This window comes from Onychostoma macrolepis, chromosome 23, assembly GCF_012432095.1.
Source record: "Onychostoma macrolepis isolate SWU-2019 chromosome 23, ASM1243209v1, whole genome shotgun sequence".
Classification (NCBI taxonomy): Eukaryota; Metazoa; Chordata; class Actinopteri; order Cypriniformes; family Cyprinidae; genus Onychostoma; species Onychostoma macrolepis.
Window position 1 is genome coordinate 13,847,370 of NC_081177.1, and position 144,179 is coordinate 13,991,548.

Below are 144,179 nucleotides of genomic sequence, written 5' to 3' on the forward strand. Positions count from 1 at the left end.
AAAATGAAATTTAAAAGCCAATTATCAATTATATTAATAAATATTATAACAGTACATAAATATTGCATAGTAGTTGACATTTCAAATGTGGCACGGAATGAAAAAGCTGACTAAGAGTAAAATTCAACGCAGTGGAATCTGTGGGAATTAATCAGCACTCTCAGACTCATGTAAATGCGAGCAGGGGGCTGAGAGAGGTCAACATTCACAAAGGAGCTAGAAGCAAATGAAAGCCCCTGTCCGTCTTCCCAGTAGAGATGATGAGAACAAAACCTCAAGCGTTCTCCATATCCCCCTCCCCCCTTTCCTTAAGATCCCAGAGATTCCATCACAGAACATGATGGGGGCCCAACAAAGAATCCCCCTCTCTCTCATTGCGAGGGGCTGGCCATGACCCCTCAGGGAATACCATCTCAAAGCTACGGTGGTGTTTCCTCATTGGTGCCTGTCATCAACTGCCAATGGCCACTGAAGAGCCCATTAATCTACTGGCTGTTTTAATGTGCTAATGGAGCACTATTTTTACGCACATGATCTTGTGTAGTCATCCCATACCGAAGCAGCAGAATTCATATTCGCAAGAAATGTACATCCATCAGTGTAACGGCAAATGCCACCTAATCCATTGCAAATACCTCAATGCAAATGAAATATAGCCTCCATATTAGAAATACAGACGGCCATCTTCTAAGAGCCTGCAGTAGGTCCAATTGGCTGTCGTGATTAAGTGTGAGGATAGATTTTCACCTGTAAATCCTTTCTGGGCCTCAAAGCATGCAGTTTGAAACCCAATGATGAGGTCAGCTCTGTCAATGAGGAAAAGACTAATAACATTGAGCAGCATCACAGAGCTGATATAAATAGCACACAGGGAAATTCTAGAATATAACCAACCAGCAGGTACAGAGTGCTATCTTACAGCCCATATCAAAACTGCCTCGCTCTAAAATTATTCCATCATTGTCATAACATCTCTTTTTCCATTCATTTGAATGTCATTTCTACTTGAGTTCAAACTAAATTTACTTGAGTAGTAATTTAATTCAAAGTGATTGAAAAAGTGCAATGAGCTAATTACCGTAGGTTATGACTTTGGCACCGTTTTGATTTTATGCACAAAACTAAAGCAGCAATTCAGATTTTTACTATGCACTGAATGTAATGGAACATCATTTAGCACTTCTGTATGAATATACGCACATTGAAAAGTTTGGGGCCAGGAATGTTTTTTAACAGAATTACTTTTCTGGAAGGTTGCATCAAATTGATCAAAATCAACAGCAAATACAGTTATGATGTTATAGAAGATTTCTATTTCAAATAAATGCTGTTCTTTTGAACTTTATATTCAAATAATATTGAAAAGAGTCCACAAAAGCAGCACAGTACTGTTTTTTACATTGAAAATAAAGAGAGTTTCTTGAGCAGAAAATCAGCATATTAGAATGATTTCTGAAGGATCATGCGACACTGAAGACTGCAGTAATGATGCTGAAAATTCAGCTTTGCCATCACAGGAATAAATGACATTTTAAACTATTAAAACAGAATACGATTGCTTTAAATTGTCATGAATAATTCACAATATTACAGTTTTTACTTTTATTTTTGATGAAATAAATGTGGCCTTGGTGAGCATAAGAGACTTTAAAAAAGTTTATACCTTACCAACCCCAAACATTTGATTAGTAATAACATACAAAAAAATATATATATATATTTTAAATGTATTAAAACACAAAACTCTTGATTTAAAAAAAAAAATCAGAAGCAGTATAGAAATAATTGTGCATTCACTTAATTCTACAGTATATTTCTCACTTTGTGAAGGAATACTTAAATATCACTTTAACGTTTCTTTGCCAAATTATCAATTTGTCACTATCACTAAACCCAATTATCACCCCATGGATACAGCAAAATCATTTTATATACTTTGACTTGGAATGTCTGTTTGACTTGATGGAAATACAGTTCAAAATCTACAGCCTCAGCCATGACTAACGGCTAAAAAATGGATAAAACTCTGGTTTGCCCTCTCATCCTCATAAAATCCGGGACTCATCCCCTTAAACCGTACTCTGCGTTTCAGCTGGCTTGTCACCAAGCAGACTAAATCAGATAAAAAAGCACGAGCAAAGGACTGAGGCGTATTAACAGCACATATTTCATTCAACAATCTGTACATGAAATCACAATCCTTGCTTGCTTTCTTACTCACCGTCTGCCAATCTCTACTGCACGTGTACAAACAGACAAACATATCACAGAAACCTAGTCCTATCACCCACACTTCACAGTCAGCGGACAGCCAGACGTTTCTGGGTGCTAATTATGCTGCTTCTGTTGGCGTGCGTTTAGCACACATCCAATGAGACATGAGATTATCATGTCTGTCATTTACTAGGGATTCAGAAATGAGCAGTGTGAAGCAGACAAACAGCACGTTGTAATCAGGTCAATAGGCTACAATAGGAAGCCGTGGGCAGATGTGAACTGCCTCAGTGACCACATACTCCCTCGTTAGTCTGCTGACTATGTATGGCAGCTGATAGACAGACAGACGTCTAGTCTCATGCCTGATGCATATTGCACAGAAAACTAGAAAACACTTTGTTGATTTGGCAAGCTTTAATCTGATTGGCTGACTTTACTCCTCAACTTCTGGTATTAAGGGCATAGAGAGTTTATCATCAGTTTATCATAATTTGCTTCCATCTTAAAATCATGTTAACAAGGTACTTGACAAGCACTTTTGAGAATGAAAATGACAGGATTTTCCAAAGTTTTACAATATTCAAGTTAGATATAATAATAATATAATGATAAAATCATCAGTATTACTTTTGAAACAGACAGAAGTTCTGATCACTGAATTTGGTCCAGTGGACACTGTTTTGAATTGGTGACACTGATTTTAAAAATCAAATCCATATGAAGTATGTAGACATTTGTTTTTATGTGTTGTTCCATTGCAAACATCTGTTGCAATTATTCAGCATTTACATCTTCCTGCACTGCTTCAGCATTTGCATAAATAATTATATCTGCATTCAAATTCAATATTCTAATCAGGTAGTTTAGTAATCAGCATGACTGGATTGTCCCAACACAGTTCAAAACAAGCCAGACTGTTGTCATGAACAGAATATAAAACAGCTACAATTTGTAACAACCATAAGAGCCGTGACAACAAATTGTCAAGACAATGACATATTTTTCAAGTCAAACACTGTGGTTTCCGATTTCTAGTGTATTCTCCAGACAATTTCAAATGCACTCAAAAGCAAAAATGCACGAATAATAATATATTTTAATGTAATGTTTTATATATAATACCAGAACTGATATATGTCTTCTCCGGTCTCTCCATTTCACATAACATTTCATTATGTTGATACTGCTTCATTACATTACATGTACCATCCAAGTTGCATAATGTGCACAAATAAAAATGTTACTGTCAATTTTGATCCATTTTAGTATTTAGCAACCGCATCATCCGTTTAGTCTTACCTGATGTGTCCCATAAACTCAATTCAACACGCTGGTCATCGAGCTCCAGACAGGCTGTGTAGTTCTCAAACACTGTGGGCACATACGTCTGTGGAGGAGATGCAACATATTAACACCGATCAACGCATGTGATGCTGCATGTATGAGATGCTTGGGGGAAAAACACTTTCAATGCTTACGTATCCTTCTTCATCACTACGAAAAATGATTTCATGTATAAATGATATGGACTAACTCACTTGGTAACCAAAGCATGTTACAATGAAACTAACATGTATGAGAGAAACAAGTTTGTTATTCGGCAAAACCACTGGGTCTAATGCTATAATTTTAGAATTCATTTAATAAATGGGCGTCTTTCAGAAATGCTGTAGGCTACTGACCTCTGGATAACAATCCTTTGCCAAAACCTGTAACATCGCAGTTTTCCCGCATTGAACATCCCCAACCAGCACCAGTTTACATCTGACCACCAGTGGCTGTGCGTTTCTTCTCTCTTTCATGATTTTGCGATATCCTATAACCGAACAAAATAAACCCAAAACAAACAAACAAAAAAACACCTAAAATAGACAAACACGAGGATGAGCGAGTGCACAACTGTTTCTGTACATACAACACCGCGAATTGCCCGCAGCCGAAGTGATTGAACGATGCACTGGGGGTTTATATATGCCGCACAACAGCCAATCAGCTTGCGCGATGCTCATGACGTCTCACATTCCTCTTGCCTCCGCTCAGTCCGGAAACGTAATATTTCCCCGACGACTCAGCCGTTTGGGAAACTTTTGTCTCATCCTTACCGAATAAAAATTCCACTAAAATGCTCATTTTATGCATGAGTTGTCCAAAATGTCCACACTAGGTTTGTTCTGTGATTACAAAAGACTATACATAGTATATAAATAGATTTATAGGCTATTATAAATCACATAGCCTGTGAGAATAACGGTGGATATAGTAGTACACTGAATGTCTGTCACATACAAACTAAATCACGCCACTTGCCAGCTTTTCCTGCATATTCTAGCACCTTCATTGTCTCCAGAGTAATTAATTAGATTGTTTTCACTCCAATAGCCACAGACATGAGGTCAATAGGACTGTTCACACATCCTTCCTCCGCCTACTGACTTTACTTTCACCTTTAATGATCTGTGAATTACCTGCTTTCTTTAGGGGAAGACTTGTGTTTTTCTTTCATTTCCTAAAGTCTTTTTAATTCATACATGATAAATTCCCCCCAGATGTTACATCCCCCAAAATTTCAATAGCTAATTCTTAAACTATTAAATTTGTTCTGCCTTATAGTCATGATTAAATGTATCCGTTTTGACATGCATGTTTGGTTTATTTTCAGTTTTAAAGTCATTTTACAGTAAAGTCTCGCATGACTCCTCAAAAAAATCCCCTTGACTAAAACCATGGAACGGTTTGTTTACAGTACTGACTGACTGGATTATTGGACAAATTACTCTTTGATCCCTGTCTCTGTTTGTTTTGGACACGGTAGTTTGATTAATGGTGGGTGGGAGGCCAAAAGTTTACTGGCCTGATGGGGCAGTTCAAAATCTCAGCCCTCAGGGAGTCTCAGAAGGCTAAAGTGGTCTGATAGACAACAGGCACACAGAGACACTTTCAAGGTTATATTTGTATGTTAAACACCTCAGAGACTGAGGCTGAGTGGAATAGACCTTTATGTAAACACTTCTCTCTTCTCCCCTACTTGAAAATTCATTTATTCTCCAAACTGGAATTAGATGGTCTTCACATCATTAAATGTTTTCAGAGCAGTACGTTAAATGAGCAGTACATCAAGATTTATCAAAGTAGGCCTATTTTGTGTCCCAAAAATTATTTTGTCCCTACGCTTGTCCCACGTCACTCTTCAAATACCATTTAGGATAAAACTGTGTTGGACTTACAATATCTTGTCATTAATTTGATTCAAAACCCTCGTCATCTTGTCATATGTGCCATTCAGCATACTGAAGCAGTGGTATCATGGATGAGACTCGTAGTATCCTCAGCAGGGGTGGAGATTGCATGAAGTATGTATGAGAGGAGAATTCCCCTGTTGTAACAGCAGGGAACAAAGCACAGGAAAGCAGGTGGTACTGAATAATCAACAGCCCCGTGTGTCACAACACAATCTGCTGTTGGAGACAGAGGAAGGAGGTGTCAGAAGGTGGCAGTTGGGTTCCTATCGCTGTTTAACCTCCGTGGTTCATGGTCACTTGGCATCTTTTGCAGATAATTATGTAAGACAAGATAGTGTTGAATGTCAAAGTACTGCAATAATTGATTCTTTTGATAAAGAAACTTCTACTATGCATATATATACAGGTGCATCTCAATAAATTAGAATGTCGTGGAAAAGTTCATTTATTTCAGTAATTCAACTCAAATTGTGAAACTCGCATATTAAATAAATTCAATGCACACAAACTGAAGTAGTTTAAGTCTTTGGTTCTTTTAATTGTGATGATTTTGGCTCATATTTAACAAAAACCCACCAATTCACTATATCAACAAATTAGAATACTTTATAAGACCAATGAAAAAAACATTTTTAGTGAATTGTTGGCCTTCTGGAAAGTATGTTCATTTACTGTATATGTACTCAATACTTGATAGGGGCTCCTTTTGCTTTAATTACTGGCTCAATTCGGCGTGGCATGGAGGCGATCAGTTTGTGGCACTGCTGAGGTGGTATGGAAGCCCAGGTTTCTTTGACAGTGGCCTTCAGCTCATCTGCATTTTTTGGTCTCTTGTTTCTCATTTTCCTCTTGACAATGCCCCATAGATTCTCTCTGGGATTTAGGTCTGGTGAGTTTTCTGGCCAGTCAAGCACACCAACACCATGGTCATATAACCAACTTTTGGTGCTTTTGGCAGTGTGGGCAGGTGCCAAATCCTGCTGGAAAATGAAATCAGCATCTTTAAAAAGCTGGTCAGCAGAAGGAAGCATGAAGTGCTCCAAGATTTCTTGATAAATGGGTGCAGTGACTGGTTTTCAAAAAACACAATGGACCAACACCAGCAGATTACATTGCACCCCAAATCATCACAGACTGTGGAAACTTAACACTGGACTTCAAGCAACTTGGGCTATGAGCTTCTCCACCCTTCCTCCAGACTCTAGGACCTTGGTTTCCAAATTAAATACAAAACTTGCTCTCATCTGAAAAGAGGACTTTGGACCACTTGGCAACAGTCCAGTTCTTCTTCTCCTTAGCCCAGGTAAGACGGCTCTGACATTGTCTGCGGTTCAGGAGTGGCTTAACAAGAGGAATAAGACAACTGTAGCCAAATTCCTTGACACGTCTGTGTGTGGTGGCTCTTGATGCCTTGACCCCAGCCTCAGTCCATTCCTTGTGAAGTTCACCCAAATTCTTGAATCAATTGTGCTTGACAATCCTCATAAGGCTGCGGTTCTCTCGGTTGGTTGTGCATCTTTTTCTTCCACACTTTTTCCTTCCACTCAACTTTCTGTTAACATGCTTGGATACAGCACTCTGTGAACAGCCAGCTTCTTTGGCAATGAATGTTTGTGGCTTACCCTCCTTGTGAAGGGTGTCAATGATTGTCTTCTGGACAACTGTCAGATCAGCAGTCTTCCCCATGATTGTGTAGCCTAGTGAACCAAACTGAGAGACCATTTTGAAGGCTCTGGAAACCTTTGCAGGTGTTTTGAGTTGATTAGCTGATTGGCATGTCAACATATTCTAATTTGTTGAGATAGTGAATTGGTGGGTTTTTGTTAAATGTGAGCCAAAATCATCACAATTAAAAGAACCAAAGACTTAAACTACTTCAGTCTGTGTGCATTGAATTTATTTAATACACAAATTCCACAATTTGAGTTGAATTACTGAAATAAATGAACTTTTCCACGACATTCTAATTTATTGAGATGCACATGACAAAGGTATGACATAGGTATTACAAGGAGAAGGTGACTTTTCAGGACATTATCCCATGTCCCCACTTTTCAAAACGCTAATAAATCACACAGAATGGAGTGTATTGAAAATCTGAAATAGCACAAAGTTTCCTGTAAGGGGTTTAGGTGTAGGATTGGTGTAGGGCAATTGCACATACAGTTTGTACAGTATAAAAACCATTACGCCTATGGGATGCCCCCACTTTTCACAAAAACAAACATGTGTGTGTGTGTATACCTGTTTTTCTATTCAGGTGGGGGCTTAAACCTGAATACACAGACTCATGGGGACTTGTGTCACGGTGGGGACCTAAATTGAGGTCCCCACGGGTAAACAAGCTAATAAATCACACAGAATTAAGTTTTTTGAAAATCTAAAAATGCAGAAAGTTTCCTGTAAGGGGTAGGTTTAGGTGTAGGGTTGGTGCAGGGCAATAGAATATACGGTCTGTACAGTAGAAAAAGCATTATGGAGTATGGCCTATGGAGAGTCCCCACAAGGATAGCAAACCAGACATGTGTGTGTGTGTGTGTGTGTGTGTGTGTATACATATGTTTTAAGACCTAAATATGCCAAATGTGCTAAACGTGTCAATAATTTTTGAATAATTTGTAACAATTATGAAAACATTACATTAAATTGAAATATTACACATTTTAAATTAAATGATTTTATTCTAATATATAATCATTTAAAATAAACTATTATTTAAATTGTTTAAATATATGTATTTTTTTTAAATATTATTTAAAATTTTGATTTAATGTTTATTTTTATATTTAAATTTAAACATCCATATAACATACACACATTGATTTGAAAGTGAAATTTTGAAGTAGGACTATATGGAACCTCATCTTCGCCCTTTTATACTACAAGGAATATTGTAATTGTGCAACTCTCTGGACATTTAACTTTCCTGCTCTATTAATTTTTATTCATTGTTTTGGTTTGTTTGTTTTGAGCGATGTCTTGTTATTTTTGTATTACAGTGAAAGTTCAATAAACACAATTATTTAAAAAAAAGAGGGATCATACAAAATGCATGTTATTGTTTATTTACTGACCTGAATAAGATATAAAAGATGTTTACATATAGTGCACAAGAAAAAATAATAGTTGAATTGATAAAAATGACCCCGTTCAAAAGTTTACATACATTATTTACATGATTCTTAATACTGTGTTATTACCTGAATGATCCACAGCTGTGTTTTTTTATTTAGTTATAGTTGTTCATGAGTCCCTTGTTTGTCCTGAACAGTTAAACTGCCTGCTGTTCTTCAGAAAAATCCTTCAGGTCCCACAAATTCTTCGGTATTACAGCATTTTTGTGTATTTGAACCCTTTCCAACAATGACTGCATGATTTTGAGATCCATCTTTTCACACTGAGCACAACTGAGGGACTCATATGCAACTATTACAGAAAGTTCAAACGCTCACTGACGCTCCAGAAGGAAAAACCATGAATTAAGAGCCGGGGTGTGAAAACTTTTTGAAGATCAGGCATTAACTTTTGAACAGAATGAAGATGTGCACATTTTTCTTATTTTGCCTAAATATCTTCTTTTTTTTTCTTCATTTAGTACTGCCCTTCAGAAGCTACAGAAGATGTTTTCCAGAAGACATAAGTTAAATTTCCCCTAATCTTCAAATTCAAAAAGTTAAGAATCAAGTGTATGTAAAATTTTGAACAGGGTCATTTTTATAAATTCATCTACTATTTTCTTTTGTGGACTATATATATATATATATATATATATATATAAAACATCTTTTATGTGAAATATCTTATTCAGGTCAGTACTAAATAAACAATAACATGCATTTTGTATGATCCCTCTTATTTCTGTAAAATAATTAACATTTTGCATGATTCTGCAAGGTGTATGTAAACTTTTTACTTATGTACTGTAGTACTATATGTACTATTATCTACTGATAGCCCTCTCTTTTGGAAAGCTTTTATCTCTAATTTTTAAACTAATGAAAGACATAAAATGTATTAGAAGTTTACATTTATGATTAAACAAGAGGCTTTATATAATAGATTAATGCAACAGAAAATTAAATAACCGGGTTAGAATAGCTTGTACTTTATTATGCTCAGGGTCCCATTACTTCTCATTTATATGTGTAGTCATGCATTCTTAGGTCTATCGCATGCAAACTAAATTAGGCCATTTACCAGTTTTTCCAGATTTCCTGCATATGTTTTTATGTGTGTGTGTGTGTGTGTGTGTGTGTGTGTGTGTCCAAAGTAATCAATTAAACTGTTTTCTTTCAGCATCAATAGCCACATACATGAGGACAATAGGACTGTTCACACATTCCTGTCACTCCTCCTAACGACTCTAACCTTTAATGATCTGTGAATCCCCTAATTTCCTTCTGAGAGGACCTCAAATATTTTGATTACCTTCATTTTGGTGCATTGGGTCTATAACTACATAAACAACCGTCCTTTATTGTCTTATCCAGTCTGAGTCTTGCAGTGAAAAATCTGTACTGCATATCTGCCTGTTAAAGCAACAAAGAAAGACGTTTGTTTCAGCTGTGCCATAAAAACAGTGCTGGGATGTTATACATCAGTTGAAACGCATGTAATGTATATTTGTGCCATTTCATGCATGTAACTTCTGTAGATGGATGTTTAGCATTGTTGACAGTGCCAGAGATAAAGATAAACCCTCATGTGTGACAGATGGCTGTGTCATTTGCAGATAAAAATGAAAGCATTTTCAGTGTCAGCCTCTCAGGAGGGAAATGGAGCATAGTGAAATGAAGAGAAACAGCATATGGAAGTGGCAAATTCCATTTGTTCTAGGTTATGTGTGGATCTGATGAATAGTGCGATGAGGTCAAGAGGATCAGTGGAATTGCTCTCCGTCAAACTTTACGTTCCGGACTGCCTCTGTCTGTCTTTCTCCAGCTCTCTCATTAGCCAAATCTCTCTCTTAGCTTTGCTACCGGCCCCGTTATGCTCTGATGACAGGGAATGTGATACTGAGAGCATATCAGGCCACACCAGTAATCAGCTCTTGCTACCAGAACACCAACTGAGAGAGAAAGAGAAAGACTCCAACAACACCCTCTGACCCACAACCGCCCACTTGCAGCAGACAGAGGCCCAGCAGGCAACTAATTAGCATGTGTTAATGAGTTCCTGTGCCAGGGTGACCCACTCAGTAGTGTTGGAAAAGTGTGGAGGTATGGTGTGTCTGCTTCATGGTGCTTGTAAACACAATTACAAACAAGCCTGACATACTTTGAAACTGCAAATCTAGCACGTTCATACAGTATGCAAGGGTTTCGTAATAGAATTCACTGCAGCTGCTTTGCTGCACCCTTACAAAACAAAAATAAATGGGAATATATTGGACAAATATAATTTGATATATTAATTAATAATTTACAAAGAGGCAAAAATATATGCACTGTAAAAGGTTTTTAGCAGGTAGTCTAAAATCTGCTTAATGTGGTAACATTAACTGTTATTAAAGTCAAAAATATCATTTGATATCACTGAATCAACCTGACTAAATTGAATTACACTAAAAAGACTCATAAATAGTTCCTTAAAGTAACAGTTACTCAACTGCCATTTTATAAATATGAAATAACTTGGGAAATAACAAAATGATCATTTTCTGAAGTTTTAGAAAAAGTATTTACACTAACAGATCATAAACAGTGTTTGAATCATTTTGCTTTTTGCACAATACCTGCTCCTGCACTGACATCTAGTGGAAATTTTGGAATTTATTTTTGTTATTCCTCAATCATTCTACATGTGGGTGGTTAGTCGATACAAGTATTTTGGAAAATTTTGAATTTTGATTCTTTTATAATTATTGTGCATGCAGTTTTTATGACTTCATATTAACTTACAGACTATATTTGAAAATGTATTTGTTACACTACAAGACTATATAAATACTACATAAAATAAAGAAATATATTTATAATTAATATATTATATAAATAAATTCAACTTTATCGAAATATATATATATATATATATATATATATATATATATATATTGTTTTAAAAACATATTATACATCAATAAAAGATGCAAAAGTGACAGAAATCATGCACAGACCATTCTTTTTCTTTTTTATTTTCTTTCACATTATTTTCTTCTTCCCCAGAGCACACAATAGTTCTGCTCAGCGTCAGATAGTACACTTTTTAAAATTTCTTTCTTTCTTTTTTCAGACCTAGTGCTGGGTCATTGTTGTCACATTAGTACAATATGATAAGTTAACTACTGGAAGAGGGTTCACACACTTACATAGTGCATTTATTGCATTGTAAACCAAAAGAAAACCTCAAACACAAAACCAAAATAGTGCAATCATATTGATTTCCCTTTATTCAGTGATAGACCTTTACCAGTCCAAGCCATTGTCTTCCTCCTTCCTCCAGTGTTGCATACAGTACAGTATATTGTGATAGAGAACATAAATATCTAATAAAATAAACAATTAGCCTTGAAAATATACTTTGGAGACCCAAAGACATAGTTCTGGACTATGTACAAATCACCTGGAAAGATATCAAGCATATTTTCAATTGGGAAGAGCTCATTGTGCTTTGAAGCCTGTCTCTAGCTTGTTGCTTTTCATTTGCAGTGATTTAAAAATCTACAGTAGATTTAACATGGTCCCAAATAACATTTTTGTTCAATATATGTAAATAATATTATTTATGTACACCTTAAAACAAACCGAAAGTCATTTGTTTGTGCATTTATATATAGATGAGGGCAATGAATTTTAATGTGCAAACTGTATATACTCAAGCAGATGTTTGTGATGGTTTATATGTTTCTATGTCCATTGCATCTCCCTATTCAGTTTACAGTGCTGTTTATTTCTACAAATGCCTGATTGTGTCATGCATAGTCATGATTAGCTTGAATGTACAATTGGACTGCATGTATGCAAAGAGTAAATTAGTGATCATTTAGTTAAGAGATTGTCTTGCAAATAAGACATAAGTCATTCTGTTAAATGTGATAATCTTTGTAAATGATTTTGTTATTGCATGGAAGAACAGCAGCAAGCAAAACTCAACAATTACAGCAGCAGATATGTCAGCAAGATCATCACTTATCATGCAAATAAGTGTTGATGGTAAAGATTAAAAAAAAAAAAAAAGGAATTTTTATCAGTGTTTTGAGATTCTCAAAATGCAGAAAAGGATGTTCAGTGGTTCTGAAACAATACATCATCATACCGTTACACATGTTATGGTTGTTTTTGAATTAATGGTATGATTATGTACAGTTATACTTATGTGAAAACAAAGATGCTTGCAAGGGTCTCACTTTTGTGGTTTCAAACAAAACCACTAGATGTCACTGTAATTCAAACATTAGTATAGAGGTTTTCAAATGGTTTTACTTGGACCCAACACAGCACCAAAACAATTTATTGCACAAAGGAAATAAAAAATTATCTTAAAATCAAATATTAAAATGTATTTATATTAAAAATTAAATCTTAATAATATGAATTCAAATATAGTTATAAATAAATAATAAACTAAAATCATTAAAATGAATAGTTCATAAAACATTGGGGCACAAACCACTAAACTTCACTACAAATGAAGTTTAACATATTTTGGGTAATATTTTTTCAGTTTGTTCGTGATTTTAAAGATGAGAGCATATCATCCAATGTATCCATGTTGGAATCTACCTAATTTACCTGGTTATAGGTGGATTTGCATCAAAATGCCATATAATTTTCTCCTTTTAAAACTTAACAAGTCTTATCATCCTAACTACGCATGATTATATTAGTTGCATTTAGCATAGTTTTATCACGTGTCCAATCAGAACAGACCTGCGAGGTCTCCGTTGAGAACCACTGTTGGACAAAATAAATAATATGTTAGGCTGTTTAGTGCAATACTGATATCTAGGCAAATGATGTACAAACATTCATGTGGTCTGCTTTTCATTGATCTGAAAGGGTGATATTAGTGCAGTGTGGTTGGAAATACTGATGAGTTACTAGTTGATTTGCCCCGGTTGACATAAACCTAAAGTTTCCAGTGGATAAAAAGACACAAGTAAAATCAAACAGGATATAACAGAAAATAAAAATGTTTTCAGTTAAAAAGTCCCAAGTGTGGTTTCAGTATATGAATTAGTTATTTGAGGGTTGTGCTACATAAAGCCATTTGGGTTATTAATTATGAGTGAACTGTATTTGACGATTGATTGAAATGAAGTGTATTGTGCAAAAGGTATGGCCGTGAAAACAAACCAAAAGCGATGCAGGAGGTGGAGACTGAGTGAGCGAGATGTTAGTGGCATGGGGTGCCCTTCTTTGTGAGGGCATGGTATGGATGCTCTGATGCCAGTGCCAGAGTCAGGCTGGCAGAACCTGGCGGACAGACGGCACCACCAAGAGGTTGGGGAAACCCCTGTTGATCTCAGTGTGGGGCTCAGCAGGGACATTCAGACCAGTTGAATGTGTGTATAACTGTGAGTGTGTGTGTGTGTGTGTGTGTGTGTGTGTGTGTGTGTGTGTGTGTGTGTGTGTGTGTGTGTGTGTGCGTGTGTGTGTGGGTGTGTGTGTTGGCTGAAGGCCTGCAGCAGAGTGGTCCTGAGATGTAAAGGACGACACATGTGTTAGTGTAGGAGAGGGTGTGTGTTGTCACTGTCAGTGAGGCTGGGATTGGTCCACTTCTCCGCTGGCCCTCATCTCTGTCTCCATCCCTCCGTTCCTCCTCTTTTCATCAGGGGGCAGCTGCTCCAAGCCCCCTCTCATTCTGGGGCAGTGAGTGGCTGGCCTTTGAGGAATATTCTGGGTTTTTTTCTGGAATGTTCTGTGTCACTCTATAACAGCCAGAGAGCAGTGGAGGAAGTGATCATTATGGTTAAACACCCTGGCCACAAGTCTTCTGTCAGTCAATATTTAAGGTGCACTCAATATACTGTATATATATAATTTTTTTTTTTTTTTTTTTTTTTTGCGATATTGCTTATATTATATTGACATCTGGTGGATTGGATGTAGTGTCACGCAAAAGCACAATTTTTTAGTTTCAGTGTTGTCATTAAATAAAACAAAAGGGATTTTTTTGTTAATTAAAATAAAGCTGAAATAATAAAAAAAAGAAACATTAGATGAAAAACTTAAACTTAAAAAATTAAGTTGTCTTGTCTTGAAATGAGTTGAAGTACAAAAATGACTAAAACTAAAATAAAAATATATTGAATTCATAGTGATATAAAATAAATTAAAGCTAAATAGAAATGCAAAAAAAAAATCTGACAAAAGCGTATAACAAAATGACAAAAACCAACTAATTAAATTAGATTAAATTTTAAAACCTTTAATAAAAACAGCCTTCATTATATTTACATTGTAAATGTAATAAAAGTCTGATGTTAGACATTATTTTAAACATTTTTCAAAAGTACGTTATTTAAAATAAGCAAGTGCACATTTGAAATTGATTGTTATTATTATTAATATTTTACGGTGGCCGAGAGAGCTCAACGCGCTGCAAATAAAATTCTTTTTTTGGTTGTATTGTGAGCATTTGCAGCACCTGCTGTCAATTTTGCTGGTGCTTTTTCTATTTTTCTGGTGTTTTCTGAAGTTGCAACGCGTTATAATATTTATTATTAATATGCCCTGACAGGAAAATACACATTCATAATAATAATTTTAGCTGGTAGATGAAAATCAATCCAACACTCACCCTAATTTGTGGTAGTGCTCATTCAATTAGCTCCTGCGTCTCTGAGAACTAGAGGAAGAGGATAAGAGAGTGTTCAGAAGATGTGAAGGCCATGCAGGTAACATTTAAACACTCACCTGTTGGCTAGAGTTGGCTGAGGGTGGTGTAACTACATTTTGCTCCACTAGAGGGTTCAGGGGGGCGGAGCCTGGCAGGTGAGTGGCACGCCAGTATATATCTAAGTATTCGGCCAGGTGTTCGCAGGCATCCTCTAACTGATTCTCATCCAGTATAACATCAAACATTTCCTAATGCAAGATAAACGCAGTGAATACAAACAGTATTAGCGTAAGATATCGCATCTGTTCACTTGTTGCTTCAGTTTAATGTATGTTAATAGGAGCTGAGTGTGTGCAGTAATGGGACTCACTGGTGGGCACTGTGCTAGTTTATCTCCAGCCATCATTTGCACATTGAGATGTTTGCTTTGAGATTTCCTCTGGACTTTACGAGTCTTTGAAGAACCTGGGGTAGAATGAGTAACACTGAGAAAATGAGGGACACGTTTCTTCAGGGAAATCTGAACCTACCTATATAACTTAATCATTAAAATAAGCAAAACAACACTTTTAGCTCTGTGGATTTATAAATAGCACTGAAGATAGTCCAGCAAGGACTGAAACATTTGCTTTTTTGTGTGTGTACAAAGTCACTTTTTTGTTAGTCCACTTTAGTTTTTGTTGTCACCTTCATGTAAATCTTCAGGAATAAATGTTTGTCAAAAGGACCTTGAACTTTGCATTTCATTTGGTGTGCAGATTTTTTTGGCTTTGGCTTCTCAACTTATAAATAACACACTTTTCAAAACCATATTTAAAGGGATAGTTCACCCAAAAATGGAAATTCTATCATTAATTACTCACCGTAATGTCGTTCCAAACTCGTAAAACCTTCGCTCATCTTCAGAACACAAATTAGGATATTTTTGATGCAACCCGAGAGCTCTCTGACCCTGCATAGACAGCAACGCAACTACCACGTTCAAGGCCCAGAAAGGTAGTAAGGGCATCGTTAAAATAGTCCATGTGACATCAGTGGTTCAACCGTGATTTTATGAAGCTACGAGAATACTTTTGTGCGCAAAGAAAACAAAAATAATTACTTTATTCATCAATTTCTTTTCTTCCGTGTCAGTCTTCAGCACACGTTCACAAAAGTACCACGACCATGCTTTGTGGTGCTGTTGTGAATGTGCGCCGAAGAACCGGAGGAGAAGAAATTGTTGAATAAATTTGTTATTTTTGTTTTCTTTGCACACAAAAAGTATTCTTGTCATAAATGTCATAAATGTCCTTACTACCTTTCCATGGAGGGTCAGAAAGCTCTTGGATTTCACCAAAATTTAATAATTTGTGATGAAGGTCTTACAGGTTTGGAACGACATGAGGGTGAGTAATTAATGACAGAATTTTCATTTTTGGGTGAACTATCCCTTTAATTAGTCTATCATCAATGTTCAAGTGTAGATACACATGCATCACAGAAAAACCCATTTTTCTTAACCAGCAAATGTCATTTCCACCACAACTGTAATTATGTATTTTGTTTGTTAAACACTCATTGGTCATGCTAAAACATTTTAATAATATTTTTAGACTAATATTTGAAGAATATTTCAATTATAATTGTGGCAAGACTTATGGTTGTGGTGGAAATGATAGAGGGACAAAATAGGTCTAAAATGATAAAAATAGTTTTCAAATAATAATTTGTTTATTGTACTATCTTTTGGTGATCGTAGTTTCATAATAATTGAGTAATTAAATGTCATAATTTGTATTTTTTATTATGGATTTCTATATTAGATGAAAAGTCGTATTCTGGGACGAGTAAAAGAATAAAATACATAAAACTACATTAAAAATACATTAAAAAAATACATTTTAAAGGGTTTCCCAGGCTGTTTTACAGTAATGTGACCTTTATATAACAACAGAAAAGTTAGTTTTAGTTTTAATATAAATCTGTAATTGGAGAAACACCCATTTATAGTTTTTTAAGAAAAAGTGATTTATTGACTGGTTAAATATTGTTGTACCTTTGGAGAGGACACTTTGACGTAGACAATGATGGGGGCGAGGGAGGTCTTGAGAAGCTGTGAGGGGTGGTTGATAGTATCTGCATCCAAGACCACCAACTGCAGGCTTTTAGCCAGTTCAAATATTCTCTCAATTTCACTCTGCACCTCGGCTGAGAGAGAGACAGGAATGATAACACGAGCCACATTAATAATGAAACAACGAACGATGCCATATTGGGTCCTTCATACAAAAATACTTGATCACACTTTATATTAAAGCTTACTCTATTTAGCTTTACCCTTGTATGTTTTCACTCACCCAGACTGGAACGTGTGTTTGACCTCTCCATGATAGCTTTCTTGTTCAGTACAGACCTCTTGGCCAGAGACAGATCTGCAGTCACCCGTGTGATAGAAATCCTGCCATGAAACCACATACCAAATTTAAAAAAAAACATAGCAGAAGTATGGACCACTTTAATGATCCTTTACAGAAGAAAGAAGGTAGATAAATGATTTATTTTTGGGTGAACTGTTCCTTTAAGAGTAACACATTCAATTTTAAGCTGTAAACCAGTGAAACAAACAGTTTCTGCACTCACCTCCCATCAAACCTGTGCTTCAGGAAGTCAAACAAGGCTTTCTGCATCATATCAGTCACCTGCATCAGAAGATTGTGAGAAAACGTTCATTCTACATTCAACCAGAAACATTTCATATGTAATAAACCTGTCAATCTGAGGTAGTTTAGGTCCTGAGCTATTAATAGTGTTAACATCCACCCAGTGATTTTGTTGTCTAAGGACCGTGGAGGGAAAATAAGGAGTTCCAAGCAGGGGATTCGGAAGCAGAGTCGTGTATAAGGCTAATATGGTTTGGATGAGGTGATGTGGTTTTATTTAGACACGGGTGAAAAATGAAAGACTCCAGAAATAGAGGGCAGAGAGTCAGCAGGTCCCTGGTGTCTCTGTTAAAGAGCTGACTGACAAATGTGTCCAGAGCACCATGGCACAGCTGGACTTAAATATTTCATGTTCGTGAATCCTCTCGCACACCAAAACTGCCTGAGCAGTCATATACAACAGGATCCAAAATGAGCTTTTTGCCATGCCTGCCAACAGTGAGAGAGTTATTTACAGACTGTAATTACTTTTCATAGGCCATGAAACGGAATTTTGCATTATTTTATTAAACATAATTATGCTAAATATAATTATATAAATATTGTTTAGTAAATATAAATACAAATACTGACCACAAATATTTTTCATAGATCATGAAACTGTATTTTGCATTTCTATTAAATTATAATAAAAAATTTTTTTTTATAGAAATATTATTTCTTACATCTAAATATAAATAAAACTGCATATATTTGTATAACTTGTATATCACATCATATATAAGCCAATCTCTGCATAAATTTGTTTTTGTTCCAGTGTTGTTATTAATAGGTTTAAAACTAAACCTATTAAATCATTTTCAGTAATTGAAAGAAACTTTAAATAAAATAAAATACAAATATTACACGAATAACTTATCGTAATGTAATTGAAAATTGCTAAAAATTTAAATGTTAATAAATGCTATAATATAATATAAATATTAATAAAACTACATGCTTTTTAGTTTCATTTTGGTAGCTTCATATATATGTCATCACATTGAGTTCTAAAGGAAAAAAGCCTTCAGGCATATTTCCGTTGGTAAATTTTCCACAGAGGTGCAAGTTAAAAGACAAAAGTCACGTGAGTGAGTGATGTTTTCTTTAGTAAATGGTTTGCATGTCCTTGATTTGATTCAGTGAACAATCCCTAATGCAGTTTTATTTCCTCAAACTCAACTTTTACTTGCTTGGTAGTTGTTAATTTTGGACCCTGCATACATAGAACAACTGGCCTGTCTTTTAACTGCCATTATGATCAAATTGAATATAATTTACCTCATAGCCTTTCAGCGAGGGGCCGACCAGAACAACAGGCCTCATGGATGGAACTACATCATAGGGTGGAACGTGTTCCGTCTACAACACACACACACACACACACACACTCTGTTATGTCTCACAAGCTCTGAACCTTAACTAACATTTCTCAACATCTAATGAGTAGCCTCAAGGGATGCAGTTTCAATAACGCAGCATTAAAATCTCTCACAGAGAATTGTCTGAGAGGCCAGACACAAACTGTGAATATTTAATAGCACTTTTTGAGGGACTGTTTTGCATTATGGAAGCAAGGAAGCAACTTTAACCACCTACCTGCTTCTGCTTCTGTTTGGCTTGTTTAAAACAAGAGAAATGCGTTTAAGAAAATCTAAACAGGTTGTTTGTGTTCATAATGGTAAAACAATTTTATACTGAAATATTATGTAAATCTTGACATATAAAATCAGCATAAACCCTGAAGGGAAATGCAGAGGAATGGTAGTGGCTCAATAGTACTAGCGTTACAGTGAGTCAGTAATGTGTGTGAGTATTTAAATACCTCTCACCTGCAGAAGGAGGAGTAGACCTCCAGCCACCAGATGAAGCATTTCCACCCATTTTCCTGTTACCAACACAAACACTTTAGAAATTGCAGGATGAGACATGCCAATAGCTGATACCATACTTTAAACTAAAATCCCATGCTGAACTTATGTGCTAGGATTTCTTATAAATAGCAAGTGCAATGGCAAATCACAGCAACTGAAGGTAAGAGTGTTTATTTCTCACTTGCAGTATAGTTCACCAAAAATGATAACTAATAATTCCAAACCAACTGTATTGCTGTATATTAGTAGTGGGGATTTTTTTATTGATTCTTTCTGTAGGCAGCTAGCTAAGCCAGTCGGTGGTGACAAGTGAATCTTTAAAAGCCATTCAAATGATTTGTTCAAACACAATAATTCAATTACTTCCCTACTATACAGTAGGCAAAAAACAGTATGTGAAAAAAAATACCTCTATCTAGAAACAGAGGTACCTTACACCTAAGCCACCTATCTAAAATTATTCGTTCTCCAGTGAAAAAGTCACCTTGTCTGAATCAGGAGAGAAATATGCACAGATCAAGCGAAAACAGTCTAAAATAGTTAAATAATACTGATGTGAGAGTGCAACAGCTGACAGACTTTTTCACTGGAGCATTATTAAGGATTATGGACTGGTATTTTATATGGAAACAAGAGTTGTGATGTTTTTATGAGCTGTTTGAAGTTTCATTCTGACGGCACCCATTCACTGCAGAGGCTCTGTTAGCGTGCAAGTAATGCTAAATTTCTCCAAATCTCTTCTGATTAAGAAACAAACGGAGAGTAAGTACATTTTCTGCAAACGTTCATTTTTGGGTGAACTGTTCCTTTAAATGCTAATTTATACAGTACTGAATAACAACTATATAGATGTGATGAGATGCAACTGTGGACCTCTGAGCTGCTTTCTGTTCCTGCTTGATCCTCATGGCCTCCAGTTTAACAGGGCTGGGGATGAAGGCAATATCTGCCCCCTCCTTCACCAGCCTCCCGATCCACCAGTCATTATTATATTTCTGTAGGATGGGAGACAATGTGCTCAAAAATATCACAGTGAAACATAAGCTAACTGTTCACTTCAGTTCACTGGTTGCTTCCCACCTCTTTTATGTGTAGAAAATCTTTGGTTTCAAAGTTGATGGCAGCACCCTGAACCGGACAGTCTTCATCGAGAGCCCCGCAGTAGCTGACATTGGTTCTCACTGCAAACGCCACAGGTTTGGTCTACAAGAAAACAAAGAAAACAGTTAACATTATGTTAAGAGGAGAGGTAATTGACAGTGTATCCGTTTGAGAAGATGAACCTTGGCTCTCTCGAGCTGGAGCAGGGCCTGGCGCTCGGCCTCACGCCGAGACGCCTCCTTGTCCTCCTCCAGGGACAGGTCGGAATCCGATGGTCTACTCGTGTAGGAATCAGCAGAACTCTGCAAAAAGGACAAGAGTCCAATGTGAAAGTTGCTCTTTTACATTTTACTTTTACAATTGTTAGCTTTAATGCGCTGTCTACGTCTTTGTCAATTACAGTGAGCCTAATTCACTAAGCAACACATTTCTGCTTGAAATCTGCATACAATCATGTTCATGAACAAATCATGATTTACCTAATCGTAAGCAGATATATGTACAGCTGGCTAATGAGAGGTCTGTTAACTGGGTCTGTACTGAAGGTATGTTTCAGCTGGTTTTGAGGATGGCACACCTGGCATTGCTCGAGGTTGCTTAGAACATCTTAATGATGAATTTGTTTATTAGAAACATTTTACTTCGCAGTGTGTTAATTGATGGACTGTAGTTGTGTGGATTACTTGTAGATTATTGTGATATTTTTGTCATCTGTTTGGACTTTCATTCTGAAGGCACCCATTGACTGCAGAGGATCCATTGCTGAGCAAGTGATGTAGTGCAAAATTTCTCCAAATCCATTCTGTTGAAGACACAAACTCATCTACATCTTGGATCACTTAAGGGCGAGTCAATTTTTTAGCAAATTTTCATTTTTGGGTGAACTTAAAAAAAGGTTAATATCACATTCATGAAGATTGTGAATTAGCCAAATTAGCCTTTTTTGTGAGAAGTTCTCCTGTGCATATAAACACGAATTCACATAATTATTAGTGAATGAGATGCAATATTTTTCGTTTCATTTTGCAGTTTTAACTGCACACAGCAATTGCTGCAAATGCTTTGGCAACATGAATATAGAAATATTTATCATGCCAATAAAGCATCAAAACTGAAAACTAAATCAGCAAATGCACCGATAACAAAAGACCTAGTGACCGTAAACAAGCATTGCAAAAACCTTTCCTCTACCATCTCCTGCATCCCTCTGATCTCCCCTCCAGACCAGTCTTTCTCTCGGTCTTTTTTCCCTCCAAAATCCAGAACACAGTGAGGATATGATTTAAATATCAAAGGCAGCCACAGGGCGCAGGTGTCTGTGACACCTACCGTCGAAAGAGATAAAGCATAATTATGCAGACGCCGGCTAAGATAAGATTCTTATGTGCGATTAAAACATATCTCTGGTCTAAATGAACGTGTTAATTAAAAACCAGCCCTGCTATGGGAGACATCTCCATCACAGAGCTGTCTCTTGAACCAACTCTTGGATGATCTACACCGTGTTCATCTCTTTCATGTGTTCGGCTTAGAAATAAATGAAAAGAAAGATTGAGTAGGGCTTTGAAGTACAACAACACACTATATCAAACATTTTTTTTTTTTTTTTTTGGCCACTTTTATCAATAGGAGGTAGTAGGGATGCAGGGGTCGCCCACATAAACATCACTATCTGCAAGGCTGTGACACACATTTTGTGTTTCGTACATGCAGTGTGCATTAACTTGGAGTCGTTTTCAGATGACCCGACAGACTAAGCAATTTTTCGCTTAGTACCTGGATCGATAGAGTAATGTAATCCTTTAAAAGACACAATGCATCGCAACCTCATCCGCTAACAGTGTTTCCACAACACCTCACCCCATATTCCACTTACAACACACATTTTAACCATCAGACATTCCCAGAAAAGGCTGCACAGAATGTTTACAGTATGTTGCTTAAATAAAGCTTTAATAGCTTTTTTTAAATAGAATTTTAGTCTTAGTATTCTGTTTATCTTCCTTTTGCTTTAATGACAGTATAGCATTAGAGCTGCATGAACTCCACAAGTTTGTGTAAAACCTGATGTTCTCCAGAATGATTTAAGAATGGATGCAAGAATTTAACCATCTGAATATGAATTTTCACACAATGAGAAAAATGTCAGATATAAATTCAGAATTACAAGATATCGTTGAGAGACTCAGTTCTGAATTACTTTCTTGCAATTTCAAGTTTACATCTCACAATTGTTTTTTCTCTGAATTCTGAGTTTACTTCTTACAATTCTGTGTTCTGAGTTCATAAAGCTCATAAAAAAGTATGAATTCTGAGGGTTTTTAATCCTGTGGCGGAAACAAGCTTCCATGTTCACATGATCAATGTCAAAAATGTTCTTATTTTATTAGTGACTTGCAAATATTGCAGAATTTCATCATGCACACCAAAAAAAGGTCACAAAGGATTACAAATTTTCAAATCCTTAAAACTGTGTGTATTTCCAGGTTTAACATACATTTTGAATTTGTAAATGTATTTTAAAATTTTGAATTTGTCATTTTTCTTTCAATGGTTTGCATCTGTGCAGCAGATATAAATGCAGGGCAGTCAACATTCATTTTCACAATTTGTTGTGCAATAGCAGCACACAGCCAACAGAGGGCGAAAAAATAAATGAACCTCCCCATATCCACAAGGCTTGTTAGATAACAGTCATTCATTCTCCTATATTTCATACAGTTTTGTGCCCTATTTTCATTCATACCGTCAGAATCTGATTCCCAGTCTCCTATATGGAGCAGCATGGATTTGATGCTCACCACAGCAGAACTTGTCCTGACAAGGACAGGGATCAGAGAAGTCCAGAGGAATCAACATGCAACGTGCATAGAAATTTTTGCATTATATTATATCAGTAATCAGTATCAGAAAAGAAGGTTGAAATATAATGGCTGCAGTTAACTTTTTTGTTTATTTATTTTCATTTTTTTTTTTTTTTTTAAATCAAAGATATTTGCCCCTGGAATTGATTTTCAAAAGGATTTTTACCTTTGTAAGGGTAGTTTTTAATATAATATAATATAATATAATATAATATAATATAATAATATAATATAATATAATATAATATAATATAATATAATATAATATAATATAATATAATATAATATTTTTACCCTTATAAGAGTTTTTTAAAAAGTTTTTTTTAATAAAAAATAAACTTTATGCCATCTATTTATGTTAAATGAATAGTGTCCAAAGCCTAAAACCTATTAAGACCTGGAATATAATATCCTGAAATACAATTATGAATTGATAAAATCAAAAACAGATGAATTTGCATTTACATAAATATATACATTTATGTAAATATACTTAGTTCATTACACTCTTGAATATAAACATATACATTTATATAAACATGTATGCATAAGTTGTGTGTGTGTGTGTGTGTGTGTGTGTGTGTGTGTGACTTTTCACCACATTTTTACCTAAAACCGGTTAAATTGCTGGTTATAAAAAATTGGAAAAAATGGAAATTTCTGACTTTCCTGACTATTGCAACACAACAAATCCATATGCCTTTTTTCCCTGACACAACATATCAACAACTTGCAATACTATTTGAAACCATACCCACATACAGAAAGATATGAGAAAGTGAAAGAGATATTAACAATCTTAGTCAGGTAATACACATTGTCAATTAAAAAATCAATGCAGCTGAATGCATTTGATGAGTCTGCTGGTCGAAAAGCTAAGACGTGCATCTCGACTGAGAATAATTTATTCATTAAAAAAAAAGGCTTACACGAGGATATTAATAGACTATGACCCAGGCAGAATGCATGCAAAATTCATTCACTCCACCAAAGCAGCGCTGATTGATTACAGAATCACATGGAGTGAAAATGTAATAGAGAGGGAGCGCGCGGGAGAAAATCAGTGAGCGAGCGAGCAAGAGAGAGAGAGAGAGAGAGAGAGAGATAAAGCGCATGTGAGGGAGAGAGAAGGCAAACCATCCCTACCTTGCAGCTGAGCAGCGCTGCGCTAGAATCGGACGCGGACATGCCTATAGAGACGGCTCGTATCGCCCCCCATCACTCTCTCTGTGGTCGAGCGAGACGCGAGTTGCTCTCCATGGTCAGCGGTAAAGAGAGGGGAACGCTCTGGCACTGCACTCAACGCCTATACAAAATTGATGCCCTGACTGCAGCAGCTGAGTTGTGCTGTTCACTGAGAGCAAACGCCCTCCCTCTGCCGCTGCTGCCTTTCTTCCGCCTGCTCTCACGTTCAATCAGGCTCCATTTTGTCCCGCTCCACACACTGGAGATGCGCTTCAGCCCTTGCAGCGGGGGAGGAGATGTTTACCTCTCACACGAGACACTGACACTCTCACATCTCATCCTCCTGCAGCAGGAAAAACAGGTGCTTTGCAAGTGGGATGTGTGGAGTCAAACTCCCGGATCCCTTACGTTATTGTGGAAAGCAAGACTGGATATGTAAAACTAAATGAAAAACATTGTATTTGAAATTAAATAGCATTTATTTTACATGCTTTGACATTCATGCTAAAAAACAAACAAACAATAGAAGCCCAATAGAAACCATCACAGAAATTCCAATGGTTTCCATTATAAACCATTAGCTTTTTCCAGTAAAACCATTACAAAATTCCCTTTTGTAGTGTGTTTTTGGCATTTTTCCAATAGGATTTAACATCCCACCAATAGAATCCATCACATACCAGTAGACACCAATATAGTTTCCATTAAAACCAATACAATTCCCATTATAACCATTAAAACCATTACATTTTCTATTGTGTTTTGGGCAGGGTTCTATTGTTTTTTTCAGCAGGGATGGTCTGTCTCTTTATTTCTTTTAGGCTACATCTCTCTAAAAATGTTCACTAGATAATGTTCATTATGTAGCCTACCATAACAAAGCATTGCAGCTTTCTGCCACATATTTGGTAAACTATTAAGTAACAGGCAGTTTTTGTTAGCATTGTTGGCTATTGTCTTGAATGATAAAATATTCCTCATTTGTAAGTTGGTTTGGATAAAAACATCTGTTTAATGACTAAATGTGACCCTGGGCCACAAAACCAGTCTTAAGGGTCAATTTTTTGAAACAGAGATTTACACATCAACTGAATGCTGAATAAATAAGCTTTCCATTGATATTTGTTAGGATAGGACAATATTTGGCCAAGATACAACTAGGCTATTTGAAAATCTGGAATCTGAGGGTGCAAAAAACAATTGAAAAAACTGGCTTTAAAGTTGTCCAAATTAAGTTCTTATCTATGCATATTACTAATCAAAAAAATAAGTTTTGATATATTTACAGTGAGAAATGTACTAAATATCTTCATAGAACATGATCTTTACTTAATAGCCTATCTTGATTTTTGGCATAAAAGAAAAATCGATCATTTTGACCCATACAATGTATTGTTGGCTATTGCTACAAATATACCCATGCGACTTGTGACTGTTGTGGTCCAGAGTCACAAATGTGAATTGTTAAAGACAGTTTTGTTTTTTTATATCTGCCATATATTTGGTATCCATGATATTTGATATATTCTGTATGCCAATGATACTTAAATTATTTAATTTAATTTAATTTATTTAAAATATCCAGCTATCAACAATTACATCATGGATCTTTGTTTTGCACCTCACATTTATAGATATCAACTCATGCTGGTCAGTTTTAAAAGCCCCTTCTCATTTTTCCAGAAAAATGTAGTCCAAGTGAATGCAAATTTTATTTACATACAAATGCATTCATGCATAAATGCTTTCAGTAGGCTATGTTACCTTCTTAACATGCAAATATTATATAAGATGTACATTCAAGAAAAAAAATCACTATAATTAATCTGTAAGTCTGCTCTGTCATACTAACTGGATTCCACAGTACCAGTACTTTTTTTTTTTTTTTTGTCTGTCACTGTGCACCATTCAGTGATCATAGTTTTTAAATGCACTGACATTTTGCTTCACCATTGTTAAATGACTTAATAAATTGCAAAACCTTTTGTGAATTAATCTGATTATTGCACTAATGTACCGTATGGTAGTATTTCCCTGGATGCTCTAATCATTTCATTTCCTGCTTGTTTCAATGAGCAGAAGACTCCGACACCAGCAAATGACTCCAAAAGCTAATGCAAATGTTAAATCAGGACCAGACACTGAAAGCTCACTTGTGCATGAATTAACAACGCAAACAAACACATCTGCCTGATGAGAAACAGCTGGGAAACCAATTGCACTAATGCATTTGGTGCCCTATAATGGGGAACAGTGAATTAAAAGTAAATTAAGTGTTTTCTAAATCCTATGTAAACGGATGATAATACACTTAAAAAGAACAATCAGTGTTGTGACCCCAGCATCAATAAATTATTGTAAAAACAGCAGAGACCACTCAAATACAATGGCTCCGGGTTTTTTTTTTTTCCTTCAATTCCAAAAATGAGCCATGGTACAAAATGTAGTTAAACCGTGATAACCTAAAATTACCCATGGTTCTGCAACACTAACCATAGATTTTATAGAGCTAGTAAGCGGCGACAAGTGAGTGAATCTTTGAATCATTCAGTCAACCGATTCGTTCAAACAGATTGATTCATTTAGCAACGACACAAGTGACTTTCTTTACGAATTAATCATTGAATCACTGAAACTACAGAACACCGCTGTTTTGGATATTCGCAACAGGCGATTCTGCTTTGACATTGTTTGGAACTATTTTGTGTATTAAAAATGCACAAAGTAAAAATCAAAATGCAAGTTACTCAGTGTTCACGTCTTGATTATTGTACTGTTCGTGTCTCATGGCATCATAAAACTGTTTCGGTCGGTTCCACTGCTCTATATAAAAGACTCTATAGATCAGTGGTTGGATCTATTACCGAATTCACGCAGTATTGCTTTTGTTATGGCTCTAAAAGGATTTACCGGTCCGTTACGATTACATTGTTTTGTATCCTTCACAGCACTGTAAGATTTTCACACAAACTCCCTGGGAGTCTTGATCTCGATAACCTCTCTCTGTCTGCTAATCTCTCTAGGCCTGATCCCACTGAGAGTAAATCTGTTCCGCCCAATGAGGTCGGGGATGGATGCCTTCACAGCAGCGTTACTGTCCTGACAATAGCATGATGCAGAACACCCCACAAACACAAGGTGAGTCAGCTTGCACACACAGTCATAATGGGGCGGTACCACCGAAAATGAATCATGAATACGTACGCTTTTCCTCTTCAGGTTGTATTAAATCAGCAGGCTAACAGAGGCCTGAGGCTGCCCCTGGTTGTTTGGACCTCTTTCTGGACTCCATTATAGCTGCTGGAAGCTTGTGCTATTTCTTAATTCAACTTTGTCCGCTGTGGCTTTTAGAGCTGCGTATCTTGAGGCTATGTTACTGCTGTGCTTTCTTTTATACATTTTATACACATGCTTGCAATTGGGTGAGCTTGAAAACAAACACAAGGCCACTCACATACCGATGTGACGTGTGGCCAAGAATGGTGTCCCATACTCAGAATTTGTGTTCTGCATTTCACCCATCCAAGTGCACACACAGTGAGTAGTGAACAAACACGCCCAGAGCAGTGGGCAGCTATTATAATGGGAACATAATAGAATTACAGTATTTAATTGAAGTACATTGGAATCCTAAAGTTTGAGACCGTATTGAAAATCTAGGGTTTCAAAATAATTACTATATAGAGCAGTTGTCACAGTTGGAACATGCTGGAGGCACGAGGAAACGTTTTACAGTCTTTAATCGAGGAAACACCAGGAATAATCACAACAGGCGCTTTGAACAACACACGTAGCAACCAAGTCAACACGTAGACCCGACAAACCAGAACTGAACAGACAGGAACTAAAGTACACAGGATAACGAGGGACAGACAGGTGCGGGGAATATACTAATAATCAAACTAAACATGGACAGGAACGAGACCAAATAAGGAAAAACAGGAACTGAAACACATGACTAAACCGGTCAAATCCTGACAGCAGTAAATAAATACATAAGATGTTTACAGTTTTGAATTTTTTATGATTTTGAAAAATGTAAAATAAAGGAGCATTATGATATAACATAAATAATAGTTGTGTCTATTGAAACTTGCAGGATGGTCTGACACTAAAAAAAATGGAAATATAAAATTAATACACTGTAAAAAGTAAAAGTTGACTTAACTTAAAAAAATTGAGGAAACCCGTTACCTTAAAATTATTAAGTACATAACAATTCAATTCAGTACTTGACAATTCAATTAACTTATTTTTTAAATGATCATTTACTTAAAAATTTTAAGGCAACGGGTTTCCTCAATTTTTTTAAGTTACGTCAACTTATCACTTTTTACAGTGTAGGGGAAAAAGATACTTAATTAGAATAATTTATAATAGAGCCATTTTCAGGTTTCAGACTTTTGGTGCCCTTTAGGGATGCACTGATCTTAAACACTGGCCAATATGATAATTATGTTCATGTTAACTAAGACTAAACTTAAAAACAACATTTTTCATTACTTGAAATATAATATATTAAATATAAATATAATATATAATTTATTTTATAATATAAATAAATATAAACTTATTTTATTTCAGCTGTTGCAAGGGAAACATTTCTAACAACTAAAACTAAACTAAAAACCATAACCTAACAGAAGCTATATATTTAAAAAATCAAAACAAAACAAAATTACTAAAACTTTAAAAAAATTTAAATGTAAAAATAAAACTTAAATTTAAAACATAAACAAAAAAATTATTATAGTATATCAAGCCTATAATTGATTTCTTTAATGATATATTTATATAATTATTTTCATACAAGTTCCATCTAAGTAAAAACAGCTTCTAGATATCAGAAGTAAATCCGGTATCGCCTGAACAAGAAAACAGCTTAGAGGGAGAACAAAGTGAGAGGAAAAAAGCGATAGAGCTTGAGGTGAAGAAAATCATGAGGGTGAGTGGAGGGACAGAAAGTGAGGATGTCACTCCATCTCTGCCTAAGCAATGGAGAAAGACGGTACATGTTTTTTTGTGTGTGCTGTTGATCTAAATATAGCTTTTCTTCCACTCTGCTTGCTTTTCTTCTGCTGGGTGCATACAGAAAGCTGCCTGGATGTAGAGTGATGACCCATGAGGAACAGAAGGGTGGGCTGGATAAGGTAGAAGCCCTCACAGGGGCTAAACTCTGCTACTGTTTGCAAATATCCTTGACAAAGTTCACATATTAAGTATTATATATTTTGACTATACTTAGTTCATTTACTCGCCCTCAAGTTTTTCCAAACCTGTATGGGCTTCTTTTTTCTGCTGAACACAAAAGAAGATATTTTTGGTAACCAAACAGCTGATAGTACCCATTTTTTCCATACTATGGAATTCAATGGCCACCGTCAGCTGCTTGGTTACGAATATTCTTCAAAATATCTTCATTACAGGTTTGGGGTGAACTATCCCTGTAAGTTCACTAAATGTTTAGTTCTTATAGCAGCTGAAATGACTTCACGTGTGGTTGATCATACTTTATGAAAACCAGTTCCAGCGAGGACTTAAATTCGGTAACCTCTTGTTTCTATTCCAGATTACAACAGGATAAATCAATACTAGCAGCAAATAGACTGATACCTCATTCTATCCAGGTGAGAACTTCCTGTCCTCGTGTTATCTTGCAAAGTTTCATCTTTCTTTCTTTTTTTAAATAAGAGCTCACTACACAGTATATCCTGAATTCCCACACGTCTTGTTATTGTACCAAGGACACAATTCCTATCAAAGATGAGTTCCTGCTGATATCTGCACAAGGTGATAAAAATAGAAACGGCATCTTGTATTTCAACCACAAGCAGTGAAAGTGGAATATGGACACCAGAATGACGCAAGTCACCAAAATGAGATGACAGAAGCATATGAGAGTTATAGATGTACTTTGCCCACACAACACACAGTAGCAGCACCATGGCATTGACCCCTACTGATCAAATGGCATGACTGAGCAACTATATATCAAGACGGCAAGAAAGGTAATAAAAAGCAACTTGATCTATAATACCCATGCTTACATTTACATTTATTCATTTAGCAGATGCTGTAGTCTATATAGTCCAACCGTACCAAATTTCAAGGGAGTGCTAGAATTGCACAGCGGTAAAGCATAAGAGTACAGTACTATAAGTGCTGAAGAGTGGAGAAAGATTTGTAATTAAATGAGGCTAAATGAGTTCATTTATAAGTACAAAAACAGTAAAGCAGTGTGCTAGCAATGGCAAATTTATAGTTTGTTTCACTGGGAATGCATGAACTGATATAATGTGTGTGTGTGTGTGTGTGTGTGTGTGTGTGTGTGTACATATACATATGGAGATGTTTGGAAAGTGAGGGTTAGATCAAGAATTTCCATAAGAGTTTATGTTTTAAATAAATTATTTGTATAACAAACATTTAAGCATGAATGCAAATAAATGTAAAATTTTATCCGATTCAAAAACAAATAATGGCTTGAAATCACAAAGTAACAATGATTAAGCGCTGGATTAAAAGAAACCAGATATTTCACACACACACACACACACACACACAAAACACACACAAAATCACTTTTAGCATTCTTAACATTTTGTAGCCTGATAATTTAATTTCTGGTTTAAACATGCATAATATGTTTAACAAAGTAATTGCATTTTAAAATATTTGTATTTATTTAAAGCCTTTCTGAGGGCCTGAGTTGCACATAATCTCTATGTACAATGCTTGTTAGTTAAAATTATATTTTTGTGCTGTCATAATACAGATAAACTCATAATAATAAAAACAGAAATGTTCAGTACATATATAATTTGTCTGATAATTACAAACTTCAGAAACTATTATACAAAAATATACTGCATATTGCACTATACTGTACCAAACAACACTGCTAGGTTATTCCATGCCACTTCATTCTAACTTTTATTCCTGCTTCCTGTTAAATAAAAAACAAGAATCAGTTTCTATAAAACTGATTAAAGGAAATGTCTTCACCTCTAAAAACTTTGCTGGTTTATCAAATTTAATCAAGGCTTTGCACGTTGATGCTCCACTGCACACACACACAGACACACACTAAGCACTCCTCTCCTCACGGGACAGGCTTTTAGTGCTCTAGTCTCATGCAGTATTTAATTGACCCCACACAGGAAGCCCAGCGGTTCCAAATGCACTCCTTCCCCCAACACAAAAGAAACACCATGAGTGCCTGCAAGTATGCCAACAGCTCCACAGACACCACGATAAAACAGAAACCTATGCATGTCCACATGAATCTGCATGATAACAGCATAACGAACATATTTTCTTTGGATGGAGAAACCGAGAGAAAGAGTTACAACCTCAGCAGTCAAAATAACATTCTGGCCTCAATAATTGACATGTAAAGCTGCTTCATTTCTGCTAAAACAAGCTGTTTTTTATCCACTTGTGTGAGATTCAGTTTTTATTGCATTGAATCTTTCATATTTAAAGGTTTTTTTCAGACCACACTGCTAAAGCAAACTGAATATTCATCCCAAAGTCTGCGAAACATCCACTAAACACACATTTGAAGCATTTTTGGTCGTGCTAAAGGTTAGAGAAGTGGCTGTACTCACTCAGATGGAGGTGTGGAGAGAGTGCACACTCTCACAGCTAGCTGGTCATGGTGCGCTCCCTCTCCAGGGCAGAAGTGAAGTGTACTGTAGCATCAAACTCCGCTTCCCTCTCTTATTCTCCCTCCCCCTGCACATTAAGCAGTATCTATCTCATATTCTCTCTGTCTTATTCCTTTCTCAGCTCCCTCCCCTTCTCTCTCTCTCTTTCACCCCACTTAGTCCTTTATGCGTCTGTGTTCTCTCATTTTTCTCGCACCACACTGACTCAGAGTTCATTCATGATATGAAGGTTATATATCAGATCTACGCCATTGTTTATTTTTGGATTCTCCAAGATATTAAAGTTTATAATTAAAAGTCAGATATGAACCAGTCAGATATATCCAAGAACACATTAATTTTGTAGCTCTATAGCAAGTGTCGTCTACCTTTTTAAGGCCAAGGACCCCTTGGTGAATAGAGACAGACTATAATAATACATTATAATGATCATATCGCAAAGCTATTAAAATTTCATTTTTGATACGTAAAGTCATATTCATGTACATTTACATATTAATACTCATATAATTTGGATGAAGAAGGGACAATGTAACATTCAGTGGAAATTTAGGTTACTTAATGTTGCATTTTTGTTTAACATATATTTTCTCTTTTTTTTTTACACAAAAATAAGTATAATTGACCGACCCCTTGTTAAAGACTCCTGCTATACTGTATGTCAAAATCTGACATTTGTGTCTATTTATCCTCCTACATAAGTTATGTTGAAACGTCTTAGATAAACCTTCTTATTTATTTAAATCTCCATTATGTCTCTTTAGCAGCTTTTTAGTAGCTTTTAGACCTGCAGCAGGCATCAAATTTGAAATGAGCTCATTTTGTGCATAAAATTGTACAATTTCTCAGTTTAAACATTTGTTATGTTCTCTATGTTCTACTGTTTAAATGTAAAAAACGCCCCAACATTTCTGGAATTTGGGTTGTGTCTTGAATGAAGTTTATTTTTCTAACCCATTTTTTTTCTTGTTTGAAACATCAACATAAAACACACTTTTAAAAAAATGTACTGCTAATTTTGCATTAACTTTACGGCCATTTCTGTAAACCCTAAAAGACAACGCAGTGCAGAATTAAAAATACAGATAAGACACCTGTAAAAAATTAATATGGAAAATTCCTTCTTATTAATACATTGTGTCCTTTTTTTTGGATTGCAGGAAAAATCAGTGGGATAACAAAATATGTTTTCCTAAAAGTTTTGTTATCATTAACAATTCCGCTTACAGCAAATTTGTCCAGCTTTAAAATTGCTGAGATATTTCTTTACCGGAAAACAGGTCTGATCCAGTGACAGTGCTGTGGTTTGGGAGAGAATGCTGGGCTGTCAGGTGTCTCTTTTTTCTGTGTTTATGTCAAAGATGTGAACATGTCCCATGTGTGGTATTGCAGTGAGACGGGGCTGTCTTAAATGCTCTCTGTGCTGCTGAGCCTAGAAATGCATGGCAGAACAGTTCTGATCAAACTGTGGCTCCAAAGCAGTACTCAGAAAGCAGAGGAATCACAAACACACAGCTCAGGAATACACTGTAACACACACACACACACACACACACACGTTTGTTTTTGTGAATTGTGGGGACATTCCATAGGCGTAATGGTTTTTATACTGTACAAACTGTATTTGCCCTACACCTAAACCTACTCCTTACAGGAAACTTTGTGCATTTTTACTTTCTCAAAAAAAAATAATAATAATTCTGTATGATTTATAAGCCTTTTGAAATATGGGGACATGGGGTACTGTCATCATAAGTCACCTTCTCCTTGTAATACCTATGTCATACCCATGCCATTATACAAATTTGTGTCCTCATATGTCACAAAACGCGCACACACACACACACACACACACACACACACTGTCCTGGACAATAAATACAAGAATGAATGAATGAATGGGTGAAAAAATTAAATATAAAAATAATTGTATTATTAAATCTGAAAATAAATAGAAAAATTAGGTTTTTCAATAATTTCAAACAATGTAATGACACAATTTATGAAGAATTCTACACTATTTATAAGTCAAAATGTTTGCATATATATTAATAAAAATATTACAAAAATAGGACTATATCAGTAATGATTATTAAAAATACATACATATTTTAAACTAATTTTAAAGAAGGAAGGATAATGAAGCATATGTCTATATAAAAATTAACCCTATATAAAACATATACAGTACATAACATAAAAAACACATACCTACATAAACAAATATATCAACTTATCCAATGACAATAGTGACCTATAACCAGAAGCAGTGGATAGCAGATGGTGGTTCTCATATAACTTTTAATTTCCACTGTCCAGTAGATCTAAGATCCATAATAGATGAGGACATGTTGCTCTGAACAGTCAGGCATGGAGAGCCGAGGAGGGGGCCCATCAATTTGAGTTCCATATGAGTGGTGCATGTGAATAAAACATGAATAGAGGCTTGAAATCCACAATGTTATCAGAGCAGAGACGGAAAGAGAGAGAAGGCTAAATTTCTGGCAGGATGTTGGCAGCCCTATAAGCTCATTCAGTCCTTGTGTCTGTCAGTCTATCCCATGGACTTGCTCACTGGGTTGAACCCTCTGGCATGCATTATGTATGAAACCTCTAAAGAGCTTGAGTTTGGAGTTTAAAACTTTTTTGAAATTATGGGCTGTGGCAACTGTTTTCCTTAGTCATTGTAAAAGCCATAAGACCACAAAGATCTCAGGGAGGAAAACCTTCATATTTGTAAATCCATTTAAAATGATGAGAATGATTGAACAAATAAACAAACAAACAAATAGCAAATCACAAAATGGGTTTGAGCAATATAAAATGAAAATTGTTGCTGTCTCAAATAACACACACACACACACATAGAGAGAAAGAGAGAGAGAGAGTAAAATAAAGAGAAACATCTGTTCATACTGTGGTCTCAAACTATAGAAAATGAACAGGAAAGACGCTTTTTATACTCTTTAGAGTAATATCAAGAGAATCACTGCTGTCTAAACTAAAATAAACTCTACAAAGAAGCAGAAGACATAATGTGGACTGAGTCAGGTGTTGCATAACGTGTTTGTGTTGTTCTACTGTCTCTCAAGGGAGCAAACACACGGTAAACAGTTGGGAATTAACAGTGAACACTACACAAAAAGCAACAACTGGACTGTTCTTTCTCAGTGGAAGGTAGAACGGTCTTAATTACAGAAAGCCTCTACAACTTAACACTGTTCATGTTCTAAACACTCGCTGTTTATGGATGAGGCACTAACAGGTGAATTAGTCTCAGTTACATCTAGCCTAGACGCCAGTGTCTGGACAAAACTAGAAGTGTGATGATGGGGATGCTGATAAACAGATCGATAAACAGACAAGGATTTTTAATCAGATTTTTAGTGATAAAAATCACCAAACTTCACTACTAAACAGCTCGGCTGTATCTCTACCCACGCGGCCTACATAGACACCATGTCTGAGCATCGCTTGCACGTCTCTCACTTGGTTTGTTGCATCGCGAGCTTCGTGGCCGTGCATCCATTCTTAACGAATGAACGCCCATAGGTTACCTGCATTTTTAATGTTACAGGTTTGAATCAGACTCGTGTGAATTCATCATTGACAGCAAACATAATGCACTGGTGAAAGGAAGGATTAGATTACCCTATTCCTCATAAATAATGGAACAGCACTTTTCACGTTGTCCTTTAGGACTCATAGAGACAAAAATGGTTTGATCTAATATGAGCTGATCCAGTTCAACTTACAATGCAGTGTAAATAAGAACACATTAGATCCACACCACCTCTATCTATCTATCTATCTATCTATCTATCTATCTATCTATCTATCTATCTATCTATCTATCTATCTATCTATCTATCTATCTATCTATCTGTCTGTCTGTCTGTCTGTCTGTCTAGAACATATTCGTCATGTGTGTAGTAGGCCTAGAGAAGCAAAAGTTGACAAATAACATAGACATAAACTTGTACCTTGAAAAATGCTTATTAAAGGAAAAGTTAACCCAAGATGAAAATTTCTTCAGGCCAACATGTAGATGAGTTTGTTTCTTCATCAGAACAGTCTGACATATTGGTTAAGAATGTTTTATTTCTCTTCTAATTCAGACAAGACAACTTTCTTTCTTTCTTCTTCTTTTTTTTTTGTTTTTACTAGAGAAAGCAATATTATGGATAGGACTATATAATGGATAGTGGATATTATCTGAAAGAAGCAGTTTGAAATCAAAAATATCTTAAGAATGGAGTTGTTCCTTACAAACATGCAGCTTTTTGCTTAAGAAAAAAGATAAGATGTTAAATGATGGACTGTAGTCATGTGGATTACTTGTGGATTATTGTGATGTTTTTATCAGCTGTTTGAACTCTCATTCTGACGGCACCCATTCACTGCAGAGGGTCCATTGGTGAGCAAGTGATGTAATGTTAAATTTCTCTAAATTTAACATTACAAGCAAATGATTAAGATTGAAACTCATTTACATTTTGTATGGCCTGAGGGTGAGTATTTTTTATTTATTTATTTATTATTATTATCTATTTATTTAGCAATTTTTCAATTATTCCTGCAAAGTGTAAAGTTAAGTGTATATTTTTGGTCTCCAATTATTTTAACTAAACTTCCTTTTTCCAGTAGGCATCAAATGCATTTTAAAAATGCTAAATATTTGATGTAGTCTCTCAATTAATATGAGATCGTAAAAACTGCATGCAGAATAATCATACACAAATTAGAAAAATGTTTAATGGTGCATGTCACTCTGTGGTTGTCTCTGCATGTTATGTTAGCTACAAAAAAACAAAAACAAAGAGCAATAATGTACAAGATCTTCCAGTCTGTTTCCCATGATGCTGCAGTGACAGATAGAGTAAGTATCTTTGGTTGTGTGGGCACAAGTACTGTGGCTCCTCTCGTTTTTCACTGATCTGGCACTTTGGATGGGAACAGGACTTGCAGTGCCGTCTATTTTAGATTGAACTATTGACTTTTGAAGGAGGTTATATCAATGTCAAATAGACAAAGGTGTCTCTCTCACACACATACACACTCTATTCCTCTTACCAATTTTCAGGTGGACTTGTATGACAAACAAACAACAAAAAACCCTGCAGCCTATATATTTTTACATATTTACATATTTTGTAATTATGTAATATGCACAGAAAGTCCATAGATGAGAATTGTGTACATTTAGAACATGCTGTATTATGTGAGGAAAACTCTTTTAATGAAATCAGGGTAAACTAGAATGGATTTTTTTCATGACGCCATGAACGCCAGGCAAAATTTAGTTATTGCTGCCCTCTGGCGAACATTTTGAAACACTGCAAATGTGCAATTAATATGACCTAAAAACGATTTAGATTAATTATTAGAACTAAATGGAAAGACATGTCATTTATATATTTATTTGCATGAGGAATTACTGAAACCTAAAACTCTGTACTCTCTATTTGCTTGTGCTTGTCGAAGAAAGGCTTCATGAAACTCAAATCAAATTCGCAAACATTGAATCAAACCATGAAGCAAATGAATCGGTTAAAAGAATCAAATCTCACCTATGTATAAAACACACTACAGGTTTAACTTGAGAGGAGCAAACTATAAAGAATCATTCACAAGTTCGAAGTTTGTCATATTTAGCCATCTATATGAAGAAGCTATTGCATTTTAATAAACTCTAGATGGCAGTACACTGCAAAAAAAAAAAAAGATTTTCAAGATTATTGAAGTTCTACGATAAATACTATTTCTGATTTTCTACTTCAAAATGCCATGTATTATTCAATGTGCTATAAGTCTATAACTTTATAAAAGTTTTGACTCCTGGCAAATTTAATAATGATGTATAATCAAATCTGCTAAATAAAACTGCATTTCCTTTGCTGCATTGCCCCCATGGAATGCTGATTTATCGTCTTTATAAATGTTGTTGGGTGAACATGTAGTATGCAATCACAGTGTGGCACTAATTATTGGAAAAATCAGAAGTAAACGACAAGCATTGACTGTTTTATAGCAGCACAACTTGGTGAGAGGAGGCATGTGATAAGATGTGTGGTTATTGTAGGATAAATCCATTAAATGTCAACTATACTACTGATGCAACAAAGACAAAATACACATAAAACACTGGAATAAGACTGTTTGAAAACTGATGTTTTGTCATCGATAGAATCTGCAGAAAGACAAGTGTAGTTTTTCCTCTGACCTCCAATTTCATGCTTTGCTTGGGGCTGCTGAAGATTTAAGACAGGAAATTAAAAGTTCAGACAGAACCAAGTCAGAACAGAGGCTTGCAGAAGGTAAATGTGCAGGAAGGAGGAGTCGGAGGAAAATAAAGTGCAGTGAAACTAGTGTGGGAGTCAGTGTGGAAGGCCAAAGCCCAGCTCCTATAACTCAAAGTTCATATCCTAAAATATTTTCATTCTTGTTGTAAAAGTGGGATAAAGGTTTATTTGAAAGTTAAAGTGTATGTTTGTGTGAGCAGTTATTGATCTGGGTGGTAGGCACTTTACTGTTATGGGAGGAAGTGTTTATTTAAAGTGACATTACGTTTGGAGTATTTGCGCACTCAAACATTCAGAAGGGGATATTTTTGTCATATGTTTGCTTATATTGTGGAGTATTAGAATAATATTTTAGTGTCGAATTGTACACATTTTGGACTTTGTCTCTAATTATTATCATCTGTCTTATCATTTTGTGCTTGCAATGTCATAGGACACTGAGGAAAAAGATATTTCAAGTTTCCCTCATCTTTTGTCCGATGAACTCTTATGCTATAAAGATTGTTATATAGATTGCATTCACAAAATTCTATTCTATTCTATTCTATTCTATTCTATTAATCAATTTCCATTTTTTTCCAGGCCGGCTAATCTGTATTTCATGGATATTTCCATTTTTCCATGATTGTAGGAAGCCTGGTATGTGTTTTTGTGATTGTGATTCTCACAAAAGGTGGTAGTTTTCATTTAAAGCATGAAAACCAGTGTTGTAAATGAAAACAGGGTGGTAAATATGTTTTTCAACTCCTGGTTGCTTTCAATGCCAAAAGTCATGCAATCTGTGCACTTTTCTGTCCAACCAGGGGAAAAAAGTTGGATGTGTTTAGATTTTCCTCTTGTCTGTTTATGAGCCTGATTCAAATAAATCAGCTTATGGTTGTAAATGAAACATGTTAACATGAAAGTGGGATTTGCTGTGTGAAATCTGCCTCAGTAAAAACAGATAAAACCCTAAAGCATGACCACAGAGGACACTAGTCACAGCTCTGACAAGGAGACCAAACTGCACTCAAAGGTTGTGTGTTCTGTAAGCAGAACAAATAAAGCTTTATTTGCATAGTGGGGCCACTAACCAGTCACACACACACACACACACACACACACACACATATACGCATGCACAAGCACATATTGTTTTTATCAGCGTAGAATCCTCAGGCAAGGCTCACAATGGAGCTTCAAAAAGCAAAACAGAAAGAAAACACTATCCAGAACAACCACTTTAAAAGGTAGCGAAGCCACAAGTCTGTTTGTCATGTACTGTCATGTAATTATTCTGATGAAAAACATACACTACCAGTCAACCGTTGGGACACACCTACTCATTCTTTATTTTGACTATTTTTAACCTTAGAATAATACCATAAAAACACAAACGGAAGTATGGGACTTTATGTTGTGAGCTGAACAATGTTAAACAAATCCAAACTACTTAGATTTTAGCTTCATAAACATTGCCACCCTTTACCTAGACTGTAGCTCTGCATACTCTTGGCTTCACAAGAAAGAATATTTATTATTTCATATTTTATTTAAATATATTTGTCAAGGAATTCATATACAAACAAAAGGATATCCTACAATATTTTATTTATTTAAATTTACTTATTTATTCACGAGAACCATGAAGTCAGTTAAGTGTGTCCAAACCTGTAGCTGGTAGTGTGTGTTTACACAACATAGAGCAATTAAACATCTTTAGTGTCAGCAGGGGGAATGTGTAAAACATCCTGTATGTATGATATTCCTTCACCTGTTTTAGCACAAACACATACAGTAGAAAGCTTAGAAGCTACATTCGTGATGACCTCTTATAGGCGCAATGTTTATTACTGGTTTACTGGTTTACTGTAGCCTATACCTCTAAACCCTATAACCCTATAACCTAAACCAGAAACCTGTTGACATATTAGATTTAAGGCAAAACATTTTTGGCTATATTTAGTTATGAGCACTTCAGTTGGCCTCATAATTGTTTCTTTATGTTTGAATAAGTCTATATAGGTAGTGTACAATCTGTACAAACACCAAAACTGAAAAAAAAAAAAAAGATGAATTATGAACACATTTCAATAGCATTAGTTCACACCTCAATTCAACACAGTAATGGCATTCTGTAAAATTAAGTATTTTCCTGCTGGTTCATAAAATATGTATGTGTAATATATATATATATATATATATATATATATATGTATAACACACACACACACACACATATATATATAAACATATAGGTTTTTTTCAATTTCAGGAAAAATTTTCAAATTTTCAAACAAGATTTTGTCAAGCCATCTTTAATTTTTTTTCTTGTTAAAAATCACACTTATTTCAGTCGTACAAATATAACTTATATTTTCTTTGAATTTAAATTTATTTCAGTTCTACTTTTCTAAATCTAGATGTAAAATTCTCAATTCAATCTTGCAAGAGTACAACCCTGTGTTTTTCATAGTGGAGACTTTCCATTAAATGTTATACTTTTTAAACTAAACGAACACCTTATGTCTAACAATATCCCTACCCCCACATCGAAACCTTTTCGCATTTCTACGTTTTCATTTCTATTTAACATGTTTATTAAGCCTGCCATCGTGGTATTTGGGCTGGTCACCACAACGTCAAGAATATAACTGGTTTTACTGTCTATGTGGAGACATTTGCTCCCCACAATGTAGGCAACACCAAAGCCACACACACACACACACACACACACACACACACACACACACACACACAGCACCTCTAGGGGGACTCCAGACTTCAGTGGATAGTAGCAGCGCGTGAAGAAGCATGAAGACGAACGTGACTGTATCAGTAGCGTGCGTTGGGAATGTAACCATCGCCCAGTCAGTCACTCGCCGTTAAACACGCTCTCGGTCAAGCGACAGTTCCACTCCGTGATTTCGCGATTGAAGCACGTTGCGCTGCTGATTCATGGGGGCTTTCGGTGAGTGCTGCTTGCCCTACGGATGTGCTTTCGCTTACTCTTGAAATGTGTGCTTGTTTTGCAGTGTGTTGTGGGGCTTGTTAGCAGCGGCAGCGGCGTATAAACCTCGGGCAACATGTTATAGTTGCAGCAGTCGTTGATGAAAGCGAATTAACAGTAGAGTAAGGATATGTAGCTGCGTTTGTCTTTTAAGATCAGTCTCTTCACGATCAGGTATGTTGAGCTTGCAGTAACCTTACTGCAAAGGGCTCTATAATGCACTGCACTAGAAACCAGACACATTCTTCACATTTCGGAGTTTGTTTATGGTGATTACTTGTTTAACAACTGTGGCAGCATTTAAATGTAGTGTGACTAAATCATGCCATTGCAATGGATAGGTCATGAGATTGTCTAGTCTTTCAGTGTACTCTCATGGTATTGCTTTTGAGGTATAGACACATCCTAAGTGGGTTACACTGACTTATTTTATCATATCTCTCTGTTTTCCTATGAATTTTTGTGTGTGAGGCTTTTTCTTCTGTCATTGACATTACTGTATATAGTTTTACTGCAGCAAGTTAAACGTTTTTATCATCCCTGACTTTTTTTTCCTCATGTCAGTACTGAATGAATGGTTGAATCTTCCTGCCAAGTTAAATTAGTGCTTGCAATTGAATGTGAAGCCACAATGTCTCTAGAGTGGGATCCATGAAGGAAAAACCAGCCCGTGTTCACCACAGACCACCATAACTTTATTTAGATAGCTGTGTTTGATTATGATCAATAATACACATTTTGCCTTTCAAGCTCACGCATTAAGGGGGAGTTGAATTTTGACATGTAGATTGTTTTTATTCCACAAATTTGCAAGATTATAGGCTAAAAATATGTTTTAGACAAAGTGTTTATCTTGGAACTGTTAACATTTCTTTTAAGTTTTTCACAACTAACACAGTTTTGACTAGTTCATTTTAAAGAATTAGAAAGACTATATATAAATTGTGTGTGCTTTTTATATATATATATATATATATATATATAGAAAAAATGTTAAAAAATATTTTTAGATGAATTGCATGCTAAAACTTCTTGATGTAGTTGTGGTTAAAATCTGTATTTCAGAGTTATATTGGAGTTGGTTACCTCTTATTTCATTTCCAAACAGTTAGTCCTTAAAAAAACATCGTTTGAAGTCACTAATGCCGCTGACATGAGGTAAAGTGGTGACTCATCTGAGCAAATTTGGGGAAGCATGGACAATTTAATCTGAATTACAGAGCGTTGACTTATGATGACACACGGACCGTAAGTCCTTTGTTGTCTGACAGCAAGCTAGAAACTGGCCTGTGTTTATATTTTGGGAAAACGTTCCGTCTTAAAACATACCGTTTTTGTGGTTAGCTTTGAAAGTCAAATCCTAGGCATTTGGACAGTCGGATTAACCTAAGTCTTTTCAAACGTTTGTATTTGTGATGCTCTTTTTTTCCTTGTGCATTCGTAGGTTTACTGTGAGATTGATTGGACGCTTTTAGCATCAGTCAGTTCTAGCTATAGAGTATTTCCTCTTATTTTATTTTCAGCTCTTTTAATTTGCTCTCATGTGAATTAACATTTCTGAGAAAGCAGAATAGCTGGTTAATTACAGCTTGAAATCAATACTTTTTACTAACCTATTGAGGCATAAACATGAATAAACACATATTAATGTCAACAGCGAATTCAGCAACGGCTATTAGCGAAAGTTATTAGTGGTAATCAGACACTGATAATCTCAGAGAGGTTTGTCTTTTGCCTTTTTCATTTTCATGCTTCACTCATGCTGCATGTGCTCTATTTGTATTGTACCAGCAGACTCGGGTGGCTGAGAGATGCAGAGATCTTGGTGCTATACGAGGATTTTCTGTTGACCCTGTGCTTAAGTGGGTGTCGTGGAACTTGACAAACCCTGTGCTCAGAAAAATGCTGGTAATATTAGCTCTCTACACTAGAGTAAATGCAGTGCCTTGCTAAAAAGAGCAGTGCCGCCACACAGGTAAGTCGACCTCACTAAACAACTTGGCAGCTTTCACTGTGTAAATACGCTACCAGTTAATTAATTGGAATTAATTGTGTAGGCAAATATAAATTGCAGTTATGTAGGAATTTAGAAGGAAAAGCATGGGAATTCCTTCAGTAAGTGGAATGGCCAACAGTTATAGTGTCAGTTATATTTTTAGAAACTCTATGTTTTTAAGAATGGGCTTCTTAAGTTTTCAAGAAAAGATTTTACATAGTTGGTTTATAGTAATATTTTTGACATGAATATAGCCTTTGATGCTGATATGACTAAATAAATAAAATTAAAAATATTTATTTACTTATATTTAAGCAGGTTTTCTGTTCTTATGGACCATCTTTTTGCTTTCAGAATGTCTTGGGTCAATGGCTTTAAAGCTGCAAGAGTGGACAACCATAAGACGGCATGGGGTGAGCGCAATGGCAGGAAGTCGAGGCGTAAAAGGGGCTCGTCCCTGTGCAACCCACGCTACATGAGTTGTCTACGGGACCCTGAGTCTATGGAGCCCCCTTCCCAACACTACTCCCGTGCAGCAGGGGGCGCCACCAGCAGCAACTTCAGCACACGCTGCGTTTGGCAGGAAGACCATTATGGCAGGAAGGGTGATGTGGGTCTGAGAGCCGTGGACCTGGCGTTTGAAGATTCTGAGACGAGGCAAACGAAAGATGGTGGGGACACCGATGACGGCGGAGAGGAGAGGAAGGGTCCCGACAGGTGTTTTATGACTTGCTTGTTGCATCTGGCTCATGTTTTTCAGTCTAAGAAGTTTAAGTCGGCCAAGCTCGAGCGACTATATCAACGGTACTTCTTCAGACTCAACCAGAGCTCTCTTACGATGCTCATGGGGGTCCTGGTTGTGGTTTGCGGGGTTATGTTGGCGTTCCACTGCGTCCAAGGTCCACCAGATGTGGCGTTAGCCTCGGTGCTCTCCGTTGCCATGGGCCTGTTCTTAGCCTTGATGGTGGTGTGTAACAGAAACGGCTTCCACCAGGACTACATGTGGATCGTGAGCTATTTGGTCATGGTGGTGTTAGTAGTGGTGCAGGTGTTTGGCTTGTTGATGATGGATCCACCCAGTGCGTCTGAAGGGATATGGTTGACAGTGTTCTTCATCTACATCATCTACACACTGCTGCCGGTGCGAATGAGAGCAGCTGTGATCACTGGAGCTGTACTCTCCACCATTCATATGATTATGGCATGGAGACTCAACCTTGAGGATTACTTCCTTAATAAACAGGTATGTGTATGCTTCTGATACAATTAAAATTAAAAGAGGAATATTATACACAAATATGAAAATTAGGCTGTTATTTACTTAACCTCATGTTGTTCAAAACCTGTTGTAAGTTTTTTTTTTTTTTTTTTTTTTTTTTTGTTCAGTGAAACACAAAAGTAGAATTTTTTTTTTTAATGAATCATTAATCAGCTCTTGTTATACAACAAACGTTCCCCATTACTATGCATGTCAAGCTCCAAAAAGGACAAAAAAGACCATAAATGCACCATTAAAGTGCTCCATACAACTTATGCACTATATTCCAAGTATTCTGAAGCCACATGAATGAAAAGCTAATAATACTAATAAATTTAATTATTAGTAATTTTAAAAATAATTCTAATTATTATTGATTGCTGATTGCTCATCCTCAAAGCTTGCATTTTTCCTCATTTATTTATTTATTTTCTTTTTACAATTTTGACACTATGTAAATAAGACTACTAAATAGGATGCTGCATTTTTACAGTTCATTCTCAACTGAGAATTAAAGGTAAGCTCCACTTGCACATACAATTTTATGATAGTTTATTGGTGCTTTTTTAATGTTTTTGTCCTTTTTGAGCTTCTCAGTTCTGGTCTGTGTAAAAATGCAGCAAAAATGTGCCACAGAAAATAATAACATCATATGAATTTAAAACAGCATGAGGGTGAATTAATAAAGACAGAATATTTATTGTGGGTGAATTATTCCTTTATTACACAGGAAAATGTCCAGCTTGAGAGATATGTATTTTTAGTATGCGTGTATTAGTACTAGAACTCTTTGAAGAAAAGAATTGCACATTATTTACACCACATGTTGCAAAGCCACAGTGGTGGAGAATAAACGCCAAGTAACTGATCAGTTGAAAGCACAATCTTTCACATCTCCAAATTCTTTGGAGTCGCAGAGTTCAGTGGATAATTGGTTATTGTTTGAAAGCGTTGATTGTTTCAGTACTTTTAAAGGAATGCCTGGCATGACAGTTTCAGACTGCAGTGAAGATGGGTCCTAGTTAGCAAAATTCTTTTCCCTTTTCAAACTTTGCTTAGTCCTTCACTGCTCTTAATATGATGCATTTAACATGCAGTGTTTCCATGCAGGGGCTAAAATGCATCTATTGTGTCAGCTCCGCGTTCAATGTGATCTAGTGCTGACACTGTTAATACTGGTTCAGTGAGCTTGGGCTTTTGCGTGTTTGCTCCTTAGACAGCTGGGCTGTGGGCTCTCTACTTGGCACTCAGCATGATAGAAATGGATTGGGATAATGGCTGCTGATTGACTCAGGCCATGGCCCAGAGCATGTACTTGTAGATTCTCGTCATAGACATTTGGGATAGGTTCCAACCCTGTGGGCAATCAATGCAGGACAAAAGTCCATCGGTTGTGTGGCTGCTTAGTGCCTTATATAATTGCTCTCTCGCAAAGAGCGAGCAAGGTATGGCTCCATGTTTGCTCTGTGATCTTTTGTTCTTACAGTTCATTGATGAGAACAGTCTTGGGTTGAGGATAGGAGTTGTTCAGTATTTGTGTAGTTTACAAATGTTGAGTGACAGGTCAGTTTGATTACAAGAACTGTATAATATACACTACAGTTCAAAAGTTTGGGAGTCAGTAAGATTATTTTTTTGTAATGAATACTTTTATTAATAAAGGGTGCGTTAAAATAATTAAAACTGACAGTGAAGACAAATAAATGCTGTTGTTTTTGTTTTTTTGTTTTTTTTACTTTCTATTCATCAAAGAATCTTGAAAAAAGTATAGATTTACACAAAAAATATTAAGCAACTGATATCACCATTGATAGAAATGTTACTTGAGGATTATTTCCAAAGAAACAAAGTGCAGTATTTTCAATATTAATTTAATGTTATGCCTGATATTGTATAAAATTATACCTTTTTTGTCTAAACACCAACACACACACACTAGAAACTATATTAATTGTTTCAAATGCTATTTAGAATGAATTAAATGAGTTTAGGACTGAATAATGCTAAAGATTACATTTATTACAATTATGTCAGATTAACTTTAGAGATCTAAATTTGCATCTCTTCAAGATATACAGTAATTAAATATCTATCTATAACTTTTCTGTTTGAATGTGATATAAACCCAAAGATTATTGGCGTGCATTTGACAAGAAAATACTAATTCCTTATTTTTACTTCGTGTTTTCGTGTTTTATTCAGTGTGTTACTTGCCATTTCTTTGTATTTGTTTGTGAAATTGACTGGCAATTTCTACACCAATTTATTTTTCATTGTATCACAGACATCACAAAAGATTAATACCTTTGGATTATGTATAATAATTGGAATTGAATTTACAGCAGGTAATTTGAGATTCACCGGTCAATGTCTTGGTATGTATTATTATTTAATACTCTGTTTTTGGGTGTTGAAAGTAATGCATGCTAAAATGTGACGTGAAATCCCTCTCTCAGAAGTTGTGTGTCCAAATTCAACCTAAATTCATCACTAGTGCTATAAGAAGTCTAGATAAAGTATCCACTAGTTAGTTGCTGGATGACTAGTATGGATAAGCACATGGTTTTCTTGTTCGTCCTTAGAAATGCAGCTATTCCTCACGAAGCTCATCTACTGTTCATTCCCTTTATCTCTCTCGGTTCTCCATGTCCGACCCCCACCATCTCTCTCTCTCACACCCCCTGCACTCCTTCTCGCTGTCCTGTTTGCGTGTCCCTCGGAGATGACCGGCAGTGCAGTGCAGATAGAGCAGGTCAGTGGGCGATCACCAGCGGGACAATAGCTGTCTTTGTGAAGATACACACTGATGGGGTGGTGTGGGGCGGAATGTGGTGACAGGAATGGCTGGGGATCGACAGTATGAAATAGCGCCGGACTGACGTGCTGGGCTGAAAAAAGACAGCCAGCCCAGGCCTTTCTTTCGCTTGCTCTCTCGGTCTCTCTCATTTACTTGTAGTCACGAATTCCCTTTTCACAACAGGGCTCATGAGATGGCCCTCAGTCGTGGAAGCCGCAGATACTTTATGTGTGTGGCATGCCACTGTGTGGGTGAAAAGCTCCATACTGCTGCTCTCTTAAAGTTCTGGGCTGATTGCAGGGAGGAAAGTATTTAATTGATTTTGCTGTGTAGATCTTGGTAATTGACATGAAGTAATTTTGGAAAGTTGCTATGTCCTGCGGTGTGCCATACTGAAGCTCATCTAAAAAGGTCTTTTATAATTATTGTTTTTATCCAAAATAAATATAAGGCAATTCAAGACAATTATAAGGCAAATCAAGCAATTTTCTACAAGTGAATGAGCCAAATGCATTGCCATACTGCTCTGAAATCCACTTAAACCTTAATAAATGAGAGATTACACATAATATTTTGTACTTTAAAAAAACACATTACAAGATCTTTTAAATGAACTAGGCAATGCAAAAAGTATGTGTATTTCATAATCTTAGTCTTATTGTAAATGATTAAACATTTTCAAATGTAAAAAATTCTTTGTGACCGGACTTTGTGTGTTTTTTTTTTAAATAAATATTTTATGACTTAAATTTATGCAGCTTTTTTATGCGATGACATTACTTAGGCCACACAGGCTATTGGATAATGTTATTCATTTACTAAATAATGTTAATAATGTAATGCTCAGTTTTCACAATTGATTAAATTCCCAATAGATATAAAATAAAATTGATAAAGTTAAACAAAATTAGATGTTAATTAAAAAAAAATCACATTATGGACAATTGCCCACTTGCAGCTGTGTATGGATACAAATGTAAGGCAGAGGCTGTTGTTCAAATGGAAAATATGTTTGGTCACTTGGTCCAACTGCTTATTGGCAGATGCGGGACTGTTTATGTCCAGAGTTTTGGCTTTGGTATGTAATGCACAGTTTTCACGCATTCAATCAATTCCCAAACATGTAAATATAAAATAAATTTAAAAAAGTTAATAAAAAAAAAAAAGTCACATTATAGAGAACTGCCCACTTACAGCTTTATATGGATAAAAATGTAAAGCTAAGCCCGCCGTTCAAATGGAAAATATGTTTGGTCACCTGGTCTGACTGCTTATTGGCAGGTGTGGGACTGTTTGTGTCCTGAGATGCAAGTTTTTTTGGTTGTCATATAGAGAGGCGGCAGACACTGTGATTTCACTGGCACTCTGTGACTCCAGTCTATGAGAGCACCTGTTCTGTGGCTTTTGTTCCAACATTGTCCCATGGGGTTAAACTAGGCTCATGAAGAGACCAGCAAATTAGAGACATAAATGTAACACCTTTTTCAGAGACACCAAGCTGAATGTGTTATTTTTAGCCCAAGACCTGGTTACACGCGTGTGTATAGAAGCTAAATTAACTGATGCCTAGCCGGATACACTAAATATATAGACTTCATTGATTCCTGAAAACTGATTTAAGCAAAATTCCAGGGAAATGCACGGTGATGAAAATAAACATTGACTTTATACTCTGTGAAATTGCTCTAAAATAAATTTTTGTTAGCATACATCAACTTAATACCTGTTATTGTGTGAACAAAAAAAGAGCAGTTTTAGCCAGATGCCAGATGCCCGTAGCATGTATGATAGCTATCTCAGGGGGAAAAACCTGTTTGTACAGTGCTATGGTGAGTTGTTTGGAGATGCATTAGAGATGCACTGATGGACATTCCACTGCGGCAGAGAAACAGATAACTGCACTTGAGTGTTTGAGTATCACAATGTTTTAAGAGTACATCAAGGTCTTAAGAACAATGCATTTGTTGATGAAGAATGCATGTCTGTAGATACACTCATGAGCTCAGTGCTGGTCTATAGGCGTGGTTTCTGAATGATAAAAAAAAAGTACTGCTAGTGAAGAATCAAATGGCAGTATTGGAATGATTTTGGCTCACTAGTTGTTGGTGCTCCAATGTCTGATATAATAATTGTATAGCCATCAGTTTTCATTCAGAAAATGCTTCATTAAAAAAAAGAAAAAGTAAATGATTTTTTAATTCTATTTGGAGGTAGGTTCAAACTTGGCTTTATAAATTCTCAATTTTTCTTTGATTATTTTTCAAATTTATAAAAAAAAAAAAAAAAAAGAAAATGCTGTCCATAAATATTTCATTTTTTCTTTTACAGGTTTTTTTTTTTTGGCACTTTATGACAATAGAAATATTTAGCTGTTTTATTTTATAACAGCAAACAACGAAGGTCACGTCACGTGCAGCACCTGTTTTGAAATGGGGGAAAAAACAAAGAAAATTCTGTTATTTACTCACCCTCATTTCATTCCAAACTCATATAACTTTCTTTCTGGAACACAGAAGATTTTTTGACATCCCATTTTGTTCCCATTGTGGTCAGTGAGGGCCAGTGTTATTTTGAATCTCATTGACTTTCATTATATGAATAAAAGCAGTTGCGACATTCTTCAAAATATCTTCTTTTGTGTTCCCCTGAAGAAAGAAAGGTTTATAACAACACGAGGGTAAGTAAATGATGACAGAACTTAAATTTTTGGGTGAACCGTCACTTTAAGGAGCAGAAATGTCTAATTGGAATTTGATTCAGAATCACTCAATTTATTATGATTCTCATCTCCAGTCTTTTAAAATCAAATTTCATTTTAGAGATGCAACATTGCCATAAAGTGCAAAGCTAACAAACACAAGTCTCAAAATTGTAGTGCCAACAGCTGTTTTGCCTGCTGAGCGATCAATCAAAACGTCTGGCTGACCTCGGGTCAACCTCAAGATTAGCGCTTGCTTTGCCCTCAGCGGTGTGACCACCATGCCGGGCTAATCAGCGCGGGAGGTGTCATAAATTAGTATTTAATGATAAGTGCAATGTTGTACTCGATATGGCTGTGATGATAAAGGAAATAATAATAGCATGGCTAATAATAACATTTCAATGGCGGATCACATCAAGGCCTGTAATAGCAGACGCTCTATGGTTTCCTAATGACCGGGGCTTTCTCACTCAGAACAAATACTGGGTTTTAGCACTGTGACTGCCAAATGTCATGTATTACCCTAGTGAAAAAATAGCATACTTAAGTACAATTTATTCGTATGTACTTTAGTATAACTAAATATATTTGTGGCACACTATAAATTGGTATACTTAAAGTCTGCTAAATTGGAACAACTCATTTTGTACTAAATGCATTTTAGTTGTGCAAAAGCAGTGCTGAAGTTCAACTAAAGTTGAAATAAATATACTTGTTTGTGCTAAAGTGGAACTATTTCAAGGATACATATAGGACACTTTAAATATCCACTCTTTTATTTAATTTTTGAAATGCAGAATTCATTCAGCTAAAACTTCAAATGTATTTGGTGACATTAGTTGCAATTCAAATACACTGTAAGAGTGTTGAGCATGCATTAATATTATACTAATAACAAACTGAGGTCATGCTATCCTTTACTTTTAGTGACTTTAAAATGCATTGCAATGGCACACTTGAAGTGTGCTAATGGCACAATTATTGTGTGCTTCTAATGCAATAAATTAACCTTTATAAATAATGGCTCAGCTTAAGAAATTGCCTTTTACTAACACCCCCAGCATACCAGTCAACTCAATTATCCAGAGAACATCAGTGGAAAATTGAACACAGACATGTTGAACATTGGCTGAAGGAAACACCACAGACTGGATTCGAACCCGGGTCGCTGCCACACACGTGCACTCGGTTACTTTGTAGTCTTTTTCCATCAATGACCGCACAAATTATATGGACTTAAAGTCTGCGAATCACCGAAAAGTCTTAATATAGGCGCAGTAAGCGGTGCGTGAAAATAAACGTGAAACAGCCTGTATATATCACGAAAGTGCGTTAAACTTGAAGCTGTTAAAGTCAGCGGACACAACATTAAATATCATCTGCAGAATGTTTTGCTTCTCTTCTCTTTTCTGACATGATCTGTCATTAACGCTGCAGGAAACAATTGGATAAGCCGGCATAACATTAGTTTTATTCTTGTACATGTACTAAAACACAGACAGTTCCGTTAGTTGGTGGAAGAATGTGAATGCACTGTTTATGTTTCAGTGCATACCGAAGGAATAAACCCATCCGTAAAATCTCATTGTCACAAATGTTAATGTAAAATGCAATGAATTGTTTTGGCGGTATGAATTGAAATAATTTTAATACATTTTGTTACTTTTCATGTTGTTAACGTCTCTGAACTTTTTGTGTAGTTTTGAGGGCTGGTCAGGATCACTTTAATAATTTGTTTAATAATTTATAATATTTTAACAGCCCAAAGTTGTTGCAGTCCTCATTTCCAAGTGCAACGTTGTCGTTGTCCGTACGGGACATTAAATAACCATTAATGGGGAAAAAAGTGTGTTGGTACAGGTGCATTGGAGTGTATTGGAATATACTAAAGTAATAAACCCTCTGATCAAGTTCGTGAATTTCACCATTTCAAATCCATGACTATATATTGTTTACATATCTTTACTTTTGTAACTACATTATATTTGTGACCATGGGCCACAAAACCAGTCATTAGGGTCAATTTTTGAAACTGAGATTTATACATCATCTGAAAGCTGAATAAATAAGCTTTCCATTGATTTTATGGTTTGTTAGGATAAGACAATATATGGCCGAGATACAACTATTTGAAATCTGGAATCTGAGGGAGCCAAAAAAGCTAAATATTGAGAAAAATGCCTTTAAAGTTATCCAAATGAAGTGCTTAGCAAAATTAAGTTTATATATATATATATATATATATATATATATATATATATATATATATATATATATATATATATATATATATGTTCACGGTAGGAAATTTACAAAATATCTTCATGGAACATGATCTTTACTTAATAGCCTGAGTTTTGTCATAATAGAAAAATCGATAATTTTGACCCATACAATGTATTTTTGGCTATTGCAGATATACCCATGCTACTTAAGACTGTTTATTTTGGTCCAGGGTCACATATGTATGTAAAGCTGCTTTGCAACCATGTAAAATTGTGAAAAGCGCTATTTGAAGAGTGGTTAAATTATTGAAAAAGTAAAGTTCATAACTGTGCAAAGTACTGCATCGTTATGAATTATTATTATTATTATTATTATAATTATTTGCAACTCAAAACATTTCTTTTTATCTATACTATTTTTATATTCAAGTAGAACTTAAATACAGTGTATTGTATTGTACATTTAATCATAACAGGTCAACAGAGGATTCAACTAAAATAAATTACTGAAATATCACTTCAATATTTAACAAATTAAATTGTTTTTTTTTTTTTTTTGCAAATCCCCCATTGTTACATTTGTGCTGTAGGCAAAAGTTGTGTTTGGAAACTCTGCCCTTAAAGCACCTGTTAGCAGAAACATACTGGATGTTTCAATTCATACCTCACATTTTCTTTGGTTTGCCCAAAAAGAAAGTCTCATCTTAAAAAAATAAAATAAATCAAAAGTACACCATCTTAAAATAATTTCATTATTCTCATATTTGAAATTCATGGTGCGACTTGTGTCCCACAGATTCCCAGTAGTGTGCACTCTACAGAGTTCAGATGTTTAGCAAAAGTACAGCAAAACCGATTGTTGGTTAATTTCAGAGCTCATGGAGAGACTGACTTATCAAGCCCCCTTCACTGAACATACTGTAGCCTATATCCAGGCCGATGTTAAAATCACGTTATTACAATACTTAAGACACATTTAAGGGGTGAAGGAACAAACAAAAAAATATCAATACACAGAATGTGATATTGTCTTTTGTGCCATAGGTGAGAACTCATACAGATCATAAGATGAGTTGCCTCATTCATCTTTTACCAAGACTAATTGTTGGGTTGAGTAAGCATGGAAATGCCATTGGGGTTATGAAGTGAGTGTCCTCTTTCAAAGGTTTCATCCAGTTGGTTTATATGGGTGTGTGTAGGTCATATGTAAAGAAATGAAAATCACTTTTTAAACAGGTTGTAGATGGAATTAAGAACCTAGCCAGTGTCCTTTCTTAAGGATGAATATATATATTTCATCCTTTACCAAACGCATTTGTAAAAAGTGTAGTATTTTACAAATTAATTTGTGGTGCACTAAGTTTGTGCTAGATGAAAGCATGAAATAAGTACAATTTAGAGTGTATTTTCAGTTAGTATAGACACGTCACAAAATAAATATGTTTGAAATAAAATTAAGTATATTTATTTTTCACTAGGGTAGGATTCCAATAATGGTGATAAACTTTAATTAACATGGCACACAGGCTGTGGTTCTTTTTCGCCCTTGTTTATTTCTCTAGTGTTTCACTGTGTATGTTTTTTTTTCAGACAAAAACTGGAAAAGGGTTAGAAAAACAAACTAAGGAGAGAATAATCTGATGAGTCATAACATTTCACCAAAGTTTACCCCAAAAAAATGTAATTAAAACTCTGCTATGCTCTACAGCAAACGCCATTGAGTTCTCTATGCCTGCTTACTTGAGAACAGAAAAACGCATGCAGAAAAGCACAAAAGTAATTCATAATGACAAACTTTTTTTTTTCTCATTCAAAACTATCATTTGGATTCAAGTTGACTACATTTATGATGCTTTTTTTATTTGTTATTTCACGGAAAAGAGCAGCCTGCACAGTTGTCAAAATCTCTTCTTTTGTGTTTCACAAGTCATACAAATCCTTTTATAATTAGAGAATGGGGATTGTCACGATGTTTTATCAGGTTTATTTTCACACTCCTTTGACATCTAAATCGCATCATCTCAAATTATTCAAGTATTGATATGCTTTTAAAGTGTTGTCTTATTCTTGTCTTTTCGTTTTGTGGAAGCTATTGATTTCCATTCTTCTTTGTCTCCTCTATGTTTTCCACATTTGTACCTTTAGGTCCGTCTCTTTTAGTGTATGTTTCATTGCACAGGGACCAATTGATGTTTTGTGGGATTTCAGGCCATCTTTTTTTGGATTCAGGCCATTGTGGCGACCTGTGTGCTTTTGCTGTGCATTGGAGAATTGAGGACTCTAAAAGGTTTAGGTGGATTTTAGAGCAGTATGGCATTGCAATTGGCTCATTTGCTTGTAGAAAATTGCATGATTTGCCTTGGCAATTGTCGTCACAGCCGCCAAGCTCAAATTCTGTGACTTGGACTGCTTAGAGCTCAGTGTCTATAATCCTTAGATTATGATGGCTTCACTCTCCTGCCATTTTTATTTTGGATTACTTGTGTATTTGTGTGAAGGAACGCTGTGTTTGCTGTTCGACTTGAATTTGTCGAGCTCTACCCAGTGTCATTTTGCCCTTTCCAAGTTCATCATAATGATAAAAAATTCCTGACAAGGTGCTTTGAGGTCTCTCAGGAACATGGCGGTTCCCTGTGAGAACTTTGTCTTAAACCAGTTTCTCGCCGTGTATTTATGTAAACAATGCATAATGTCCATGCCGAGGAGGAGGAGGAGGCTGTCATGTGCCTGTCACGTGCGTCACTGTGCTTGTCTGACCTTGTGTGCTTGTGACAGACAAGCTCAGTGTAGTCCTGGAGCACATTAGTACAGTGCTTAGAATAGAAATGAGGAACACATTTATTTATTTTTTACTTCAGATGTAACATCAACGAGCCTCTTGTCTCTTTTTCATTTGTGTTTTTATCATGAACTTTCGGTTAACCCCAAATTAAATTGAATTATTTACTTATCTTTATGTTGTTCCAAACTCATTCTGTTATTTTCTTTTTGTCAGAGCAAAGGAGATTTTGAAAAGATTTTAAAATTTATACAGTGACAGTTTATAGTAACCACAGGCTTTTGAAGCCATACAATTCCTTGAATTGTATAATGATATATTTGATTCATATAACTGTAAAATTTGGGATGATCTTGAATTCTGGCTGATAGACACTACTGTTTTTGAAAGAAGTGTCTCATGTTCACCAAGTCTGCATTTGTCATAAAAAAAAAAAAAAGTAAACTGTAGCATTTGTGAAAAAATATTACAATTTCAAATAACTGTTTTCTATTTTTAAATATTTTAAAATGTAGTTTATTCCTGTGATGGCAAAGCAGCCATTACTCATGTCTTCAGTGACAAATGATCCTTCACAAATCATTCTAATATGCTAATTTGGTGCTCGAGAAACATTGATTATTGATTATTCTCATTGATATTAGCTGCACTCCTTATTTTTGTGGAAACTGTGCAATTTTTGATTTTTCTAAAAATCTTTGAAGCATAGAAAATCCACAGGCAGCATTTGTTTGGAATCTTTTATGTCTTTACTGTCACTTTTGATCAATTTAATACAATTAATTTCTTACCGTTTATTTATTTACTCATCCCTAACATTTGGAAGGCGGTGTACACCAGTAATTTATTTTCATGTTATGGCCAATATTAAACTTATGTACTATTTCGTCTAAACATATTTTAAAATAAAACACTAAAAATTCACAATTCGACAAGTAAATTTAGGCATCAATATTATAATGTGCACTTTTATGAAATGTCTTTGTGTTCCACTTTAAATCATTACAGCACGAGGGTGAGTAAACAATGACAGAAGTTTAGTTTTTTGGGGTGAACGTTTCCTTTAATTATTAGGCTTAAACAAATGGGTGAAAGAAACCTAACTCCAATTTTCTGTCTCGCACACTGAAGCTTTTTGGGTCAATGCTAATTTGTGGGTTTGTTTGGATCCTGGTTTGTTTTCCCTTGGCTTTCTGTTTGTGATCATTTGTATACAGCTGTCATATGTCCTTAGCCCAAAGGCATCAAGCCTATTGTACTATCGCTGAATATGTCTAATTCGCAGCTGTTTGTTTTGATGAGATAATTATTGTGCTATAATAGGCGAATTCATCTTTTGCCATACTGAGGACACTTTTCATAGTCTAGAATCACATGACTGACTCTGTGGCCTATTTGTAAATTTGCTCTTTCTTCAGGCTGACATGATAATTTATCAGGGGCCCGGGGCCTCAAAGTGTTATGAATGATAAAGAAATAAACCATCCCTTAGTAGAACCTAGAGGAAGAGACTTTGATTCTTCATGACCTGCATAGTGGGCTTCATATTCCTGCCTACATTTGAGCAAACTTTAACCTTGACCTCATTTCACTTGCACAACAAATGCTTTTTCAAATGTTTATGAGTGGACTTTAAATCCTCATAAACTACAATTTATTTGACATGAATCATAGCTTAAAAGCCATGTAATAAAGTTGCATTTCATATGCCTGCTTTTGACTGCCGTAGGGATGAGACCTCAGTAGATATGACAAGTTCATCTGAGGTCAAAGATGTTTTTATAAGTTTGCCTTTCCAGGAATTTTCTTGGTAAGGCAGTTCACAGACCACCCTTAAACCTTAAAAGCCTTCTCATTCATGCTGCAAACACTCCAGCAGCATCCGACATTCCCTTCAAATAAACATAATGATTAAATTCTGGATATAGGCCTCAATGGACCTTTAACTAAATCCTAGCGTAAGGTCCTGCGTGTATATGTGTGTATATAACGTTACGTTTCTGGGCCGAGTTCCAGTGCGAGTAGGGCTTTGGCTTTCTTATGTAACAGCCCTGTGAAACCAGAGCTTTTGCTCAACGGCGACTTCCCAGAAACGGACTGTTTTGCCTACTTATCTATTCATTTAGATGTTCTGCCTCCTCTCTTTTCTTTCTCACTCATTCCCCACCACTCCTCCTGCTCTAATTCTCTCTGATCTTGTTTATTTGCTCTGTGCAATGGCTCCTGAGATCAGAACTGGAAGATCGAGAGTTGATCCTTATGGTATAGCAGCTGTATATACAGGGCTTGTGTGGATTCTGACCCATAAAATGGTTTATAAGTACATTTTAAAAGGAATAGTTCACCTAAAAAGGAAAAAAATCTGTCATCGTTTACTCACCCTCATGTCATTTGGTACAAAAAAGATGCTTGGCAGAATGTCCAAGCACCTCTTTTCCATACAGTGAAAATGGTGACCAATTAGTTTCAGTAAATAACCACTTAAATTTCATGCAGAATGACATGAGAGTGAGTATGTGAAGACCGTTTTCGTTTTTTGAGGAGAACAATCTCTTTAAGGGTATTTTTTAGGTTAGCCCTGTGTCATTCAATTCTCTGCACTTAGGAGGTGTATTCACACTGAACCAGTTTGCAGAATTAGTCACACAAAATTAGTTGCAGTGTCAGCCAGGGCTCTGCTGAAATCTGCCTGATGAGTTTTCAAAGTCAGTGGGCCGTAAGGGAGTGCTATGGAGGTCTGTGGAGAAGTTTAAAGGAGTACAGTTAAAAAAAATAATAAATAATTAGGGTAAGGGGGTGTGCCCAAAGCATGAATCTGTATTCAGAAAGGCACAGAAATAGCCGGCTCAACATTGTGATGTCTATCAGCCATCGGCGATGGCATCGTCTATCGGCCCAACCCTAGTAGGCAACCCTGAGGAGCCATGATGCACTGTTAATTTAATAAGTAAATCTTTAGCAATTCCCAAAAATGAATATGCATTGTTCATGCTCGTTTTAATAATAATGTCGGTATGCCTAAATTCACTTGTAGCATTTAAAATGGTTGATTTTAGTGTTTCCACTGAAAGAACCAGCCCATTCTTTTGGGAATCAGAGTAGCTGTGTCACACTGTATGCTTTGTGCGGTAGATCAGACAAATCAGGCAAATCGCCAGGAAGTTGACAACACATAAACAAAGCACACAACTCCTGTAAGAACCTTCCATGCAATGTTCAAGTGTTATGTCCGTTTCACACTGCATGTGTGAGCAGAGCGAAAGCAGTTCACGTGTTCTAGTGTGAAGCAGGCCATTTGGAGTGCTGACATGGCATAGAAGCAGGTCAAGTGCTGGTAATCAGTGTTTCTGTCTCTGAGAGCGTGTTGAGGGGCCCTATAGCTCGAGGGCTTTCAGGACTCTAGCTCACAGCACTGAATGTCAAGACATCACATTCTTCCCTGAGGAAGCTCTGTGTCAGGACTGAGATGCTGTATGGGTGGGGTTCATAGAAAAAACAACAACTTTGAAATCTCTCAGTGATTGTTTTCCAGATTATCCTATTAGGGAAGATGGTTGATGAAGTGGGCCATTAGCATAAAGCTTTGTTTTAAAAATCTCCCTTTGTCTCTGAGAGATATGCATTTATGTTTTAAAATCATGTTTCAGAAGTATTTCTTAGTTTATCTGTTGCATGGCCTTGGTCCAGATTTGCTGAGCCCATTGTGTTTCGTGCCATTTTTCTCAAAGATCACTCCATGGCTTCACTGCTCAGCTGAGACCAATTTTAGTTTGGCCCTAACTATGACTTAGTTCAGTGCCAAAAAGACTCAAGTCCAAGTCCTAGTCTTTTTCTTTTCTTTTCTTTTCTTTTCTTTTCTTTTCTCTTTTCTTTTCTTTTCTTACTTTTCTTTTCTTTGCTTAATTTCCTTTCCTTCCTTCCTTCCTTCCTTCCTTCCTTCCCTCCCTTTCTTTTTTCTTTTCTTTTTCCTTTCCTTTCCTTTTCCTTCCTTCCTTCTTTGCTTCATTCCCTCTCTTTTCTTTTCTTTTCTTTTCTCCCTTCCTTTCCTTTTGGTGTTCTTTTTCTTTGTGCCTTCTTTCCTTAATGGAAATTCATTAAAAACCACATTTATTATTTTAAACTAAAAAAACCCTTTCTTTTATCTCTCTCTTTCTTCCATTTTATTTTTTCGTTATTTATTTTCTCTTTTTTCCCTTCTTCATTACATCCTTTGTTCCAACACAGTGACAAAGTGAACAGAGTAAATCCACCCTAGCACAAGTCATGTTTGACAAAGTTAATTGTCTGGAAGTGACACCACTCCCCATATAACTTGATGTTTTCAACTTGTGGTTGCCAAGACAGCAACAACATCTGGATGAATTTCTGTTCTAGTCTTGAATCATGTCAGCCCACAGCACATTTAAATCCTAAATGCCGTCATTATTTCATAGTAATGAAACATGCAATAACTTCATAGTCGGTGAAATATATCTGCATCATTCAGAGGAGATGGCTAGAGCTTCTCTTGATCACACACAGAGTGTAAATATTTCTTTTGTTAGTCTAGATTTCTTTCTGTTTCTCAAACTTTCCCGTATCTCCTTCACATTTGCTAACCTTGTGGCACAGCTAAATTGTGCTATAAGCAGAAGAAAGTTCGGTTTACCACCTTATAAAACAATGTTTAGACTCTTTGAAAGGAAGAGTCCCTGTTAAAGAGGAAGGCACCAAGTGTTTCTATGAATATAATCCCATCATCCCTCACTCTTGCCACACCAGCCCTGCTCCATACAATGTATGTCAACAACACTATGAGCGGTATGTTTTGGGAAAAATTTAGAAATTGTGTGTAATGTATACAAATTCTTACTCTCGAGCAGAAATGTTCTTGCTTGAGTGTAAGAAAATGTTTCACATGTTCATGTAATGAATACAAAGGATTTGGAAAGGCTTTTGGCTTTATGTTTAGAAACTAAGTTTTCCAGTCCTTGTCAGTTCAGGTCAGCTTTATTATGAGGATTAAATAAAACAGCAGTGTCTTTATTCTCTGATATTTCTAAACACACAGTCGTCTAACACAGAGGCTGACTGCTCCATGTGTGGCTCATTGTCACACACACACACACACGCTCAGTGAGTGATCTGACAGTCTCATTTAATCAGTTTTGCTGTGAGGTAAAAGTATGTGACATTCGTTCTGTCAGATCTGTCAGCTCAAATGTCAGCCGCTTTTTTAAATTTACTGATATGATCTACTCTCAGTCAGTGTGATATAGATGAATTGAGGGGGCTGCTGTATATTGGATGTTACACGAATAAAACACAAGCTTTTTGCAGGGTATGCTAATGCTAACTGTTGATGGTGTTTCTGGTCAAAAAATGCCAGAAACTTTCTATTCATCAAATAATCCTGAAAAAATATCACCGTTTCCACATAATATTAAGCAGCACAACTGTTGTCAGCATTAATAATAATAATCATGATAAAGTGTTTCTTGAGCAGCAAATCAGCTTATTATTGTTATGATTTTTGAAGGATCAAAAATAATGGATGCTGAAAATTCCGTTTTGCCATCACAGGAATAAATTACATTTTATAATATATTAAAGTGGAATTGAATCTATTAAAAAGGCTGTTTTTAATGTTTTTTTTTTTAGTTTTTATTAAAAAACCTTTAAATGGTAGTGTATAGGGAATGTATACTGTGTATTCTCAAATGCAACATCACTGATAGTGTTTTCAAAAACATCAGCCTATGCTTTTCTTTTGTTGTTTTTCTTTTAAATTAATGAACAATATGCATTTAATTAAAACAAGATTAAAAGCAATTACTCACCAAGTGCTTACATGGAATCCCATTAGAAAATTAAAATGCCACCATTAGGATAATCCACACATGCAACTGTTGTGTCTATATAAAGACCATCTCATTTTTATAATTTCACATGTTCTTATCCAGAAAATCAAGCGACAGTCTAACAACAGGCTCTACTGTGGAGAAACTGCAGACTGCCAGCACACTAATACTGGTCTGATATGAAATATGACTCTAATAAGAATCAGATATACTTTATGAATCAAAATATTGCTAAACGTGAAAGCTGAAAGCTTATGACACATCCACGGATTCATCCAAAGTATTTTGTGGTAACGTCAGTTTAGGTGAGGAATTCAGTGGTAAATTGATCAAAGAGCAATCAAATATTCTAGTAGTACTTTGCTAGTTGACTAGTTAGGTTACTCGCCTAGTTTCTTACTTTCTGCACATCCTTTTGAAGGCTTTTTCTGGCCACATATGGAGAATTAGCTATCTGTCGTGTTTGTGGCCACATCCCCACATTTTCCATGTCTAATCAGCTCGGTGGATTTGACCGTTGGTTTTAGTGAGTCCCTTGAATAGAACTGCCTTTTTTAGTTTTGGAAAATTTGTGCGAATGGAGTACACAACCCACCTTAATGCTAAAATTACGCAAACCGATAACGTCATCTGAGCAAATGGATGCCTGATGGGCCTGGCTTTTCTTCCTGAACTCTAAAATCTGAAGATGTTTGCACATTCACTCTAGGGGCAATTGAAAGAGGGAGTGGAGCTATTTTTCTGAAGCTCTGCTGTGCCATTTCTTGTCAAGTGGATAAATAAAGGCCGTTCCTCTTCGGCAAAGAAGAAAACGCTTGTTGCAGAGAAATGGGCCTCGACAAATTCTCTCAGGCAAACTGTTTCTGACTGATGGAAAATGATGACTGTTTGCTTGGGTTGTTGATAGTAGAAGCGTACTCTTACACGTGATAATCACGTATTGACCTTGTGTGTTCACTGTCATATTCAATATTTCAACTCATGTTATGACCATGTAAACCGGATAACATATCTACATCAGGATACCAGGAAGAAAGAGGATAATCTTTGGAGCATTGTCCACATTGAGCATTGAACTCAAGCAACAGGAATTACAGTTGAATAAATTGGGTAGAAATGTGCTTAATGGTTCTAAAATAGGCTTGACTTTATTTATGCAAATTATAATTTATTTTCATTTGTTGTGATAATGTGACCTCACCTAGATGTTTTTGTAAGATTAACTTGTGCAAAATTGCTGTCCATAATATACCTGTTATGCAATTCTCAGAAACCATTTGCAGTAAAACCACAAACCATCTTCAGTTCTTAAACGCACAGGTTTGACCGCATACCATCTAATCCCCAGATACTTGTACTGATGTAGAGATAAAAGACCTGAAACAAAAAGCTGGTTGCTAGATGCTTTTCATATTACTGCAGAATGTAGGCCTAACTTCTTACATTATTACATTAATTGATCTTCAGCTGTTTGGACCATTTCTGTGTGCTTTGTGTTGTGTTTGTTTAAATGTCAACTGCTGATGGCACTGAATAATGCTGAATGCTGAATAATGATTGAAAATGATAAGCAGCTTCAGTGATTGGCTGGCAAGAATCAATATTTCTTTTTTCCCCTGATAAACGCACAGGAAACTGGCTGTCGCTGGAGGACGAGGGATGAAGTGTTTTGAATTTTACTTGTGGACAAAAAACATTTTCCACTGTTCACTTTTCAGAGATATGGATTTCCAGGCATTTATTTTCAGTGTCGGGAAGCAGCTTGATTCATGCAATATGTCTTTTTGATACAGAATCTTTCCACACTCTATTGGAGTTCAAATTTCTTCTCTTATAAATCCCTGAAATTTTGTATGATTGATTTTAGCTTGAATGCTGTACTACGGTAAGACAGCCCTCAGTACCTCACCCCAACTCTGTGAAGTTCATGGCTGTTTCATTGTGGTCTTTATGTTCTGTGTTTATTCCTGATAGATGCTCATAGATTAAGTGGATTGAAGAGAATGAGTGAGCACATTTAGGACATGAGTCACCTTTTTGCCATTAAATAAGGCCAAAATATGTTCGTGATATGTAGCCAGACATGGTTAAATTAGAAAGACATCAATCTTTCTTGGTTTCCCTCTGGACTGGAAAAGATTTACTAGGCTGACTGAGTCTCAACTAGGCTGATTGTGTCTGTCTTTTTTTTCCGCCCAAACAGATGTGCAGAGCATAGGCATATTTATTTATCATCAATATGTTTGTGTATAATTGATATATATCATGTGTAGGGATGTAACGATTCACTCAACTAACGATTCGATTCGATTCACAATTTTTTTTTTACCAAATGAGATTTAAGAGAAATGATAAATTAAATGTGTCCTTTTATTATTGCTTGGACAAAATGCTGCACATTTCTTTGTGAAACTGAAATATAACACTATTATAATACACTCATATAGCACTTGCATATTATTGCTCTTTTGTTGGTTTTGTCGCTTTGGATAAAATTGTCTTCTAAATAACAAAATGTAAATAACAAAACTAAAGTGAAATTTTAAAACAAGCCCCAAATCAAATAAATAGCACAAATAAAAGAAATCTCTTCATATAAACAAAATAAGGCTTTGTCTGTGCTCTTTCCATTTAAAATTAGAGGCAACCACTGCATTTTAATCATTATCCAAACAAAGATGCTGCATACATGCAACATGAGCAGTTTGTAATCTAAATTAGATTGTATAATTTCGAAATTTGAAGCAAAAACAGAATGGTCTGACTTCATTTTTGTGAAACTATGCATAAAAAATATCTGCATGAAACCGAAACAGCAGTCGAGCAGAATGAGACGCAGATTCACTTTCTGCCAACAGGTTGCGCTTAAAGCGTTTCCTTGGTTTCCACTGTAAACAAAGCAGTGCTGCACTTATGAATTTTAAAGGGGTAGTTGACTTTTTTTTTTTCTAGGCTTGATTGTGTTTATGGGGTGCAGTCAAACATGTGTTCATGCTTCGTTTTTAAAAACTATAATTTACCTTTATTCTACATCGCTCTGTCTCTTCTCTGATAAACACCCCGATTATTTCCTGGTTTTATGAAGCCCCTGTTGTATTGTAAACCATGCATGTGCTCCGGTTGTATTGTAAACAATGGCGTCGTCAATATTGCTTATCTATTTGAGCCCGATTGAGACCCAGAGAATATTAGTGAAGAGGATCGCACAGAACCTGTGCAAGCACGGCTCTTAATGGTATGTTTTGTTTGTTGTTGGTCCATACTTTTAGATACGCTGTTATTTTTTAAGTGCTACTGCTTCTGTTTGCTTTTAATATATGGTTTTATCCTGATTAAAGCTTTAATACAGCACATCCATGTATAACGCTTCTCATTGCTATGTGAAAATAAGTGTATAATTGGACCAGTTTGTTGGAGCTGAGCTGATGATCTGAATGAGAGAGATGCAGAGCGTGCGCATAGCAGGGAAACGCGAGCCACAGTATTAAGAACCGCTGCTTTAGAACATATGATTTTGAAACTTGTGAATCCATTAGAATCGTTAGAAGACAGAATCGCGGTTCATATATGAATAGATTTTTACGTGCACCCGCAATCAACCACCCCTTTAATATGCATTATACAGAGGCAAGATGAAAATAAAAAATACCATCTAAATTTTTCTAAAGACAGAAAGTTCCCCTCAGACATAATTTCATTTCAACTCCTACCCCTAATTGAATCATGATTTGTTTAGCATCTCGACCGATTTGAATCGTCACATATTTGAATCGATTTTCAACCGGCTCGTGGTTAATTGTAATCATGTGTGTTTAACATACACAAAAAAATCAAGTCCCATCTAAATCTAAATATATTCTTAAATATTTTAAATAAATATTTAAAAAATATTAAAATGTTGTTCGAATTAAATCATTCATTCAATTTATTTAAAAAAAATTTAATTTTCTTTTGCTCACATCTAAAATACCTCATTTTAAAAATATTAAAATGTTCAAATTATTTAAAAAAATTACTTTTCTTTTGCTCAAATCTCACATCCATATTTCCTCATTTTATTCCTCTTTTTCTCTGTGAAGTTATGTGCCAATGTGATGATTTTCCTGTGCACCAACATCATTGGCATCTGCACACACTACCCAGCAGAGGTGTCTCAGAGACAGGCCTTCAAGGAGACCAGAGGATACATCCAAGCCAGAATACACCTTCAGAGAGAGAACCAGCAGCAGGTTGGCAAGCTCTCGAGTAAACAAACACACCTACCTGCCCGACACTTGTTTACCTCATGAATGTGCATGAAGCATGCTGATAACATGCTGTGCTTTAACTCTTAGTAAAACCTTGTGAGAAAAGTTACAACTTTAAATTCATCCTTTAAAGCACCGCTGCTTCAGCCATACACAAAGCTTTAAAACATTGTGTCAAGTTAATAATAGTAGTATAACTAAAAAATTTTAATTTTCTAGTCCTTGTGATTTGTTTTCAAATATAGTCTAAATTATACTATAGATGTGAGTATATATGTATAGATATTTGACATTAAATATACATTTTTCTAGTGTGAAATATTGCATTGGTTAGATATTGTTCAGTCTAAGTATCTATATCTCTATAAAATGATTATAATAGTCCTTATCAAGTGTCCAGTGATTGTAAAATTTAGCAAAAAGTCATTGGAAATGAATTGGTGAAAATGTATGTATAAAGGAAAAATATAAAGGAGTGTTAGAGTGTTTTTGTGTATTTTATCCCCTAAAGTCTTGAAAGTTCATCAAAAAAATCAAAAAGTTGTGTCAACTACCCACATATACGTGTATGTGTACATATACATACACATGCTCACTGGTGTCATCTCAAACCTGATCCAGGAGCGCCTGCTGCTCTCTGTGTTGCCAAGGCACGTTGCCATGGAGATGAAGGCAGACATCAACGCCAAGAAAGAGGATATGATGTTCCACAAGATCTACATCCAAAAGCACGACAACGTCAGGTACACAAATGCCAAGACCAGCACATAGTGTCATACAGATACGGTTGCCAATGTTGTCCTCACACCTCCAGAATGAGAACTAACAGTGTTATAACACTCAGTCCCCACGTGATTGAAGCAGGTGACAAGTCTGGATAAGACACAGACACATTAGACACTGATACCGCTTAATGTTATCTATCCCAAGGCTGAAGCGATGTTGAATGCTTAAACGCAGATTAGCGTACTCGCTAGTCCTTGAGACGTGACTTTTCTGTCTTTTTTTTTTTTTTTTCTTCTCTGAGGGTCAAGTTGGGTTATGGCTGCTTGTTATGATGTACCAGAAGTTACACAATCAATTAACAGAAAGCTGCGTGAAATGACAGCAAGCCACTTTAGTAATGCAGTTACAAGTTTGGAGCGTGTGGAATTCAACACGTTGTCCTGCATAATCCCAGCCAGCTCGAAGCATCTGTGCTAGGAAAACTTGGACGTGTGAAAATGCTAAATGTCACAGACTGTGTAGGGATCCTGCTTTCCAAATGTTATGAATTTTATCAGCCGTTTATGAAGGCAACAGTGCCATCTGTTGTCGCACGATAATGCATCCGTAGCGCGTGTCCATTCTGTCATGTCTCAAATTGTAGTTTATGACCATCTATCCTCCTCATGGCTAGGAGGCCTTTAAGGACACCAGCCGAGTCCTGCTTTTTCTAATTGAAGGATAGACTGAAGTATTGAAAGTGGCCACCCTCTATTCAGAAAGTGAACTGAATCGATGTTTTTTTCTCGGTTAGCCCATCAAACCAACTTCAGTGACCCAGACTAGGTGCTCAGTGATTATTGATCTCATTTTCTCTGTCTGTCTGTCTTTTGTCTTCTGTCTGTTCTCTCAACAGTATCCTGTTTGCAGACATTGAGGGCTTCACCAGTTTGGCGTCTCAGTGCACGGCTCAGGAGCTTGTGATGACCCTTAATGAGCTTTTTGCTCGCTTTGATAAATTGGCTTGGGTAAGTGGACAACATGAATTCATTTTTAGTGTTAAAAAAATTTCAGTTTTTAAATACGTTTATATTGCAATAATTTCACATTCAATCTTCAAATTAATGTACAAACAACATAAAGACATAAAGTATATTTTTCATATTTATTTAATGGCATTTTTTATGACTGAAAGCCAGTATCACTGATACCAAAACTACTGATGTCTCTATAAAATAGTTTTTTCCCCTAATATTTAACCATTGAACATTAAAGTATAATTGAGAGCTGTCAATTTTAACATTTATTAGACTTTAAAACTTCTAATTTAAGTGATCTTCGCATAAACCCATTATAATAAATGATATTCAGCTACTGCCCTTCAGCAGAAATATACAGAAACTGAATAAAGTTACCAAACACTAAATTCTAAATTAAATAAAGCTGAATTCTTATAGCTATAAAAATGATTGATTTCCTCTTTTGTTTTCTTTTCTTTTCTTCTTTGATTAACACACAGCAGCTGGGTTGTTTTGGCTGCTTTAAGAGCTGCCTCTGCTTAACCTGATGCGGAGCTGACTCGCATTGTATTTTCTTTCAACTCTCTTTACCATTTCTGACCCACTTTAGGTCTTAAAGTCTATACTAATGAACTGACGAGTTGAATCGGGTGTGCTAGATGAGGGAGACAGTGCTGGGTTGTTCCTGGACAGTTTTGAAAACTGCTTAAATGTGACTCTTATATAACATATTACATGCACGCACAGTTTTAAGGCAGCTTCAATTGCCTTTTTGATAAACTTCATGACTTAACTGACCACAACATTGCATGCATGTAGTTTATTTCGTGCTTTGATATGAAATTGCTACAACGCGCCGGCGCCTATGTGCATGCAGCTACGAGCACAGTACCTTTCCCACGTTCGTTTGACTCGCGCCTGGTGCTGAAGTGAAGTTGGAACGCATCTGAAACGTATTCGGTTTGATGTGGTCGTAAAGACTTTCTGTGACTAAATAAATGCACTTCTTGGCAAGAATACAAGAGATGGAAGCAGCAGTTGTGAGTGGGGTGGCCAGCCCCGCCCCTGCGTTAATTGCGTTAAATATTTTTTATGCGTTACTGAAACATTTAATCGTCTGCGTTAACGCGATCATTTTGACAGCACTATATTGACTATAGCCATTCCATATAGGGCTGTGATGATAAATCGATGCAGAATCGATTTGTGTATCGCTTCTGAGATCTTCCGAATGCATCGCGATTCTCTCTGGAATCAATTCTGAGCTTAGATTTTAACAGCCAATAAAATCAGTTTAAAATGGCCAATAATAAAATGTATACTATTTGTGCCAATTTGCCTAAAAAGGAGTGCATATACCATAGGTTGAACCAGTAGTAAGAAGTAATTACTGTTTTGAAAATAGATATGACCAGGTTGTTTATAAGATGTCAAATTAGACATTCAAGATTCATCCATTCATATTAAAGGCGTGGTTTACTGCTTTTTTTCTTTGCTTGATTGTGTTTACGGGGTGCAATATAACATGTTTTCGTTTTTCGTTTGTTAAAAAATGCCTTATTTTTCATATAATTCACCTTTATTGTAAGCCGCTTTCTCCTCTGTCATTTGAACGACCGGTTGACTTCCTGATTCTATGAAACCACTCCCTCGGCAATGGGCTCAGATTGGTTAGTTGGGCCGGTGTGTTGTGATTGGCTAAACTGCGTACTGCACATTGTCCGGAAACTTCACGCACATTACCTTTACGGGCGACAGTTGCATGTGCTCAATATTGCCGTATGAGTTTGAGCCAGAATCAGACCCAGAAAGCGGTAATGAAGAGAGTCAAGCAGAACTTCTGCAAGCACGGCTCTTACAAACGTTTCTGAATGGAAGTTTGCTGTTGTGATTACATATAATTTTTTGAAGTTTGTACACGTTTGTCTTATACACACAAAATAGCATCGAACTAATGGCTACTATAACCAAACAGACAAACAGAGCTGGCTTGTGTTTACGTTCTTGATCAAATCGAAAAATTACGTCATAAAGTATACATGGAAAATACATTCACAAAATTAGTACATAATTACAAATTCGCGTCCGTTTGTCAAAGACACACGAAATAGCATTTAACTAACTGGCTACTAAAGCCAACGTTGGCATTTGTTTACGACCTTGATAAAACTAAAACATTAGGTCTGAAATTATACATGCAAATACATTTAAAATTATGAAATATTACTTACAGGTTGTGGCCCAACAACTGCTGCCTCTGGTTTTAAAGTTGGAACTGCTCCATGTTTTAGTAATAGTTTCTGTGTGAATCCGGCATTGAACTCGTGTAGATTCTGGAAGCTGTCTTCTGTAAAATGCGCAGCACAGAGAGCTAAATTAGGATTGTAATTGTCAGGAATATAATCAAACATAAATTTTAACCATTGTTGACGAACTACAGCATCCGTAGGAAGCCCGAACACAGAAGACCTGACAGCTGTGTGAAAATAACACCGTTTCGACGGCATGGCTACAACTCTCTACTATAACTCTTCCTCTTCGACAAAGCCGCAGAACATGGCCTTGCCCCTTTTTTTGCATGTTCCAGAGGGAGGGGTTGATGCAAATTTATGGGTTTATTACGTATGCAACCCGGGAAGTATCTCGTTGTAGTCCCATATGAGTCGTTTTTGTAGGCATTAAACTTCCTGATTTTTAAAAGACGATATCTCCGCTTACGTTGAACTTTCAGCGCAGCAACTTTGCAGATACTGTTCATGCACCAACAGCAACATTACACACTATTTAAAATGAAAAAAGTGAAATCGCAGTAAACCACCCCTTTAATTGAAAGTCTAAGAGAAACAAGTTTGTGACTTGTGTAAGATTTTTTTTTTTTTTTTTTAGTGTAAAACATATTTTAATAGAATGTCCATGTTGAGTTTTTACTCAAGAAATATATTAAAAGTAGTGGTGTCAAAATTAGCGTGTTAACGCAGGCGATTATTTTTTTTCAGTTTAACGCGTTTAAAATTTTTAACGCAAGGGCGGAGCTACCCCACTCACAACTGCTGTTCGTCACTTTTTCTCTTGACAATAAGTGCATTTATTCAGTTGCAGAACGTCTTTACGAGCACATCAAACGGGAGACATTTCAGATGCGCGCTCCACTTCACTTCAGCGCCAAGCGCAATCTTCAATTGCACGCACAAAGGTGCCGGCGCGAGCTGCAGCCTGTATCATTTCATATCAAAGTATGAAATAAACTAAGTGCATGCAATGTCGTGGTCAGTTAAGTCATGATGTTACCAAAAAGGCGTTAGGTCATTATTAGAGACTTCATGACCTGAAGCGTGTCAGGAAAGGTAAAAAGAGTTGAGAGAAAATATGATGCGTGTCAGATCCGCGTCACGTTCAGCAGTGGCAGCTCTTAAAGAAACAACAGCCAAAACAACCTGCTGTTATGTCTATTAATCAAATGACAAAGGAAAAAAAAAAAAAAAGGAAAAAGAACTTTTATAGCTTTAAGGATTCATCTATATTTAATTTAATATTTAGTGTTTGATAATTTCAATTTCTGTATATTTCTGCTGAAGGGCACAGGTAAATATGACATTTATTATAATGGGTTTATGTGAAGATTGTTTTAAGTTCACTTAAATTGGAAGTAATTTTTTAAAAGTTTAATAAATGTTAAAATTGATAGCTCTCAATTATACTGTAATGTTAAATGGCTACAGTCAACAGGTCAATATTGGGGGTACAAACAACATACTGTCTTTGTTGTTTGTACATTAATTTGAAGATTGAATGTGAAATTAATGCAGTATAGAAGTATATTTAAAAACGTTAATGTTAGGTGGGATTAATTGCGATTAATTTCAGAAAAAATGTGCGATTAATTAGTTAATTTTTTTTAACCGATTGATAGCACTAATTAAAAGACATTTTTGAAATGGTCTTTCCCAGAATTTTTGTCGATTAAACTTAAAGATACTATTGTTACTTGTATGTTTTTGTGTAGTGTTTGTTTCTTAAGAAAATGTTAAGTTATTGTAAATGATGTATTGAAATGATACTGTTAATGTTGCCATGAATATAGCTATTGTTGCTGATATGGCATTAAAACAAACAAACTAACATTTCTAACATTCAAACATTTCTAATATTTATACAGTTTTGTTTCAAGAAATTAAAAATAAAGCAAGTTAAATATCAGTTGTTTCATAACATGGGGCAGTCGTGGCCTAATGGTTAGAGAGTCGGACTTGTAACCCAAAGGTCGCAGGTTCGAGTCTCAGGTCCAGCAGGGATTGTAGGTGGGGGAAGTGAATGACCAGCGCTCTCTCCACCCTCAATACCACGACTGAGGTGAGACCCTTGAGCAAGGTACCGAACCCCCAACTGCTCCCCGGGCACCGCAGCTTAAATGGCTGCCCACTGCTCCGGGTGTGTGTGTGCATGTTTTTTCACTGATCACTCGCTGTGTGTGTTCACTTGGATGGGTTAAATGCAGAGCACAAATTCCAAGTATGGGACACCATACTTGGCCACGTGGCACCTCCTTTCCTTTTTCCTTTTCCTTTATGTAATGTAAAGTATGGACATTTATTTGGACATTTGTGAGTGTGAGATGACAGCTAAAGTAATCTTTATGTAAAAAATAGGCAATGAACATGCACAATTAAATATGTAATATCTACTGATAAATTAAAAAATAATTATCAAGAAACAGCCAATATGTTAATAAAAACCTCCAAACACTTTTAACAAGCATATAGCCAACCCTGGCAGCCACCTACAAGGATGCTAACATCATAACATCCTATTAGTGAGGATTTCCGCAATAACAGTTGCATAAATGTGCTGTGTTATGTCTGAATTCTTAGGAAAACCACTGTCTGCGGATCAAGATCCTGGGGGACTGTTATTACTGTGTGTCTGGACTTCCGGAGGCAAGGGCAGATCACGCGCACTGCTGTGTGGAGATGGGAGTGGACATGATTGAGGCCATCTCGTACGTTGTTCTTCACATCATTTTCTATATCGATCTCGCTCTCTCTCTCTCTCTCTGTCTCTCTGTCTCTCTCTCTCTCTCTCTCTTCCTCTCTTCCTCATCAACACATTTTTCAATTAAAACACATGCGTGTTGCTACATGTGCAGATTGGTGCGAGAGGTCACAGGAGTGAATGTGAACATGCGCGTGGGAATACATAGCGGCCGTGTGCACTGCGGGGTGCTTGGCCTACGCAAATGGCAGTTTGATGTCTGGTCCAATGATGTCACACTGGCCAACCAGATGGAGGCGGGAGGTCAAGCAGGGTAAAAGTGAACACCACCCATCAAAAATGTGATCAGTAATAAGTTTTGTATTCAATGTTGGCTGTAAAAGATGTAGAGATTTGTGTTAAAGGAGTAGTTCACCCAAACATGAAAATTTGCTGAGAATGTGTTCACCCTCAGGCCTTCCAAAATGTAGATGCATTTGCATTTTGAGACTTGGAGAAATTTAGCATTTCATCACTTGCTCACCAATGGATCCTCTGTAGTGAATGGGTGCCGTCAGAATGAGAGACCAAACAGTTGATAAAAGCATTATAATAATCCATGCGACTTTATTCCATAAGTTAATATCTTTTGAAGTGAAAAGCTGAGTTTTTATAATAAACAAATCCATCATTAAAAAGTTTTTAACTTTAAACCTTCACCTTCGGCTAAAATAAGAGTCCTCTATCCATAATATTGCTTTCTCCAGTGAAAATAGTCATCTTGTCTGAATCAGAAGAGAAATATGCACAGATTAAGCACCAAGCAAAAACAGTTTTACAGTTTTACAAGCAAAAACAGTTTAAAATATTTCTAAACACATGTTGGTGGATTTTGAAGGACTTTTTCACTGGAGGAAGCATTGTTGTGGATTAGGCATTCGCATTTTGGCCAGAAGAGATAATTTAAGGTTAAAATGTCTTGATGAATTTGTTTCTTACAAACACACACCTTTTCACTTCACAAGACGGACTGGAGTAGTGTGGTATACTTGTGAATTATTATTGTTTTTATTAGCTCTTTGGGCTCTCATTCTGACGGCACCCATTCACTGCAGAGGATCCATTGAGCAAATGATGTAATGCTAAATTTGAACAAATGTTTGTATGAAAAACTAACTCCTCTATGTCTTGGATGGCTTGAGGGTGAGTAAATTAGCAGCAAGTTTTCATTTATTTGGTAAAACTGTTTACAGGCGGATCCACATCACCAAAGCCACACTGCAGTATTTAAATGGTGACTATGAAGTGGAACCAGGTTTTGGAGGGGAGAGAAATGCATACTTGAAAGACAACAACATAGAGACGTTTTTTGTCCTGGGCTGCAGTCAAAAAAGGGTCAGTCAAATGTAATCATATGGACATTGTTTATACAAAAACTCATTGCAAAAGTCTGTGCTGATCCCTGCAAATTCACAAACAGGGGATCTCAATTGCATAATATTTGGAGGTGAGGGCTGTGTTTTGTGCTTTGATACAAATGACTGAATTTTCCTTTGGGGATCAATAAAGTTTCTATTTATTTGAGTTTGCTGGAGTACAGTTTAATTTCCTGTGTGTGTCCTTGTGCCAAATTTCTCTTGCAGAAAGAGGAAAAAGCAATGATGGCTAAGATGCAGCGTGCTAGAGCCAACTCTTCAGAGGGTCTGATGTCGCGGTGGGTTCCTGACAGATCTTTCTCCAGGACTAAAGATTCCAAAGTCTTCAGACAGATGGTGAGGTCCGCTCCATCCGCTCTCGCTCCGCCTCTGACAGCTCACGCCGTCTGATCTCCCCTGCACTTCTTTATGAGTGTAGCAACAAGTCATAATTGAAGCAATTTTCTCCGGAGCTTGGCAGTGCCTATGTGTGAATTGCTTTTTCCCCTTTCCAGGCAATGACTGTTCTGATTTCCATCAGTGTCACACAAAAAAAGCAGGGACAGTAAAAGCGTGACAAATAAATATTTCTTCAGACGGTTTTAATAGGAAAAGAACAAGTGCACAATATCGACAAAGATTATTATTTCAAATAGAAGTTTATTTGTAGAGAATTAATTGGTTTTCCAGTAGTTTTATACTGTGTGTTAGAAATTCTGTGCTTGTTCATACAATTTTTTTTTTAAATCATTATTTCATGTAAAAACATATATTAAAAAAATTAAACAAAGCTGTATGAATAAATAGGATTTGGTTAAAAATTGGGTGAGAAACCTTGAATTAAAAATGATTTAAATTATATATATTTTGAAATATACAAAATATATGTTAAAAATGGTTATGGTTTTCATATTATGGTTTGTTAAAAACATTTTAGGATAAGAACACTTCATTAGATCAAAACACCTTTCAATATATATTCTTTAAAATAATTTGTAAAATAATGTAACATTATAAATTGAAAACATTTTATGTGTATGTTTATATATATATATATATATATATATATATATATATAATACATTGAAAGTATACTATAAACTAAAATGCAATGCATTATCTTAGTTTTGCTTTGCATGTAAATTTATATAGTTTTTAATCAGTATTTTTGGCTCATACGAAAAAAATTGTCACTGGGGTAAGGAAACGAAAAGAAATTAAAACTTATTTCAATATATTATTTTAAATACTATGTATGCAAATATACTGTTAATTAAACATTTTTATATGTATTTCAATTATACTATATTAATAGACAGATTTGTTTTCAAGTCAATTTATCTTGTTTTTAGAATGCTTAGATATAAGAACGTGATTATTTGCAGTGTAAGATCCATTCCTTGTCTCTGTCAAGTTCTCACTCTCTCGCTCTGAATGTAATTTGAAGTCCCTGAGTGTTAATTAAAGCAGCAGTGGCTCTGTGGGGTTGGCTTTGGAGCTGTCTGAGATGAAACCCAGAATGTGTTTTTCTACTTCCACTGTGTTTTTACTACCCACTGTAACTAATCTACCTGTCTGTTTTCAGGGCATAGATGAAGCCTCCAGCAAAGATAAGTGAGTTCTGCTTTTATTAGGACACAAATCCATTTTCTCTGGCTCTGAAGGGGCTTATGGGTTAGATTTCACAGGCTGTTTTCACAATCTGTTAGTCGCTTTAGAATAGAGCCAACATAAAATGTACAGTCTAGATTAGGTTTCAAGCAAGTTTGGCCACCACTAATGCTTATTTTTTCGTAATGGATCAAAAATAATAGCTTGTTATGAGGATAGAAACAGAGATATTCTATATATGTTCTTAATATCAAAAGATACATTTTATGTCATCACCTTTTTATGCAGTACATTAATGATTTACATTAATGTAACCTTTTTGCTCTCTCCAGCCGCTGTGCCCAAGAGGCCCTGAACCCTGAAGATGAGGTCGATGAGTTTTTAGGACGTGCCATCGATGCTCGAAGCATTGACCAGCTGCGGAAAGACCACGTCAAGAAGTTCCTGCTCACATTCCAAACACCTTTTCTGGAGAAAAAGGTCCGTAGACAGCTTGTAAAATGTGTTTAACACTGTACAGCACTGACACAACATTTATAAACTCGGAGTACTAAAAAAAAAATGTCTGAACAAATTTTTGTGCTTTTAGTATTCAAAAAAGGTGGATGATCGTTTTGGTGGTTACGTGGCCTGTACACTCGTCGTCTTCTGCTTTATTGTTTTTATACAAATCATCATATTTCCACAGTAAGCGGTGAAGTATTCTTTATGCTGTAATAATGAATTTGAATTTATGTTAAGATATATATTTGTTATATTATATATTATTGAATCAGTGTCATGTATTTTGTCTTGCAGTACACCGTTAATGCTGGGCATGTTCATCAGCGTCTTTATTATTCTCGCCCATGTCCTCTTTATATGTGCCATTTACTCCTGTGTTAAGGTCAGTTACTACCTCCCTCGATCCTTAACATTTATGCATCTGAAATCTAGACTACATTTTCAAATAAATAGCTAATTTGCAATCAATGATTTTCTGATTTATACACAATTTGTGTCTCTCCCTCAGCTTTTCCCAGTTACCTTGCAGACAGTGTCAAAGAGGATTGTTCAGTCCCGTGTCAACAGCACGCTCGTCGGAGTCTTTACAATTCTGCTTCTTTTCATCTCTGCCTTTGTTAATATGGTAGGAATGTGATCTGAGTCTGTTGTTGGCTTTGTCAGTTTTTTTTTCCTGTACATCAGTGTAATTCTACACTAGCATGAGCACTAATTTCCCAACTTGAGCTGGGCTTTCAAACTCAATTTAGTGTCAGTTTGATTAATTTTGGTTTGTTTATTTATTTATTTAAACAGGTGGAGATGACATAATTCCTCCAGATTTAAAATGAGCAGTGAATTAAAATATATTTAATATACTCCTCACTTTAAATCTGGAAATGTTGTTGCTGCCATTCTCTCCTATTGAATAATAATAATAATGATGATGATAATAATAAATAAATTAATTAATTAATAAATAATAATAATAATTATATATATATATATATATATATATATATATATATATAGCTCTGTAATGCAGAATTTATTTGAAAAACCTTACAAGAAAAAAAAATATCCTGGATATATATTTGTAGGATTATTAAAAGTGATTAAATGTTCAAATGACTTAAATTTTCATAAAATGAAAATAAATTTAATGGATGTTTTTCCCCTGATTTCTTGCTGGAAACACTTGCTTTTAAAGGGGTCATGACCTGCCTTTGTTTTTTATTTTGTACTGTTCTCTGAGGTCCACTTATAATGTTATCAAGACTTTTACATCAATAAACATCATGATTTGGAAGTAATAAGCTATTTTCTGTCCTGTTCTTAACCCACTCATCAGAACGCTGTTTGAATAAGCATGGCGGATTGTAGGCTCGGAAGTAAACGCCCACTGCTGGCTGATTGGCTAACAGTTGTGTATGTTTGACAGCCTACATCTGTAACAGATGGACAATGCTGTGATTTAGGTCAAAAACGCACAAGTAACTCAATACATATCAAACAAGGAGAGACAAAGCAATAGTGACCAAGTAGTAAAAACAGTTACTTACACTTGTGTGTTGCGACATTACTGCTGGATCCAATATAGTCGGCACATCAGTCACAATGTCTTTTAGTTTCAATCTTTCTAAAAAAAACCCCGCATTGAATTGTGCCTTGTTTGTAAACGAAGCCGCAGTAAAATGAAGTGAACAAATGACCAAGTTCTTACTGTTCATGACCCTTTTAAGTAAACACATAATGTGCACCTTTTCTGTTTTGCACTTCTACATTTGTTTTTTGTTTTTTATTTCTCTTTCAGTTTACCTGTGACCGGGAGGATCTGCTAAAATGTGTGGCTGGACAGCTGAATATTTCTGATTCGGTCACGCTGTGTCTATTATATAATCTGACTGGACTAGTAGAGGACCCCTTCTTCTGTCCCGGGCAGCCTTCAGCATGTCCTTTACCCGAGGTCAGTGTGTGACCATCTGTACATGTGTGATGTGTGCACTGTGCATATATATGCTCGTATGTCTTCCTACTGCATCAAACTTTTGCAAAAACTCAATGATTTATTTTTAAACTTTTATGATTTGGCCCCTGTTTTCATGGTAACAGTATGGATGTTGTTCCTGTGCTTCTAGTATTTCACATACAGTGTGCTGCTGACTCTGCTGTGCTGCTCGGTGTTCCTGCACATCAGCAGTATAGGCAAGCTGGTCCTCATGCTCTTCATCCAGGTCTGCTTCCTGCTGCTAGTGGAGTGGCCTCTGGTCACACTACTAGACAACGCCGACCTGCTGGTCACCGCCAATGCAATGTGAGTGTTATTCTCTGCAAACATATAGAGTGGATATGTAAAAGTCATCTTGTAAGTCAATGGCATTAGGTCAGTACTAAAATAACCAAAAACTACAGCATCATCAGTACAGAGTACAGTTGCATATCTATATATTAATAAAATATGTATTAATAAAATGAAACAGTATTCACAAGAAAAAGAGAATGTTATTAATGAATTAATATTTATATTAATATTTAACTCTTTAAATAATGGACTGTATTATGTAGCATAATATTTTTTTGCTGTGGCATTGGTTTAGATTTTGAGTTAAACATTATAATTGAAAAAAATATTATAAAGACATTTCTGTGTCAAAACACATTTTGTGCCTTTTTGGGGGTTTAAGAACTGCTAAAATGGCACGATTCACAATCATTATTTTTTTCTTCCCACCAAAAGAGCTCATCTTGACAAAGCCGATAAATTAATGTATAATCATATTTTAAAAAGAAAAACAAATTAAGACTTAATTTGATCAGTTTCCGCTGTTTGAATCTTTTAGTCATTTTATTAGAAATTTAAGGACCAAAAAACATTTGACAATTAAAGCATGATATTTTAATGTTCAAATTTTAGTTAAATGTTTAAAAAGTTTATGTAGAATTTTCCCATTCAAACTAATTAAAATGTAATGGTGATGAATGGGCACGTGCAAATTGTACTGAAGTTACTTATTAAAAAATGTAATGGCATTTAAAACAAGATTTCTTTTAAATTACTCTGTCAACAGATTTAAATATATTAAATGAAATAATGTATATGTGGGGACACAAATGTGGTACACATAACCTTTTAATATGAATGACCCATATTTTTCTGTGTGTTTATTTTTAGTGGGTCATGTTGATCACTAATGGAAATATGTCTGTTTTTATGCAGGTATTCTTTCAATGAAACAAATTATTGGTAAGTTCATGTCATGCTTTTTGTACTACGACTGTAAAAGAGATGGTTCAAAGGCAGAAGGAACTTTAGAATATGAGCACAAATTAGATTCCAATCTTTGCATGTAATGTGTATTTGTCTCCTCTTTTCAATTCTGTCAACATATTTCAAAAAATATTTACTGTATATATGCAAATATATGAAAGTTGTGAGATTTACAAGATAGATAACTGTAGTATGAGCTACAACACAGAAACTTTAATTTCATAAACAAGAACTAATACTCGTCACGTTTTTGCTCAGTCTCTGATAAACTCCAATCTGTATGTGTTGTTGTTTTCCCACATAGCCAGGAAACGGTGACTAAAGTGTCTCTGAGGGTTTCGATTCCAGTCATCCTCACTGTATTTGTACTGGCTCTCTATCTGCACGCACAGCAGGTCGAGTCCACCGCACGCCTTGACTTCCTGTGGAAGCTACAGGTGTGTAGTCCATCTCTGAATCGATCACTTAGCGAAAATACATTTCCAGTAGGATCACAGCATAGTCGATGACTTATTTGCTGTCATTCTTCACCAGGCCACTGAAGAGAAAGAGGAGATGGAGGAGCTGCAGGCCTACAACCGTCGTCTCCTTCACAACATCCTGCCCAAAGATGTGGCTGCCCACTTCCTCGCGAGAGAACGTCGAAACGATGAGCTCTACTATCAGTCATGTGAATGTGTGGCTGTAATGTTTGCCTCCATAAGCAACTTCTCTGAGTTTTACACTGAACTGGAGGCCAACAATGAGGGTGTGGAATGCCTGAGACTGCTCAATGAGATCATCGCTGACTTTGATGAGGTAAGAACGTTGTGTCACTTGCTTCTGAAATGGAAGTATCATTTGTGATGTCAGAATTTGATTTTACAGTAGCCTTTGGCTTTATACTGACCCCTACTGATGTGGAGACAAAAGTTCCATGTAAAAGCAAATGTTTTTGGTTACCAATGCCACTGTATAAATTACAGTATTCGTCATGCATGATTAATTTACTCCATGATTACAAATGTGTTTTACAGTTTGGAGGTTACCAAGACAAAGCAAATAAAACATGGCTGCCACCAAAAGAGGTAGAAAATAGCTTTTACAAATCTTATGTTCTTTACTGTTAATAGATCATTTCTGAAGAGAAATATAAGCAGTTGGAGAAGATCAAAACTATTGGTAGTACGTACATGACAGCATCTGGATTGAATGACTCGACGTATGACAAAGAGGGCCGCACACACATTCTAGCTCTTGCTGACTATGCCATGAGGCTACGAGAACAGATGAAGTACATCAACGAACACTCATTCAACAACTTTCAGATGAAGATAGGTAAGTAGGTCTTCACTGTGAACTTTGCCTGATATATCTAACGTAGAAGGTGCAAAGACAGTGTTTATGAATTGGCTTGCGGACTCAGAGGCTCGGGAGTTTGTTAGAGCAGACAGTGACAGATGTATTTTCACCACAGGTTTGAACATTGGGCCAGTGGTTGCTGGTGTGATTGGAGCCAGAAAGCCTCAGTATGACATATGGGGCAACACAGTGAATGTGGCCAGTCGCATGGACAGCACAGGTGTTCCTGATCGTATCCAGGTAACCACAACATAATAAACTCTTTGCTTATACAAGACTATTTTTGGAAAAACACAGCTTAGAATCCCCCATTAATTTCCTTCTTCAAAAGTGCATCACTATACATCAATTACTATGTGCAACATTGTATTTATAAAGATGGTGCTGCCCTCTCTCTTCATGTTACTGCAATTGCAGTTTGCAGGAGCTTTTTTGTGACTTTTTAGCTACTTAGTTATTACTTAAAGTGAAATGATACTTCCTTCTCCAGTTAAATGTGTAGAATTAACAATGATTTTGTTAGTTGAGTTGCCTGAAAAGTCTAAACACCAACTCTGTGGTTGTTTAAAAACATTGCTCTGTTTGTTTGAGCATCTGGACCAGTCTGGCATAGCAACAATGGTTTAACCAATGGCCTGAGTTTGGGGCGTGGCTATCTGTTTCTCCAACCAATGGCAGACAGTTGAATTGGCCATTTGAAAACTAACTTTATGTTTGCAGTTCCCTTTGGTGCTGCAGAAATTGCACACCACATCTTTAGTTTTTGGCTAATTAGAATTCAGTGTGTAATGTTTATGATGTTGTTCTTTATTCCTATAGGTGACCACTGACTTATATCATGTACTAGAAAGTAAGGGCTACCAGCTGGAGTGCCGTGGACTGGTGAAAGTGAAGGGGAAAGGAGATATGACCACTTACTTCCTCAACAGTGGTCCTGTCTGCAGTTAACACTGACCAAATGCCTCTCAATGCACTGAAATGAAGGAAGGACAACAAAAGGCTCTGAATGGGATTTGAGCAGATCCAAATATAACCACTCACTCAAGTTCTGTAGCTCACAAGCATTAGTGGGCTTGTGTGGTATTTATATATGCACCTATTGGGAATAATGAGGTACGCTCTACCTGAAAGATTTGATGAAGAACTGTTGCCTTAGATGGAGAAGACTTTGAAGAAAGTTTGGTTTTCTTTTTTTATTTTGTGGGAAAGACTTCTTCCATACCAAAATTTGAATTCTTTATTTATTTTGACAGGTTTTAAACCATGTAAATAAAAAATGATTATATATGCAAGCATCAAGAAGCAAGAAGAAACTGACCAAAGAACAAAGTATTTGATATAGGAACACTACACACGCCTGGTAAACTGTTTGAAATGTCTGAACAAGTGTTATTCGTTTTTCTGGTTTTCCTTTTTTTTGGCCTCCTGTCACTCTCTACCACATTGTATTCTATTATAAACACTAAAGCAAAAAAAAACATCTGTCTTTATTGAAGGCCTTAGAAACAGGAATCCTAATACAAGTGACTTGTATTTATAGTTTGTATGATTTATGAGTGATCAACTTGTTTTTCCCTTTTAGTATTTGTGTACAAATGAGATAAATGAAGGACGAGAATGGTACTGGACACATTTTCCTTGGTCATTTGTTCATGTGTGTGGAGGGTGTGTAAATGTGTCTGTTATCTTTAAAAGGGCATAATAGCTCACTGTGAGGTTTATAAAATGAATTTCAAATAGATTTTTTGCAAGATTAAGTGCTAATTAGATTCAATTCTTTGCATTTGTGTGTTGCATTGTTAACTGATGTCATTTCCTTCTCATTTGAGTGTTTCACAAATTTCAGCTCTTAATTCGTTAATGTATAAATAAGTGAAAAAATGAACCCAAATATTACCAAGACCTCTTATAATTCCAGCACAGTATGGTCAGCAACGGTATAGTCTTCTTAAGACCCTTGTAAATAAGTGTAAATGTGCTGACAGAGGCCCGTTGGGCTTACCGGTTGCTGACAAAAGTGGCTGGACTGCAAAGTTGTTCGTTTGACAGTGTTCAGCATAAGTCCATTTCAGCATTTCCTCATGAGCGCTCTTAGTCATGCTTGCACATTTGTCAACATCTTTTTTTAAATTATGCAATTACCGGTCAAACACACAGGTTAGCGCTGCTGCAGAGCATTTTTGTCATATTCTAGAATTGACCATTCCCACTGTATAGCTGCATCTTGATTGTGTTGCAAGAAAAAACAAACTTCACCGTCCTTAACATGAATTTCCCAATATGAATGTACATGTATGTTTAACATTCTCACTTTGTCATAGACATAAAAGCACATATGGTTTTTAGTTCAAATATGTTTGTGGTACATGGACCTTTCAGGACCTTTTTCATTAAAAGGTGGCAAATCTATAAATTGGGTGTTTTATTTAAGCATAATGTATTTGTATCCAAACAACACTAGTTTGTGCAATTTGTCATTCATTTCTTATTTTAATTACAAGTGGACATACAGGCCACAGTCAGTATAAGCTGGACAAAAAGGTTCAATATTAGGCACTTTCCACAAATATGGCATAAAATTGAACCTAAAATATTTTTCTTAACGCGTGGTCAGTGAAAGCAAAGCATAACCTTCAGAAGTTGATTGTCGACCTCAGGAGGCCAAGCTAAATTTTATGTAAATTTTTTTAACATAAATTAATAACTGTAACAGTGGTGTGCAAAATCTGTCACTTGGTTACAGGTAACCTACATGACGTTTTTACTAATTACAATTATTTAAAAGCAATTAATTAAATATGAATTCAAAAGATTGTTTTTTGGATTAGTTTTTGTGCTGTTAGATATTTTATTGAACATAATAGGTAAAACGAATGAATGAATATAGTGTACATCATTTGGAGTGTGCCATCTGTAAAATCTTTAAAAAGGTTTCCTTTTATTTTCAACCTAAGTCAGTGGGGATTTCTTTAAGACTGCAAGGGAAGCTCAGCTTCCCCTATAATGTCAAAAAATTAATGGTCAAATATGTACTATTGTGTTAACATTTTATTGACTAAAAATGCGTTTGAACACGTTCATCTCCAAGACGAGTTCGTTCAGAATCAGCTACATATAGCAGGTCGGACTCGATTTCCTTCTCATACACTCCCGTAGCGTCACAGTGTATTTCTCTGTTGAAGCCGAGCGTCCATTGACTTCAATGGGGCTGCTTTGAATAGTTTTTTTCAGGGCTTCGAAACTAGACGGTCATTGGATAAATGCTGCGATTATGTCCCGCCCACGGACGCTCAGCGTCTCTGGGGGTGAATGGAGGAGTGGGCTGGCCTGGACGCTGGGCTTCTGCGTGATGATTGGAGGGTCTGCGTCTCCTTTTGATTGACAGCGATTTTGTCCTATAAAAAGTCGTTGAAGCTATTCTAGCTCAGTCCCATCGCGGCTTTGCACTTGGCTCTTATCAATCATTTTATATATATATATATATATATATATATATATATATATATATATATATATATATATATATATATATATATATATATATATTTTTTTATAATGTTATGTTTTAATATACATGCTGCTAACTCCCCACACTTAGGCAAAAAAATGCTCCCGACACTTAGGCAATACGACACGAGCAAGAGTGCTGTTTTTGTTTCGTTTCTGTGTTCGCGTTGATTTGGGCGAATCACTGATTCACTGAGCCATTCATTAAATCAGTCATTTGATTCGCTCCTGAAGGATTCAGCTGTTTTGAAAGAATCGTTTGAATGACTGAGTGATTCAATCACGAACTTCTGCCACCTGCTGGCCGTTTTTAAGTTTCCCGTCTAAAAGTAGGCATATTACATTATTATCCAACATATTTCTATATTCAGAATTTAGTATTTAAAACATTAATCTCATAACATTATTTATGCAATTATAAATACAGTCTAAATGAATAAATGCCACATCTAAATGTCACTTCATGCAGCGCTAAGATGAGTTGTGTTTAGATCATTTCATGGATAATAGCCAGTCATTCATTCACATTAATTAAGTATTCAGAGAATAATATTGTCTGTTTTCACTTACATCTATTTATTTATTAAATTTTGATTCATTTTGTAGAATTGAATTATAAATTAAGCTGGTATAGTATTGTAAGACATTTTTATAGTATCATGACAACCCTATTATAGGCTACACCACATTCCTTGTTTCAGTTTAACCTAATTCCCACATTTCCTCGAGTTTAATATCTTTTTTTTAGATTGTTTGTTCATTCATTCATTCATACAGTAGGCTAGGCTAGCGTCACTGGAAAAGACGCCTAGTTGGTACGACAGGGTCACAGAGCATTTTCTTGAAAAGGAACGTAGGGCAGGATTTACGTATAAATAAATGGACAATTTTTATGATGTAGGCCGAAAATGAGCTTCCCTTCTTTGAAAGACCACCAGCCGCCACTGTCAACCTTTATACTGTACATCAAGAGAATTTAATACCTCAAAACGAAGCTATCAGGTAGACAGACAGGCCATTGTTGGGTGTGAGTGGCTCTAGTGATTGTTGTGTTAATGGACTCTTCTCTTTGTTCATGCTCAGCTTGGTGTCTTTTCTTCAAGTAGCGGCAGTCTCATGTCAGTCGATAGTTTGTAATCACGATTCTCTCCTACAGAAGTACCGACCCCATTTCCTCTTAACCTGCCTTTCTCAAATGTCTGAATAAATCTGTATTCGGTTACACGTACGCGACACAAGAGGCATTGAATTTAATTGCATCCCAGTTAATAATTCATATATGTTGAGGTATAGTTTGTTAACTTACCACATCCTTTCTTGAGCCTTAATTAAGTAATCAACATCATCCAATTTTGGACAATTGCAAAGCAACTCTGAAATCTCCCTACATTTAGCAGAAATTTCACTTGGCTGAAAAAATCTGTTATCCCACATTTAAGTCATTTGTTGCGCGAATTGCTGTTTTTGAATGAATCTTTAAAGTGAATCATTCTCGTTCACTTCCATGGACTGAACTATTTAGGTTCATTGAATCTCCCCTTTGAAGCGTGTTTGCTTTTTACTTGTGAGGAGATGCTTAAACTACTTTAGCAGTTTTGGACACGCAAAACGGTCCGGTCCGTGTATGTTTTGATCGTTTGTTTTTCAATTTGAAATTAAATAAGCAAAAACCAGAAAACGGTCGTTTTTTTCGGTTCAGGGTAGAAAAAGGATAAACGACTTCAAAATTCGTTTTCCCCTTGTGGGTGGTCATGACACGCCCCTTTCCGCCGATTGGCCAACCAAATCTGAGCCAGTGACGTCATCCTCAGTTCGTTCAGCAAAATAATAGTCCTCTGCTGCTGTACAGGGCAGGTCCTAGATCGGGCTTTCTTCTGTGCAACCTAACGCGTTTACCCATAGACTGCAGAACAGATGAGAAGCACAGATTTAAAAAAAAAAAAGAAATAGACATAGGGGGGTCCCCCAGATATTTTTGGTAAAAAATAATAAGTCTGATTAAGCTGTCCTTGCAAACTGTCTGTCTGATACAGTACATTTCGTTAATTAATTGTTTACAGTCATTCATGTGACTCTGTTTTTAAGATATCAAAATGTGAATTCCTCAATTAGGGTCGGCGCCAGAGCACACAAAGTGAGGGGGCCTGCACAATTTATTTATTTATTTATTTGGGGGGTTACTTTGAAAAGAAAACAACCGGTTTCTAAATATTAATTAACACCAGTGTTATGGTTCAAAATACACTCTTGCACATTTAACAAGAAAAGATTTCGATGACGTTCAGCATGTGTAGCTCTTATCGTTAATGTTTAATCTTTACATCTTCCCCCATCTTTTAACCGAAATATTAACAAAACGAATAAGACATGGCCTGTAGGCTACCCGAGTTGTAACACAAATAAATGAAAGACCTATGGATTTTCCCCTTACTGAAAAAGACATGCTTAGTTTTTGGTTCATTAAAACTGACTAAACCTTTATTAACAAAACGACTAAGACTGATTACATCCGCGTAATCAGCTTTTTCCCCATTAAAACAAACGCTCAGTTTGTGGTCCATTATTACTTTAATGGAAAAGAAAGAAAGAAACTCACTTATAGGCTATTAAACAAATAAATATATATCTTTTATATTAACAAAAGCTCTGCGCGTTTGCCGGAGTCGCTACGATCCTGTCAATCTCACGCTGCGGCTCGTGCTGTATGAAGCAGATGCTTGTCTGCTGTCCAACGAGCACACCGGCACAAACCCTAAGAGTTAGTTATTTATCTATCTGCTTATTTATCAACATGCTACTAATCGTCTAGGGCTGTGCACACTCATAACATAAATCCTGGCTAAATGCAACATTCCCGCAGCTATGATGAATTAAATATAAATTAATGTTAAAACACTTTTAAAAGGTTTGCAAGGTTGCTAAATGATGCCTGTTAATTTTAAATTAATCAAGTACTGTACATTTTTTACTTTACATTTAAGTACAGTACAGTTTTTATTTAACTTTTATGTACAGTGCATGTTAATTTAATCATTTAAGTTTTTTTTATTTACCTGTATTTAAGCACAGTGCAGTATTAATGTTCAAACTGTTTTTACAATGTTTAAAGTGGCCGACAATAATAAATATTCTTATTAGAAATAAAACACCCTAGTTTTTTAACTGTGCATAGCTGTAGCTGAATAATTAGGCCTACTACGCTACTGTATTTTAATGTTGGTCATTATGGTGGTACTTGGAGAGCCAAATATTTTCTGAGGTGGTACTTGGTGTAAAAAGTTTGAGAACCACTGCTATAGGGGGTCCCCTTTTTTGAAGAGGCTGGGGGTTGTTATGTTAGTGTTGCTATAGGCTATAGCATAATATCATTTATAAGAACAGGCTTTTGAGTTCATCAACAATATATACATAAATATACATATTCAGTCAATGCAATGTTAGCCTATATAACAACGAGAGATAAGCTATTGTTCGTCTTTTTAATTGCTTACCCCAAGTAATATTTGATGTGATTTCCAAATACATTGAAATATCTTTAAAAAAAAAAAAAAAAAAAAAGGTAGAAAATAAACTCACTGGAGAGTATCACGGTCAAATTCAGTAGCAATTTATTTGATTATTTAATCTTCATTTACTAATGGTGCAGCTGTCCCTTTGCGCCACCAGGTGTAGATTTCACTAATGAGTTTGTATGACTGCATATTGTATACTTCAAAGAATGTCATGCACTATCATTTTGATTAATTTTAGACATTTTGGGGAGTTTTGATGCCATGAGCCAGTTTTGATGACTTTGCAATAATCATATAGACTAATAATTAATTAATGATCAGTTATAATTACAGACTTGTCACAGCACTCATTTGTAAACCATTTTTGGATAAAAGTGTCTGCTAAATGATTAAATGTAGGCTAAATGTATAAAATGTTAAAATTTTAATAATGAAAATTTAGTGCACGTTTCCAATGTATGTAGGTAAGACAACAATTCTGACATTGTAGGGACCCCCTACGTCTATTTCTTGTTCTGCAGTCTATGGGTAGCGCAGCGTCGCCATACAGATTTAACAACTTGCACAGCTAAATAAAACAGGCTGGGTGCTGATTAAAATTTCTGAAATAAATATTTCTGCGAAATGTGTTAGGTTGCACAGAAGAAAGCCTGTGGACCTGGACCTGCCCCGCACAGCAGCAGAGGACTATTATTTTGCTGAACGAACTGAGGATGACACCACAGGCTCAGATTTGGTTGGCCAATTGGCGGAAAGGGGCGTGTCATGACCGCCCATAAGGGGAAAACGAATTTTCAAAGTCTTTTATCCGTTTTCTACCCGTGAACCAAAAAAACGAAATGCGAGCCAAAATCTAGTTTTTCCGTTTTATTGAACAAATGAAAAAAAACGAAAAAACGACCGTTTTCTGCTTATTTAATTTCAAATTGAAAACCAAACGAACGAATCGGTTGATGAATCCTTCAGCGACTCACTAAAAGACAAGTCGCTAACTACAGATGTACAGGTGCCACTCAATAAATTAGAATGTCGTGGAAAAATTCATTTATTTCAGTAATTCAACTCAAATTGTGAAACTCGTGTATTAAATAAATTCAATGCACACAGACTGAAGTAGTTTAAGTCTTTGGTTCTTTTAATTGTGATGATTTTGGCTCACATTTAACAAAAACCCACCAATTCACTATCTCAACAAATTAGAATACTTCATAAAACCAATTAAAAAAAAAAACATTTTTAGTGAATTTGTTGGCCTTCTGGAAAGTATGTTCATTTACTGTCAGGGGCGTAAATTTCATCTAACAGTAGGGGGGGACAATAAACATAAAATTTCTCAAGAGCAATTTTTGAAGGGGACACAAATAATACAGCCAAAATTGTACTTGTAAGGATAGATATGTGTACATAGCATGGAGACCGTGTTTAAATATGAGTTCATGGTTCACCACGCCGTCATATTATAATTATTATTTTGCGTCATCTATAGTATTTTAGGTTTTGTCTGAAACCTAGTATGTCTCTTTCGCATGAATTCAACCGCATTAAGGCCACTGATCTGCCACTTAACATCATATTGAACGAAACTCAACACATAGGTCTACAATATTAGCCTAATATCAGTTTACACACAGGCTTATCGCCATGTTAGTTGTAGTGGGTGACAAGCTACGGTATTAAGCTTGTTAACCTTATAATCGCTCATAGAAACTACATCAGATGTCATAATTTTTTTTATCATGACTAATTTATTAATGATCCAGCATCATCTGTATTAAAGAGAAAGAATCATTTCACCCGATGTTTAAAGACAATAAAATAGCCTTGACAGCCTAAGTTACTTACACATAACTGTTACTGAGGTACTTGCTCTCTCCCGCCGGTCTCGTGTGTGTGTGATGGTAAAAGAGGAAAGCAGGCAGTGGGCCAAACCACTGCGAGGTAAGGGAGGGGGCAGGAATCAAAACATTTCTGAATTTAAAACGTTTTTTTGCGTTTATTTTGTTTTACTACTCACACAATTATTTTAAGTATATGTCGATTATATTATTTTCAATACACAGAGTGGCTTGTAATGATATTTTTAGGGGGGACAAGCCTCAGATAGGGGGGGGTCCCGCCGCCCCCCGGGATTTACACCTATGTTTACTGTATATGTACTCAATATTTGGTAGGGGCTCCTTTTGCTTTAATTACTGGCTCAATTCGGCGTGGCATGGAGACGATCAGTTTGTGGCACTGCTGAGGTGGTATGGAAGCCCAGGTTTCTTTGACAGTGGCCTTCAGCTCATCTGCATTTTTTGGTCTCTTGTTTCTCATTTTCCTCTTGACAATACCCCATAGATTCTCTCTGGGGTTCAGGTCTGGTGAGTTTGCTGGCCAGTCAAGCACACCAACACCCATGGTCATTTAACCAACTTCTGGTGCTTTTGGCAGTGTGGGCAGGTGCCAAATCCTGCTGGAAAATGAAATCAGCATCTTTAAAAAGCTGGTCAGCAGAAGGAAGCATGAAGTGCTCCAACATTTCTTGGTAAACAGGTGCAGTGACTTTGGTTTTCAAAAAACACAATGGACCAACACCAGCAGATGACATTGCACCCCAAATCATCACAGACTGTGGAAACTTAACACTGGACTTCAAGCAACTTGGGCTATGAGCTTCTCCACCCTTCCTCCAGACTCTAGGACCTTGGTTTCCAAATGAAATACAAAACTTGCTCTCATCTGAAGAGAGGACTTTGGACCACTGGGCAACAGTCCAGTTCTTCTTCTCCTTAGCCCAGGTAAGACGCCTCTGACGTTGTCTGTGGTTCAGGAGTGGCTTAACAAGAGGAATACGACAACTGTAGCCAAATTCCTTGACACGTCTGTGTGTGGTGGCTCTTGATGCCTTGACCCCAGCCTCAGTCCATTCCTTGTGAAGTTCACCCAAATTCTTGAATTGATTTCGCTTGACAGTCCTCATAAGGCTGTGGTTCTCTCGGTTGGTTGTGCATCTTTTTCTTCCACACTTTTTCCTTCCACTCAACTTTCTGTTAACATGCTTGTGTCACGCCCTGAGAAATACAGGGAGAAATAATCACGAGTGATGCGGTGATATTTCCTCAGTGAGAACATTTACTCGTATCCACACTTTACAACTCATATTTGCAATCAATTGGGTACAGTAGTGTATATACTCCTTTTGTTTTGCAAATATATTAACCTATAACCATATACAAAATTTCCCTGAAACGTTTCTCATTCTCAGTCTATAAGATTAATTCGGTTAAGTATACTCTCCCAAAACTCATAACAGTTACAAAATAAACAATACAAAATACAAAATAGTTCAGTTTTACAGCATGGGGAGGATCACATTGCACGGCCATGTTAGGCCCGGCCACCATGCGCTTCACTCATGTATACGCATTAACACACCTAGTAAAACTTTACCCTCTCTCGTTCAGCGATTGCATACATATACTCTTAACATTCAAACCCATTTTAGAAATGCATTATAATCATTCTAGTGATCCGATACCTGAGAAATACAGGGAGAAATAATCACGAGTGATGCTGTGATGTTTCCTCAGTGAGAACATTTACTCATATGAGAAAACTCTCGTTATCCCGCCTGAGAGAGTGAATCGAGACATGAGCAGTCGATCCCAGACTAATGGATCAGGTCTCATTTGCTGATCACCACCTATTTGCATTTCCTTGTAATAAGCACAACCAAATAAAACAATTAATGTTAAAACGAGATTACTTTGTACCTTGAACAGAATTATGACTATATTTACTTTGTCTTAATGTTAATGTCTGCTGGAAAATGTAATTAATACAATGAATACTACCCGTTACACTTGGATACAGCACTCTGTGAACAGCCAGCTTCTTTGGCAATGAATGTTTGTGGCTTACCCTCCTTGTGAAGGGTGTCAATGATTGTCTTCTGGACAACTGTCAGATCAGCAGTCTTCCCCATGATTGTGTAGCCTAGTGAACCAAACTGAGAGACCATTTGAAACCTTTGCAGGTGTTTTGAGTTGATTAGCTGATTGGCATGTCACCATATTCTAATTTGTTGAGAGAGTGAATTGGTGGGTTTTTGTTAAATGTGAGCCAAAATCATCACAATTAAAAGAACCAAAGGCTTAAACTTCTTCAGTCTGTGTGCATTGGATTTATTTAATACACGAGTTTCACAATTTGAGTTGAATTACTGAAATAAATGAACTTTTCCACGACATTGTAATTTATTGAGATGCACCTGTAAAGCCCAGAAAAGTATCCGTGAATGAATCATTTTGGTGAACACACTCAACAGATTCGAATCACTGAGATGAATCAAAATCCCCATCATCACTAGAAGGAAGCTCCGGCTTTAGGACCCAGACGACTTTCAATCATTTGAACGAATGGCACCTGTTGCGTTCAAAGGGAAGCCGGGAGGCCAGTGCTGCTGGTCGCGTGAAACCATCGCGCGCTTAGTGAACCACATACATCTAAAACGCGAGGTTACAGAGTAACAATATCCGTCCATCGACTCACAGCTCAAACAAACGGTGCCGCGTTAGACAAGGAACCGCGTATCTGTCTAGATAATCTGCTTCTGGGAGAAGCACATGATTGACTGAAATAATTACAGGTAAATTTTGAAGATTTAATTAAATGAGTCCTTTATTTGTTTCGACGTGTTTCGCGTCATGTATTTTGTCAACAAAAATAACCTCGGCGTATCTTCCTTTTCTCCTTGACATGAGCGGGTTTCATCTTTGTTTAATAGTATAAGTTACCCTTTTCTAACAAACAAAAGCTCGTTTGTCGTTCATTATCCCTATTACAGGTCTTATGTAATGGTAAAGTGATTATATTTCGTTTCGATTTTTTTATAAATTTAATTTATAGTTTGGAGCACTTTTGGTTCCTTAAATGTAAGGTATTTATTTATTTAAGTAATTATCAAGCGGCCAGAGGCAGACAGTGAGCTGATCATAGCCTATGTTTGATCAATTTAGCCTTCTCAAATCATCACGACTTGCCTAAAATAAAATCTATGGATATAAACTGTTCAAGCATATCACAATGTTAGTTTAAACGTTTGAACTATATAAATGTGCACTAGGTGCATATCTAATCGTTTGTGTGAAGAGTAGAAAATGAAGCACACTTTGTAGGACATGGAGGCGCCAAAGCAGTCACTTGCATTTTTTTTTCTTGATAGTGGAAACAACTTAAAATATGCCGTAATTTTTGCTCATAAAGGTAAGAGTAATACATAATTCGGAACTGTAAAGGGTCTACTTTTATTTGTGTGCATTCACAATAGCAACAAAACTTTGTGCTTTTACTGGTGAGATCCAGTTTTTTTTTTTGTCCTGTTCAGTTAGTCAGATCACAGGCGACGTGTCACAGTTTTGAAGTGTATTAATGCAAAGCTTCCAACGCCACCCATTAATTGTAGTGGGAGTGTGCGGTGAGCCACCTGCTGCCACGTGGATCCAGCAGGGCGAAGGAAGGATCAGGTGCAGAGGGTGTTTGTTGTCAGGTTTGTTTGCTCTGTTGCTGTGATCCGTTTGAGAGTCTACAGTGCAGTCTTTGTTTGCTAATTAAGAGTGGGGCATGGCTTGCTTTGTTGTGGAGTTTGTGTACATAAACTATAATTTTCCTTCATAAGTGATCATTGTGGTCTGTTTTCACAGTTTGATGATCAAGATTGGCCAACAGAATGCGTCTGAGACGTCGTCTCTCCCCCCTGAAGCTTACTGTTCTGGGTGGCACACTTTTTATGGTCATTCTGGTGGTGCTCCAGAGGGATGTTGGCAGCGGCTCGCTTCAGGACCCCTGGCTACAAGATCTCTCTAACAAAAAGGAGAGGGTGTTCGAGATGGTCCGCGGGGCTGTCAATAACTTTGCCTTCCAGATCGGAGCCCCACAGCCCCCATCGGTGGGAGTGGTGCCCACCCCGGACCAAAACTGCCCCCCGGGTTTCTACACTCAGGTGGATCTCAAACCGTGGATTGAGAGACCTCCTCAGGACCCTCAAGCACTGGGAGCCAATGGCTTAGCCTTCCAGAAAGCCAACATGACTGCGGAGGAGGAGAAGGAAAAGCAGGAGGGCATGACCAGGCACTGCTTTAACCAGTTTGCCAGCGACCGAATCTCTTTGCACCGCAGTCTTGGAGATGACACCCGTCCACCCGAGTAAGAATGGGCACATTGTTTGGCACCATGAGAAAATGTGGAATACAAACAATTCATTCAATTCAGCAACCGATCCGCCATTAATAATGATTCCCTTCATAGGTTAAAGTGAGGCAGCACTCATGATGTGTTGTAATGTTTGCTGGCATTTTAGATGCCTTTTTAATTTACGTTGACTCATTTGATCTGTTTACACAGAAACATAAGGGTGCAGATTTATCTGTTGATTTAAGGGCTCGGGCTGAAGCCATATAAATGCTGCCCAAACACTCATTGTAGATTAGAGTCTTTACTGTTTTGCTGCTTTGGCAGTTTCTAATCACACCTTCACTTGCTGCATCACTGAACAATAGGTTAACGTGTTACGTTTCCCTATGAATCTTATTATGTTTAAACACTGTGTTAAGTAACAGACCTTGAGCAATTTGCATACGTACTCCTATTTATAATACTGATAATTACAGTGTTTATACGTGTATTTTGGGAATTATGTTTTAGAATATTACCTTCTACTTTTTGAGGCGTGTATGTTTGTCAGGGTTATTATAGTTAACCAAAAATAAACCATAATGCTTTCATTATTTGGGGAAAAAAAACTGAAGTGACATAAAACAATGAAACTTATTTTATTTATGCTAGAAGGCAAGATGACATTTTTCATTTACATTTAGATTAACATGATCTACCTAAAATACAAAAAAACTGAAATAATTATATAGACATAAACTAAAACTGTATATATACACGCATATGTATGTGTGTGTTTTGTAAATATGCATTTATTTATTTTTGAGTTTACGTGTGCGTATATATAGCACACACGCACAAACATACAGGTGCTGGTCATATAATTAGAATATCATCAAAAAGTTGTTTTATTTCACTGGTTCCATTCAAAAAGTGAAACTTGTATATTATATTCATTCATTACACACATACTGATATATTTCAAATGTTTATTATTTTTAATTTTGATGATTATAACTGACAACTTAGGAAAATCCCAAATTCAGTATCTCAGAAAATTAGAATATTTACATTTGAGTTTCAATTAATGACCATCCCTACAGTATAATTTCTGGGTATCTCTTGTTCTTTGAAACCACATTAATGGAGAAGACTGCTGACTTAGCAATGATCCAGAAAACGAACATTGACGCCCTCCACAAAGAGGGTAAGTCACAGAGGTTCATTACTGAAAGGTGTGGCTGTTTACAGAGTGCTGTATCAAAGCATATTAAATGCAAAGTTGACTGGAAGGAAGAATTTGGGTAGGAAAAGGTGCACAAGCAACAGGGACGACTGCAAGCTTGAGAATACAGTCAAGCAAAGCCGATTCAAACACTTGGGAGAGCTTCACAAGGAGTGGACTGAAGCTGGAGTCAGTGCATCAAGAGTCACCACGCTCAGATGTCTTCAGGAAAAGGGCTACCAAGCCACTTCTGAACCAGAGACAACGTCAGAAGCGTCTTACCTGGGCTGTGGAGAAAAAGAACTGGACTGTTGCTCAGTGGTCCAAAGGCCTCTTTTCAGATGAAAGTAAATTTTGCATTTCATTTGGAAATCAAGGTCCCAGAGTCTGGAGGAAGAGTGGAGAGGCACAGAATCCATGTTGCTTGAGGTCAAGTGTAAAGTTTCCACAGTCTGTGATGATTTGGGCTGCCATGTCATCTGCTGGTGTTGGTTCACTGTGTTTTCTGAAGTCCACAGTCAACGCAGCCATCTACCAGGAAATTTTAGAGCACTTCATGCTTCCTGTTCCTGACCAACTTTCTGGAGATACAGATTTCATTTTCCAACAGGACTTGGCACCTGCACATAGTGCCAAAGCAACCAGTATCTGGTTTAAGGACCATGGTATCCTTTTTCTTAATTGGCCAGCAAACTTGCCTGACCTATATATATATAATATATACAAACAAACAAATTTCATGCGTCCTTTATAGGTGTGTTGAGCGGAAGTTTCGCCGATGTCCTCCACTCCCCACCACGAGTGTGATCATTGTGTTTCATAACGAGGCATGGTCAACACTTCTGCGCACCGTGTACAGTGTGCTGCACACCTCCCCGGCGGCCTTCCTCAAAGAAATCATACTGGTGGATGACGCCAGCATGGCAGGTAGGCCCGGCCTTATCAGTTCATGCTCTAAAAATTAACTACCTGTAGAAGTAATGTCTGTGAAGAAATGTCTATGTTCTTGGCTTAGTGGCAAACTGTTTTATTTAGTGGAATGTTACTTGTCTGAGTGCATCTTCAGGTGAATGAAAAATGTCACAAACATACAGTAGAAAGATCAAGGAACCAGTTAATGATGCCAAAAAAAACGTCTGAGGGAACATAAAGGAAATCATATTGCGTTGTAAAGAAAGTATTAATATAAACTTACTGGCAATTAAATATGAATTAATTAACCATATACCGTGAAACCGGTATAATTTTGAAAAATACCGTGATATACTTTTTTGGTCATACCGCCCAGCACTAGTTGTAAGTCATTTATCCTCATGAAGTATTCATCAAAAATACAGTAAACCAGTAATATAGTGAAATACTATTATATTAAATAACCAATTTCGTTTTTAAATATTTTAAAATTGTATTAATTTCTCTGATGGCAAAGCTGAATGTTCAGCAGCCATTATTTCAGCCTTCTGGTGCTCAACAAACTGGATTATTTGAAAAATTATATAAGAACAGCATTTATTTGAAATATAAATATTTTATAACATTGATCAAAATTGACAGCAAATATATTTAGAATTTAATGTACCCTTGCTGAAAAAAAAAAAAAGTCTCAAACCAGGTATTATTGTTATATTGTTATTATTGGTAGTTTACAATACAGAAGAAACAAAAAAACAAGTTTACACTAATGTCTGTCTTGTACATTTGCTCTTGTATGTTCTTGCAGAACACCTCCATGAGAAGCTGGATGAGTATGTGAAGTCACTGAAGATCGTGAAGGTAGTGCGTCAGCCGGAGAGGAAGGGCCTCATCACCGCGAGGCTTCTCGGAGCCAGTAAAGCTCAGGGAGAAATCCTTACCTTCCTAGATGCTCACTGTACGTATGTCATCACTCTTCATGGCTTTCCCAGCCCAGTTCCATTGTCTCACACAGCAGACCAGTTTCTGTTAACACGTCATTAACATCCATCAGTCTTGCTGTTTTTTGCGACTGGATGAAAAGTAGTTTTTCAGGAACCTGCTCTTCAGGTACACAGGCATGAGCTTAAAGTGGTTACTCCCATGATTCATTTGATTTTTTTTTTTTTTTTTTATTCTTCTGGCACTCATGTCATTTGCAAAGTTATGCGCTGTGACAAAGGGCTAGAATGTGATGCTTATCTGTTTTGCTTTGAGCCACTGTAGGCGGGATTGAAGCCTAGCAACTCATGTTACACCTGTGTAGCGTTTTCTGATACCTTGTCACATATTTCAACCCTTTCATCTTATACATGTCATCTTAGCATATGTGCTTGAGTAGCGTATTTATTACTTGTTGTTTATTTTTGTTTATTTTTGTTGTTACAGGTGAGTGTTTCCATGGCTGGCTCGAGCCTCTCCTTGCTCGCGTTGTTGAGGAGCCCACTGCTGTGGTGAGCCCCGAAATCACAACCATTGATTTAAACACTTTCCAGTTCCACAAGCCTGTGGCGTCTGCTCGTGCCCATAACAGGGGCAGCTTTGACTGGAGTCTCACATTTGGCTGGGAGGCCATTCCAGATTACGAGAACGCTAAACGCAAAGATGAGACGTACCCAGTAAAGTAAGTCATGCATGTTTTATTTACTTTTTTAACCTTGGTCTAATACAATTTTGTGTTCATGTTGTTGTGATTGACACATCAATAATTACCTTTCTCAAGACGGGTGTATTTGCTTTTTAATCAGTTAGAGGGATTGTTTCCCCAAAAATGAAAATTGTCAGTTACACACCCAAAATAAATCTTGACAAGGTGATCAGATGGGGTCTCGTATTACTCTCAAGGTTTTTTATCATAATGACCTGGCCATTATTCTGTTTGTTTACTTGTTACTTGCCAAAAACCTAATAAATGGAAATACTGACCATTCGCAATTCCAGGGAAGTTATGAGATGTGTGATTTTACATTTGTTCTGTCTGATACAAGTATTCTGCTGCATCTGAACATGATGTAGCCCTGCTGGACATTCACTGTGATTTGTTACTTTGCCTTTACACCGTGTGGTGTGTTAATGAAATGCTTGGAATTTTTTAAACACTGTTCATTCATCGCCAGGTTCTTCCTGTCAATCCAATTTTTATGAATTAAATGACTTTGCTGGTTGTATCAAGTTTCACTAAGTATCAAATGAACCACGTTCTCTGAGTTTACTATGGCCATGTCTTAAAAGAGATTGCTAGGATTAGGCTACATGTGTCCTCAGCTAATTAAACAGCCTATACTATCATAAAGCACATCGGTAACACTTTATTTTGATAGTCCACTTTAGTCCACTAAACATTCTACCAACCGTAAGTAACTTTGCAACTACATGTCAATTAGAGTATTAGTAGACTGTCTGCTTAAATATCTTCTAATGCTTTATTTTGATGGGTTCACAACATGCAAAGTTTCTTCTAGTCAGTATGTTGCAAGTATGTCAACTTATTCCACTAACCGTAAACCTAACCTAACAGTCTACTGTCTCACGCATCTTATGTCACTACATTGTTTGTATATACAGCGTTTCCCTTTAGCAACAAGCTGGTGAAATATCTGGATAATTCGGAATAACCATTTGTGAACAAATAAGTGAGAAATTAATGACATGTATTTGTTTTACAGTATTGGTAACTCTATGAAGTCTGTTTTCAGAATGCATTATAAGGGTGTTCTTACTTGGGCATTATAATAAATGCATAATGCCTTTTTAATAATCATAACTGCAATTATGCTTGCCTGTGTGCGGTTATAACTTTTAATGTACGATGATTTATAACATTATGAATACAGTGTTATATCCACTTAGGTTATAATAGATTATAGTTCCAATAGTTGTGTTGTAAATCTCCTACTGTACATATGTATTAACACTTTGCATAGCTTCTGCTTTTAAAAAAGAAACTATTTCCCTCTTTGTTAGTTTTATGTAGATATTTTTATTTAATTTTTTAATTTGCATACCAATGGTTTTTCTGAGGTGAAAAGTAATAGGATCTGACACCTGCTCTCTGGCTACAAATCCTGCTAATTGTATTTGTCTTGTTCTTTCTTTCAGAACTCCAACATTTGCCGGTGGTTTGTTCTCTATATCTAAGGCCTATTTTGAGAAAATTGGGACCTACGATGATAAAATGGAGATATGGGGTGGAGAAAACATCGAGATGTCTTTCAGGGTCAGTTCCAGCTCTTCAGAATTCACCTGCAGCCATAATGAGACCTGTTAAAACATGGATGTGTTTTGTGCTGTCAGGTGTGGCAGTGTGGCGGACAGTTGGAGATAATCCCTGCTCCGTCGTGGGTCATGTGTTCCGCACCAAGAGTCCTCACACCTTCCCCAAAGGTACAGAGGTCATTACACGTAACCAGGTGCGCTTGGCTGAGGTGTGGATGGATGACTACAAGCTGATTTACTATCGCCGCAGCCAAAGTGCAGCTAAAATGGCAAGATGTAAGAACTGCTTTCGCTTTCAGAGGATTAAAATATTAACCTTGTGTATACAGTATATCCACTGTAAGTGTAAGCAAAGAGCATATGATTAACTGCATGACTTTTGTTTCCTGTATGGTTGTGTAGAAAAACTACGGTGATCTATCTGACCGTTTGAAACTCAGAGAAACCTTACAATGCAAGAACTTTTCTTGGTACCTAACCAATGTCTACCCAGAAGCCTTTGTCCCTGATCTCACCCCTGTCAAGTTTGGAGCTGTAAGTGCAACATTTATGACGATTAGCCATTTTTAATACAGTCTGGGGCTAACCGTTTTTTTTATTTTTTTCATGTGTGTGTGTGTGTGTGTGTGTGTGTGTGTAGCTCAAGAATAGGGGATCACAGCAATGTCTGGATGTTGGAGAAAGTAACAATGGGGGAAAGCCTGTGATTATGTATGTATGTCACAACATGGGCGGCAATCAGGTATAGTACCATCACTCTCATTCACGTTGATATTAAGAGTAGAGGTGCTCTTAAAGGCATTTTGACTATGGTTTACTTCTTGATCCGAAGAGAACAGATGTTCATCATGATGTGTTTGTTTTCAGTACTTTGAATATACATCACATAAGGAGCTGAGGCATAACATAGGGAAACAGCTCTGCCTACACGCGTCTCCTTACCCAGAGCCAGTGAAGATTGAGCTCTGTACGCTGAAGGGCAAAGGCAGCAGTTTGACTCCGGAACAAGAATGGGTGTTCGCAGAAGTAAGTGTCCTCTCAGAACAGAAAGGAATTACTCAACTGGTCTTTCTTCCGTTTTTGCTGTCTCCATTTGTTATCAGATTCTACATCCGTCCCCTTCTACTTACTGTCTGTTGCAAACCTTTTTAGCAGGTGAACTTGATCAAACACTAATGTCATGTCACCTAAAATATGTTATAAATGTTCTATATTAATGTAAACAATTGTTCAAAAGTGAATGGACTTTTTTTTTTTTTTTTTCATTAATCGTTTTTATTTAGATTTTATGTATTTAAATTAATAGTTTTTATTCCGTTAGGAGGCATTAAAGACATTTATAATGTAGCCAAATATTTCTGTGTTAAACAAATGCTGTTCTTTGGAACTTTTCTGTTCATCAGAGAATCATGAAAAATATGGAACATGTTTCCACAAATTTAAGCTGTTTTTAGAATTAAGACCTGTTTCTTGAGCACCAAATCCACGTATTAGAACGATTTCTGAAGGATCAAGTGACACTGAAGACTGGAGAAATGGCTTTAAACCATAGTGTGCTGTATATGTTCATATTAAAATATGTGACCCTTCACCACAAAACCAGTCATAAGTAGAACGGGTATATTTGTAGCAATAGCCAAAAATACATTGTATGGGTCAAAATTATCGATTTTTCTATTATGCCAAAAGTCATTAGCATAGATCATATTCCCTGAAGATATTTTGTAAGTTTCCTACTGTAAATATATCAATTTAATTTATTAGTAATATGCATTGCTAAGAATTTAATTTGGACAACTTTAAAGGTGATTTTTATTTATTTATTTTTATGCACCCTTAAATTCCAGATTTTCAAACAGTTGTATCTCAGCCAAATATTGTCCTAATAAACCATACATCAATGGCAAGTTTATTTATTCAGCTTTCAGAAAATGTATAAATCTGAATTTGAAAAATAAAAAAGATACTTATGACCGGTTTTGTGGTCCAGGGTCACACATTAGAATGAATAATTAAATGATCCTGTCATTAAGTAAAGCGTGAGCATACCAAATACAGTATTCAGTATCCTGATATTCATGTTAAATTTTCAGGTCAAAAATCAAGTTTAAATTCCTGCGATCTGATAGTTTCACCCCATTCAGACGAGTAACTAGTTTTTTTTTCATGTTATGTTCATTTTAGGAGGACCTGCTGAAAAATCCGTCCTCTGGAAAGTGCCTCCATAAAAAAGGAGACAAGATATTAATGAGCCCCTGCAATCCAGCAGACCATCACCAGCAGTGGACTTTCAGTTGACCTCACACTCCAGTCGAGGAGCAAGGACGTTCACTCCCATAAGACCCACGAGGGAGGACCAGCAGCTACAGCTCAGGCTGACAAACTCACTGTAGGCCTGAGCGGATGCACTGGGAGTTTATTGGATAGTTCATATCCATAAGCTCCTGAAGACATTATGATCAGACTGGGGTCAGGATGCTCAGGGAAAACAGTGGAGATCATGCACATCAACCCACTGGAGCATTACAGCGTGAACAATCCAGCAGCTAGATTGTTTACTTGATGCAATTTATTGCCTTATTGATGATGTTTACTGCTGCTTTAAAATGGTGTAGGTTTTATTTATTTTTAAAGAAATGGAAAACTAAATATTTTTGGAACATTGTTAGTGTTAAGGCCAATGAACGGCCGGCCTTGCCAACTATACATGTGATGTTTGTATGATCCTAATCATTTGCACATGCTGCAGGGGATGAGGGTTTTCTTCAGCTCTAGTAAACTGTCACAAGACGGTAGTTTCAGATCCTTCTCTTGTGTTTTTGAAGCCGTCAGTATGTATAAAGCAACATGTGACTTGCATTCCTTGATTGTTTCAGTGTGCTGAGGTCTTTTGGGGGAAATCATGCTCTAATGTGTACATGTAATTAACGGTTTCATCCTCTTCACCTCTACATTATTATTCTTTATGAATTTTGACTGCACAGATTTATTCTTTAATAATTGGAAATTTCAAATATTTGATGATTTTCATGTATAAAAAATACACACTTGTATTGTTTTTCAAAACGCATTCTGTTCTGGTTGTTAACGGTTTAAAAAATGTGTTTAAAAATTATTCAGCAGTTTATGATTCTTAAGGTCCACTGTCCTGCGGTATTTATCTCCAACACTAATCAAGCACACCTGCTTGTAATCTCAAAGACCTGATTAGCTTGTTCAGGTGTGTTTTACTGGGTTTGGAGCTAAACTCCTACAGGAGCAGAATTGAAGAGCTAGTTACTGCTGTTATCATCACAATGAAATTGTGATAACTTGATATTGACCACTATTGTGATCCGCAAAAGAAATAAAGCATCAAAAAGCTTCCAAACTTTCTTGCATTGTCTTATGGAGGTCCTTTATTCTCTTTTTCATGACTTTACAATAGTAGTAGTTCTAGTTATGGTATTTTAGTGAAAATTTTAGAAATTTAGAGTTTTTTTTTTTTTTTTTTGGTCTGTTTAGCGTATATTACAGGGGCCTTTTTGAATAAAATTGTTTTATTAGGTGGTCATCATGTTAGCTTTGTGGCCAACGGTTGTGAGCATTTCTCTCGTTCACCGATAGGTGGCAGTCGGCGTCATATTTCTGTTTTAGAGGATTGTAAAAATAAGCTCTGAGAACCTGAAGGGTGTTCCTGGAAATGCTGTAAATACAGGTAACACGCTTTCACTGATAACCTAACCCTAAAACGTGTCGTGAGAGTTAGTGCTGTTTAGCAAGCATGTTTGTGCTGAAGTCTTATTAAATTTCAAACTGCAGCGCTCTGTGTTTGTATAGTTAGATGCTTTTCAATCTTTATCTCTTATACATGTTTACCTTGGTTACGACAAAACACCAACTGTTGTAAAATCTAGTTCATCGTAAATGGCCAGTCAGTTATCAATATCAATTTCACAGAGGTTAATACTGCCTATTTACAGTAACTGTTACATTGTGTTTCGATGCATACTTCAGGAAACAAGTGTTTGGTTATGTGCTGATATCAACACCAGGTGCGCACAGACAGTACTGAATGCTGCGATCCAAGAGGAAGTGCTTTTTCTGTCTTACTGTAAATGTGTAACGAATAAGAAAAAAAGTGTCCTAACTGGATAATTAAATAAAATAATTAAAATACATCTCATTAAAAATATAAAATGTGTTAATTTTTTAAAAATATTTGCACATTTAAAAAAAAAAAAAAGTGTGCTGTTTTGTATTTTGAGTATAGTGATGATTGTGGTGCATATTATCTATGTGTGTATCTAGCTGAAAGATCAACATTGTCAGTGATCTTCAACAGAGGCTTGGGTTTTTGGAATCCCTCCTCGAGGGTAAAAGATAATATGAGAAATGCAAACTATAGTTTTGCTGTGATGATCAGTTGTAAAAAAAAAAAAAAAGAAAAAAAAAAAGGGTCCAGATAGTGCAGATGTTCTGGTCCCCTGGCTCTGTTGTTATGCGAGATATTTTCTGCATTTTTGATGTCATTTCACAGAACTGATCCTCTTACTCTTTTTGTTTCTTTTCTTCTTCACGTTCTGAAATGCGGCACAGCTGTGAATGCATGTGAAGCTGATGTTTCTGTGGATATATTTAACTCTTATAGATCTGGTTGTACTGGTGCTGCCAGAAAAGGCCATGAATGCCAAAAAGATGACCAAGAGGTGTGGAATGTACTTCAGTCCTAAGGATCTACTGCTGAAGATGTATCCAGTAATAATGAAGCACAGATACAGTTTTGTCATAGATCATACAGTGCAAGATTTTCATCCTCCTTCTCCACCAGCTTGAGGGAGAAAAGACACCCTCTGTCACTTACAATTAAGATGGGTTATTATTAATTAACCAGGATTACAGGGTTTAAATCTCATCACAAGGTTATTATGAATAACCTGTAGTTGATCAATGTTTAATCAGCTGTTGACAGACAGTGATGTTACAGTCGATCATCTTCTTTGTTTGGTTGCCAGAAGCAGCGATTTGATGATAAGAGTGGGATTCTGAAGTAGGCCTAGTTATCTATTAGATTGTTAAAATCGAACCCTAGATAAGATGAAATGTAACTCATTCATGAAAACACCTTATTTATAAGGAACTACATCACATAGGATCTTCTAATTCACAATATACACTACCGTTCATTTTTTTTTTCTTTTTTGAAAGAAATTAATACTTTTCTTCAGCATACTTAAAATGATCAAAAGTGACAGTAAAGACATTTATGTTACAAAAACGGACTTTCTATTTATCAAAGAATCCTGAAAAAAGTATCTTAGTTTCCACAAATATATTAAGCAGCACGGCTGTTTTCAACATTGATAATAATACATTAAGTGACAATGTTACAGTGTTTCTTGAGCTTGTTCTGATTCAGCATATTAGAATGATTTCAGAAGGATCATGTGACACTTAAGACAGGAATAATGATTCTGAATATTCAGCTTATTCAGCCCAAATTTTAAAATACGTTAAAAAATATGGTATTGAAGCCCAGGTTGCTTTGATAGTGGCCTTCAGCTCATCTGCATTGTTGGGTCTGGTGTCTCTCATCTTCCACTTGACAATACCCTATAGAATCTCTATGGGGTTCAGGTCAGGCAAGTTTGCTGGCCAGTCAAGCACAGTAAGACCATGGTCACTGAACCAGCTTTTGGTACCTTTGGCAGTGTGGGCAGGTGCCAAGTCCTGCTGGAAAATGAAATCAGCATCTCCATAAAGCTTGTCAGCCGAAGGAAGCATCAAGTGCTCTAAAATTTCCTGGTAGATGGCTGCGTTGACTGTGGACTTCAGAAAACACAGTGGACCAACACCAGCAGATGACATGGAACCCCAAATCATCACTGACTGTGGAAACTTCACACTGGACTTCAAGCAACATGGATTCTGTGCCTCTCCACTCTTCCTCCAGACTCTGGGACCTTGATTCCCAAATGAAATGCAAAATTTACTTTCATCTGAAAAGAGGCCTTTGGACCACTGAGCAACAGTCCAGTTCTTTTTCTCCACAGCCCAGGTAAGACGCTTCTGACGTTGTCTCTGGTTCAGAAGTGGCTTGGTAGCCCTTTTCCTGAAGACGTCTGAGCGTGGTGACTCTTGATGCACTGACTCCAGCTTCAGTCCACTCCTTGTGAAGCTCTCCCAAGTGTTTGAATCGGCTTTGCTTGACTGTATTCTCAAGCTTGCGGTCATCCCTGTTGCTTGTGCACCTTTTCCTACCCAAATTATTCCTTCCAGTCAACTTTGCATTTAATATGCTTTGATACAGCACTCTGTAAACAGCCACACCTTTCAGTAATGACCCTCTGTGACTTACCTTCTTTGTGGAGGGCGTCAATGTTCATCTTCTGGATCATTGCCAAGTCAGCAGTCTTCCCCATTATTGTGGTTTCAAAGAACAAGTGATACCCAGAATTTATACTGTATGGATGGTAATTTATTGAAACTCAAATGTAAATATTCTAATATTTTGAGATACTGTTTTTAGACTTTCATGAGCTGTAAGCTCTAATCATCAAAATTAAAACAAAAAAAACTTCTGAAATGTTTTACTTTACATGCAATGAATCTAATATATATGAACGTTTCACTTATTGAAATAACTTACAAGAAAAAATGAACTTTTTCATGACATTCTAATTTACTGAGATGCACCTGTATGTATATATATATATATATATATATATATATATATATATATATATATATATAGTTGAAGACAAAATTATTAGCCCCTATGAAATTTCAGTTCTTTTCAGATATTTCCCAAGTGATGTTTAACAGAGCAAGGGAATTTTAACACAGTATTTCTTATTATACTTTTCATCTGGAGAAAGCCTTATTTATTTAAATTTGCCTGGAATATAGGAATTCTATTAAAAAAAAAAAAAATGATCTGTTTGATTGGCTACGGAACAAACCACTGTTGTTCAATGACTTGCCTAACTAACCTAACTTGCCTAATTAACCTAATTAAGCCTGTAAACTGAGGATTAGTATCTCTCAAAACAACTAGTAAAATAATATGTACTGTCATCATGGCAAAGACAAAAAAAAAATTAGTTTAGACTTGAGAAAAAGAATTATTAATGCTCACAAAGGAGGAGAAGCATTTACACGTGTATCAAAATGTTTTCAAGTGTCAAGAACAGCCGTGAGAAGTGTTATCAAGAAGTTTGAAGAGGCCCACACAGTGGAGAACAGAGGCAGGGAGTGAAAGATTTCAAAAACTTTGTAAAGAAAAATTTGAGAGAGGTTTCTAAAGACCCAAGAACAACTGCCAAGACACTAGTGAATGATTTAGTCAAGTCTGGGACTGATGTCTCAACGAAGACGGTCACTCGAGGCCCAGACAGGAATGGACTGTGAGCTTGCCGACCAAGAAAAACTCCTGAAGAAAAGACACCTCCAAGCTAGACTGAAGATTGAAGGACAACCTGGAGAAAAACTATGTATACTAGAAACGTGTCCTTTGGTCAGATGAGACAAGAGTAGAGCTCTTTGGCCATAGAGATGTTGCCTATGTTTGGAGAAAGAAGAGAGGAGTGCTCAACCCAAAGAACACCGTCTCCTGAGTGAAACATGGCAGTGGGAGTATAATGCTGTTGGGATGTTTCAGTGCATTTATGAGTGATCAACTTGTTTTTCCCTTTTAGTATTTGTGTACAAATGAGATAGATGAAGGACGAGAATAATACTGGACACATTTTCCTTGGTCATTTGTTCATGTGTGTGGAGGGTGTGTAAATGTGTCTGTTATCTTTAAAAGGGCATAATAGCTCACTGTGAGGTTTAGAAAATGAATTTCAAATAGATTTTTTGCAAGATTAAGTGCTAATTAGATTCAATTCTTTGCATTTATGTGTTGCATTGTTAACTGATGTCATTTCCTTCTCATTTGAGTGTTTCACAAATTTCAGCTCTTAATTCGTTAATGTATAAATAAGTGAAAAAATTAACCCAAATATTACCAAGACCTCTTATAATTCCAGCACAGTATGGTCAGCAACGGTATAGTCTTCTTAAGACCCTTGTAAATAAGTGTAAATGTGCTGACAGAGGCCCGTTGGGCTTACCGGTTGCTGACAAAAGTGGCTGGACTGCAAAGTTGTTCGTTTGACAGTGTTCAGCATAAGTCCATTTCAGCATTTCCTCATGAGCGCTCTTAGTCATGCTTGCACATTTGTCAACTTTTTTTTTTTTTTAATTATGCAATTACCGGTCAAACACACAGGTTAGCGCTGCTGCAGAGCATTTTTGTCATATTCTAGAATTGACCATTCCCACTGTATAGCTGCATCTTGATTGTGTTGCAAGAAAAAACATCCTTCACCGTCCTTAACATGAATTTCCCAATATGAATGTACATGTATGTTTAACATTCTCACTTTGTCATAGACATAAAAGCACATATGGTTTTTAGTTCAAATATGTTTGTGGTATATGGACCTTTCAGGACCTTTTTCATTAAAAGGTGGCAAATCAATAAATTGGGTGTTTTATTTAAGCATAATGTATTTGTATCCAAACAACACTAGTTTGTGCAATTTGTCATTCATTTCTTATTTTAATTACAAGTGGACATACAGGCCACAGTCAGTATAAGCTGGACAAAAATGTTAAATATTGGGCACTTTCCACAAATATGGCATAAAATTGAACCTAAAATATTTTTCTTAACGCGTGGTCAGTGAAAGCAAAGCATAACCTTCAGAAGTTGATTGTCGACCTCAGGAGGCCAAGCTAAATTTTATGTAAATCTTTTTAACATAAATTAATAACTGTAACAGTGGTGTGCAAAATCTGTCACTTGGTTACAGGTAACCTACATGACGTTTTTAGTAATTACAATTATTTTAAAGCAATTAATTAAATATGAATTCAAAAGATTGTTTTTTTGGATTAGTTTTTGTGCTGTTAGATATTTTATTGAACATAATAGGTTAAACGAATTAATGAATATAGTGTACATCATTTGGAGTATGCCATTTGTAAAATTTTTAAAAAGGTTTCCTTTTATTTTCAACCTTTATACTGTACATCAAGAGAATTTAATACCTCAAAACGAAGCTATCAGGTAGACAGACAGGCCATTGTTGGGTGTGAGTGGCTCTAGTGATTGTTGTGTTAATGGACTCTTCTCTTTGTTCATGCTCAGCTTGGTGTCTTTTCTTCAAGTAGCGGCAGTCTCATGTCAGTCGATAGTTTGTAATCACGATTCTCTCCTACAGAAGTACCGACCCCATTTCCTCTTAACCTGCCTTTCTCAAATGTCTGAATAAATCTGTATTCGGTTACACGTACGCGACACAAGAGGCATTGAATTTAATTGCATCCCAGTTAATAATTCATATATGTTGAGGTATAGTTTGTTAACTTACCACATCCTTTCTTGAGCCTTAATTAAGTAATCAACATCATCCAATTTTGGACAATTGCAAAGCAACTCTGAAATCTCCCTACATTTAGCAGAAATTTCACTTGGCTGAAAAAATCTGTTATCCCACATTTAAGTCATTTGTTGCGCGAATTGCTGTTTTTGAATGAATCTTTAAAGTGAATCATTCTCGTTCACTTCCATGGACTGAACTATTTAGGTTCATTGAATCTCCCCTTTGAAGCGTGTTTGCTTTTTACTTGTGAGGAGATGCTTAAACTACTTTAGCAGTTTTGGACACGCAAAACGACTCGGTTTTGAACGAATCGGTTGATGAATCCTTCAGCGACTCACTAAAAGACAAGTCGCTATCTACAGACGTAAAGCCCAGAAAAGTATCCGTGAATGAATCATTTTGGTGAACACACTCAACAGATTCGAATCACTGAGATGAATCAAAATCCCCATCATCACTAGAAGGAAGCTCCGGCTTTAGGACCCAGACGACTTTCAATCATTTGAACGAATGGCACCTGTTGCGTTCAAAGGGAAGCCGGGAGGCCAGTGCTGCTGGTCGCGTGAAACCATCGCGCGCTTAGTGAACCACATACATCTAAAACGCGAGGTTACAGAGTAACAATATCCGTCCATCGACTCACAGCTCAAACAAACGGTGCCGCGTTAGACAAGGAACCGCGTATCTGTCTAGATAATCTGCTTCTGGGAGAAGCACATGATTGACTTAAATTATTACAGGTAAGTTTTGAAGATTTAATTAAATGAATCCTTTATTTGTTTCGACGTGTTTCGCGTCATGTATTTTGTCAACAAAAATAACCTCGGCGTATCTTCCTTTCCTCCTTGACATGAGCGGGTTTCATCTTTGTTTAATAGTATAAGTTACCCTTTTCTAACAAACAAAAGCTCGTTTGTCGTTCATTATCCTCATTTATTCGAAAATAAGGCTCCTAGAAGGTTGTGAAAGATTAAAATTTGTGTCATACTGTTAACATTTTAACCATCATATAGGCTATTCTTCACTCACTTCCTTATCTATTCAGAAGTTTCGTTTAGTTGTCATATTGCGTGGCATTATTTTTTATTTTTTTTGTTTAAACTTTAAGGAAGTACTTGGGGTTTGCGAAATTTGCGAAACACTCACATTATTCAGTAAGGAAGAATGCAGTTTAACCAATATATGTTACTTCATAATTTGTGGTTGTAATAATGTCCATCTGAGCTCATAACCATTCAACTGACTCAGTATTAATGTAGGAGAACCAGTTTTAGTTTGAATGATTGGGTAAGTCTGCACACCTACGCAGAAGAATAGCAGAAGTCGGCCTGTCTCTGTTGGCCACTACCCGTCTTGGGATTTGTGATGTAGATGTTTTTAAATAGACTGGTTCCGTGTGCACTGAGGTTACTGATTCATTTAACACCATAAGTTCCACTGTCCTGACACTTCCTATTTTGAAAAAGTAATTACTTGAGGTTGAAATGCAAGAATAATAGTTCTTTAAATGCGCCAGAACCCAAGATGACCGTTAAACTCGTACCAAGCAGATGGTGAGATCCAGTTTTTTTTTTTTTGTCCTGTTCAGTTAGTCAGATCACAGGCGACGTGTCACAGTTTTGAAGTGTATTTATGCAAAGATCCCAACGCCACCCATTAAGTGTAGTGGGAGTGTGCGGTGAGCCACCTGCTGCCACGTGGATCCAGCAGGGCGAAGGAAGGATCAGGTGCAGAGGGTGTTTGTTGTCAGGTGAGGTTTGTTTGCTCTGTTGCTGTGATCCGTTTGAGAGTCCACAGTGCAGTCTTTGTTTACTAATTAAGAGTGGGCCATGGCTTGCTTTGTTGTGGAGTTTGTGTACATAAACTATAATTTTCCTTCATAAGTGATCATTGTGGTCTGTTTTTACAGTTTGGTGATCAAGATTGGCCAACAGAATGCGTCTGAGACGTCGTCTCTCCCCCCTGAAGCTTACTGTTCTGGGTGGCACACTTTTTATGGTCATTCTGGTGGTGCTCCAGAGGGACGTTGGCAGCGGCTCGCTTCAGGACCCCTGGCTACAAGATCTCTCTAACAAAAAGGAGAGGGTGTTCGAGATGGTCCGCGGGGCTGTCAATAACTTTGCCTTCCAGATCGGAGCCCCACAGCCCCCATCGGTGGGAGTGGTGCCCACCCCGGACCAAAACTGCCCCCCGGGTTTCTACACTCAGGTGGATCTCAAACCGTGGATTGAGAGACCTCCTCAGGACCCTCAAGCACTGGGAGCCAATGGCTTAGCCTTCCAGAAAGCCAGCATGACTGCGGAGGAGGAGAAGGAAAAGCAGGAGGGCATGACCAGGCACTGCTTTAACCAGTTTGCCAGCGACCGAATCTCTTTGCACCGCAGTCTTGGAGATGACACCCGTCCACCCGAGTAAGAATGGGCACATTGTTTGGCACCATGAGAAAATGTGGAATACAAACAATTCATTCAATTCAGCAACCGATCCGCCATTAATAATGATTCCCTTCATAGGTTAAAGTGAGGCAGCACTCATGATGTGTTGTAATGTTTGCTGGCATTTTAGATGCTTTTTAATTTACGTTGACTCATTTGATCTGTTTACACAGAAACATAAGGGTGCAGATTTATCTGTTGATTTAAGGGCTCGGGCTGAAGCCATATAAATGCTGCCCAAACACTCATTGTAGATTAGAGTCTTTACTGTTTTGCTGCTTTGGCAGTTTCTAATCACACCTTCACTTGTTGCATCACTGAACAAAAGGGAAACGTAACGCGTTAACCTATGAATCTTATTATGTTTAAACACTGTGTTAAGTAACAGACCTTAAGCAATTTGCATACGTACTCATATTTATAATACTGATAATTACAGTGTTTATATGCGTATTTTGGGTATTGTTTTAGAATATTACCTTCTACTTTTTGAGGCGTGTATGTTTGTCAGGGTTATTATAGTTAACCAAAAATAAACCATAAAAATGCTTTCATTATTTGGGGAAAAAAAACTGAAGTGACATAAAACAATGAAACTTATTTTATTTATGCTAGAAGGCAAGATGACATTTCTCATTTACATTTAGATTAACATGATATACCTAAAATACAAAAAAACTGAAATAATAATTATATAGACATAAACTAAAACTGTATATATACACACATATATGTATGTGTGTTTTGTAAATATGCATTTATTTATTTATTAATTATTATTTATTTATTAATTATTATTATTTTTCATGCGTTCTTTATAGGTGTGTTGAGCGGAAGTTTCGCCGATGTCCTCCACTCCCCACCACGAGTGTGATCATTGTGTTTCATAACGAGGCATGGTCAACACTTCTGCGCACCGTGTACAGTGTGCTGCACACCTCCCCGGCGGCCTTCCTCAAAGAAATCATACTGGTGGATGACGCCAGCATGGCAGGTAGGCCCGGCCTTATCAGTTCATGCTCTAAAAATTAACTACCTGTAGAAGTAATGTCTGTGAAGAAATGTCTATGTTCTTGGCTTAGTGGCAAACAGTTTTATTTAGTGGAATGTTACTTGTCTGAGTGCATCTTCAGGTGAATGAAAAATGTCACAAACATACAGTAGAAAGATCAAGGAACCAGTTAATGATGCCAAAAAAAACGTCTGAGGGAACATAAAGGAAATCATATTGCGTTGTAAAGAAAGTATTAATATAAACTTACTGGCAATTAAATATTAATTAATCGTATTAATCTTTAAGTAAGAACTTTTTAATTTTTCTCTTCATTAGTTTAATTGTTCTCATTAATCTCCTCACTGGTTTTAGGTACTTTGTTATTGCTGGAAGTGATAAGATAAAGGAAGTGTGTCAGTTCGTTTGAAGTCTCACCACAGGAAGCAACATGCTCTGAATCTATTTTTAGACATTGAAAAATGCCACATTGAACACTTTACAATTGACAGTGTTACTCTTGTGCTCTACAGTTGAAAAATTTGGTTGTAAGTCATTTATCCTCATGAAGTATTCATCAAAAATACAGTAAACCAGTAATATCGTGAAATACTATTATATTAAATAACCAATTTCGTTTTTGAATATTTGAAATATTTTAAAATTGTATTAATTTCTCTGATGGCAAAGCTGAATGTTCAGCAGCCATTATTTCAGCCTTCTGGTGCTCAACAAACTGGATTATTTGAAAAATTATATAAGAACAGCATTTATTTGAAATATAAATATTTTGTAACATTGATCAAAATTGACAGCAAATATATTTAGAATTTAATGTACCCTTGCTGAAAAAAAAAAGAGTCTCAAACCAGGTATTATTGTTATATTGTTATTATTGGTAGTTTACAATACAGAAGAAACAAAAAAACAAGTTTACACTAATGTCTGTCTTGTACATTTGCTCTTGTATGTTCTTGCAGAACACCTCCATGAGAAGCTGGATGAGTATGTGAAGTCACTGAAGATCGTGAAGGTAGTGCGTCAGCCGGAGAGGAAGGGCCTCATCACCGCGAGGCTTCTCGGAGCCAGTAAAGCTCAGGGAGAAATCCTCACCTTCCTAGATGCTCACTGTACGTATGTCATCACTCTTCATGGCTTTCCCAGCCCAGTTCCATTGTCTCACACAGCAGACCAGTTTCTGTTAACACGTCATTAACATCCATCAGTCTTGCTGTTTTTTGCGACTGGATGGAAAGTAATTTTTCAGGAACCTGCTCTTCAGGTACACAGGCATGAGCTTAAAGTGGTTACTCCCATGATTCATTTGATATTTTTTTTTTTTTTTTTATTCTTCTGGCACTCATGTCATTTGCAAAGTTATGCGCTGTGACAAAGGGCTAGAATGTGATGCTTATCTGTTTTGCTTTGAGCCACTGTAGGCGGGATTGAAGCCTAGCAACTCATGTTACACCTGTGTAGCGTTTTCTGATACCTTGTCACATATTTCAACCCTTTCATCTTATACATGTCATCTTAGCATATGTGCTTGAGTAGCGTATTTATTACTTGTTGTTTATTTTTGTTTATTTTTGTTGTTACAGGTGAGTGTTTCCATGGCTGGCTCGAGCCTCTCCTTGCTCGCATTGTTGAGGAGCCCACTGCTGTGGTGAGCCCCGAAATCACAACCATTGATTTAAACACTTTCCAGTTCCACAAGCCTGTGGCGTCTGCTCGTGCCCATAACAGGGGCAACTTTGACTGGAGTCTCACATTTGGCTGGGAGGCCATTCCAGATTACGAGAACGCTAAACGCAAAGATGAGACGTACCCAGTAAAGTAAGTCATGCATGTTTTATTTACTTTTTTAACCTTGGTCTAATACAATTTTGTGTGTTCATGTTGTTGTGATTGACACATCAATAATTACCTTTCTCAAGACGGGTGTATTTGCTTTTTAATCAGTTAGAGGGATTGTTTCCCCAAAAATGAAAATTGTCAGTTACACACCCAAAATAAATCTTGACAAGGTGATCAGATGGGGTCTCGTATTACTCTCAAGGTTTTTTGTGATAATGACCTGGGCCCGTTTAGAGAGCTCCTAATTTAGCTTAAAAATTTCTAACTAGGAGTCTTAGCTTAAAAGTGATTCAGGACCAATCTGAGAATAACTCCGAGCGAGGAAAATGCAAAAACTTTTATCTTAGTGAGGAGGCGGGGCTGACCCCGTTGCTAACTATGACACAGTCTTTTGAAGACTGTGGTTGGTTAGTTGTCCAAGACTGAAATAAAAGAGCGCTTTTAAGAGTAGGGTTTATAAGCTTTCACTTTGAAAGTACAGGCATAATTTTTCCTGTTTTACTGTTTTCTCTCTCTCTATCACACACACACATTATATATGTATATATATTCTTTATGTTTTATTTACCATGCTGTCATACTTAACGTATTTTATAGGAAATGAACAGCGACACAATGAGGTTCTGAAAGTGCTGTAACAGACCCAAATCACCGCTGCTGCAGAGTTGCATTTTTCCAGTTGCAAAATATGTTAATGTGGTGATTACGTCCATTTCTGGCGCTATGGCATTTCTGCGCGGTGTCTGAGATGTTAGCGTGTCTCAAATAAGATCGGTCACAAACATGATTCCTGCATGATCTAATGTGTAGCGTCTTATTAACTCACTGTCATGCATTGTGTGCAACACATTTCTTCTCCCTCTTCATGTTTAGTCCATTTTCTCCACTGCTAAAGAAACTCTTAAGCCTCTTAAAACGCCTCGTTCGTACTCTTAACAATTTTGGACCTTAAGACCTCTTTTAAGGGTTAAGATGCTTTCTGAATTACTTTTTTCTTTAGTAGGATCTTTTCTTTAATTTTAAGAGGAAACACCCACATTTCTAAGAATTTTCTTAGAATTTTGTTACTAGGAGCAGCTCTTAGCACTAAGATTTTTCATGAATACGGGCCCTGGCCATTATTCTGTTTGTTTACTTGTTACTTGCCAAAAACTTAATAAATGGAAATACTGACCATTCGCAATTCCAGGGAAGTTATGAGATGTGTGATTTTACATTTGTTCTGTCTGATACAAGTATTCTGCTGCATCTGAACATGATGTAGCCCTGCTGGACATTCACTGTGATTTGTTACTTTGCCTTTGCACCGTGTGGTGTGTTAATGAAATGCTTGGAATTTTTTTAAACACTGTTCATTCATCACCAGGTTCTTCCTGTCAATCCGATTTTTATGAATGATACAACCAGCAAAGTCATTTCAAGTTTCACTAAGTATCAAATGAACCAGGTTCTCTGAGTTTACTATGGCCATGTCTTAAAAGAGATTGCTAGGATTAGGCTACATGTGTCCTCAGCTAATTAAACAGCCTATACTATCATAAAGCACATCGGTAACACTTTATTTTGATAGTCCACTAAACATTCTACCAACCGTAAGTAACTTTGCAACTACATGTCAACTAATAGTCATTAGAGTATTAGTAGACTGTCTGCTTAATATCTTCTAATGCTTTAACATATTGACTATAAGAAACTTTGCAAGTATGTCAATTTATTCCACTAACCGTAAACCTAACCTAACAGTCTACTCTGACAGTCAGTAGACATGTAGTTGTAAATGAATGAGAATTAGTTGACACGTAGTTGTAAATGAATGAGAATTAGTTGACATGTAGTTGCAAAGTTACTTGTAGTTAGTAGAATGTCTAAAGTGGTCTATCAAAATAAAGTCATTCATAACCTATTTTTGTATGCAGTATGCGGCCGTCTTGAACAAGTGTAGAATTGCACATTTAAGATGCATGATGTCTCACGCATCTTATGTCACTACATTGTTTGTATATACAGCGTTTCCCTTTAGCAACAAGCTGGTGAAATATCTGGATAATTCGGAATAACCATTTGTGAACAAATAAGTGAGAAATTAATGACATGTATTTGTTTTACAGTATTGGTAACTCTATGAAGTCTGTTTTCAGAATGCATTATAAGGGTGTTCTTACTTGGGCATTATAATAAATGCATAATGCCTTTTAATAATCATAACTGCAATTATGCTTGCCTGTGTGCGGTTATAACTTTTAATGTACGATTATTTATAACATTATGAATACCGTGTTATATCCACTTAGGTTATAATAGATTATAGTTCCAATAGTTGTTGTAAATCTCCTACTGTACATATGTATTAACACTTTGCATAGCTTCTGCTTTTAAAAAAGAAACCATTTCCCTCTTTGTTAGTTTTATGTAGATAAATATTTTTATTTTATTTTTTAATTTGCATACCAATGGTTTTTCTGAGGTGAAAAGTAATAGGATCTGACACCTGCTCTCTGGCTACAAATCCTGCTAATTGTATTTGTCTTGTTCTTTCTTTCAGAACTCCAACATTTGCCGGTGGTTTGTTCTCTATATCTAAGGCCTATTTTGAGAAAATTGGGACCTACGATGATAAAATGGAGATATGGGGTGGAGAAAACATCGAGATGTCTTTCAGGGTCAGTTCCAGCTCTTCAGAATTCACCTGCAGCCATAATGAGACCTGTTAAAACATGGATGTGTTTTGTGCTGTCAGGTGTGGCAGTGTGGCGGACAGTTGGAGATAATCCCCTGCTCCGTCGTGGGTCATGTGTTCCGCACCAAGAGTCCTCACACCTTCCCCAAAGGTACAGAGGTCATTACACGTAACCAGGTGCGCTTGGCTGAGGTGTGGATGGATGACTACAAGCTGATTTACTATCGCCGCAGCCAAAGTGCAGCTAAAATGGCCGAAGATGTAAGAACTGCTTTCGCTTTCAGAGGATTAAAATATTAACCTTGTGTATACAGTATATCCACTGTAAGTGTAAGCAAAGAGCATATGATTAACTGCATGACTTTTGTTTCCTGTATGGTTGTGTAGAAAAACTACGGTGATCTATCTGACCGTTTGAAACTCAGAGAAACCTTACAATGCAAGAACTTTTCTTGGTACCTAACCAATGTCTACCCAGAAGCCTTTGTCCCTGATCTCACCCCTGTCAAGTTTGGAGCTGTAAGTGCAACATTTATGATGATTAGCCATTTTTAATACAGTCTGGGGCTTTTTTTTTTTTAATTTGTGTGTGTGTGTGTAGCTCAAGAATAGGGGATCACAGCAATGTCTGGATGTTGGAGAAAGTAACAATGGGGGAAAGCCTGTGATTATGTATGTATGTCACAACATGGGCGGCAATCAGGTATAGTACCATCACTCTCATTCACGTTGATATTAAGAGTAGAGGTGCTCTTAAAGGCATTTTGACTATGGTTTACTTCTTGATCCGAAGAGAACAGATGTTCATCATGATGTGTTTGTTTTCAGTACTTTGAATATACATCACATAAGGAGCTGAGGCATAACATAGGGAAACAGCTCTGCCTACACGCGTCTCCTTACCCAGAGCCAGTGAAGATTGAGCTCTGTACGCTGAAGGGCAAAGGCAGCAGTTTGACTCCGGAACAAGAATGGGTGTTCGCAGAAGTAAGTGTCCTCTCAGAACAGAAAGGAATTACTCAACTGGTCTTTCTTCCGTTTTTGCTGTCTCCATTTGTTATCAGATTCTACATCCGTCCCCTTCTACTTACTGTCTGTTGCAAACCTTTTTAGCAGGTGAACTTGATCAAACACTAATGTCATGTCACCTAAAATATGTTATAAATGTTGTATATTAATGTAAACAATTGTTCAAAAGTGATTGGACTTTTTTTTTTTTTTTTCATTAATTGTTTTTATTTAGATTTTATGTATTTAAATTAATAGTTTTTATTCCGTTAGGAGGCATTAAAGACATTTATAATGTAGCCAAATATTTCTGTGTTAAACAAATGCTGTTCTTTGGAACTTTTCTGTTCATCAGAGAATCATGAAAAATATGGAACATGTTTCCACAAATTTAAGCTGTTTTTAGAATTAAGACCTGTTTCTTGAGCACCAAATCCACGTATTAGAACGATTTCTGAAGGATCAAGTGACACTGAAGACTGGAGAAAATGGCTTTAAACCATAGTGTGCTGTATATGTTCATATTAAAATATGTGACCCTGGACCACAAAACCAGTCATAAGTAGAACGGGTATATTTGTAGCAATAGCCAAAAATACATTGTATGGGTCAAAATTATCGATTTTTCTATTCTGCCAAAAGTCATTAGTATAGATCATATTCCATGAAGATATTTTGTAAATTTCCTACTGTAAATATATCAACTTAATTTTTTATTAGTAATATGCATTGCTAAGAATTTCATTTGGACAACTTTAAAGGTGATTTTTCTCAATATTTAGATTTTTATTTATTTTTATGCACCCTTAAATTCCAGATTTTCAAACAGTTGTATCTCAGCCAAATATTGTCCTAATAAACCATACATCAATGGCAAGTTTATTTATTCAGCTTTCAGAAAATGTATAAATTTTAATTTGAAAAAATAAAAAAGACACTTATGACTGGTTTTGTGGTCACATATTAGAATGAATAATTAAATAATTCTGTCATTAATCAAAGGGTGAGCATACCAAATACAGCATTCAGTATCCTGATATTCATGTTAAATTTTCAGGTCAAAAATCAAGTTTAAATTCCTGCGATCTGATAGTTTCACCCCATGGACCCTTTTCACAAGACTGTGATGACGCGTTTCAACGGTCATCATCATTATAAATCCTTGAAAGTTTTTTATATATATATATTTTTTTTTAAATGTATGTACATTTATAACCCTATACTTTGTATTATATCACCGTTTCATCAAGTAAAAAAAAAAAAAATAGTTAACGCTAATGCGAGGGTGTTTCTAATGCAGCCTCAATGTGAGCGACGGTAAATTTGACATCGTTCTCTCGTCTGACTGCTGTTATCAGTCTCTCTCAATTTTTTTCCTTTGATTGAAAGTCTTAAACACTATTGTGGAGTTTTTCTTTTGCTATTTGAGCAAATGGGAATGCAAAAAATATATTTGTGGTACCCTCTCATTCACTGCTGTCGGATTTTACCCAACTATGACGACTTCCGCTGCTGAGAAACCCGGAAATGTGAGAGAGGTCCATTCAGACGAGTAACTAGTTTTTATTTTTTTTTTCATGTGTTCATTTTAGGAGGACCTGCTTAAAAATCCGTCCTCTGGAAAGTGCCTCCATAAAAAAGGAGACAAGATATTAATGAGCCCCTGCAATCCAGCAGACCATCACCAGCAGTGGACTTTCAGTTGACCTCACACTCCAGTCGAGGAGCAAGGACGTTCACTCCCATAAGACCCACGAGGGAGGACCAGCAGCTACAGCTCAGGCTGACAAACTCACTGTAGGCCTGAGCGGATGCACTGGGAGTGTATTGGATAGTTCATATCCATAAGCTCCTGAAGACATTATGATCAGACTGGGGTCAGGATGCTCAGGGAAAACAGTGGAGATCATGCACATCAACCCACTGGAGCATTACAGAGTGAACAATCCAGCAGCTAGATTGTTTACTTGATGCAATTTATTGCCTTATTGATGATGTTTACTGCTGCTTTAAAATGGTGTAGGTTTTATTTATTTTTAAAGAAATGGAAAATTAAATATTTTTGGAACATTGTTAGTGTTAAGGCCAATGAACGGCCGGCCTTGCCAACTATACATGTGATGTTTGTATGATCCTAATCATTTGCACATGCTGCAGGGGATGAGGGTTTTCTTCAGCTCTAGTAAACCGTCACAAGAGGTAGTTTCAGATCCTTCTCTTGTGTTTTTGAAGCCGTCAGTATGTATAAAGCAACATGTGACTTGCATTCCTTGATTGTTTCAGTGTGCTGAGGTCTTTTGGGGGAAATCATGCTCTAATGTATACATGAAGAGATCAGATGCAAATCCCTCTAAATCCATCAGACTTCTTTTCTTTTAAATGAGCATTTTTTTTATCAGGCTCTTATGATCAGGTTCAGTAGTTTCATTTTAAAGATAACGATAAGGTAATTAGTTCGTGAATAAAATAACTTTTTTTCAAAAATCTCACTTTAGACAATCCATTGGTTTTTAACATTGTTAGATTTTCTTTTGCGTCAAAACCAGCTAAATCCACCTCTTTGGGACAAGACAGTAAATAGGCCCAGTTGAAACCCTGTCTGAATACAGGTAAAAATCCCCCAAAAATATTTAAAAAAAAGAAGGAAAAAAAAAAGATTCACACAGTATAAGCACAATGGTATAAAATGGCAGCATGTTTATTTTAACAACAAAAAACAGACGTTTCACAAACAACCCAACATTAAAAATGCATTAAAATACATACATCTGGCATAACATTCATACGAGAGAGAAGAATGGCGTCTTGTTTGACTTTGTCGTTTGTGAAATAGAGCTGTTGTTTGATGTATAATAAATCAGATTCCTTCAAAGTAACCGCACTGCACGAAAAACTGTTACGAACGCATGCTACACTTGAGACCGAGCCATTTCCAAGTTTTGAGGTAAATAACGTTTTCTTCTGCTATTCAATGTCAGTAGGACAGGCTCATCCATTTCATCGTGCTCCATCTTTTATGAATCTGAATCTAAAACAACCTCCACAGAAAAATCAGCTCCTCAGCGCGCCACTATATTGAAACCGCTCGAAATCATATGATTCGATTCGCGCCTTCTGATTGGTTGTCGGAACATAGCGGCTTTTGCTGCTAAAGGGAAGTGGCGTTTAGAGGCTTTTGCATCTGAACTCTTCGCATGTAATTAACCGTTTTATCCTCTTCACCTCTACATTATTATTATTTATGAATTTTGACTGCACAGATTTATTCTTTAATAATTGGAAATTTCAAATATTTGATGATTTTCATGTATAAAAAATACACACTTGTATTGTTTTTCAAAACGCATTCTGTTCTGGTTGTTAACGGTTTAAAAAATGTGTTTAAAAATTATTCAGCAGTTTATGATTCTTAAGGTCCACTGTCCTGCGGTATTTATCTCCAACACTAATCAAGCACACCTGCTTGTAATCTCAAAGACCTGATTAGCTTGTTCAGGTGTGTTTTACTGGGTTTGGAGCTAAACTCCTACAGGAGCAGAATTGAAGAGCTAGTTACTGCTGTTATCATCACAATGAAATTGTGATAACTTGATATTGACCACTATTGTGATCCGCAAAAGAAATAAAGCATCAAAAAGCTTCCAAACTTTCTTGCATTGTCTTATGGAGGTCCTTTATTCTCTTTTTCATGACTTTACAATAGTAGTAGTTCTAGTTATGGTATTTTAGTGAAAATTTTAGAAATTTAGAGTTTTTTTTTTTTGTCTGTTTAGCGTATATTACAGGGGCCTTTTTGAATAAAATTGTTTTATTAGGTGGTCATCATGTTAGCTTTGTGGCCAACGGTTGTGAGCATTTCTCTCGTTCACCGATAGGTGGCAGTCGGCGTCATATTTCTGTTTTAGAGGATTGTAAAAATAAGCTCTGAGAACCTGAAGGGTGTTCCTGGAAATGCTGTAAATACAGGTAACACGCTTTCACTGATAACCTAACCCTAAAACGTGTCGTGAGAGTTAGTGCTGTTTAGCAAGCATGTTTGTGCTGAAGTCTTATTAAATTTCAAACTGCAGCGCTCTGTGTTTGTATAGTTAGATGCTTTTCAATCTTTATCTCTTATACATGTTTACCATGGTTACGACAAAACACCAACTGTTGTAAAATCTAGTTCATCGTAAATGGCCAGTCAGTTATCAATATCAATTTCACAGAGGTTAATACTGCCTATTTACAGTAACTGTTACATTGTGTTTCGATGCATACTTCAGGAAACAAGTGTTTGGTTATGTGCTGATATCAACACCAGGTGCGCACAGACAGTACTGAATGCTGCGATCCAAGAGGAAGTGCTTTTTCTGTCTTACTGTAAATGTGTAACGACTTTAACTTCCTCTTTTTGGTGTAGTGCCAGAATTTCATTGCGTGAGCGATTCTTTGTAACTCACAAAATGGTCCATAATGTGATAAAGTTGATCATGCTTCAGCTGAACTTGCTGGAGTTTAAAATGTTTGGTGCCAAAAGAAAAAAAAAAAAAAAAGCTAATTTTGTAGAAAAAAAAGTGTCCTAACTGGACAATTAAATAATAAAATAATTAAAATACATCTCATTAAAAATATAAAATGTGTTAATCTTTTAAAAATATTTGCACATTTAAAAAAAAAAAAAGTGTGCCGTTTTGTATTTTGAGTATAGTGATGATTGTGGCGCATATTATCTATGTGTGTATCTAGCTGAAAGATCAACATTGTCAGTGATCTTCAACAGAGGCTTGGGTTTTTGGAATCCCTCCTCGAGGGTAAAAGATAATATGAGAAATGCAAACTATAGTTTTGCTGTGATGATCAGCTGTTAAAAAAAAAGAAAAAGAAAAAAAAAAAGGGTCCAGATAGTACAGATGTCCTGGTCCCCTGGCTCTGTTGTTATGCGAGAGCAGTTTATGGTAGATTTTGGAAGGAGAGGAGGGTGTTGCTTTTCTGCATTTTTGATGTCATTTCACAGAACTGATCCTCTTACTCTTTTTGTTTCTTTTCTTCTTCACGTTCTGAAATGCGGCACAGCTGTGAATGCATGTGAAGCTGATGTTTCTGTGGATATATTTAACTCTTATAGATCTGGTTGTACTGGTGCTGCCAGAAAAGGCCATGAATGCCAAAAAGATGACCAAGAGGTGTGGAATGACTTGTCAATAACCGAGGATTAGTATCTTTCAAAACAACTAGTAAAATAATATGTACTGTCATCATGGCAAAGACAAAAAAAAAAAAAATTAGTTTAGACTTGAGAAAAATAATTATTAATGCTCACAAAGGAGGAGAAGTGTCAAGAACAGCTGTGAGAAGTGTTATCAAGAAGTTTGAAGAGGCCCACACAGTGGAGAACAGAGGCAGGAAGTGAAAGATTTCAAAAACTTTGTAAAGAAAACTATTGAGAGAGGTTTCTAAAGACTCAAGAACAACTGACAAGACACTAGTGAATGATTTAGTCAAGTCTGGGACTGATGTCTCAACGAAGACGGTCACTCGAGGCCCAGACAGGAATGGACTGTGAGCTTGCCGACCAAGAAAAACTCCTGAAGAAAAGACACCTCCAAGCTAGACTGAAGATTGAAGGACAACCTGGAGAAAAACTATGTATACTAGAAACGTGTCCTTTGGTCAGATGAGACAAGAGTAGAGCTCTTTGGCCATAGAGATGTTGCCTATGTTTGGAGTAGAAGAGACAGGTGCTCAACCCAAAGAACACCGTCTCCTGAGTGAAACATGGCAGTGGGAGTATAATGCTGTTGGGATGTTTCAGTGCGTTTGAAACTGGGAATCCCATCAGGGTAAAAAAAAAATCATGAAAATGGAAGACTACGAGAAGATTTTGAAAGACAACCTCAGGCAATCTGCAACAAAAGATTGTTCGGGTCGACGTTTTGTCTTCCAGCATGATAGTGACATTTCTGGTGTAGAACTACCTCCAAATGAGCAAAGTGAACGTCCTTGACTGGCCTGCACAAAGCCCAGACTTGAATCCAATAGAAAATCTGTGGAGCACACTGAAGACCAGAGTCCATGCCAGGAGACCAACAAATCTGGAGGAGCCTATCAGGAATAATTTAGTTTATAAAAATGCCTTATTTCTTATCAATTATAAATGTAATATTTTGAATTAAATCACAAATTGATAATCTGCCCTTTTCTAAAAGAAAAACTGATGTATTTAAAATTTTTTGTTTTCATGTAGTGTGTGTGGTGTATCTGATAAGTGAATACAACTTTTCAAGCATATCAAGGTTCTGTATACATTTATGACACTTTATTTGGACAAACACACATATGTGACCCTGGACCACAAAACCAGTCTTAAGTCGCTGGGGTATATTTGTAGCAATAGCCAAAAATCCATTGTATGGGTCAAAATTATAAATTTTTCTTTTATGCCAAAAATCATTAGGATATTAAGTAAAGATGTTCCATGAAGATATCTTGTAAATTTCTTACCGTAAATGTATCAAAACTTTGTTTGATTAGTAATATGCATTGCTAATAACTTCATTTGGACAACTTTAAAGGCGATTTTCTCAATATTTAGGTTTTTTTGCACCCTCAAATTCCAGATTTTCAAATAGTTGTATCTCAGCCAAATATTGTCCGATCCTAACAAACCATACATCAATGGAAAGCTTATTTATTCAGCTATCAGGAGATATATAAATCTCAATTTCGAAAAACTGACACTTAAGACTGGTTTTGTGGTCCATGGTCACATATGTTAATTCATGATTTTGAACATTAAACCCACTGACATCCTGTACATGCACATTCCAGCGGAGCTGTTAGAATGCTGACTGGAATGAGTCCACTCCCTTAAAACTTGTCATTCACTCTGTTTGTGACTCCCATGTCACTCCCATGTACAAGCCCTAGTGTTCTCACTTGTGTGCAAAACCTCTATTAAATAAACTTGACAAAAACATTTAACATTACCTGTCAGATTGCACTAAAACATTGCATAATTAATTTTTTTTGCTCTGCAAAAAATCTATGAAATCAGTGAAATGAACAATATGACAGATCTAAAACTGATCCATCACCCAAATGTGTTAATTATATCACCATTTTCGATATTTCCATGAAAATATAGGAACGCCTGAAATATTGTGCTAACGAATGTGAAACAAGCTTAAATGAAATCTCTGCTTCACTGTATGTCTTATACGTTCACCTTTCAAGACTCACACCCATCATACATATTATTTACATAATATTTGATCTCCCTTCCAATGAAGTCCTCACGAAGAGTGCAATAAAGAGATCATCTGTTTGGTTGTTCACATCTTTTTTGTTAGATTGGTTTCATGGCATTGTTGAATCCTCGACGCCTCTGGCAAAGAGACGCACCAGCTGGCCATGAACTCTGTAGAGAGAGAGTTATATCAGGAAACATTCAAATGAGAAGATGCAAAGTTTTTGGTTTCAAACTCCTAAACTTCTACTTGATGTCATAAATCAAATTTCATATGATTTGCTTACTTCATTGGAGCCAGATAATAAACAGGTAAAGTGCTGTTCAAATGACTGGGGTTGGAAAAATGTGTTTTATTGTTTTTAAAAGAAATCTCTCTTGTTCACCAAGCTAAGGCTGCATTTATTTGATCAAAAATACAGTAAAAAAACATTAATATTGTCAAATATTTTTACAATTTATAATTAGTGTTTTCTATTTGACTGTTGGGGTGGGTTAATATGACCAAAATCTTATATCACGATATAAGTAATTTTATGTCATGGTAACGATATATATCACAATATTATTTTTGCTTTAAATAATTTTTGACACCATAGAAATTTCACAATTCTTGTCACCAGTGTCACTATCACAAGAAATAAAAAATAAAATAAACTCAAGCTCACTGAAGACAAGTAAACAGTCAGCGATTAAATAAGAATAAGAAACTAATTACAAGCAATAGGACAAAAAGTACAGTAGAACAAATAAAGAAGACATTTTATAAAGTAATCGAATATATAAAACACTGCATATTCTTCACTGTGTAAATTAAATATTTATTTCTTCTTAAAGTTACAAAAGTGATTTAGTGAAAAGCAGTGAGAGATTTTCTCTCTTTTGTTGTTTGATTAATATGAGTGACAGACAGCAGGAATATTAGACTGCTGTCACTTTAAGAGCTGCCCGGATCCAATGTACTGTTACATGTTTTCTTTCTCAGCTGTTTACTTTCACTTAAGACCTAAATTATAGTGTTTACGAGGATTTAACCGTTCAAATCCTATAAAGCGGCAAAAACAACTCCGTTCAATACTCCTGCGCTCAGTGAGCTCAGTCTTAACGTGCGCGTGCCTCTCGTAAACAGTCTCTCTGACGACGCGCGCATATAGCGAAATGAGTTTGCTATCGCTGCTGATTATATTTTAACAGCTTAAAATAACTTGTTTTTAAATGTGAGTGTGTAACCACGATAGAGAAGATAGTCAAACATCTCTACCGGTTAATCGTGTATATCACCCCTATTTGACTGCATGTTAAAATGTTATTTATTCCTGGGATCCAAAGCAGAATTTTCAGCAGCCATTAGTCTAGTCTTCAGTGTCATATGATCTTTGATCTTTAATTTGATGTTCAATTATTATTGATGCTTCAAAAGAACAGCACTTTAAAATGTTTTTAAATAGAAATCTTTTGTAGCCTTACAAATGTCTAATCAATTTAATTAATCCTTGCTGAAAAAATTAATTTCTTTAAAAAAAAAAAAACTATTACTAAGATTTTTTAAGATTACCAAGCTTTTAGAGCCTGACATCTTCAAATCTTGCGTCAAACTTTTCAATGGTAATATGTGATTACTATATATTAATAGTAGGATTGAGTTTTTTCATGCTAATTGCAACTGGATTAAAATAACTTTTTTTTTGCATGTTAGCTATGCTTCTCCAATTAAATAGCTCAGACTTGCTCAGCAGACTGATCTCAGTACCTGCATGATATCTCTGTGTGAGGTAAAATTTCTCCATCGCAGTTCCACACTGATATCGAGCGAGGTTTAGTGCAGCAAGGCCCACACACGAAGCCTCGTCTCTTAACTCTACTCGTTGTCACATTTCCTCTCTCCTTCCTCCCTGCCAGATGCTGCTGTGAGTGGCCTGCAGTGTTACTACTGCTCAGTTTCTCAGGATCCTCCAGTACTCTCTCAGCGGAGGCCTGAATTTCTCGATCACCCTCCTCACCCACCTCCTCTTCTTCTTCTTCTTCTCCAGGTGGTAGAGAAAACCGAACAGCCTTGACACGATGAACTTCAACGAAGGGCAGGTCAAACTGAAAGTATAGAAGTTTTGTTTTTCTGACTGATTTAACTTTTGCTGAGAGTTTATGTTCTTGAATGTCTTTCGGTTTTACCTGATCCTGTGTGTTTGTGTGCCTGTGAAGGTACGTGAGAAAGCCCAGAGGGTTTGTTTCTCGCACCAGGATGAGGTCTGCTGTCCCGTCGGCCAGGTGGGCGGATGGCGAAAGACCCTTTGGGCTCCGTGGACATGAGCTTGAAATACAGGTGAGAGAGATACACTTGAACCTGCCTTCAACAGTCACCCACTCACCTGAGATAAAAACAATAATAAAAGGTTCTATTTTATTTTTCAATCCTAAAATCATTTAATCAATAACTCTTAACAGTCTACATCACAAGTGCATAATGTCTTTGTACTATAGGTCTACCCAAGCACACTTTGGTACTTACATGACAACGGTCAAATACAGACGTACAACATATGAACCTCATAGAGACACAGAGCACAGTGTGATCTCAGTAATAGGTCTCTAATGAGATGACACAGACAATCATTATACAAACAGGCAGCAGATGGTCTTACCCTCTAACTCACTGCTGTACTGGCTCACATTAGTGCTGTAGAGGGAACTGGAGCTGTCAAAGTGGGGGAACAGCCTCTCTTTGCTCTCTGAACACACTCGGCACCTGCAAATACACACACAAACATGCTTTTAAAACATTTTTTGAAGCTGTATAAACCAAGATGGAGTTATTCCATAGGACTGCCTTTCTTAATAGTGGATATTTGTCTGATGCAAAACCCCCCAAAGTATGCTATATTTAAATCCTGCTATCTTTGTTCATGGGCATGTAATTCCACATACAAGTGAAAAAAACATAAAAACAAATAAAAGATAAATGAATTAGTATAAAATATTAGCACATTAGTACACAAAATATAAATAAACATGAACATAATATTTGTCAGAATTGAATTTCCATTACCATTGATTTTCAATGTATTATTTAATTATTATTTTTATTTGTTAATTAATTTTTTATTATTTTCATTATGAATACAGATTTATTACTACTATTATTTCTACTACTATTTATTAAATAAGCGTAAAACATAATTTCTTAATTATATATACAATTTGACTGACATTAGGCACTTGTGAGTGTTAAGAATGTATTACAATGTTTTATAAAATAGTATTCAATACATTTAAAAATTACAAATAAAATTTATTTATAAATATACATTTTTAAAATGTTTATTTATATATATATATATATATATATATATATATATATAATTACATTTTATTGAGTTCTTATTATATAATTATTTTGATTCATTTTGATGTATTAAAAGTCAATCATTTATTAATTTATTTTTATTAAATTTATGAACTCTCATTATTATTATTATTGCTACTACTATTTATTAAATAAATGTAAAACCTAATTTCATAATTATATATCCAGTTTTACTGACATTAGGCTTTTGTGAGTGTTAAGAAAATATAAATAAAGTTTGTATAAAAAGTATTCAATACATTTAAAAATTATAAATAAAATGTATTTATAGATAAAGATTTTTATAATGTTATATATAATTATATTTTTATTGAGTTTTTATTACTGTATATAATTATTTCCTATTAATTTTATGTATTAAAATGTAAAAAGTAATTTTTATTAATCCTTATTAATTATTATTATTACTTGATAAAGCCAGTTTAACTCACATTAGGTGCTTTGTGAGTGTTGATTCTGAATGTTGTGTCAGTGTTAATTATTAAAAATAACACATAACGCATTATATCAGGTTGAATAACCCATAATAATCTTCCTTTGAGACTAGCAACTAACTCTTCACCAGCTACTCTTCTTCCATCATTAGAGATCATATTGCTTGAGCGGTCATGGTAACGGCCCTACAGAAGGATCCCCACTTCACAAAAACTCTGAGGAATTCCAGCCACCTGTGTTATGTTGATAAGGCACCTGCCTCTAATCAGTACACTAATATCCATACATATGAGCCCAACATTAGTCTATCCATATCAGTCATGTGGGATTTGTTCATGTTCATACGCAGTTCTGAGTTAGTTGTAACCTTCCAGTTCCTGGGAATTTGCACTGTTGCTAGGGTTTTAGCAACCTGTTCCCAAGGTCAAAAACAGAACAGGAAATACTGACCATACAACCTACTTAAAATGCTCCTTAAAGTCAATATATATATATATATGAGAGAGAGAGATGTTTTACAAGAAAATACTATTTCAGCCTTTGTACTTCAAAATTTCAAGTTTACCTCACTGTGTTACTTGCTGTTTCTTTGAAATTTACTAGCAATTTCTGAGTGAAAATTATTTCACTGTATTTCATTGTTATATATGCAAATAAAATGTTTCTAATGTGATATCCTGGTAAAAAGACAAATGCAAATCTTTACCCTGACAGGCAGCGGATGTTGTCCCTTGGGCTGGAGATATGGGAATCACCAGGGAGATATTGCACTAGTCCCGGATAGCTCCTGTTACACAAATACACCATACAACCTACAAGCAGAGCAAACAGACATGGCAATATGAGCAGAGATGGGACTGAGGTCTCTTTCTCCTCTCACCATTATGATTATATGTATTAAGGTAAGTAATAAATGTCGACCTACATATCAGTATTCAGCCTAAACTATATTTGCAAGTGATTTAAAGACAGTTGACTCATGCTGTATATACCTGAATAATCATATCTGAGAGGGCCCATCCAGCGGTGCCTCTCGCTCTCTGCCAAAACATCTCCATAAAAACCATAGCCCACCATAGAGACTGAATAACGCAGTGTTGACTGATAATGGACAGAACATACATCCAGAGGCTGAGAGTCTCCTGGTGAGTTAAAAAAGGAAAAAGATTGAGTTATATAGTCTAGTCTTGACCGACATTTTATTGTTTCTATCTCTTAAAAAAATTTAATTTTTGATGATGTGCAGATTACCAATGATGATGTGCAGCGTCGATGTCACAGGGTCATTTATGCCTATGGTAGTGAAACACACACAGTCTGTAGAGCCTGTGGAGAAGAGTAAACACAGGGAGGTAAACTAACACTCCTCTCAGTATCTAAACCATGCATCAGTGCTATAAACAGACCACAATCGCCACCCTCTTCTGCACGCATGTCAGTCACGGAGCTATGCAAACGTTCACCTGCTGGAATAATGCCAATGTGGAGGTCACACGGCTGCAGCATTACGGTCGGGTCATGTTCTGAAATTCCCGCCTCCTGCTGGGTTCGTCCAATCACACCGTGCAGCAGCTCGCTGAACATGCCGTCTCCACCCACGCATATGACTCTGAACGGGAAAAAAGATGTGACTGTAAATACGCAAGATCTTTTAATAACCCCCTAAAACCTAAATATAGAGTATTATCAGCAGACTTGCTAGAAATATAGTGACGCATATTTCTATGATTGCCTTGCAGGTATTTAGGCAACACTTCTGTTGTAACACCAAAATACGGAGGACAGGGTGCATGTGACATGAATTATTACAATGACACCATTGTTAACATACATTCTTGAATCTTTATTCATAAGGAATGACCACTGAAGGATCCCTTACCCATCAAACCCTGTTAAGTCTTTCTTCAGGATGTAGTCTCGGGCCTGATTTGCTCGTTCAGTCACTAAAAACAAGAAACATCCCCCAGTTTTATTTCAAATAGCTCTGTATCTTTTTAAAGAGGTTATATAATGTGAAACCTAGTTTTCCTTGACCTTTTGAAATAAGAGAGTTATTCCATGTATAAATTTTTAGTACACAAAACCAGTCCAGAAATTTAATTGATTAAATTACATTAAATGACTCTTTTGAAAAAGCGAGCTGCTGTATGTAAGAATTTTCAGTCCACAATAACAGTCCAAAAATGTCATTTATTAGATTACATTAAATTACTCCTACAATTATTGACAAATGAACAAAAGCATATTTCATTTTATTTCATACTTTTTACAATAATTAATCATAATAAACTAAATATTTTTTATTAATAATAATTAAACATGGTAGGTATATTTATAATACTTTCCCTTGCATGTTTAACACACACACACACACACACACACTTATATATATATAATTAAACAAATACTACACCATTCAAAATAGAGAAATATTGTGTGTGTGTATATATATATATATACAGTGAGGAAAACAAGTATTTGAACACCCTGCTATTTTGCAAGTTCTCCCACTTAGAAATCATGGAGGGGTCTGAAATTGTCATCGTAGGTGCATGTCCACTGTGAGAGACATAATCTAAAAAAAAAAAATCCAGAAATCACAATGTATGATTTTTTAACTATTTATTTGTATGATACAGCTGCAAATAAGTATTTGAACACCTGTCTATCAGCTAGAATTCTGACCCTCAAAGACCTGTTAGTCTGCCTTTAAAATGTCCACCTCCACTCCATTTATTATCCTAAATTAGATGCACCTGTTTGAGGTCGTTAGCTGCATAAAGACACCTGTCCACCCCATACAATCAGTAAGAATCCAACTACTAACACAGCCAAGACCAAAGAGCTGTCCAAAGACACTAGAGACAAAATTGTACACCTCCACAAGGCTGGAAAGGGCTACGGGAAATTGCCAAGCAGCTTGGTGAAAAAGGTCCACTGTTGGAGCAATCATTAGAAAATGGAAGAAGCTAAACATGACTGTCAATCTCCCTCGGACTGGGGCTCCATGCAAGATCTCACCTTGTGGGGTCTCAATGATCCTAAGAAAGGTGAGAAATCAGCCCAGAACTACATGGGAGGAGCTGGTCAATGACCTGAAAAGAGCTGGGACCACCGTTTCCAAGGTTACTGTTGGTAATACACTAAGACGTCATGGTTTGAAATCATGCATGGCACGGAAGGTTCCCCTGCTTAAACCAGCACATGTCCAGCCCGACTTAAGTTTGCCAATGACCATTTGGATGATCCAGAGGAGTCATGGGAGAAAGTCATGTGGTCAGATGAGACCAAAATAGAACTTTTTGGTCATAATTCCACTAAACGTGTTTGGAGGAAGAAGAATGATGAGTACCATCCCAAGAACACCATCCCTACTGTGAAGCATGGGGTGGTAGCATCATCTTTGGGGGTGTTTTTCTGCACATGGGACAGGCGACTGCACTGTATTAAGGAGAGGATGACCGGGGCCATGTATTGCGAGATTTTGGGGAACAACCTCCTTCCCTCAGTTAGAGCATTGAAGATGGGTCGAGGCTGGGTCTTCCAACATGACAATGACCCGAAGCACACAGCCAGGATAACCAAGGAGTGGCTCTGTAAGAAGCATATCAAGGTTCTGGCGTGGCCTAGCCAGTCTCCAGACCTAAACCCAATAGAGAATCTTTGGAGGAGCTCAAACTCCGTGTTTCTCAGCGACAGGCCAGAAACCTGACTGATCTAGAGAAGATCTGTGTGGAGAAGTGGGCCAAAATCCCTCCTGCAGTGTGTGCAAACCTACAGGAAACGTTTGACCTCTGTAATTGCAAACAAAGGCTACTGTACCAAATATTAACATTGATTTTCTCAGGTGTTCAAATACTTATTTGCAGCTGTATCATAGAAATAAATAGTTAAAAATCATACATTGTGATTTCTGGATTTTTTTTTAGATTATGTCTCTCACAGTGGACATGCACCTCGATGACCATTTCAGACCCCTCCATGATTTCTAAGTGGGAGAACTTGCAAAATAGCAGGGTGTTCAAATACTTATTTTCCTCACTGTATATATATATATATATATATATATATATATATATATATATATATATATATATATATACACACACACATAGATGATTTAAGATTTTTAAAATGATTTATTATTTATAAATAAATAAATTAAATGAATTAATTATTATTTGTTTACCAGTGCTGCATTTATTTGATCAAAAATACAGTAAAAACTGTATACGAAATATAATTTTTTTATATGAAATCTTCATTTCATTTTTATATTGTAACGTGTCTGCCTGTCCTAGTCCCCGTTTTCCTTATTTGGTTAGGTTCCGTTTCTTGTTAATTAATTACCTCTCATTATCCCCACCTGTTTTGAATTACATTGTTTGCTCTTTTGTTCCCTTTCCTTTAAAAGTCCTCAGTTCTCCCTTTTGTGTTTGTCCGTTCTTATATGTTAATAAAAGGGAAAAGTGCGTTGAAGCCGTTTCATTCTCTCATCATTTATTTTGATTTAAGTTTGCTCACGCCACAACCACAGACCCGTAACATATATGAAGTAGAAATCTTTAACATTTACTGTCACTTTTTTTTTTTTACCAATTTAATGTGTCCTTGATGAAAGATTTAAAATAATTAAAAAAAACAGTCTTACTGACCTAAAATTTTTGAATGATAGTGTGTATGTAATGTAGTATATATAGTATAGTATACTGTTTTTATAGAATGATGAAATAACCCCTTTACAATGTGTTGCATATTTAGTTATAAAAGTAAAAATAGACTATAAAATAAATAAATAATGTAAACTATTAATAGGGACATGCTATTTTGTGACAATTTCACTCAACTTGGCCAATTGAGACCTCTTCCGAAGTCTCGATAAAGATCTACGGATGTTACTTGAGAACCGTACTACCTGACGTGCACGGCGTATCAGAGACCAAGCGGGGGGACACTTGATAACTGCTCAGTTATTGAACGGTACAGATAGAGTCTCAGTGTCTTACCCACAACATGAGAGCTGATGCCAGCCAGCTCAAACAGAGGGGCCACTAGAGAGTGAAAGATCTGTTTCCCCCTCTTCTTTCCTCCGAAAGGATTAATGAACACCAACAACCTGTGAGGACGCGAGGGGCCTGATAATGGAGCAGCAGATGAAGGGAGAGATGTTAATGAGTCATTAGAGAATAACGAGTCTGGATGAATGATTAAGAGTGTTATTTTCCGCTTTACATACTGTGGGTTTTGAGTGCGGTTCGGAGCTGAGTGATCCATTGATCCCGGACGCCCCGGCTTGGACAGCAAAACTGGGCCCTGCCCAGACTCCATGGCGCTCCAATACCGTTTCCTTTACTGCTGCGCTTCACATAGAATACTTTTGTAATAAGAAAAAGACAAAAACATCTTTAGTCTAACATCACTGTATGCAAAATTCCCTTTCAGAAACTTACATGTAAAATCAAGGTCAGTGTCTTCTACTTTCTTCTGGGGTTGGATCTCGACTCGACCCTCCTTCACTCCAATCACCTCTGACACTGGTACTGAAACTAAGAACAACAGACAGACACTTTACACTCTTGCGTAAGTGATATACCCGTTTCTCATATTCTCAAGAAACATTCCACCATTCCTACTAGACCTTTTTTATGCAGACATCTTTTATGTTCAAGGTATACTGTGCTTATTGTCAAGCCTGGCTGGTGCTGTTCAACTTGTTTTGAGGTCATCAGAATGCAGACAAAGACAAATTGCAAGTAAGGAAGGGCTTATTTTCATTCATCAGCTGAGTGTTGAGTAATACACTTATATGTTTTTGGATTATTCTATTGAATCCAATCCAACTCCGTCTCTGGATTATGTAGCAACATCTATATTTTAATGCAAATAAATTAAGTTCAAATAGAACTATGGATATATAGCGCACACAGTATGACTAATCTTTTTCTAAATTTCTTGTCAATGATTAAACTAATAATAATGATACACTCAGCATCAAATCATTATATGGTGGTTAATCATCTACATATAAGCGACTGATGTGTCAAAGGTACAGTCAGTATGTTTTTGATCATAAGTTTTTGTTTATATTTAATGTCTCTTCTTCATCCAAATATTAATTCTTAACAGCAAATTATTCTATTATTATTTTCAGAGTTTTTTTCTTGTTACTTATTAACAGTAAATGCTGTTGACTTGGGCTCTTATATTATTAAACATATTTTTGTTATTAATATCAGTAGGCCTACCTCAGTCCATTTAGAAGACAGCTTCATCCCATGAGAGTAAATAATTTCTCAAAAGTGCTGTTTATTTCTTTGCGCAAAGTGTTTATAATGAGCAGAAAATGACTGTGTGCCATTAATCAAAAATAATGGTACATTATGCATTTTAATTATTATATTGCAATTAATTATCTACCAGAATAAGATTGACTTTAAGCACCTGATGACTGATGTCAATGGTGCACTTGTGTTTCAGTGGCTCTTCTTCATTCCAATATCACACTGTAAAAAACAAAAAAAAGTCGATTTTTGAGTTTGCTCAACTTATTTTTGTGGGAGATTCTCACATTTTTGTTGTATAAACTTAAAACGACAAGTTGAGAAAACTCAAAAATCTGCTTAAGCTGGCTGCCTTAAAATTTTAACTGAACTTTAACTGAAAACCTTTTTTTTTTTTTTTTTTTTTTTACAGTGCAGTAATTATCAACAAATTATTTAAAAAAAAATTGTTTTGTTATTTATTAAAAATAAAAGCTGATGACTTGGGCTTATAATATTAAACATTATTGTTAATAAGATTAGTAACACAGTTCATTAAGCACAGCTGGACATGTGATGTGCCCAAGAGGGGGCGACCTGCTTATAGATACATTACAAAAAATTAAAAATAAAAAGTTTTCATCTCATGTGAGTAAACATAATTTTTACATTTCTCAGAAGTGCTATTCATTACGTTTATAATTATCAAAAAATGACCGAGTGCGCCTTTAATCAAATAATAATTCAATGCATTTAAATGATTTTGCTGTTACTCATCTACATATAATAGTGACTTAAAGCAAATATTATTCACAGCCAACAATTATTACCTCAGTCAGTATAGGATCTTTCTTTACCATGTAATTTTCTCATACACCCTAAGCACACCCACAATCTTGAGTAGGCTACATAGCTTTTTAACCGATTAAGAAATGTAGAAACAAGATCTAAACCAAATATTTCTTAAAACGTAAAACTTAGTGAGCTGCCTGCACCTAGGGCCTCAGGTGTGTGTTTAGAAAGATAATGAATGCCGTACTTGTTTTCTTCTCCCGGTTCCTCTTGTCGATCTCAGTCCAGCTGAAGTACCATCCGCTTAGGAAAGCTCTGTACCGCTTATTACCGATCCACAGACTCGACTCGACTCTCACCGAATCTATCTCCATCGTCTATCTTTTATTTTCATTTATCTATTAAACTTCATGGTCCCACAAGCATTCAGCGGTATTTTTATTCATGCAAGAATTTCGAAGTTGGTCAAGACGTCTAACATTTGAAGCGAACAAATATAAGCACAATGTTTAGACGTTGGTTAAAATAGTATCCGAGTCCGAGGGCAATAAGTTTAGGTAAGGTAAGCTCCTATACATTAACCCGGCTCCGTCTTCTTTGCTATCATGTTCTTTACCTATTTGACTGTTCGTTACAGGTTTTGTATAAAACAGGTTCACTTCGCTGTGAGGCTGCGCACCTGTCCTGGATATTTGCATACGCAACTCTGATTGGATAAACATCTGTGAATATGCAGACGGTAACCGTAATTCATTGTATCAGCCACTTTCAACTCATTCAGAAGCGTTTTAAGCGTTCTTATAAAAACTTTATAAAATAGAACATTTAATTTACGCGGTCTAGTGTTATTAATCAATTATGTTTTATGAATTCGAACTTTTTAATGTAGGAATAGCTAAATAGTACTGTTTGTGCAATGGTGGGTGGAGCTAGAGAAATATACACATTACGAACACTAGGCCTAAATAGATTCTTTCGAAATATAGATTTAAAAAAAATAATAATAAATCACTGTATAGCTATGACAAAAATATATTTATGTAAGCTTGTCCTTCTGCAACCTTTGTTTTTACTGTCAACATGCAGTTGGTGACTATCTGGTATGACTAGATGACATGACGGTTGAAATGTGTCATGTTTTTTTTTTTTCTTGTTGCAGGATACAATAGATTAGTCTGAACACATAGGCTAATAAGAACATCAGATGTCAAAAACACAAGTGCCAGGCTTGCTTGACTGCATCAAGCACACCTTACTCATCTTCGGACTATTTTTATGTTTCTTCTCTTCCTTTATATAAACCAGGAAAGCTGACTTTCCTGAAAGACTGCTTAACTCGCCTGCCTGCAAAAGTTCCCTAAAGACTGTATCTCCAAACAGAAATTAAACAGTCATCAAATTGTAAAAGTTTTACGTGCTATGTTGGAATAAAAATGTTGCATGCATCTTTTGTCACTATTAATATTTTTATTTTTATATGATGAAATGCCATTATGTATATTGATGTAGACCTTAATTGCAATGGGAATCACACAATAAGATGTATACCCTTCCTAAAGAAACCACTTTTTAGTGTTTTCCAGTCTGTTTTGTAATGTACTTATCCAGTCTGTTTTGTAATGACAAGCTTGTACCCTGTGTTTCAAAACAGTTACTTATAACTTCCAGCAGGTGGAGACAACGGTTTAGATATGCATATGCATGGCTTGTAACCAAATACACCTGATATTGGTTTTGTCAATTTATTGAGATACTAGGTATAATAAAAAAGATTATTCAATGTTTTACTTTTACGTTATCTCAGATTGTTTTCCGATATTCATGTGTTCCTTCCAGGCATAATTTCTCACTCAAGCTCTCATTTTGGCAGTTTAGCTGTGAGGGCTCAAACAAAGTTAATTCGAAAGGACTGTAGCACGAACTATTTAATTACAGTGAGCTACATTGTCAGATGTAACAATCTGACATCCATTTTGTGTCGCATGCAATGTGCATCTGCATTTTCACAGATACAGTAATGCATCTTGGCTTCTTTCTCAATAATCATTCTCTACAGTCTTGTTTTGAAGTTGCCAGAGGAAATACAGCTGGGCAGATGAAGTCTAAATTAAAAACAGCTGCTCTAAAAACTCACCGCAAGACAGAGGCATACTTTGTCCCCGTTATGGCTGTGACTGGGCATGTAAACAGATCCTGTGCAGATGTCCTTGTGATATTTGGAGAAAATTCTGAATGGCCGAACAGATAGAGATGACAGAAGTGATCAGGGGGAGTGTTGTTTTTCTGTGGGAAACTACTTTTGAGATTAGGTTTGTGGTCTAACTGGATCTACTGACATACGTTTTATAGATATGTGGCCATAAAGATACATTGTAACACATGATGTCCAAATTGACGCACTTGTTTGAGTGAGTTTCTTATATAGCCAAAGATAGGCAGTCACCATCACCGATGTCTTCACAGTTTTATAGATATATAATTTGCTCTTTCTTTCAAGAAAAAGGAGGTCAATATTATTTTATGCTAGCTGTGCCAGGATGATATAGATCTTAAAGACTGTACTGAAGAGTCTGCCAAGAGAAATGGGAAAAATATGTAAACTGAATAAATATGATGTAACTCAAGTTTACATTTTTGACAGAGAGAGGTATTTTTGGGCCAAACCATAAAAATATATCCAGCTGTAATCAACATTGACATCTTCAGCAGAGAGTTTTAAAAGCATGGTATGTTTTGCGTCATTAGGTGGTGCTACTGCCACAAAGTGATCTAAACCAGATCACATTTATTTGAATAGCAAACAATAAACTTTAAGCTCACGAACAGGCATCATAATCAAAAGTGATAACTTTGGTTTTAACTTTTGAATAATTTTGACTTTACAAAACAACCATACTTTCAGAAAACAAATAATACAAAAACTAATTACCAAAGTATTGTAATTATTAGAATTTGTTCACATTTAATTATAATAATCAACTTTATTATTGTGTCTTTCTGCATCTTTCAAAATCCAGCTGAAGTGACATTTTGCTTATAACAAATATGATTCATAGATGATTCATAGATGTAGAGCTGTAAGTGAGACGCTTTCTGATTATTTGTCATTGGTTTTGTTTTAAAATATGATGTCAAATAACCCCTCTCACCATACCATTTTAAATAGCTAAAAATCTCTAAAAACAGCACTACACAGGTAAAATGATTAATAATATAATATTTTTACTATTATAAGTGTCCCACATTACCTGTATTCACCCTTGGTGTTACAAGCATGAATAGGCACGAGGTGAAATGTTTTATTAAATATTTAGCTTATTTTTTATAATACAAAAAATTACACAACAGGTATTGCAGATTAATTTTGTTAGCCCACAGTGTAGGATTTGGGTTTGGTATATTTAATAATTTTTTTAAATTAGCTTATTAAAGTCCCAGTACAAAACATATGTTGTGTATTTTCATGTAAACTTTCATTTGGTTAAAAACATTAATGTAGTAGGCTATTTCCCCTCAGAAGAGGCGTAGTCCAGTTGTAAGATCCCGCTCCCGGAATTCCATTACGCCTTTTTACGCCATTCGCTGGTAGGCTGTGTCTCAAATCCTAGTGAGCTGCCTATCTAGACAACATATTTGGGCGACATACTTCTGGGCATCGTATAGCCTACGTTCCGAGTGTCTTTTCGCGTCTGCTGAGCAGACCTCAAATATGCTGTCCACCTAGGCAACTCGCTAGGATTTGAGGTACAGCCATCGGCAACAGTTCAACATCAACGCACTGGAGTGATCCTCTAAGGCAGTGCATGCTGAACTTTCTGCTGCCCATAGGAAAGTGGGACCAAGAGAACAAAACGGATATTCACAAGTCAACCATCAGTTTCTCTTCGTGTTATCTCACAAGGACTCAACAGCAGGCGGATTTCTTTCTTTTTTGGTAAATGAAGTCCCACCAAGTGTGGGACGGAGAAGCGACGGCGGCCTTGCTGTAGAAGAAACGCTTTAAACTTTTGCGAATATAATTCTCAGTGGCTTCAAGTGACGGACTTTGATTTTCCCAGCGGCGTGTTTGGAGTCGTGCTGGGTTGGCAGAAATGGGGACGAGGATACGTGCCCATAAACTCACACTTTTTATCATCCCTTTGATATTTACGTCGCATCTGTTTAATGTAAGTGACTCGTCTGCATTTTTATAGACTTTTAATATCGCACTACCCTTCCATTTTGTAACAGGTAACTGTATCAATGGAAAATGCAAGCACAAAGTTACTTTGCAAAACTTTGCGTAGTTATATAATCCATTCATTTTCACTCCGTTCTTTTTGCAGCATTTAGTAAGTCGCGAATTGTATCATGCGAACGTTATGTTAAGTTGCATTGATGTCACGCGCGAATCTAAAGCTCGACTCAAGTGTTGCATGTGTGTTCTAGTCCTGGTCTAATTTTATCCATAGAAACGAGCTATTCATAGTTGGTCTCACTGGCGTCTTGCAGGACTGTATACTTGATTAACTTTATTTATTTGACACTCATTGATTTAGAGCACTTTCACTGCACACTAACTTTATAAAAAGTCATGGCTTCTGAATAAAACCCTTATTATTGATGTTACATACATTGTATAAATCCTATAAGATAGGCTACTGTTAATTGCAATGTCATCATACTTCATATCCAGTCATGCACATTAATTTGTTTCACCTTAATTAACTGATATATGTGTTATGTAATAGTTGCATAGTCTATTTTTTTTTTTTACATTTTTTTTTTATTGTTTATTATAGTTGCAAGTGAAAAAGGAAGAGGGTTATCTTGATTAATCCTATCCTGTGATTGCTTCCTTTCTCATGTTGTCATGACTAAAGCAATGCATGTAGACTGCATTTTTCTCCTATGCTTTTCATAAATCGCATAAAAGCACAACTTCTGCGTAGACGTGCTTATTGACTCTTAATGTTTGTGTAAGGCACTTGCAAAGAAATTGACACACAAGTGAAAACTGTGTTTGAATTCTCGCTTTTATAACATCGTGCATTAACTTGAGAGGTTTATACAGCAACAGTTTGATAAACTATATTGTGATTAAAATAAACAGTGTGTCCATGACACAAATCAGCCATCAATCTAATGAGTAGGCGTGAAAGTTAATGTGAAAAGCAAATATCTACATCTCATCTTTCTTGGTACCTGTAATACTGTACTATTTCCAGCTTGCTGGTAGATTCATTTTGACTTTATAGTGCATGTAGGTGGAGAGTTACTGACTGGAATTGATCCGTTGGAATGACATGTGAAATTACTTTAACACCACAGCTTTTGTAATTCTGCACTTTGCTTAAAGTTGAACTATACAGTAAGCTATTGTTGATCTGTTCCTTGTCAAGCATGTACAATTTACTTTCACTGATCATAAACTACCATAAACCACTTTTTTTCAGAGGAGAGGTTCTTAGCAGGCTGTACAGTCATTTACCCCCCTCATGTACCTTTTGGAGTTAGTTTAACTAGTTAGCTCAAATTAGTGATGCCTTGGAAAGCCTTTGATGTTGAATCCTTCAAAAATCCTCTGCATCACATGCTAACGGAAAGTCTTGTCATGTATAACTTGAGATTCTTTAAATCGGCTTGTGTTCATCCTGCATACCATGTATAATCCCTCTCTTATAATTCAGACACTAGTGAACATGAGCCTCTCTTAGTTTACTGATGTGTGGCAGGGGCCCATCGCCTTTGGTAATTTGAGATCTTCACTGCTTCATCTCAGGGACTACTGTGTCAATTGCAATATAATTGAATTAAATGGAAGCAGTGCCATGTGTTTTTTCCATTACAAGCCTGCCTAAGATTTGACAAAGAGTGCATTTCATTCAGTTGAACACTTAGGGCTTCAGTTGCCACCGGCATCCCTGGTGTCCTACTGGAATTTCAGGGTCATAAGTATCAATCAGCACTGACAAAACCCCAATAAAAGCACTTTATTACCTTTTAGTTTACTGACACAATCAAGTGCTCCCTCCCTGCTGTTAACTATCAATGGCTTGGTAATTGAGAGACGATTCTTTGCTATTTATTGACGCATGTCATTTTTGGGTTAAACTGGCTACTTGTGAGGTCGTTGAAGTTTTGTGTGATGATAAAGAAGGGTTGTAAGTGGGTTCGCGCCCACTGTCCTTTTGCTTTTAGCTCGTTTGACACTTATTTGAGATGAAGAAAAAAGTAAGAAACTCCTTTGAGAGCTGTAGACAAAGTTTCAGTTCACTGAAGCAAATCCAGTTTTTGTTAGTTGGGAGCGGTTTTATCGTCAATTTTACTTAATACCAAAGCCATGATTTAAAGTGATAGTTCACAAAAAAGATTCTGTCATAATTTACGTTATTCCTAACCTGTATGATGTTTTTCTTCTGAGGAACACAAAAGAAGATATCTTGAAAATTTTTTCCATGTTTATTATTTTTGTCTATACAGTGAAAGTCAGTGGGGTCTTATTAGCTATATGAACAAAAACTGTTCTTCATAATATATTTAGTTTTTTAACTTTTTAAAATCACATGAGGGTGAATAAGTGATGTCAGAACTTTCATTTTTCTCTGCAAGCATCCCTTTAAAAGTAGGTAGTTATTATTAGCTCTGTTTTTGACTCTTCAAAGCCTTTTAAGTGTTGGAGCTTTGTCCCATGATATCTAGCGTTACAACATACTGTTTTATTTTGAGATGTCTCTCTTATTAGAGAGTCACAAGTATACTCTGACTTCATCTGGGTTGGATTTTAAGGTAGGTCTGGATTCCTGTGGATATATTGGGTTTACTGCTCCAGACCGTAGTTACAAGCACATTTCTGTTGTGTCTTTCACCGTCTTGGCCTCCCTAGTATGCCCACATTTACTGTATCTTATGCAATATCTAGATATAGTCCAGCCATCCTGATTCCTGGTCAATTTAACACCCACATGGTCTTCCAAGTAAGAGCAGAGGAATCTAGCGCACAGCGCTGGGATAACTGGGCCCACGCTCAATGAGATTTTGAGGACAGGAGATTATTAATGGTCTCGGTGTGCTCTTTTATATATCTTGTTTGTGTGCTGTTTGGCAACCTAATATGGTCTGTTACATTCAGCAAATGCTAGGTACTTGAATTTATTGCAGTAAAATCACACATTAAAAATAAATGTTCTAAAGTGGGGTATACGCATGCCATTTTGGATTGGTCTTAAAAGAACCATTTACTTCTTATTGTGAAGAACATTTTAATAATCGGAAGAAACGTTTTCTACTATAAAGTGCCTTTTGTGCAATGTAAGGCTCTGTGGATATTAAAGGTACATCATGGAACTATAGGTGCCAATAAAGAACCTTTATTTTTAGGAGTGTAGTTTAATCTTAGATTAAGATTTTGGCATTTGGCAGAAGCTTTTATCCAAAGTGATTAATGTTGCATTTAATTGATCTAGTTTATCAGTGCATGCACTCTTTGGGAGTTGAACCCATAACCTTCTTTAATCTTTAACAACAAACAAACAAACAAAAAAATCAGTCAACAAAAGATGGACAGAATGAAGTCTGCTCATATTTGTCTTTTCTCTTTCACAATAATAAAAAAGTTCATTTTTTGTGCTTTAGTTTGGTTTAGATCATCTTTTGACTCTTGTTGTAAATGCTGTGGCTTATTTATCTGTGGCTGAATGTAAATGCATTGGCACATATGGAGAACAGCCTGCTGCTGTTATTTGTTCTGTTGTGAAGCGTGACACTGGTTTGGATTGAGGTCAAAGTGGTTAGAACCACATTTTTAAGTGCTGATGTATTGACTTGACTTTTAGAAATGCCTCTTTATTGTATTGTTTTGTATTATAAATACATGCTTCATTTTAAATGTACACACAAAATGTTGGTCTCTTGAATACATTTTGCAGAGGATTGTTCCCACCTGTATTTGTGACTGTACACACATCAATTCATCCCTCTGTTACGCTTCATCTGCAGGTAACCTGCGGTACATCACGGTGGGAATCTTCATCTTTTATTTGCCATCTGTCTGTGATAGAGCAGCAGGCAGACTCCAAACACAGCTGCAGCTCAGCTGGTATTGTAACCCTTGCAAGTGCAGACATGAGTGTTCATAGTCATTGTGTGGCTTGATGCTTTGTAAGATGCGCCCTTAATCTGACCACCCAGACCCATAAATACAAATTTAAGCTCTTTTCTTGATCCGTTATGTCACACTTTACAATGCTGCTTTTGGAGAACAGTCCAGAGAGTTGCTTCAGCAGAAGAGCTTGATATATTACTGCCATTTTAATGCATGGATGACGGGTAGATGACCTTCAAAAATGTTTCTGTAGCTCAAGTGGTAGAGCATATCAGCACCAAAATCAGTGGTTCAATTCCTAGAGAATATGCGTATTGATCAATTTTATAGCGTATGTGCACTGCAGGTGAATATGTCTAAATGTTAAAAGCCTGTGCACATTACGTAATGCTAAGTGTAAGAAAGTGCTTTGAGTTTTGTTTCTGTTATGAAGTGCTAAATAGTGTCTCAGACCCCTGAATGACTTTAGAGTTATCTGTCTGTCTGGAAACATTTGAGCTTTTTAGTCTTGTATGGGAAC

At 36.3% G+C, this 144,179-nt stretch overlaps 7 protein-coding genes and 1 long non-coding RNA gene across 31 annotated transcripts in view; 5 read left to right on the top strand and 3 right to left on the bottom strand.

The window, feature by feature from the left end:
• rnd1b (Rho family GTPase 1b) overlaps positions 1 to 4,178 on the bottom strand; it is a 12,346-nt gene extending 8,168 nt beyond the window's left edge. Inside the window, exons 1-2 of the mRNA XM_058763111.1 lie at positions 3,900 to 4,178; positions 3,517 to 3,604 (exon numbers count right to left, since the gene is read on the bottom strand). Coding sequence (XP_058619094.1) covers positions 3,517 to 3,604; positions 3,900 to 4,019 — 208 coding nt within the window. The 5' untranslated portion in view covers positions 4,020 to 4,178. The remainder of the gene's footprint in view (positions 1 to 3,516; positions 3,605 to 3,899) is intronic.
• A 7,648-nt stretch (positions 4,179 to 11,826) lies between these two features.
• Positions 11,827 to 25,201, bottom strand: cacnb3b (calcium channel, voltage-dependent, beta 3b). Its single transcript, XM_058763110.1, is given in 15 exon segments — positions 11,827 to 14,325; positions 15,198 to 15,245; positions 15,314 to 15,484; positions 15,607 to 15,671; positions 15,674 to 15,701; positions 17,275 to 17,426; positions 17,576 to 17,676; positions 17,859 to 17,917; positions 19,199 to 19,279; positions 19,517 to 19,536; positions 19,750 to 19,805; positions 20,665 to 20,786; positions 20,872 to 20,994; positions 21,075 to 21,194; positions 24,903 to 25,201. Coding segments are annotated over 14 exon segments (1,170 nt in total). The 5' UTR covers positions 24,945 to 25,201; the 3' UTR covers positions 11,827 to 14,325; positions 15,198 to 15,215.
• Positions 25,202 to 41,642: 16,441 nt separating this feature from the next.
• Positions 41,643 to 82,958, top strand: adcy6b (adenylate cyclase 6b). Of its 5 annotated transcripts, none has more exons than XM_058763190.1 (23): positions 41,644 to 41,863; positions 43,694 to 43,877; positions 44,253 to 45,141; positions 65,578 to 65,727; positions 66,367 to 66,488; positions 67,367 to 67,478; positions 72,338 to 72,465; positions 72,613 to 72,771; positions 73,691 to 73,832; positions 74,081 to 74,209; positions 75,438 to 75,466; positions 75,796 to 75,943; positions 76,053 to 76,150; positions 76,262 to 76,349; positions 76,476 to 76,592; positions 77,760 to 77,912; positions 78,085 to 78,260; positions 79,164 to 79,190; positions 79,519 to 79,651; positions 79,749 to 80,012; positions 80,327 to 80,531; positions 80,671 to 80,795; positions 81,375 to 82,958. In XM_058763190.1, the coding sequence occupies exons 3-23, from the start codon at positions 44,254 to 44,256 to the stop codon at positions 81,501 to 81,503; spliced, it is 3,522 nt and encodes a 1,173-aa protein (XP_058619173.1). In that variant the 5' UTR covers positions 41,644 to 41,863; positions 43,694 to 43,877; position 44,253; the 3' UTR covers positions 81,504 to 82,958. The 5 variants fall into 5 exon arrangements, with proteins under 5 accessions (XP_058619176.1, XP_058619173.1, XP_058619172.1 ...); XM_058763189.1 differs by having other exon boundaries at positions 43,697 to 43,877; XM_058763192.1 differs by lacking the exon at positions 41,644 to 41,863 and adding an exon at positions 41,894 to 42,076.
• A 9,003-nt stretch (positions 82,959 to 91,961) lies between these two features.
• On the top strand, positions 91,962 to 102,493 carry galnt6 (UDP-N-acetyl-alpha-D-galactosamine:polypeptide N-acetylgalactosaminyltransferase 6 (GalNAc-T6)). The gene is given in 13 exon segments (XM_058764544.1): positions 91,962 to 92,204; positions 93,021 to 93,104; positions 93,259 to 93,760; positions 95,707 to 95,879; positions 96,673 to 96,822; positions 97,293 to 97,527; positions 99,003 to 99,120; positions 99,198 to 99,225; positions 99,228 to 99,396; positions 99,521 to 99,653; positions 99,760 to 99,861; positions 99,987 to 100,145; positions 101,304 to 102,493. Coding segments are annotated over 11 exon segments (1,857 nt in total). The 5' UTR covers positions 91,962 to 92,204; positions 93,021 to 93,104; positions 93,259 to 93,284; the 3' UTR covers positions 101,418 to 102,493.
• A 6,543-nt stretch (positions 102,494 to 109,036) lies between these two features.
• On the top strand, positions 109,037 to 121,150 carry LOC131532270 (polypeptide N-acetylgalactosaminyltransferase 6-like). Of its 2 annotated transcripts, XM_058763789.1 has the most exons (12): positions 109,037 to 109,272; positions 110,121 to 110,282; positions 110,442 to 110,943; positions 111,789 to 111,961; positions 112,939 to 113,088; positions 113,560 to 113,794; positions 116,358 to 116,475; positions 116,553 to 116,753; positions 116,880 to 117,011; positions 117,094 to 117,195; positions 117,321 to 117,479; positions 119,093 to 121,150. In XM_058763789.1, exons 3-12 carry the CDS (start codon positions 110,468 to 110,470, stop codon positions 119,204 to 119,206), a joined length of 1,860 nt encoding a protein of 619 aa, XP_058619772.1. In that variant the 5' UTR covers positions 109,037 to 109,272; positions 110,121 to 110,282; positions 110,442 to 110,467; the 3' UTR covers positions 119,207 to 121,150. The 2 variants fall into 2 exon arrangements, with proteins under 2 accessions (XP_058619772.1, XP_058619773.1); XM_058763790.1 differs by lacking the exon at positions 110,121 to 110,282.
• A 2,626-nt stretch (positions 121,151 to 123,776) lies between these two features.
• zgc:158263 (ceramide kinase family protein) lies at positions 123,777 to 136,273 on the bottom strand. 2 transcript variants are annotated; one of them, XM_058763791.1, is made up of 13 exons: positions 135,824 to 136,271; positions 133,975 to 134,070; positions 133,761 to 133,898; positions 133,531 to 133,659; positions 130,404 to 130,467; positions 129,988 to 130,133; positions 129,776 to 129,850; positions 129,517 to 129,666; positions 129,231 to 129,336; positions 127,368 to 127,471; positions 126,898 to 127,094; positions 126,479 to 126,816; positions 123,777 to 124,899 (listed from the first exon to the last, which is right to left on the bottom strand). In XM_058763791.1, exons 1-13 carry the CDS (start codon positions 135,948 to 135,950, stop codon positions 124,839 to 124,841), a joined length of 1,731 nt encoding a protein of 576 aa, XP_058619774.1. In that variant the 5' UTR covers positions 135,951 to 136,271; the 3' UTR covers positions 123,777 to 124,838. The 2 variants fall into 2 exon arrangements, with proteins under 2 accessions (XP_058619774.1, XP_058619775.1); XM_058763792.1 differs by lacking the exon at positions 123,777 to 124,899 and having other exon boundaries at positions 126,522 to 126,816; positions 126,898 to 127,036; positions 135,824 to 136,273.
• Positions 133,908 to 137,328, top strand: LOC131532272 (uncharacterized). Its single transcript, XR_009268863.1, has 4 exons — positions 133,908 to 134,104; positions 134,194 to 134,277; positions 136,214 to 136,315; positions 136,736 to 137,328. It is a non-coding gene; the product is annotated as an uncharacterized LOC131532272 (long non-coding RNA).
• Positions 137,329 to 139,219: 1,891 nt separating this feature from the next.
• Positions 139,220 to 144,179, top strand: part of hspg2 (heparan sulfate proteoglycan 2) — a 112,634-nt gene continuing 107,674 nt past the window's right edge. For 11 of the 18 annotated variants that reach the window (XM_058762890.1, XM_058762895.1, XM_058762891.1 and 8 more), the window contains exon 1: positions 139,227 to 139,742. In XM_058762890.1, coding sequence (XP_058618873.1) covers positions 139,668 to 139,742 — 75 coding nt within the window. In that variant the 5' untranslated portion in view covers positions 139,227 to 139,667. Of the gene's footprint in view, positions 139,743 to 144,179 lie in introns of all 18 variants that reach the window. The other 7 variants (XM_058762896.1, XM_058762903.1, XM_058762906.1 and 4 more) reach the window with 6 other exon arrangements.

What these genes read in the sequence shown, in the direction of transcription:
- adcy6b (XM_058763190.1), top strand. Translation starts at nt 44,254, where the DNA reads ATGTCTTGGGTCAATGGCTTTAAAGCTGCAAGAGTGGACAACCATAAG. An exon ending in GAAGCCTCCAGCAAAGATAA is followed by an intron (nt 75,467 to 75,795) that starts GTGAGTTCTGCT and finishes TGCTCTCTCCAG; the next exon opens with CCGCTGTGCCCAAGAGGCCC. An exon ending in CCATTTACTCCTGTGTTAAG is followed by an intron (nt 76,350 to 76,475) that starts GTCAGTTACTAC and finishes TCTCTCCCTCAG; the next exon opens with CTTTTCCCAGTTACCTTGCA.
- LOC131532270 (XM_058763789.1), top strand. Translation starts at nt 110,468, where the DNA reads ATGCGTCTGAGACGTCGTCTCTCCCCCCTGAAGCTTACTGTTCTGGGT. An exon ending in CACCTTCCTAGATGCTCACT is followed by an intron (nt 113,089 to 113,559) that starts GTACGTATGTCA and finishes TTGTTGTTACAG; the next exon opens with GTGAGTGTTTCCATGGCTGG. An exon ending in CAGCTAAAATGGCCGAAGAT is followed by an intron (nt 116,754 to 116,879) that starts GTAAGAACTGCT and finishes ATGGTTGTGTAG; the next exon opens with AAAAACTACGGTGATCTATC.
- zgc:158263 (XM_058763791.1), bottom strand. Translation starts at nt 135,950, where the DNA reads ATGGAGATAGATTCGGTGAGAGTCGAGTCGAGTCTGTGGATCGGTAAT. An exon ending in CACTGACCTTGATTTTACAT is followed by an intron (nt 133,899 to 133,974) that starts GTAAGTTTCTGA and finishes TTATTACAAAAG; the next exon opens with TATTCTATGTGAAGCGCAGC. An exon ending in GACTTAACAGGGTTTGATGG is followed by an intron (nt 130,134 to 130,403) that starts GTAAGGGATCCT and finishes TTTCCCGTTCAG; the next exon opens with AGTCATATGCGTGGGTGGAG.